The sequence below is a fragment of the Malus domestica genome, chromosome 10 (genome assembly GCF_042453785.1).
Source record: "Malus domestica chromosome 10, GDT2T_hap1".
Lineage (NCBI taxonomy): Eukaryota > Viridiplantae > Streptophyta > Magnoliopsida > Rosales > Rosaceae > Malus > Malus domestica.
In genome coordinates this window covers 41,005,340-41,108,770 of record NC_091670.1, presented here as the reverse complement: position 1 = coordinate 41,108,770, position 103,431 = coordinate 41,005,340, and the positions used below count along the sequence as shown (strand labels likewise).

The 103,431-nt window shown below is 39.2% G+C and overlaps 7 protein-coding genes, 3 long non-coding RNA genes and 2 pseudogenes across 15 annotated transcripts; 2 read left to right on the top strand and 10 right to left on the bottom strand.

Moving 5' to 3' along the window:
* The first annotated feature begins 5,014 nt into the window (after positions 1 to 5,014).
* Positions 5,015 to 7,887, top strand: LOC103446599 (transcription factor bHLH112). Of its 4 annotated transcripts, none has more exons than XM_008385739.4 (7): positions 5,048 to 5,434; positions 5,558 to 5,618; positions 5,910 to 6,543; positions 6,628 to 6,753; positions 6,881 to 6,946; positions 7,070 to 7,135; positions 7,338 to 7,887. In XM_008385739.4, the coding sequence occupies exons 1-7, from the start codon at positions 5,269 to 5,271 to the stop codon at positions 7,539 to 7,541; spliced, it is 1,323 nt and encodes a 440-aa protein (XP_008383961.2). In that variant the 5' UTR covers positions 5,048 to 5,268; the 3' UTR covers positions 7,542 to 7,887. The 4 variants fall into 4 exon arrangements, with proteins under 4 accessions (XP_008383958.2, XP_008383961.2, XP_070662890.1 ...); XM_070806789.1 differs by having other exon boundaries at positions 5,096 to 5,434; positions 7,070 to 7,129; XM_008385736.4 differs by having other exon boundaries at positions 5,015 to 5,618.
* Positions 7,888 to 12,992: 5,105 nt separating this feature from the next.
* Positions 12,993 to 16,572, bottom strand: LOC103446600 (NAD(P)H dehydrogenase (quinone) FQR1-like). Its single transcript, XM_008385740.4, has 4 exons — positions 16,437 to 16,572; positions 14,396 to 14,489; positions 13,563 to 13,825; positions 12,993 to 13,402 (listed from the first exon to the last, which is right to left on the bottom strand). The coding sequence occupies exons 1-4, from the start codon at positions 16,457 to 16,459 to the stop codon at positions 13,171 to 13,173; spliced, it is 612 nt and encodes a 203-aa protein (XP_008383962.1). The 5' UTR covers positions 16,460 to 16,572; the 3' UTR covers positions 12,993 to 13,170.
* A 6,289-nt stretch (positions 16,573 to 22,861) lies between these two features.
* Positions 22,862 to 24,514, bottom strand: LOC103446601 (U-box domain-containing protein 8-like). Its single transcript, XM_008385741.4, has one exon. The coding sequence runs from the start codon at positions 24,311 to 24,313 to the stop codon at positions 23,165 to 23,167; it is 1,149 nt and encodes a 382-aa protein (XP_008383963.2). The 5' UTR covers positions 24,314 to 24,514; the 3' UTR covers positions 22,862 to 23,164.
* Positions 24,515 to 32,895: 8,381 nt separating this feature from the next.
* On the bottom strand, positions 32,896 to 33,716 carry LOC114827482 (S-locus-specific glycoprotein S13-like). Its single transcript, XM_029109314.1, has 2 exons — positions 33,219 to 33,716; positions 32,896 to 33,129 (listed from the first exon to the last, which is right to left on the bottom strand). The coding sequence occupies exons 1-2, from the start codon at positions 33,714 to 33,716 to the stop codon at positions 32,896 to 32,898; spliced, it is 732 nt and encodes a 243-aa protein (XP_028965147.1).
* A 589-nt stretch (positions 33,717 to 34,305) lies between these two features.
* LOC103446602 (G-type lectin S-receptor-like serine/threonine-protein kinase At1g11410) lies at positions 34,306 to 38,960 on the bottom strand. The gene is made up of 7 exons (XM_008385742.4): positions 37,424 to 38,960; positions 36,941 to 37,069; positions 36,603 to 36,805; positions 35,870 to 36,080; positions 35,251 to 35,488; positions 34,957 to 35,107; positions 34,306 to 34,875 (listed from the first exon to the last, which is right to left on the bottom strand). The coding sequence occupies exons 1-7, from the start codon at positions 38,715 to 38,717 to the stop codon at positions 34,567 to 34,569; spliced, it is 2,535 nt and encodes an 844-aa protein (XP_008383964.2). The 5' UTR covers positions 38,718 to 38,960; the 3' UTR covers positions 34,306 to 34,566.
* Positions 38,961 to 46,840: 7,880 nt separating this feature from the next.
* On the bottom strand, positions 46,841 to 48,017 carry LOC103446603 (uncharacterized). 3 transcript variants are annotated; one of them, XR_003777069.2, is made up of 5 exons: positions 47,898 to 48,017; positions 47,666 to 47,730; positions 47,332 to 47,541; positions 47,001 to 47,237; positions 46,841 to 46,885 (listed from the first exon to the last, which is right to left on the bottom strand). It is a non-coding gene; the product is annotated as an uncharacterized lncRNA (long non-coding RNA). The 3 variants fall into 3 exon arrangements; XR_011572582.1 differs by having other exon boundaries at positions 47,666 to 47,792; positions 47,898 to 48,007; XR_003777068.2 differs by lacking the exon at positions 47,898 to 48,017 and having other exon boundaries at positions 47,666 to 47,804.
* An 8,020-nt stretch (positions 48,018 to 56,037) lies between these two features.
* LOC139189055 (uncharacterized) lies at positions 56,038 to 57,395 on the top strand. Its single transcript, XR_011572541.1, has 4 exons — positions 56,038 to 56,413; positions 56,497 to 56,594; positions 56,678 to 56,775; positions 56,951 to 57,395. It is a non-coding gene; the product is annotated as an uncharacterized lncRNA (long non-coding RNA).
* A 5,440-nt stretch (positions 57,396 to 62,835) lies between these two features.
* Positions 62,836 to 64,441, bottom strand: LOC103446647 (G-type lectin S-receptor-like serine/threonine-protein kinase At1g11410; annotated as a pseudogene).
* A 13-nt stretch (positions 64,442 to 64,454) lies between these two features.
* Positions 64,455 to 65,435, bottom strand: LOC139187628 (uncharacterized). The gene is made up of 3 exons (XR_011572584.1): positions 65,305 to 65,435; positions 64,904 to 65,026; positions 64,455 to 64,468 (listed from the first exon to the last, which is right to left on the bottom strand). It is a non-coding gene; the product is annotated as an uncharacterized lncRNA (long non-coding RNA).
* Positions 65,436 to 66,211: 776 nt separating this feature from the next.
* On the bottom strand, positions 66,212 to 68,288 carry LOC139188729 (G-type lectin S-receptor-like serine/threonine-protein kinase At1g11410; annotated as a pseudogene).
* Positions 68,289 to 78,683: 10,395 nt separating this feature from the next.
* On the bottom strand, positions 78,684 to 90,076 carry LOC139188728 (uncharacterized). The gene is made up of 19 exons (XM_070806416.1): positions 88,536 to 90,076; positions 88,008 to 88,130; positions 87,539 to 87,711; positions 87,194 to 87,404; positions 86,867 to 87,104; positions 86,588 to 86,741; positions 86,188 to 86,491; positions 85,502 to 85,685; positions 85,196 to 85,343; positions 84,952 to 85,101; positions 84,326 to 84,445; positions 81,060 to 82,371; positions 80,816 to 80,968; positions 80,657 to 80,779; positions 80,198 to 80,370; positions 79,854 to 80,064; positions 79,526 to 79,763; positions 79,250 to 79,403; positions 78,684 to 79,153 (listed from the first exon to the last, which is right to left on the bottom strand). Exons 1-19 carry the CDS (start codon positions 89,836 to 89,838, stop codon positions 78,851 to 78,853), a joined length of 5,775 nt encoding a protein of 1,924 aa, XP_070662517.1. The 5' UTR covers positions 89,839 to 90,076; the 3' UTR covers positions 78,684 to 78,850.
* A 1,508-nt stretch (positions 90,077 to 91,584) lies between these two features.
* LOC108174318 (G-type lectin S-receptor-like serine/threonine-protein kinase RKS1) lies at positions 91,585 to 95,356 on the bottom strand. Its single transcript, XM_017335046.3, has 7 exons — positions 93,832 to 95,356; positions 93,619 to 93,750; positions 93,401 to 93,543; positions 93,038 to 93,248; positions 92,463 to 92,700; positions 92,216 to 92,366; positions 91,585 to 92,117 (listed from the first exon to the last, which is right to left on the bottom strand). Exons 1-7 carry the CDS (start codon positions 95,147 to 95,149, stop codon positions 91,818 to 91,820), a joined length of 2,493 nt encoding a protein of 830 aa, XP_017190535.2. The 5' UTR covers positions 95,150 to 95,356; the 3' UTR covers positions 91,585 to 91,817.
* Positions 95,357 to 103,431: the final 8,075 nt, after the last annotated feature.

Below are 103,431 nucleotides of genomic sequence, written 5' to 3'. Positions count from 1 at the left end.
CAGCAGCGCGCTCAACGCAACATCAACACATTTTACTCCCCGGCCAAGCTCGGGCGACGAGTTGGCATGCCCCGCACACAACCGAATGACGTAGTTAGCTTATTAATTACTCGGCCTACGCGCCACGTAGGCTTGGTAATTTTTAAGGTCAACAATAATGTAACATATCAATGTACTAAAAAAAAATTATATGAACAAACCATTCGGGGTCTGGTAGGGAGTCAAAGGCGTGACATGAGCATGAGGGTCCAAAGTGGTCGGTTTTTATTATTGAGGAAGGAACATTTCTGTATGCACAAAAATACAAGTAGAAGATCCAAGAGTTGGATCGCTGTGACCTAATTTTCTTTTAAATCAAGACAAAAAAGAAAGCGAGTATAACGTGTCTTACTCTCAATTGCAAAGCCGACTCTTCTCCTATCCCATGCCATTAGGGTAATCGCCTCAAATTATAAGAGAAAGGATTTTTAATCCAACGTCTTGTGCCACAAAAATAAAACATAACAAAGTAAACGTTTTGTAATTAGTACTCAGTAGAAATTTGACATAACTAGTCGACTAGTGGTCAAAATTCTTTTTTGAGAGATTGTCATGGTACATTTTTGGTGGTTTCGTGAAGGTATTCGTCATTATAATATTTTTTTGCGGAATTATTGACTGTCATTATTAGTGTAAAATTAGCTTATCAACGGGTTGGCATTATCTTTGGTTGGAAAGTGATTTTACTAGTGCTCTTGTTTGTCTTTGTTCAAAGGATTTTTTTTCATCCTTGGCCTCTTCGCACTCAAAATTATACTTGCTTGGATTGAATTTGGGAGATGATTTTTTGGTGCTCACACCATTTATTGAAAAGGGAATGTAGTTACCAACAAATTTGATGCATGGGCTTGTCTTCTTCAACCATGGTTTGGCATGACTCCCATCTACTGGCGGTCTGTGCTTCTTTACATTCGGATTTTCTTGGTTTATTTGGTTTTCGATTTTTAGATTAATGTGCATCCCCGGTTTACAGGTTTGTCTTCCTTCATGATGTGTGTTTCTCTTCTTTTTTTCCTAACCTATTGCTTTTGGTGCTTTGCAACTTATTTTCCAGGTTTAGACCTTTTAGATTTTTCTTTAGAGGGGTTTAGGCTTTACTCCCCCCCCCTGTATTTTTTTTTCTCTTAAGAGAGGTCAAGTTTATTTCACACTCTTTTCTTATATTTTTTCACTTTACTTTTCTTCTTGTATTATTGAGGGGTAAAATTATGTCCCTCTGTGACTAGATATAACTTCTTTTTTTATGATTCAATAAAATTTCTCTTGAACCATCGATGTTTTCCTAGTAATAAAATGTTATATGTATATGTACATACTTTTTATGGCAAAACATGATTTTCTATTGATTTTGAATTTTCTCCACATAATGGGGACTTGGGGAGTATAGTTTTATTTAAAATCCCATTAATATAAGCAAATACAAATTGCAATTTTTAAGCTAAAAAATTTAATAACCAACTTGAAAACACATTATTACATTAATGTTAGAAACTTCAACCAAAAACTAAAAATCAATAAGGATTTAGTCGAAGAACATTGATAGCTAGAGACCATATCCAAAATTCATGATTAAACTAAAACTATTCATTCATTCAAAAAAAAAAAAAAACTAACACTATGTTTGGATGAAGGAAATAAACTTGGAATTTGGATAAAAGTCAGAATTTATAAATTGACATGCACCAATTCTTTTGTTTGGATTCATAAACATAGAAATTTAGAATTTCCGTGTGGAAAAAAACTTGGAATCTGGGACCTCCAATTCCCAAGTTTAAATTCCATGTAAATAGGTGTCATTTCCCAATTTCTATGATTGAAAGTTCAAAAATAACAAATTCCGTATTCAATTCCATATTCTTTTAGGTTAACCAAACAAGAAAATTCACAAATTCTAGAAAATAAAATCCCGTCATTTCAATTACTGTCATTTTAAAATTATTTAGTAATATTAAATTTCTTCATCCAAACATAGTGTAAAACTATTCATAGTAAAATGTTAGAACGTTAACATACATATGAACATTAACGTTCTAAAATGTTAGAACGTTTTATCTTTATATTCATAGTCGTTTGTTCAAATATTCTCTCTTCCAATATCACTTAGTGCTCTCAAAATTATATCTCACCTCCTAATTAAGTCACATTTCTAATTATCCAGTGGGAGACCATGGTTTTTCTTCTATTTTCCTCTCCATATATTTTGCAGGAATACCACGTTTTGGATATAAAAAAAAAAAAAAACTAATGAAAATAACTTTAAAATTTTGAATTTTAATGATAAGAACAAAATAAAGGGTAAAGTAAATAGTACCAGAATTGACTTTTTAATGTAAAAATGTGGTTTTTCGTTAAAGTAAACAGTACCGAAAGTTTTTCGTTAAAGTTCTGTATAAAGTATTGAATAAACAAAGTAATAATACCTAGTTGTATGCCGCCCTTGGTTTGGTTACGAGACTGGACGGCTGTGATTGGATGGGAGGTGGGCTACGTCGTCGTGTTTTTTATTTTTTTATAATTTTCATTTTTGTGAATAAATGATATTATCTACATTAAGGAAGAGGAAGTGAATTTTATCTCACAATAAATTAATAATAATGTGATTCAAAATCACCTTTAACAAGAATCGAACATAATATTCACAATAGACTACGTTGTGGTGTTAGCTACGAGAAATGATCATTCGAAGGAAAACCCGTCTCTCAATTCTCATCTCAGGGCCATTTGACGGTTGTCGAGCTCAGCCAAGCTTGAGAGGCCCCAGTGTCGACGCACGCGTGCCTGCCCCAATGGGTCCCCGGTTGACCCATTTTGCTTCTCAAAGGACATAGGTCATAAGCATGCTTAGCCATTTAATTAACTAATCCAAATCAAACAAGAAGTCATATCTTTAATTTACTTGTATCAATTTTTTCTGCTGGATAGTTCGATCAGATCTTGCTGTATCCTCTTTTTCTCTTTATTAGTTCTTTTAATCGATTTTTTTGTTTATTGGAGAAGATTGAATAATAGCTTAACCTAAATAAAACCAATTACATAAACTATTAACCATTTTAGTAGTCAACCGTTAATTTTTTATATTAATAGATATGAATATTAGGTAGTGTTCCATTGTATTAAGATGTACCATCAAATTTGAAAAAAAGAAAGCTGAAGAAAAATTAGGTTGCTGTCCATCATAACTAGCTAATATTATTTTGTAAAGAAAATTTGAAAACAAAAACAATGAAACTAGGTGTATATACACAAATTGGGATGACTAATACACATTTTTGTATCATTTCATTTAAGAAAACAAATTGTATTACACATGTGGACCATTGTAAGATCAGTATAATCAGTGTGTCAAAACAGATTTGCTAAAAATTCCTACCATAATTATTAAGGACAGCAGCTGCAGAAACTCATGGATCTGACCTAACACTCCTTTTGAGTTCTATGTATAATTGCAGTCAACCATTTTCTTATTATTTTTAACATACATAGTCACAAACATCTGAACGAAATGTCAAAAATTATGGGCTGTAAGATTGCGTTTGGCTTAGTTGAGAATGAAAACTCATACCTGCACGTTTGCCCTAATTGACCGCCATCAAGAATATTCATTCATTCTATATAAAATGTGGTCCTTGCTAGTCAGTTTTAGTTTAAAAGCCCAAGTGTTTCTTTCTACTTGTACTGTACATATGATGGTCAGCCACAAATTCTATGCTCTTCTTACTTGAATTTTCAAGGGGATCGAAATATCAGACTTCAATTGCGTGGAAAATTAGAGCAGCAGCTTGTCAAGTCAACCGCGCTTACTGAATTAATCACCACTCGCTGACTTTAAAGAGTAGCTAGTTAGTGTAGAGCTAGCCATCTTCTTCGGTGACTTCCCAAGTGTCTACTTGCTGGCTTAAAATTCTTACCATTTTGATCTTTGGTTAGATAAGCATGCATGATTGCTTTCTGTATATTTGGTGGTTACGTACACTTCTGATTGAACGTTGTTGGGGCTGTCTAAAACAAAGTTAAAATGACAAATTTACCAGCGAAGTTTAAGCGATAAGACTGATGATGATTTTATCTAATGATATTCAAAGCTTCAGAATAGGAAAATAGATTTGATAAAAAGGAGCCCTATTATACTGATTCCATACCATGAAAAATATGAAATGATTTTTTAAAATAAGCATATACAACGCCATTTTCTTCCACAAAGCGTTAGGCAAATATGGTGTATTGCACAAATTACAGTAGCTAGGTTTGCTTTGTCCTTCTTAGTTTTTTTCTAACTTGAATAGTTTGAGATATTCTGATGTTATTCTAAAGGCTCTTTATATATTTTGAATTTAGTTGATCAATAAGCTATTCATCATCATACATTGAGGTTGCTACTTTAAAATTGTTAAGGATCAAATAATATATGAAGACTCTGAACTGAAAAGTGAGCGTCACTCGCCCCTTGCAAACTGTCGTGGGGTTGGAAATTCAGAACATAGAAGCGTAACCTAATAACCGATAATCATTTATACGCAGCCCATCTAGTCCCCATGGGTCCTAATCTTGAAGATTTTATACTAGGACTTGCACTTTTCCATTATTATTCTAAGACCCTGATCAAATTTCAACCGTCTGATTTCAACAAAGACAATTTAAAAAGAAGTAAGTTATTCTTCCAAAACAGTGAGGTGGCGGTCAGATCAAACACCATCATCATCATCATCCCTTTATTCACAAGCATCACCATAAGAATTTTCCACACAAAAATAATATAAAGAACATAGAATATAAAATAACTATTAAAAACCGAAAAGAAAGAGATGAAGCATAAAAAATAGGTGGATAGACTATAATAAACTATAATAAATAATAATAATTTCAAAGCTAAAAGAAAACGCAAAGAAAATTCGATTCGGAATGCTCTCTCTCATTTGTCCAATCATCTCCCTTAAAAAAATGTCAACCGGATTCCCGTAAAATAAATTGCAACTACTATATCCGTACCCACCCTACGGGCTACGGCCCTAACTGTTTGATATATAGAGTTGTAAATTGCAACTTTGCAAAGCTCGCAAGACCATATTTCATATTTCCTAATTGTGCTATATATAGCTTATAGCCTCCCTCTCTCTTATATGGTGAATACTTCTACTTCGTGAGACCCAAATACAAAGAGGCAAATTAAGAGCAAGGGATATATTTATTAACGAAGGTTGAAGTATTATTACTTTTGAGCTGAATAATATTATGGCGGAGGAGTTTCAGGCCGGGATTTGTGGCGGCAACTCATGGTGGAATTCATCGAGACACGTGCTGGTGGCGTCGCCGTGTTCTATGGGTTTTAATGATCATATGGGGGGCTTCGGCTACCCCAACGACATGGTGGACATCAAGGCAACAAGGTCTTCCTGCGGTGAGATTAATAACTCGGTTTCTGATGATCATGACGATGGTGATCATAGTAAATCTATTGCTAATTTTGATCAATATCAAGATGTTCAAAAGCCTGATCATGATCCCACCTTGCAAATGCTAGGTTTTGGTCTTCCATCATCGTTATCTTCAACACACTCAGATTTTAACCAAGCTTTGCTCGTGTAAGTTCTTTTGATTCATTTGCCAGCTAATTAAATAGCTACTTCTCTAAATTAGTTGAAACCCAGGCATGAAAACCCTTGATTATATTAATCTGGAAGAAGAAGGAGCTTCAGAAGAGAGAAAGAGCAAGAAAACGAAAGCAAAAGAAGAAGATAAAAGATCTCTTTGTATTTCTTTAGTCTTAGTTGTATCATTGATTTAGAAAAAGAGACTAATTTGATATGAACTTCTTGATTGGAAAATTTGAATTCATAATACTAATTAGCTTTATCATCTTATTTATCTTGCAGTAGTCGCAGTAGTAGCGGAAGAGGTGAGAGCAATTTTCATAATCCTATGCTCCAAGAAGATATGGGTTTGAATGCCAAGTTGAACACCGCCGCCTTAGGCGATGAAGAATCGTCTTCTATCATAAATGGTTTCAAGCCCATGAATCAAGATTTCTCTTTAGACCAATTAGGTTCACCATCATCTTCTGGCTTTCCTATAAGCTCATCATCTTCAGCTGCTAATTCTTATGGCTTCTCCTCAGCCTTAATGTTGCAAACTCTATTTGATTCTGTACCAGTACCTCAAACCCAACCCCAGCAATCACTTTTCAACAACAATCACTTTTCAAATGATTTGTTCTTATCACCTTCTCCTACTAGTAATTGTTGGCCGCCGAGATACTCTCCAAACAGTTGCCTCAGACCCTCGTCGCTTCCAAAGCAGTTACAACCTGGTGGCAACGGAGGCAGCGGCTTGCAATTTTCCAATAACATTAACACTCCCTTCTGGAACGCCCCCGCTCCCGCGGCTTTAAATCCAGACAATACTGTTCGATCTAGTAATGATCTTTTTTCCTCCTCACAAGCACAGTATACAACACCTTCTCCGTCACCATTTCATGAAAAGAAACCCAATTCCAACAACTTTACCAAGGTAATTCATGAAATTTACAGTTTACCTATTCAGCATATATGACAAAAGGGTTTGAGGCTAATGATTCAGATGTTGAAATTTTAGGCCAATACTAATGAAGATGTTCAAGACTCAAGCTCATCCGTTGTAAAGAAAAGTAGCAGCAGCGCCGGTGAACCTGTATTCAAAAGAGCTCGAATTGAAACACCTTCACCCTTACCGACTTTTAAGGTACAACACACACATGTCTAATCAAGCTTTTGGCAGCAGCCATCGATTGATCAGCTAGCAAGCTTTTTCTTTCTCAAAGTGATTTTTAAAGTTTTAATTAAAGCTTGATTAATTTGTTATTGATTAGGTTCGGAAAGAGAAGCTTGGGGACCGGGTCACTGCTCTCCAGCAATTGGTTTCACCTTTCGGAAAGGTGAAGTTTTGTTGTTTTCTTCTTTATTTTTTCGAGAAAAAAAATACTTTACTAATTTGCTAAATAAAGGAATTCATCTAACTTACCTTGAATCCTTTTTGTTCTTTTCTTTTTCTTTTTCAGACTGATACAGCTTCTGTCCTCCACGAAGCTATTGAGTACATCAAATTCCTCCACGATCAAGTCAGTGTATGTTCCTTTTAGTATCTTCCTTTTTTTTAGTCTAGACTTGTTAAAATTAGGGAACCCTAGTTGCCTCTAGAAACAAAATAAATAATTGTTTAAATTGTTTTATGGTTTGTCCTTAAAAAAGAAGATAGACCTAACGAAATTCTTTATACAAGTCTGGTTTTAGTTCCGATGTAAGTTTTTTCTTCATGTAATATTTCAGGTTTTAAGTACTCCATATATGAAAAATGGAGCTCCCATGCAACAGCAACATGGTATTGATAAAATGAGGGAGGCCTCGGAAGGAGCAAAACAAGATCTACAAAGCCGAGGGCTGTGTTTGGTTCCAATTTCAAGCACATTCCCGGTTGCTAATGAGACCACCGCTGATTTTTGGACACCAACATTCGGAGCAACCTTCAGGTGATCGGCAGAGAAGAGCTGATGGAGCCAAGGCCTAAATATATATGGTGCATGCTGGGCCAACTGCTAGCTGAGGGAGCGATTAATTATTAGCTAGTGACCATTTCTTTATAATTATGTAAAACCCTAATATTATTAGGTGGGTTTGGAACAGGAACAGGTGCTAAATTTAGCGGAAGTTGACAATATTAGGGTTTAGCGATATTAAGTTGTTGACAAGAGCTGAATTTAGCAGATGGGGTGTGAAGAGCTGCCTTTTGTTCCTGTTCATGTACGTTGAGGGTTGGCACCAACACCTTTTCATTATCTCAGAGAAGAGAAAAATAAAAATTAAAGCGATCTTTATTGTAGTTAATTGATTTATATATTGTATATATTGTTGATAGTTGTAAGAACAGGAGAGAAAGATGAGTGAGTGGAGATTATATTTGGTTGGCGTTTTCACTTTTTGAATTCGTTTATTATATGTTTGGAATGTGGTAGTGGGAAGTCAGAGGTCGGCCCACTATTCCTGCTTTTAGGGTTTCTGGTGAATCTGGTCATGACTTATGAGAAAGAGAGGGCGAGAGAGACAGAAGGATGTGCATGCGCAAGTACATGTCTTTGCGCGTGTAGAACCAACAACCCTAGCATTGCTATATGTTTTATCCTTCAATATTTCTTCCTATGGAAATGGCCACGCAATTATAATTAAGATTCGCCCATTAAACATATAACAAGAACTGAAGAATCCTTATGGATAGATGGATAGGGTATTGAATTTCTAACTATGCGTCTCAGATTCGAAATTCTCTTTTTCCTATATTAATCTAATAGTCTTATACCCTAGCATTACTATATGTTTTATCCTTCATTTTCTTCCAATGGAAATGGCCACGCAAGTATAAGGTTCTTCCATTAAACATATAACAAGAACTGAAGAATCCTTATGGATAGATAGATAGGATGTTTCATACGTCCCAGGTTTGAAATTCTCTTCTCCCTATGGAAATGTAATAGTCTTAACCCTAGCATTACTAGATGTTTTATCCTTCAATTTCCTCCTATGGAAATGGCCACGCAATTATAAGGTTCGTCCATTAAACATGTAACAAGAACTAAAGAATTCTTATAGATAAGGTGTTGGATTTCTCCTTATGCGTGCCAAGTTCGAAATTTCATTCTCCCTGTATTAATGTAATAGTCTTGACTCTTAAACCTTCCCCTTCTGCTTAATAATAGTATTTTTTTTAAAAGAAGAAGAAGAAGATGTATTATAGAAAAATTACCTGAAATAATCAATTTATAAATTCTAATAATTGAAATATAAAAAAATTCATATTTGACCGATATGTTTTTAACGTTAGATAATGTTGAGAATGAATCTCATATTAAATGAATAATGAACCTTATGTGGGCTTATAATTAAGTTAGGCTATTCCTATATTGCTAATTGGTTTTATAATGGAACCTTAACTTTCTTTATAGTATCAGAGCAAGTTGTCACACGTGTGAAGTCAACGGCCACAAGTGCCCAATGTCACACAGTTCGTGTTGTCCACGTGTTAAGCTTGAAAACTCGCCACATGTGAGAGGGAGTGTTGAAAATGAATCTCACAATGATGAGAGAAGAGACATTGCATGAGCTTATGAATAAGTTGACTACTCCCCATATTGTAAATTGGTTTATGGTGGAAGCTTAATTTTTCTTCAGATATGATGTTTATGTTTAATTCATAGGTAGTGCTAGGGAGAATATCTATTTAAATCATTTTATGTAAAGCATATGACGTGGTTACTGATGATTGAGTTATTATTTAAGTGTTGATTAACGTACTTAATTCATATTGGTGACACATCACATGGTTAATTTGCAAATGTGGTTTAAAAATTATTCTACCTATCAGTACTCTTAATTCATATGTATTATATGATCTATAAGTCGTCAATATTTGATTTTGATGAGTTTAGAAATTAAAATTTATAGAATAATTATTTTAGTCAATTTCCCTATATTATATATATTTATGTTTGTGAAGAAATAAATTAAGTTATCGTAATCTGAGTCATCAATTATTTGCTTAGCAATATAAACATATGTCTGGTAAAATAACACCAAATTCGGATTCTCTTTGTGTGGATTCCAAGAATCTGTAAATCATGTATGTTCATCGTACATCGTGCAATCATAAATTATTTAAATTTTTTTATTTAATATTGAACACAAACAATACCTGACGAAAACTGATTGCACGATGTACGATAAACGAACACGATTCAAGAATTCTCAAAATCCTCACAAAGAGGATCTAGAGAGGAATCCTGTTGGGCTATCACCTGTAGTGTTGATTATCTTTTAACTTCTACGATTCCATGATCTACATAATATTATCCTTGGTGGCAACGAGCTAGAAGTCTACAACCAGCTCAGTTTAATTTAATGGATTTGGATCCTCTCTGAGGCAATTGGTCGGGATCCTCTTGATCGGTGTCTGTGGGCCGTTAGATTTTTATCAAATGGCTACAAACAGGAGGGCCCTCTAAAAGTTATAATAATTGTAGCCGTTGGATAAAAATTCAATGGCCCACAAACACCAGTTAGGAGGATCCCGACCAATTGCCTCGAAGAGGATCCAAATCCTAATTTAATGGCCGGATCCTTTTCCTAGGGATCTTAGGGATTCCGTGTTTGTGACCATTCATCGTACATCGTGCGGTCAAAAATCATTTCAAAATTAAAATTAAATATAAATAATACCTAACGAAAACTGACTACATGATGTACGATGAATGTTCATGATCGCGCGGATCATTTTCCTAATTTAATTACTCATTTTGCTTTTTTGTGTTTGTTTATAGGCTAATGCTAAAGAGATTAAATTTGAAAACAAAATTTGTAAACAAAATTATGAGTTTCCAATATGAATGAGCACGTTTATCAACATTTAAGTAATACACCAATCATCAATTTCTACGTCTTTTAGTTTCACAAATTTTGTCTATAAATTTAGTCTTCCTAACATTATCCTTATTTATATAGAATGAGGATCCTCTTTGTGAGGATCCTGGAGATCCTTCAATCACATTCGTTCATCGTACATCATGTGGTCAGTTTTCATCATATATTGTTTATATTCAATTTTAAATAAAAAATTTATAATAATTTCTGACCGCACGATATATGATAAACAGATATGATTGGAGGATTCCAGAAAGGATCCTCATTTATTTATATATTGGAACTTCAATCAAAGCATCACTGCATGGGCTGAAAGTTTTCCTCACTTTTCCCAACACGAACAGTGCAGAAGCAACACTGTATATGTATTGTTACTTTCAGAATTATGGCTCATCATTTGCAATCTAAACGAGAGAAGTGATCATATCCAAACAGAACCTAATATATACAAAACTCCTGACGAAATTATGGCCGGTAGAACTTGCATACTTGTGCTATCTAGTAAGCATAAATTATATTCATAACTCCATATATAGAGAGAGAAATGTTAAGAGACTCTCTCAAAGCATAACACTCCATAGATTTTTTGTCATCTCATGTTTTTGACATAATATTTTATAATGTTGGCATGAAAATTAACATTAAACTATAAGATGATAGAAAATCTATAGAGAGTCCCTTAACATTCCTCATCGTACATATACTTATTACTTTGAAAATCCCACAGTATATTTTGGGTGTGTATATGTTATATATTACTAGTCATTGTTTGTTGAAATTAAAGTCGCTTTGAACAAATTCCAAATTTTGAAAACCAAAGAGCCTAATCAAGAAGAAGCTTAAAATTGAAGAATCCCTATAAAAGATGACTAATCATGAGAGAAAGCAAACGAAAGGTACTTTAATGGTTCAAAATCTGTTGGGGATTGGTATCTCTTGGCGCCCACTTTATCATCTTTTTGTGACTTGTGAAATTGATCGGCGGAAGGGTGTGATACCAAGCACTTTGAAGCATTGGGATCAGTACCATTTGCTATAGCTAGCTTCTCTCTCTCTCTCTCGACTACTCGATGGAATATTGAAATCTGTAATTATTTTCTCAAAGCTTTGGCATGGTACTTAGTACTACTAGGTTTACTTATTTGAAAAGATGAAACATAAAACGAATACTTAAAAGGAAAGCATCTTGGCATCATTGTGTTGTGTTGTAGTTGTAAATAAAGCAAATCTATGACTTCCAGCAATTACAAATCTTTACTTTAATGGATCAATACCTCTTTTTCTTGTTTTGGCTAATCAATGAAGACTCTATCTCTGTCTTCTTCTTGACGTTTTCCAGCTTCAAAAGGCTTATTTCTTTTAAAAATTTTGAATCTTATCTTCCACCCCTGTTACCATTACATAAAGCTTCTAATTGAGTTTTAAATGAGTTTGAAATACGCAAACTTAAGTTAGACTAGTTCGCTATTGTAGTGTGTTCGATTTTTGGCACACAGTATGAATCTTTCATCTTGAAAATTAAAATTTAGAGAATCACGTTGTTAAAATAAGTGGAACTACATCTTTTCCCACTTACTAGCATGACATCCTTATTTTTGAGCCCAAGTGATACCTCATTAGTTCTTGGACATGGGCTCACTATTTCATTTGGGTGCCTAATTTACTATTTTAGTTTCTTCAAGTTACCCCCATAACTTTTAGATGACCATCCCAAGAGATAGAATGAAAATTCCTGGGAAAGGAGCCTTTGAGGTTAGCCGAGTGATGAGAAGGTGGATCGATGGGTTAGGATAAGGATAGCTTCAATATTTGATTCCTCCCATGTAACAAAAAAATATATCCTTTAAACATGGGACAAACTCCTTCTGCATATGGTGATATGCAGAAGGAGTTTCTCCAATGGACTTCATAGACTCCTGAAGTGAATGTGATAAGATCACTTGCACCATACTCATCATGTAGATATTCAGCAACGTTAAAGGTGATGAAGCTATGGGCAGCCACTTGTGCCTTTGATAACTGGGGCTCTTGGGCCATGTTTGGTGCATATGATTGAATAGAATAGGATAACTTACAATTTTTAAAGTTACAGTGTGGAATACCGAGGCTTAGGCCATGTTTGATGTATTGGATTGGATTGGATAGCTCACTAGATTCAAAACTATGTTGTACAGTGTGGAATACTGAGGCTTAGGCCATGTTTGATGTATTAGATTGGATTGGATAGCTCACCAGATTCAAGGCTATGTTGTACAGTGTGGAATACTGAGGCTTAGGCCATATTTGATGTATTGGATTGGATTGGATAGCTCACCAGATTCAAAGCTATGTTGCATGGCCTTAGCATTCGTGGGATAACTTCTTTTTTACATGGGAGGACTGGCCTCATTTGATATCTGAATGTGAAACTTCTCACAGCCAATGCTCTATCCAAGTTACAATGAATGGTGTAGCAACTGGTAAGAGACCGAGATCTCCAGTAAAGTTTACATTGTATACTGTATACAAGCTTTAATCTTCAGTAATAAAAACTGTTTATTCAATAATAAAACTTGTTACAACAATTAAATTTGACAAAGCAAATTATCCTTTACGAAAACACGAAATTGCAAATTGAACACTGGACTGAGAATCAAGAACAGAAGAAATGAAAGTATGGAACACTCAACAGCGATCGTATAATTGATCATCATAATTAGGCAGATCCCTTAAGCTTCTTTGCGATGCCAGCAAAGTACTTTCCCTGGTGGCTAGCTGTTTCTAGTTCTAGATCAGAAGGTTGTCTTGTGCCATCCCCAGCATAAGTTCCCGCACCATAGGGGCTTCCACCCTTGACCTGCTCCATCTCGAACATGCCAGCTCCACTCGTGTATCCGATAGGCACAAAGAGCATTCCGTGGTGAACAAGCTGTGTAATGGTCGTCAAGCTGCACGGTTTCAAGTAAATCAAAAACAGGATAAGAAAAATCACATTGCAAACATTTCAGTAAAGTGCAACGCAATAGGGAAAGAACGAGAAACAGTTCAAAAAATCCCTGTAATTGTACACCTAATGAAAAGAAATACTCTTGTTGGCTGAAAACTTACGGGGTAGTCTCTTGTCCACCACCTTGAGATCCAGTGCTGTAGAAAATTCCAGCGGGCTTGCCAGCAAGTGCTTGAGTTCTCCATAAGCCTCCAGTTGAATCGAAAAATGCTTTAAACTGTGCAGCCATCATTCCAAATCTGGTAGGGAAACCGAAGATTATCCCATCAGCCTCCACAAGTTCCTCAGGTGAAATTACAGGCACTTCACTCTTTGGTGGTGCACCCATTTTTCCAAGAACTTCTGCTGGCAGTGTTTCTGGTACCTGTTAAGGCGCCAAGTATACTGAACCAGGTTAATTACTTTGAAATTTTTCAGGAGAGAAATCAATATCCCTTTCAAAGACAAATTATGAACACAAGATCCCAGCAAAAGAATTAATGCTATTCGTACATTTTGATTAGAAACTCAAGTCAGCTTATCCTTTATCCAAAACTGCATGATTGTCCGACTTTTAAACTGCGGAAACCAATATGTGAGCTTAAGCTAGCGATTCAAGATATCTCTGTATTCTAGAAGCTTAGTCACTAAACATCAAAGATCAAACTAGAAATTTTAAAAGAACACGTCGCTTTGGGATAAACTACAAGTCTACAATCTGCAATAGCAGCCTCATGGTTGTTGCCAAAATGTGCAAGGAACATTTATGTTTAACAAAAGGGTAAAAAAAAAAATATTTCCTGAGAGAACTTGCCTAAGAACAAAATTAATGTAGCACATCCAACCCGAGGACATGTGACACACATGCATAATTATATGCATACAGATACTCTGACTAACAGATGTTTTCTGTAGCTGTGATAATTTTGTGTGTTGATTCAATGACAATAAGTACCTGCCACAGTTTGGCTTCTACTCCTTCGACAGATTGAACTCCTTTTAGTATCTCTTCAGCCAACCTGGCAACATGTCCGTACATAGAATAGTACCTGTAAAATGCATAGCATATTTAAAAATTAACTCAAATTGGTAATAGCATATAACATTTGGAGATCAGTATTTTATTGTAATAATCTTCTTTGAAAGCTAAAACAAAACTGCCTGAAATTGCTGGCGAATTCTTTCATTACACCATATACGGGAACGAATGTGGTGTAAAAATGAAATTTATGTAGCACTACAACAGAAAATGTTTATCATTCAACTAGCCAAAAGAATATGGTAGGACAATGACCAAAGGGAGACTAAGCATGTAACAAAACTTTCAATTAACTTGCCAGTGACAAAAGATGATCAAATAACCTTCATGGAGCCTTAAAATATACCCGTGTGATTAAGTGTTCGATTGTTTGACAAGAGTGTAGAAGAAATGTAAGACAGTTCAGAAGCAAATGTAAATATTGACAGGGACTCATACGCATATCAATATAAACAGAAAGAACCAAACTCAACAATGATGCATTCTGGGGCCACAGAAAGCAGGAAAGCAGAGGCCTTGCATCTCTCTCTCTCTCTCTCTCTCTCTCTCTCTCGGTTTATGATTTCAAAAGGTAGGTCAGATATCACAATCACTTTCGAATTGTTACTGGATAACAGCACAATGTCGTTTAAACCTTAAGACTTTCAATCTATTCCAATTACTAATCCCTCCTTTTCTAGATATTGACACATACACACGGTAGTGTAAAGTTCAATTTCATGAATCGGTCATGAAAATCAAAGAAAAACAGGCCTCTGTCTCACCCTCCCTCACCCCACTCAAGACCGGGAACAAGAACACAAATGATTGGAAATTCAAAACATTAAAAATACCTAGAAGAATACAAGCTAGACATTTTAGGCCACTAGCTGCAACCTCACTTTTCTATGAGAGCAGATAAAACTTCCCCTAATCTTTTGAGTACTGGATGTTAAACTGAAACCGATGGGACGATAGGAAAACTGCAATACTTTCTACCCAAAACAAAAGTGACATGTAGCTATAGAGATCTCGATCCCACAATACAACCAGCAAATAATATGAATTATATAAATTTATTTGTGATGCTTTAAGTTTGACTTTCAGTAAACAAGAGAAACTGCTCCCTATTTTTTTTTTTCCCAAGGCAGATTAAGAAAACAAATTAGCACTCCCAAGTAAATTAACACTAGATAGATTAACCTTAGCAGATGTTTAGAGGTAATCATTTACTACGAAATGTTCCAATATATTGTTCTTCCAAAGGCTTTTTAGCCAAAATGGTCATTGGATTGGGATAACTCTTCATTTTGGTCCTGACATTGAAAATTGGTGAAAGAGGTCTCTGAGTTTGTCCATCGTCAATTATTTTGATTTTGTGAAATATCTCCATTAAATAAAAAAGTAAGTGAAATGATTGATTTGACAAAAATACTCTCAATTTAATGAAGATTTTTCACGGCAGATCAAAATCATTGATTTCAATCTCAATGAGAGAAGAGTTATATTAATCTCAGAGACCATTTTGGCTAAAAAGATTCTTCCAAATAACAAGTCAACAAAAAATGCCGAATGCAAATTCCACACCATCTCCAACAGAATGCCAATCTTTTCCATTACTGAACACACAACAACACAATCCATCACCTCCCAGGAAGCAAACTTGACAAACCCAGAAAAAGATTTCATTTTTATTCATCAAAGATGATAAACATTTACTTAATTTAATTAAATAAACAAACCCCAGAAAAACTAATATGGGAGAAAATAAAAACACTGATCAACCCAGAAAAGATTCATCTTTATTCATCAAAGATCATCTACATTCACTTAAGTCAATGGAAAAAAAAAACCCAGAAAGCATAAAATGGAAGCAACTAGAAACACCATTATCTACTTTTACGAACACAAACAAGTTTAATAAATCACTAAGCAATAAAGAGAGAGAGAGAGAGAGGGAGGAGAGAGAAAGGCTTACACAATGTAGACTTTGGTAGCCATCTATGGAGGTGTCTCTCTTTCCCTCTGGTTCTTTTTTGTGTATGCGCTTGGGGTGCACCAACCATATGGGGGGGGACCCTATTTATAACGCACCATAAGCCTTAATTTTAATTCTTTGTATAAAAAACCTTAATTTTAATTTAATGTAATTTATTAGACTTTGTTAATGGAGGGCTTAAACTATTATTAGTGGATCGTGTTTTCTTGATACGTAATGTATACGGTATTGTTGATGTCATACATATCTACCCCATAATATTCTCTGTATTCTCCATATACCTATGGAAATTGATTTCCATATTTCTCCTTTTGCTCATCTACATTTATTTACATCATATGATTCTTTGATTTATTCACTTTAAAGGTAAGAAATATATATGAGATCGATTCCTGCTGTGGTGAATCACAAAATGGTGATCTGAGAGGTCTGAAATGTCTTTGTCAGTTTTTCTGTCATCCAAAATGATGGACTGTGGTGGCTAAATCACCAGCTGATCATTTTTTTTCTTAAGAAAAGAGGTAAGAAATATACGAGGATGTGCATGGAAGAGAAAAGAGGCCTACAAAAATTAATTTTCTACCTTGTTACATCAAATACATGATTTTTTTTTCTTTCAATTTTTAGGTTCCGGCTATTGTACAAATACATACTTAATCTGATTGCATGGATATTCCATCATCATGACATAAATCATATGTCATTCATAGGTCAACGTATTTAACTTGTATTCATACTATAAAAAGTCAAAATATTTCACGCAAAATTTTCATTTTCAACATAATTTTGTGCTAGATTGAAAGCGTATTGATCAAAACACAAGGTTTGACTTTGACCATATCAAGCATTCTAGCACAAACCATCCCATAATTGATTATTCTTTTTTCTTTTTGTTAAAAAGGAGACCAGCTGGTGACCGGAAAGACTTACAAAGATATTTTAAGCTTTCTTTAGTTTCCATTGTGTGATTCACCAACACTATGAAACGAAAATATAGGTTTGAAATTCGTTCCAAGTCACGGAGCCACCCCATGGTATTATTATTGAGTGTAATTAATTTAAAGATAATAGGGTGATGTATTATTATTATTGTTATTATTTTAAAGATAGAGTGCAATGTACTTAAACATAATTTGCAGGGAAAGTCAGGTGCTTATGGCCAAACCACGTGGTATGATTTGAATTAACCAATCACCATCCCCATTAGGGATATGTGACTTTGTAGATGTAGACGCCTCCCGTAACTAGTAAAATACAAAAAACAAGAAGAAAAATATATTTCAAGTAATTAAATATTCAATTTACAAATTAAAAAAAATGTATATCCCGTATTGTGCGACCAATACTTTTGCAAATTGGAAGAAGAATCAGCCCAGATTCAAAGGTTACAGAAAGTCTGAGCCGCCCAACCAGGTTTAAATTAAAACTCTGATTCCCTTGTTGTTATATATGGTTTGGAAGATTATTCATCAATTTTTGTGTACTTTAAAAATATATTGTTCTACTTTCGATATGGTGGAGGTTATTTATGATGCAAGTTTCGGTAATACAAAAGATACAAACGTTATTTGGAATGATTCAGTGTAAAGCGTCTGTAGGTGGTTTTTACGTTCGCAGTCAAATCTCAGAGCTGGACCTCCGGTGGAAACTACCAAGCAATATATGATGGAGGCATGCAGGAGGATAGGAGTTTGGAGGCTTATATCTGACATATTCTGCAATATAATGTTATAAATTAACATTTGATTTTTCTGTTACATATAGTTTTCATTTTTTTATTTGTTATGGAGAAGATATTAAAAATCAAAAAAGAAAAAAAATTACTAAATGGGCATTTAGTTTTCGCGAGATCCATCGCTCTAATAGAATAAAGGAGTATACACTTCGGTACAGGAGAAATTCTTGCGTCCGACAGTTAAATCAACTGGGTTGTTTGATCTATCCTCAAAGAAAAACACCACTCTGTGTTTAAATGTCTCTTGATCTGTTTAGGTTGAAACTCCAATGAGTTACGTTCTTTTATAAGTTTGTCGAACAATCCACCCAATCCGCTTGTTGACTTGACGAACATAAGACTTTTGCAAGTTTCTCCCTTTCACAAGGCTTTAGAGCAGTTCCAGCGTGGGAGCCCTCCCCAGGTAATTCACTATTCAATCCACCAAATGAACAGTAATTGTCATTAATGAACAGTAATTGTCATTAATGAACATTAATTGCCTTTTGCATCTCCAGGGTGGGAGCCCTCCCCCTGGCAATAGGCAATAAAATATTAGTATTTTTTTTATATTTATAAAATAATATAAAATAATTTTATTTGTAATTTCGGATAAGATTTTTAATCATTCTCGTTGTGCCACGTGTCATAATCCGAAAAGTTATAAAATAATACAAAATAATTTTATTTGTAATTTCGGAGAAATAGTTATAATGAAAGTAGGTAACAAATAAATAATACAAACAAATAATTATAATGAAAGTAGGTAACAAATAAATAATACAAACAAATAATTATAATGTAAATTTGGGTATAGTACAAACAAATAAATAATATATTGTTACCTGATCCGTTTAATTTTCCCCACTTTGAAGATTAGTACTAGCTTGTGCCAAGGTGTCTCTCCACGTACTAAATGATTGGCTAAGTAATTTCCAACGATTGGATATCGATTCTTTGGTTCTTTTCCCACCCATTTTCTCAAGATAATTGGTATGAATAACACTCTACATTTCTCGCAACTGCATCTCATTACCCGTAAGCGAACTATGAGTAACTTCAACCCAGCTAGTACACAACGCAACATCTTCAAGAAGTGACCAATTCGTACCTGCAGCAATAGTCAGTTTGTTAAAAAAAATTGGATTGAAACATTAAGAGAAAGATAGGAATTTGATTGAAAATAGTTGAGAAATATGAAATTGTGGTGTAAGTTAGATGATAATGAGAAGGTATTTATAGAAAAGTAAAACAATTTTTTTTTTTAAATTTCAGATTTTTTACAATTTTTTATTGAACTAATTAATCTCTGCCGTTGGATTTAAAAAAAAAATTGAATTCCAATACTTCAGATTGTGCCACGTGTCACAACGGTAACTTTTCTTAATTTTAAAACTATTTTTTCTTTTATTTATTTATTTATTTATAAAGCAGAATAATATCAATTGTTGATCTCAAATCCAATGGTTGATATTAAATAAGTTGTTTTATTTTTTTTATTACCGTTGCAAATTGGACGGTCCAATTTAAAGAGCCGTTGAGATCGAACGGACCGTGGGAAGCCACGTGGCTTCCCAACGGTAACATCAGCAGACTGCGACACGGGCCCTGGCTTCTGAAAAGGTGTCGGCTGACGCGCCCCCATGCGCGGGTGAGGTGCACGCGCCTGACAGAAAAAAAATATAAAATTGGGCTGACGCCAGGATGACATCAGCCTTGGCGTCACATCCACTCGGGCTCGCGGGCTGGCAATTCCTCATAGGCCTGTTGCTCGGGCCTGGCCTGTCCCTCGGGCTCCCACACGCTGGAGCACTTCAGTCAGGCTATCTGGCCCTGTTCACCAGCCTTTCCCCCGAGCACCAGCCAACGCTGGAACTGCTCTTACTATACAATAGTTAATGAGAAGGTAGGAGGTGTGGATGCTTGTTGCAGTTCAAATTAATGTGCAGGTCAAATCACATATGATGATGGTGGCGCGATAGCTTGAGTTTGAATGCCCTAAAGGCAAGTTTGGACAGGAAATGTTCCTCCATCTTATCTTATGTCTCAAGAAATTAGTTACCTCAAGCTTTAAGTCAAATCAAGATTAGGAGGGGTATTAAGTGGTCCCAAATTATCTACATGATAGAATTATTAGAATGCAGGATGCTTAATCTTAATTAGTTAACTATAATCCTTTTTTTTAAAACGAAATGATTTTGGCATGAAAATATGGCAAAGGTTAAATGATGAGGGAGAGAGTGTCTTTGCTGTAAAATTTGCTCTCTCTCTCTCTCTCTCTCTCTCTCTCTTTCTCTCTCTCTCTATGTGGAGAATGAATCGATGGCTCTTGTCTTTAAGCGTGCTTCTCCTCTTGGTTCCCCAATCATCGTTGATTCCTTCCATATATGTCCTCGATTTAATCCAGTTTACGCATTTTTCTAATAATTTCAACTCCACACCAAATGACATGGCCCCTTTCATCATATAATATCCAGGAGAGAGAGAGAGAGAGAGAGAGAGAGGAACAAGCCCTAATACACAAAGCTAATTGTACATATCCCACAGTACATACAATAATTTTGAATAAGTGGAAGGCCGGCTACAGCGACTCTCTTAATTTTTTTAAAGAAAAGCACCGGCTGCAGGCTGCTCCCATCAAATATAATTTATAATGTTTGGAGTAGTAAATAGAGGCGGCTGTCCATGAGTTCAATAATTTAACGATATCTTATTCTTATATGTGTTGCTTCAAATGCCATAAAGAAGAACATTTTTATCCGAAAAAAAAAAATACAAAAAGATAGTTCTTTAGCCAAAACGGTTCATGAAATCGGCATAACTCTACTTTAATATTTGACAATGATATTCGATACAAGTAGTCCTTAATGTTGCCCACCGTAAATCATTTTCGTCATATTACGAAAAATCTGTCGATAGTTAAAGAGGTTGGTTTGATAAAAATACTCTTAAAAGATGGTCACGTAAACTTTTCAATACTTGCTCTCCATTTCACTGATTTCAGCACGACTGAATTCATGCTCAAGACGGATACACAAGAAGCCTTCATTGTTGCGTACCCTAAAAGGCTGAACACAATTCAACTAACGACGTGTATTAAATATTTATCTTCACAGGAAAGATCTGCAGGCTCAAACATGCTGAATCACCGATCTTCAATATTGCAACGCAACGGGTATATCAAGACACATTAGTCGAGCAGAACCATCAAAATTAATCAAAACACATAGCAGCAAAGTGGTACAGGATGTGAATTACTTGAGCAAACCCACCACAGCAACAACTATAAGAAAAGATCATTGCCTATGCCTCAACTATAAACGATAACAAAGAACCCAACAAGTTTGACACAATAACTTTCATATGTTAACAAGACTACAGTTACATTACAGTAAAAGGACCGAATACAAACTTCCTAACGAGAAATACCCTTGACGTTAAAAGAAAATGCAGCGCATGGAGTTCCTAGATTCAAAATCAGGTAGCTCTTTTACAATACGCACCCACGTACTTCTACATTCCAAGTATGTATCCCCCATACAAAATACGAAAGAGCCTCCCTATGTCCATGAGTCGGGCAGACATATTATGGCTTAAGCCTACAGCAGAGCAAATCTCTCAAATTATGCATCAAATCTTTATATTTTTCAGAAACAAAGTTGAAAAGAAAGAGGTAAGTTACAAAGAGACAACACAATACATAGATAACTTTCACGTGTATGCCTTCTAAAACGGCTTCTCAAAAACAACAAGAACTAGAATCAGTGTTTAATTACGTCATATACACACCAGAATTAAAGTCAACTGGTGGTGGTCTTCAGAATGAATATGAAAGCAGCGGTTTATGATACATAACGGAGCTGCCTTGGGACACAGACTACCAATATAAGAATAAAGGTCGTACCCAGTGCACAAGGCTCCCGCTTTACGCAGGGTCTGGGAGAGGTGAATGTCGGCTAGCCTTACCCTCATTTATGGAGAGGCTGCTCCCAAGTCTCGAACCCGAGACCTACCGCTTGTGGGCGAAGGCACTTGCCATCGCACCAAGTACGACCTCTATAAGAATAGTACTCCAAAATGAAAAACTGACGATACTAAAAAATTTGTCTAACAAATAAACACCCATAAGAAATTAAGAATCATGTGAGGCGTAAAGTAAAGCATACAAAGACCCGAGTCCTGAGTTTCTTCATTTATGCATGAGTAAGAACTAAGAAGCTACTGAAACTGAGCTTAGGTAAGAAGCATCCTAAGAGAAATAACTTCTCGGCCATTTATTGCTCTCAAGAGTAAAGGCACGAGAACAATCAGAAGGGCCTGTGATCAGAAATATGAAAGTGTTCTTACATAAACACATACGAGAAACATAAAAGTTTCTGATCATCACAATTACAATCAATATACAACCAAGAAGGTTGCATAGGAAAACTTGTACAATACTTTCCTTTTGTATCCTTCTTGATCTCATCTTTACTAAAAAGATGTCATTGACCGAACTTTCCTTACCTTTACACAATCCTAACATAAATCGAATTAATACAAATCACCGTCGGATCTAATTCATGTGGATATGATTTCATACTATAAACAGACTCTCGAGTTATAAGTTAATAGCACAAAAGATACATAGGTAGACAGTATTCAGAAACTATGAGATGCCACGGAAGTATCTAAAGATAGGACAGAGGAATTCATTTCCGGGAAACCGAAAAAATTCTATAAGCTGAGGCAACTTACAATTCAGATTACCAATTTGAAACTTTCATAATACATACATCACAACAGAAATCCAGCTCATCTGTGTGCTATTTTTTATTTCGAATGTACAAGAAACAAAGAACCATATCCCAACAAAAATCTAATCCCTTTTCTTTTGTACATAAAACTATCCCAACAGAAGGAGAAACAATAAACCAAAAACGCAACTCACCTCCACTGATGCCAACCATTCTAACCCGCAAAATCGATAATTTCTTCGACTTCCATTCGCAGTTCAGCTCATGGAATGGTTCCCACTGAGAACCTGAACCAAATTAGAAGAATTTTTTCTAATCCCTTCATTGTCATCTTCAACCAAACCTACACAAAGTGATAAAGCCCTTTCATTTTTCGCTTCCACACGCATCCGTTCGCTGTAAGAACAAAGCGAATTCAATGTGAGCAGGGCATACTGAACTCCCCTGGAGCTCCCATTCTCTAAAACCCTCACTAAAATCCCCACACATCCATTAAACCTCTCCATCTCTTCTCTACCTTCCTTGCACTTCGCCAAAAGACCGAGAACTTCAACCGCCCGTTCGAGGCCCGATTCAGCAATTCGGATCAAAAACGACACCGCCCCACATTCCACCGCCCGCCGCCGGTTATCCGGGAACAAACAGATGGTGTAAAGCGCCGTCGCCGCCTCCTTCTGCTCTCGACTCTTGCCGTCCCTGAGAAGCGAAACCAGAGCCCGAATTGCACACGGGTATGCCCCGATTGTGGCCTTGTTGACCTCCACCACCGCCAAGCTAGTCAACATCGTCGCCGCCACGGCGCGGCTGTTGGGGGACCCACCTTGGAGCACCTCCACGATTCGAGCGATTGCTCCCTCGGCGACAAGACCCACTTTGTTATCGTCGTCCAAGCTAACATTGAGCAGCAAAGTCAGCGCCTTTTCCTGGAGGCGGGGCTCTTCCGAGTCAACGCACTTGAGGACGGCGGAAACGGCGCCGGACTCGGTCAGCTTGGCGCGGAAGGCAGCGTCGCGCTTGGAGAGGCGAGTAAGCTGGTCGAGCGACTCGAGCTTGGACTCGAGGGTGGAAGCTGGGGAGGTAAGCGTCGAGACAGGGGTTTGGGGCTGGGAGTGGCGCTGCTGGCGGTGGTGATGGTATTGGTGGTGGTGCTGGTGGTACTGGTGTTGTAATTTGGCAGGGGAGAGAAGGGTATAAGTGGAAATCAGGCTGCGGAGGGAGTGGTTGGGGATGAGGGAAGGGTGGTCGGGGAGGGGCAGTTTGGAAATTGGGCAGGTGCGGTGGCCGGCGTCGAGCCAGCGTTGGATGGAGGCCCGATCAAAGGTGTGACCCGAAGAGAGTATAACCGGGTCGGACATAATTTCGAGCGAAATCGGGCACTTGAAATCGACCGGGAACTGAGTCGCCATTTATCAACTCGCTCGCGTCAATCAGCAAAGAAATGAACGGGAAGAAAAGGGTTTACGAGGTTTTCGGGTGCGACTGGATGGAATTGTCTTTGAGGCTTCCAGAATTCGAGCCAGAGGGGAGAGAGAGAGAGAGAGAGGAGAGAGAGAGAGACAAACAGAGACTTTCACCACCAAATCCTACCTACACTCACAAATCTAATAAACACATTAATACCCATTTTTTCAGGCCCAAAAAGGAAAAACAATTGTAATTAACGAAATTGCCCTTCCGCCTTCCTCATTTCTGCCTTCAAAGGCGTTTTTTCTTTGCTTCGACAACTTCCATCCAATTGAAAATAATTGTTTTTCTTAAGAAATCATTAAACCATTTTATATATGGATATAAGAGTCTTTTTACCTTCAACTAAAATCAACGGGTGTCCCAAGACGAAAGTTGGGTACACCAATCCTACAAGGACCGTATCTGAAGTCAATCACTTAGCGTTGATAAAGACGTTATAACAGATAATAATGTGTAAGTAAATTTTGAAACTCATAACAATGGATAATTAGTTAAGATTATTGGACAACTATATCCTGTAAGTAAATTTATCTCCTTAAACGGTCACATAAAGAAGTTAAAAACGTTAAAATACATGATTGATTGAAAATATTTTGTTATGATGGGTTCTATTATAGAACGAGATTTACCTCATTGGCCAACTCTTGAACCGCATAAGGATTTCTACTATTAATCAACATGCCAAACTAATCGTGCACTATCATGTGAGTTTTACCGTCAGTAGTTGCATTCTCATTTTATGTAAGTTTTTTTTTTCTTTCTTCGAATTGAAAATTATTATGATTTTGAGATCACATGTCCACAATGCCTAGTTTGTTAAATTATTACTTGTTAAAAGAGAAAAACCGCGAAGGATCAAATCATGCATAAACATTTTTTTTTTAATACCATTACCGTAAAACGTCATCTATTTAATATCAATTTTTTTATTTTAAAGATGATGTGGTGTCGGTTACTTACCAAAAGGAGTCTATGCCCCTTTTTCCTTCATTATTTTAACGGTTCTCTGCTTTATAATCAGAGTCACGGGAAAACCTTACCTGTTACCCAACAGTTGAAGAATGGAATCAACTACCACCTTTACTTTGATTTGAATTACTTAAATGCCCCTCTCAGAGTCAACATTGCTGGCCAAAAACAATTGCCACTTGGAACACACGTGTTTCCTTCCTCCTATGTCACGTGACCGATTGTCCACGCCACTTCACACCATAATTGAAGGCACAAATCTCACATTAGCGTTGACAAGTCCTCTAATTACGTTTGGGAAGGATTTTGGGCCACCATAATTAAATATAGGGAACTTTAACGAAAAGCACCGGTACTGTTCACTTTAACGAAAAATCACATTTTTACACTAAAAAGTCAATCCTGATACTATTCACTTTACCCTTTATTTTGTCCTTATCATTAAAACTTAAAGTTTTCAAACCCTTTTCATTAGTTTTCCTTTAAATATATCCTTTTCATCTCTAAAATTAGTCACAGACAAAATGTGTAAGAATTTGTTTGGAAAGTATTTTTAAATGATTGAATTTTTTAAATAATTTTTTGAAACAAATTCTTAGTAAATGGCTGAAGTTTTTAAAAATTCATCTAAATCAATCATCACCTGCAAGAAGCACAAGTTACGTGTTTCTTGAATGAAGTACTTCAATTACTTTTGGAACCTAAAAAAAATTTCTCTAAAAGTTCTTTCAATCATTTAAAAACACTTCTTAAACGAGTTCTAAGACTATCCAATTACGTGTTTAACAAATCTCAAACTCTACAAGAAGAGAATTTTTAAGTTTATGACAAACACGATCGGTACACGATGTGTAATAATATAACTGGTTGAAAATTTAAAAAAGAAAATTTCCAACCAATTATGTTAATACACTTAATGTACCAGACCATGCTTTCGAGACACTGAAAATTTTCGTCCTGAGAAGACTTTGATCAAATCAATTCAGGTAAACATGATTAGGTAGACCTTAAATTCTCCGTCCATACTTGTTTGAAAAAAACACATGCATCATCAAATGTGAACGCTCTGGTCTAAATGCGATTAATGTTTTGGTTTTATCACCTAAAAAACACAAATTTATTCTTTTGTATAGAATGAGACGCAATCCGTGCTTAATTTTTTAGACCTTGGGGGTGATCGTTGAATGTTTTCTTCTATATTCTAATGCAGTTATGTAGAGTGATTCTATACACATAAGATAAGATAAAGGCCAATAATGTAGAGTGATTCTATGGAGTCTGGAAAATCTACAGTAATTTGGGTAAACTAGGGGGAGGGGGCCAAATTCGAACACGAGACTTTGGGTGAATGCTCTCGACTCGTGAGCAACCGAACTATAAGCCTATTTGGCATTACTTATTCAAATTAAGTCTTTGTTCTTTCGTTAATTAAATAATTTCAAATCAAATCTTGGTTCTTTAGTCAATTAATCAAGTTCAAATTAAGTTTTGGTTCTTTCGTCAATTAATCAAGTCCAAAATCAATACAAATCATGTTTCAATCAAGACATGGAAAGGCATATAAATACAAAGCTTTAAGACAAAGAAAGGGTCTTCACACACGCACACATCCTCCCTCAGGCGCAAGGGTTACAAAAGGTCACTAAACCGCAAGGGTTATAAAAGGCTTATTATTGTAGGTTTAGTATTCCTCCAGTTTCTTTTTTAACAACAACAACAACAAAGCCTTTTCCCACTAAGTGGGGTCGGCTATATGAATCCTAGAACGCCATTGCGCTCGGTTTTGTGTCATGTCCTTCGTTAGATCCAAGTACTCAAGTCTTTTCTTAGGGTCCCTTCCAAAGTTTTCCTAGGTCTTCCTCTACCCCTTCGGCCCTGAACCTCTGTCCTGTAGTCACATTTTCGAACCGGAGCATCAGTAGGCCTTCTTTGCACATGTCCAAACCACCGGAACCGATTTTCTCTCATATTTCCTTCAATTTTGGCTACTCCTACTTTACCTCGAATATCCTCATTCCCAATCTTATCCTTTCTCGTGTGCCCATACATCCCACGAAGCATCCTCATCTCCGCTACACCCATTTTGTGTACGTGTTGATGCTTCACTGCCCAACATTCTGTGCCATACAACATCGCTGGCCTTATTGCCGTCCTATAAAATAAAATTTTTCCTTGAGCTTCAGTGGCCTACAACGGTCACACAACACGCCGGATGCACTCTTACACTTCATCCATCCAGCTTGTATTCTATGGTTGAGATCTCCATCTAATTATCCGTTCTCTTGCAGGATAGATCCTAGGTAGCGAAAACGGTCACTTTTTGTGATCTTCGCTAGATTGCTCCGGTCATTAGTGAGGATAAGTATATAAATGGATAGAGATAGGAAAGCAAACACAAGATGTACGTGGTTCACCCAGATTGGCTACGTCCACGGAATAGAGGAGTTCTCATTAATTGTGAAGGGTTTACACAAGTACATAGGTTCAAGCTCTCCTTTAGTGAGTACAAGTGAATGATTTAGTACAAATGACATTAGGAAATATTGTGGGAGAATGATCTCGTAACCACGAAACTTCTAAGTACCGGAGTGTGGTATCGTCTTGACTTTCCTTATCTGTCTCATACGTAGATGTGGCATCTTCTCTGGAAGTACTCTTCCTCTATCCAGGGGTGGTATCTGTAACTGGTGGAGATGCACAAGGTAATGTATCAATGTCACTTGAAGCTTACTTGTAGTTTCAGGCTTAGTCAAGCGCGATACAAACCATGTAGTAGGAGTCCCCCAAGTCGCCGAGTTAGGGGATCTGCTGAAAGAGGTGACAGACAAGGTAAGCAATCAGAGCTCCGGCTGATTATTCACATTCTCCCTATCTTGCAGGCAGCATGAAGGATAAAGAGAAGAAAAATGAGAAGAGATGATATGTGATACTTTTGCTTTTGAAGAAGTAACTTTCCACAGGCTTATTCTTGAACTGGGCTGGAGGGTTTTCTGGTTTCTTCCAAAGTATAAGGTCGACTGAAGAATTTGAGGGTCAAAACAAGTCCATTAAATCTAGAGTACGTTCGACCCTGCTGATATGGGATACTTTTGTTTTTGACAGAGTAGTGGATGTATCGGCACGTGTGCTGTTACGCTTGTCTCCACATGCTTCCTTGTATCCTTCTCACTTGCCCTATCTGTTCCTCAGGCAGATGCAGTATCTTCCCTGGAAGCATAAGATGTTGAAGATGAGTACTCGAGAGCAATGCCAGGTAAGTAATCAGGTAAGGGGTTCCAAGCAGTCAGTTCCTGGCTGGAAGCTTGATTCCAAGTGCTGACTGATTGCTCTCTTTCTCCTTGTCTTGCAGGTAAGAACAAGGCCAAAGGAAAAGACGGGGAAAAGCATGATATGGGATACTCTTGCTTTTAACCCTGATGATATGAGATATTCTTGCCCTAGTATAGCTTGTTTACAGAGGTATTATCGGGGGGAAAGAAAGCTGAATATTTCGAAAGGCTTCGTTGGGAGTGCCCTCTCAGATAAGAGGAAGGGTTGAGCATTTTTGCAGGTCTGCCTGTCCGTTGGGGATGGAGGTCGACATATATAGGAGTCTCCCTAACATCAAGTAATAATGCTATTCCTTTACCCTGCTTGGTCATAGCACGGTAGTGGGAGCTGCCAGCTTCACAAGTTTTAACTCTGTCAGAGCACTTTGAAAAAGTGGTCTGTGGTATCTGGAAAGCTGATGTTGCGTGTGAAGATTACAGCTCTTGAAGTTGGGAAAGTGGTGCCTCTTCGGTTTTCGAACAAGCAATCCTGTCGGGGATCCGGCTCTCGAGATTCGGAGAACGATGCCTCTTCGATTTTTTAGAAAGCAATCCTGCTGGGGGTCTGGCTCTCGAGATTCGGAGAGCGATGTCTTCAATTTTTAAGAAAGTAATCATGTTGGGAGTCTGGCGCTCGAGATTCGGAGGGCGGTGCCTTTTCGATTTTGGAGCAAGCAATCTTGTTGGGAGTGTTTTCTCGAATGTGAGTAAAGGTTGGGCATGTGTTGCTAGTCTACCTTGCCACGAAGCACAGAGGTTGACACACAGGGACTTTCCAATTATCTAGCAGTGGTACTGTTCCTTTACCCTCTCTTCGATTTTTGAGAAAGTAATCATGTTAGGAGTCTGACTTTCGAGATTCGGAGGCGGTGCCTCTTCGATTTTGGAGCAAGCAATCTTGTTGGGAGTGTTTTCTTGAATGTGAGTAAAGGTTGGGCATGTTTGCTAGTCTACCTTGCCACGAAGCACAGAGGTTGATACACAGGGACTTTCCAATTATCCAGCAGTGGTACTGTTCCTTTACCCTCTCTTCGATTTTTGAGAAAATAATCGTGTTGGGAGTTTGGCTCTCGAGATTCGGAGGGCGGTGCCTCTTCGATTTTGCAGCAAGCAATCTTGTTGGGAGTGTTTTCTCGAATGTGAGTAAAGGTTGGGCATGTTTGCTAGTCTACCTTGCCACGAAGTACAGAGGTTGACACACCGGGACTTTCCAATTATCCAGTAGTGGTACTGTTCCTTTACCCTTGTGGGTAATAATATGGTAGCTAGACCTTCAAAATTTATGTGTCTAAACTTTGTTAGTGTTGTTTCTTTGCTATTCTTTTACCCTTCTTGGTCAGAGCGATGTAGTGGGAGCTGCAAGTTTCACGTGTCACAACTTTGTCAGAGAACTTTGGCAAAGTTATATGTGGTACCCATGAGCTACTGTTGCGTGTGGGAAGTGGGTGATTGAACAGTACGATTCATGTGCTTTCTACTTCGCCAGAAATCTTCGACAGAATGCCCATAATTTCCGTAAAGCTGAGTATGCGTGTGACAGGTGCTGACAAGGCTAGAAAAGTAGGTGCCTCTTCGATTTCTGAGATCGGCCCTCGTGGTCTCTGAGCAGCCCAGATTTTGAGAAAGCAAACCTCTTCGATTTCTGAGATCGGCCTTCGTGGTCTTTGAGCAGCCCAGCTTTTGAGAAAGCAAACGCCTCTTCGATTTTAGAGATCGACCCTGGTGGTCTCTGAGCAGCCCAGCTTTTGAGAAAGCAAACGCCTCTTCGATTTCTGAACAGGCGCCTCTTCGATTTCTGAAGCTTCGTCGAGTGCATATTTTTATAGGGGCTGACATTAAGTTCCAAAGCACACTTGAATATCCACCAGTAGAAGCTCCATTCTTGCACTTCCAAGATCTTGATTTGTCCGACCTTTTGTCTCTTTAACACCTTTGAAAATGTATGGCCACTCCGACCGTCGTTTTGACTTGAACCTTGTTGAAGAGGCAGCCCCGCCTTCTCCAGACAACATATGGCGCCCATCCTTCGTCTCCCCTACTGGTCCTCTTACCGTTGGGGATTCCGTGATGAAGAATGATATGACCGCTGCGGTAGTGGCCAGGAACCTTCTCACTCCCAAAGATAACAGACTACTTTCCAAACGGTCTGATGAGTTGGCTGTTAAGGATTCTCTGGCTCTTAGTGTTCAGTGTGCAGGTTCTGTGTCTAATATGGCCCAACGCCTATTTGCTCGAACCCGCCAAGTTGAATCATTGGCGGCTGAAGTGATGAGTCTCAAATAGGAGATTAGAGGGCTCAAGCATGAGAATAAACAGTTGCACCGGCTTGCACATGACTATGCTACAAACATGAAGAGGAAGCTTGACCAGATGAAGGAATCTGATGGTCAGGTTTTACTTGATCATCAGAGATTTGTGGGTTTGTTCCAAAGGCATTTATTGCCTTCGTCTTCTGGGGCTGTACCGCGTAATGAAGCTCCAAATGATCAACCTCTGATGCCTCCTCCTTCTAGGGTTATGTCCAGTACTGAGGCTCCGAATGATCCCCCTCCGGTGCATTCTCTTTCTGGGGCTCTACAGACTGCTGAGACTTCTCCTAAGCAACCTTTGTGAAGGTTCCCTCTTGTTTGTTTATTTTGACTCAAGTATATGTACATATTTGTAACTTATCGGGGATATCAATAAATAAGCTTTCATTCATTTCAACGTATTGTGTTAAATACACTAAAGCCTTCTTCGCTAAGTTCTTTGAATTTTCTTTTGTTGAAGCTTGTATGTTGAAGCTTTGTGAGTGGAGCATGTAGGTTGAGGTAGTGTTCCCTTAATTTCCCGAGTGAGGAAAACTTCTCGGTTGGAGACTTGGAAAATCCAAGTCACTGAGTGGGATCGGCTATATGAATCTTAGAACGCCATTGTGTTCTGTCCTGTGTCATGTCCTCCGTTAGATCCAAGTACTCTAAGTCTTTTCTTAGGGTCTCTTCCAAAGTTTTCTTAAGTCTTCCTCTACCCCTTCAGCCCTGAACCTCTGTCCCATAGTCGCATCTTCTAATCGGAGCGTCAGTAGGCCTTCTTTGCACATGTCCAAACCACCGTAACCGATTTTCTCTCATCTTTCCTTCAATTTCGGCTACTCCTACTTTACCCCGGATATCCTCATTCCTAATCTTATCATTTCTCGTGTGCCCACACATCCAACGAAGCATCCTCATCTCCGCTACACCCATTTCTATCGGGTTTCATCTACGTGTAATTTAAATAATTGAACTAATCTTAATCAATTTTCAATTCCTCGCATATTTGGCAGAAACAAAAGAAAGAAGGTAAACTAATAAGGAAAAACATGACCTATAACAACTGTATCAACTCGCACATATAGTTCTTGGTTTGCATCCAAATAAGTCCTTGTGTCCTTCAAATCCCCATGCCATGTCGCGCACTCCCTCCCTCCCCACCTATCAATCTGCATTCGAATATGCCATGCAAGAACAATTCCTCAAACACTCTTCTTAACACTCTTTCAAGCTCATACTCATGTTCACACGTGCCGTAGAAGCATTCGGCACCTTTACACGCAGTGCCGGCCTTGAGGGCGTGCAAGTGGTGCCATCGCATAGAGCCCTCAAATTCGGAAGGGCCCTGATTTACGATTTTACTTTACCTATATTTTTCATATATAAATTTAAACATGCAATGATATGCTAAATTGTTCTCTTAGTGCAATTGTCTTGAGCATATTATCTTTGATCTACGAACTGGGTTCGAGTCTTCCCATTGGTGTATTTTTTGTGTGTTTTATTTTTAATTGTTTTGGTATCTAAAAGCATGGTTTAATATTTTATTTTAATTTTTTGTTTTTGGTATTTAAAAGCATGGTGGTTTTTTTTAGCAACTATAATGTTAGACCTTTTAAGGTTTTTTTTTTTTTAAATAAAGAGTTTCGAACTCAAAAACATAGGGACGCAAATAAGTACCTAACCACCGGTCCACCACATCTAAATTTGTTTGTTTTATTTTATTATATATATATATATCTATCTCAATTCATACATAATCATAAAAATTAAAATGTAAAAGAAAACATAGCAACGAAAATTCTATACAATTTAAGGGTCTCTGTTAAAGTCTCACATATGACTCTCAAAATCTCAGGACCGGCCTGTTTACACGTGCCACCTTGACAAACCGTTGCCCATTTTGGCAAACGGACAGTCCTTTTCTCCTTACACACCCTCCCGACCCATCTCTCAAGTTCCATTCATTTTGCAACTTGGGTTCGAACCCGGGTAGGCACGTGCACTCAACTCATGGGCATTGGTCGGGTCGCAGTTGCTGTTTGGACCGCACTTCCCATAGAAATCACACAGCTCAACCGGGGCGGACCAAAACTTGTCCCTTCGACGCGCTTGATCGTGCCACATGGACCCTTCGATGGTTCCTGATTCATCAATCACCATTCTTGCAAAGTAGATTGATTCATCCTTTAGTTAGCCAAACACATCGGATAACTCATCTTCGCTGTTCACAAAACTAGCATTGAAGGTGAAATCACTTGTCATTTGGTGCAAACCGGCCCATCTCTCACTGGTCCAAGTTCCAGCGCCACCACGGAGTTTGACCCTTGTAAAAACATTTGAGGAAAACCGCCTGGGTCAATCCGATATGAACAACTCCCAATTCCCGGGTCATCTTCAGATTTCCAAGATGTCAGGAACCGAAACTTTCCGGACCGCCGGTTCAACCCAAGTTTCATAAACGGAAGCATAGTATTTGTGGGATAACCAAAGCCCTGCCACAGCAACGTTTCGCTACTACTGCCATTGTTTTCAAGCACAAGAAGATTTCCCGTATCCAAAAGCTTGGCTGTGATGGAACTATTGGGAGAAGAGATGGTAACGTTAGCAGACCAGATACGGGTATTTTGGTCCTTATCATAAATAACAAGGCCTCCATGCTCTCCACTAACCGCCATGACTTGTCCAGTCCCAGTGATAGGGATGTCTCTGTTGGCACTTGGCAACCCACCCGACGGTTTTCCCTGGGACTTTGTTGTACCCGACTCTAACATACCGGTTCGGAGAACTGCCCGGGCTGAAGAACCCTAGGGCGAAGATCTTCTTGCTGGAGAGTAAAACGTCGCCGTCTTTGATTCAGCAAGGATTTGGAAGATAAGCAATACATGGATAATCACACATTTCGTAGAGTCCATATGTGCTTTCTGAGGAGTTTTTGTGAGTTCAATATTTGAGAAATAACTAAATGACTGAGATTTGACGTGGTGGAGGTAGCTGAGGTTTTAAATGCTACGTTCAAAGCTTAACTTCCCAGTCCACTAAGAGACCATGAGAGAGAGAGAGAGAGAGAGAGAGAGAGAGAGAGAGAGACGAGTGAAGATTTGCTCACCACATGTTTAGGTACCGCTTCGTTATTGTAATTAGATGAGCTTGATTTAATTACATTATTTATGAATCTTAAAAATTAAATTCATTTAATGATATATCATGCGGTGATGATGCTCAAAGATGTTCAATTAAAATATTAGCTAGCTAGGTTTTGAACAAGGATAACTTGCACGTTACATTGCATATCTTAGCTTCTCAAAGAAAGTATAACATGTGATTTTTTTTTTGGAATTCTTTTGTCAAAAATTTAGAACGTTTTGAGAACTAGTTATTTTATTTCGATGAATACTCTTCATGAGTTGTGACTTTTCAAATTGAAGAGCCTAGAGCATCAACTTACTACAAATCACATCATTTATAGTTTTTATTTATAACAAGATAGATGATGAGTGTTGTAAATATAGAACTTAGATTTATAGTTATAATTTGTATATCCTCTTTTTTAATGTCACTCATCACGTGATCATACTTTCAATTGAATGGTATAGTCTTCCGATTATACGTCTGATTCTCCCCTTAGCGAGCTTCTACTTCTGTACAGGTCACATCGTTTATAGAGTAAGCTCCTTCAGTACTGGCTGATGGATCTCCACTAGCATGATAGGTTCTCTTCAACAAAAATCCAGGTTGCCTTGGTGAAGGAAGTGCTGCATCATTACCCAACATGAAAACCACTGCTGACATGAGTGGACGATCTGTCGCATGTTCTTGCACGCACAAGAGTGCAATTTGAATGCATCTTAGAACTTCACTGACAGGGTATGATTCTCCCAGAGACGAATCAATAATTTCCAACGCACTACTTTCCTTCCACAAGTCCCAAACCTGAAAACCATTTACAAATTAGTCATCAAGTTATAGAAACAGAAGGAGGGAAGTTTGGTAACATCTTAATGTTATGCTTACATGTCCAACTAAGTTTGAGTCAGGATTATCATGGTAGTAACCGGTGTTCTTTCTGCCGCTAACAATTTCTAGCAGTAAAACGCCGAAGCTATACACATCAGACTTTACTGAAAAAAGTCCTTCCATTGCATACTCTGGTGACATATAACCACTAAAGCAACAAAGAATAGTGATTAATTATCACATCTTCTTGATGTACTAATCAACAAAAGTTGTACTCAAGTTTGTGGCCTTGTGACAGAGGAATGAAATTGTAAAAAATAGTTATACTTTCAGTTTTTGAAGGAAACTTACTATGTCCCAACCACACGGTTTGTATTTGCTTCAATTTGTTCAGCACCAAATATCCTAGCCATACCAAAATCAGAAATCTTGGGATTCATAGCAGAATCCAACAGAACATTGCTGGCTTTTAAATCTCTATGAATGATTTTTAATCTTGAATCCTGATGAAGATATAAGATCCCTCTAGCAATCCCACAAATTATCTCAAAGCGTATTGTCCAATCCAAAAACGCCCGTTTTGCTTCATCTAGAAAGGTAAGCAAAGTAAATTAGATTGTATTCTTGCTTGGTTAAAGGTTTTCACCGACAGTTTTAGAAACACAGGTAAACAGCAAAGGGCTTGTAATTTATTTGGTTAAGAAAATTCAGTCATGCAGAGGTCGCACTTGGTGCGATGGCAAGTGCCTTCGCCCATGAGCGGTAGGTCTCGGGTTTGAGACTTGGGAGCAGCCTCTCCATAAATGGGGTTAAGGCTAGCCGACATTCACCTCTCCCAAACCCTGCGTAAAGCGGGAGGCTTGTGCACTGGGTACGACCTTTAAGAAAATTCAGTCATGCACAGTTCGATTCTCTCTCCCCTAATATCTCTTGTATAAAATGAAGATACAAAAGTAAAAAGAAGACATACCAAAAATGAAAAAGTCAAGACTTCCATTTGGCAAGTATTCGTAGATCAGCATCTTCTCTTCATCTTGAACGCAACAACCTATAATCCTCACAAGGTTCCTGTGTTGGAGCTTTGAAATTAGCAGCACTTCATTCTTGAACTCTCCAATTCCTTGGCCAGAATTCTTGGCTAGTCTTTTCACTGCTATCTCATTTCCATTATATAGCACACCCTGAAATTATAATCCAAATTATTCAACTTATAATGCACTTTTCTTCAAAGAAAGTTATCAACATATTCCTAGCTCTATATATATCATCCCCTTGAAATTGCATTTATACTTTGACAAAAGAGTAAAACTCAATGCATGTACATAAACATGTTTTGGCTAGTGTATTCCAAGTGAAGAAGATACACGATTATAATAAAGAAAGATCCCAATATTTAAAAATTGTATCTAAAATGATTGTGAAAAGTAGAAATTAACAATACAATTCCCATCACTTCTCGATTAATGATTAGGTATGGATTTTACAACAGAGGCCCTAATGGAATTTATTATGGAGTCAACCTTCTTAGTCTTTATTGGCATGGAGTTCTTGATATGTTGTTTTCATGCACTCCAACGTCGAGTGCACAATTTAAAAAATAATCATAATTGGTTTGAAGTGCAAATGGCTAAAAAATGAATCTCAAAATGTCCATCCAAAGTCTGATATACTATTTGAGACATTATCTGAGGGCAACTACTTACCTTATAAACGGAGCCAAAACCGCCTGTTCCAAGCTTGTTGTTGAAAGAGAAATTGTTTGTGGCTTTAGCTATGGTACTTAGTTCAAAGAATGGTAAGTCTGAATTTATTCTGCTTTCATCAATATCTGTTCTAGCAGGAGAATCTTCCCAGTAGGATGGTGTTGCGGTCACATTGAATGGAAACTTATCCTGACTTCTCCTACCTGTGAAAAAAGTACATAAACAGATAATGGTGAGTTCTTAAATTATTAGAACTAATACAATATCTAATTTACCTACTGACTTATCAAATAATTATGATGACAAGAGGGCAACCTAGTAAAAGGAAATTTGTTTACCTTTTCTCTTCCTCATCACCAACCAACATGCAAGGGAAAGCAAGAGAAGGAACACTAGACCACTTATTAGTGAAACTTCCAGCTTCCTCTTCTTGCCAAAAGAACCATTTGACTTCTTTGCATATTGAGCTGCAGAGATACAAGCATTTTTTTTCATATTTAAAAAACATTCTAAAAAGCTCCAAAGAACATAAGAACTCAATTTTAGTGTTTATTGAAAATTCCAATTTTTTTTATAGAAAAATTAGTATTTAAAAAAAATTCATTGTGCACTCTTGATGGAACAATTCACTTTTATTATTCGGCAAGAGATGAGTGCCAAATGATATTTTAGAATGTTAACAAAAGTACGGCTCCCAATCTAAATAATTTTTTTACTGAAATAAAAGAATGAATATTTTTTTTATGAAACTTCTACGATATGAGAGGATTTATTGATAACGAAAAGAAAAGAAAGACAACAAATTGATAAGGGAAATATACCTAAAACAATTGCATCAACTCGCACATATAAATCTTGGCCCGTATCCGAATAAGTCCTTGTGTCCATCATGTCCCCATGCCAATGTACACACCCATTCCCTCCCTGCCTTTCATCAGCATTTGCGTATGCCATGCAAGAACAATTTCTCAGGCATTCTTCTTGACATGCTTTCAGACTCATACTCATGTTCACACGTGTCGCAGACGAGTACGGCACCTTCACACGTTCCAACTTCACGAACCCTTCCCCGTTTTGGCAAACAGAAGATCCGTTTCGCCTCACGCACCCGCCCGAACCGTCTCTCAAATACCACTCATGTTGCAACTTGGGTTCGAATCCAGGTAGGCAATTGCACTCAAACTCATCCGCAATATATGGGTCACAATTGCTGTTCGGACCACACTTTCCGTAAAAATCACACTGCTCTACCGGGGCGGACCAAAACTTGACCCATTGACGCACTTGATCGTGCCACGTGGACCGTTCAACAATTCCTGATTCATCGATCACCATTTTTGAGAAGATTGATTCATCAACAATACTATACATGACGGATACCTCATCTTCATTGTTCACAAAAGTAACATTGAAGATGAAATTTTTTGTCATCACCGGCACCCCGGACCATCTCTCACCGGTCCAAGATCCGCCCCGCCAAAATGGAGTCTGACCCTTGTATAAGAACAGCTGCGGACTTTCACTTGGCTCTATCCGGTACGAACAGTTTCCGATTCCCGGATCATCTTGGGACTTCCAAGATGTGAGGAACCGGTTCAACCCAGACCGTCGGTCCAATCCAATTTTCATAGAAGGAAGCAGTGTATTCGAGGGATAATCAAAACCTTGCCAAAGCACCTTACCATTATTTTCAACCACAACAAGATTTCCCGTATCCAAAAGCTTGGCTATCACGGAATTGTTTGGAGAAGAGGCGGTGACATTAGCAGACCAGAGAGGGGTACTTTTCTCATTCCCATAGATCACAAGGCCTCCATGACTAATCACTGCTAGGAGTCCAGAGGTATTAGTGACAGGGTTGTTTCTATTTGCAACCCAAACGATGGTTTGCTCCGGAACTTTGTTGTACCAAATTCCAACATAGCGGTTCCGAGAGTTGCCGGGGCTGAAGAACCCTAGTGCGAAGAATTTCTTGCTGGAGGTTAAAACGTCCCCGTCTTTGATGGGTTTGTTTAGGGTGATGGTGTCAAAGGAAAAAATGCAAGAGGGAAGAACAAATAGCTGGAAGATAAGCAATATATTTTTCATCTGCGCAACCCATTTAGTAGAGTTCATGGTTTGATTTAAAAAAAAAAATAAAAATTCAATGAGGACTTGAAGTGCAATAATTTGGTATAATAAGATGAAATTGATATGCTTTTGGGGTTGCTGAGATTTTAAATGCTACAAGCTGGACTCGATCAGATTTAGGTCCACCCTGGGAGTAGTTGTAAAAAGATACCCTGAAAGAAACATCTCAACCATAATCTTAACTGGCGTGTACTAACTGGATGGAGTTTTCTTGTTCCTCTGGAGAGTTGTAAAAAGAGTTGCAAAATGCAATTTTTAAAGGTAACGGAGGACGCGTGAACGTGTAGGATCATCTGAAATACAAAACGAGATCCAACTTTAAAATTGACAAAGTTCTACACCGCTACTTATTTCAATTGGGGTTATGTCATGCTATTTATATACTTTTTTTTTTTTACCTCTTAAACATCATTTGTTAATTTCTGTTCTTTGATCTTCTGCAGTTCATTCGATCCGATGGTCAGAAAATGAAAGAGGCGCATGAGAAGTTAAAAAGATGTGTAAATAACACAACCTTACGCATATAGACCTATGATGAACTTTTGATCGAAGTAAGAATTACAAGGACACGAAATAAACAACAAAAGTGCAGCAGACTGTGTAACATAAATACCGCTTATTATCTATTTAGTATTTTTATTTTTATTTTTATTAATCAGTTTTATTTGTGCAGATTTATGAAAACGTCAATCGTGGCATATGAACATAAAAAGGGTGAGATTAGATGATGTATCTTAAAAAATGGGCCACCATTTTGGCAGTATCTCATTGGAAACCTTGGCAGTTGAAACCTTCCCACATAACGCATTTGAGACTGTTCCAACTCTTTTTCTGCAGCAGTTTGATCAAATGGTGATGACGGTTTGTATATTTTGAAACCAATAATTCTAACTTCCTCCACACTTCAATTGATAAAGAAACTGTCGGCGGCTGCAACTATGCTTCATAGTTATCGGGAAAAAAATGGGTTAAGTTTATTTATTTTTATTTTTATTTTTATATATTTTATGAGTTCTACCATTGATAAGCTTCATTTTACTTTCATTTTAAAACGCATGTTTAAGTAAAATTTGATCATCCTTTCTTCACACAATAACAATGCGATTAATATATGATGTTTTGCAAGCTGCCACGCTAGCTAGTATGTGTTGTTGTAGCGTAAAGTGCATTCCTAAACTCTAAATCCTAGGCCACATGCTTCTCAAAGATAACAGATGTTTTAGTGTATCGGGTTCAGGGTTCAATACACAAAATGTTGTAATACAAGTAGTTGAAAGTTTTTCTTTTCATTTAGTCAACCACCCATATTATGACACTTGGGTACGGAACCGTGTTCTCGGCAAGCTGAAAAATTTCTCCTCCAAAAGATGCTGCTAAATTTAAAAAGTAATATCTCCAATAGACTATAAAATGTCTCTATAACAAATGTTCATCAACTAAATATTAAAAATAAAATAAAACACAAAGGTGGATCCATGATCAAGGAGAAAAGGAAGAGAAAGAAGACGGGTTTAAAAAATAAGTGGGTTGTGTTTGAATTGTTAATATTAAAACATTCAAAGTTTGTTAAAATAGATAGTGTTAAAATAGTTTTATACATTAATTACTTGCTAGTTTAACACAACTTTAGAGCTTCTATTTATGATGCTTAACGACCTTCGACGTCTGTACATGTGACATCATTTATAGAATTAGCTCCAGTAGTACGACTCATCCTCAATAAAATTGCAGCTGTTTTGGGGAAGGAACTGCTACCTAGCTCGTTGCCTAGCATGAAAACGTCCGCGGACAATGTTGGCCGGTCAGTGGCATATTCGTGCATACACAAGAGGGCGGTTTGGATGCATCTCACAATTTATTGACAGGGTACGATTCACCCAGAGATGAATCAATGATTTCCAGGGCATCGCCTTCTCTCCACCAGTTCCGTACCTAAAAGAATTTACATAAATATATATATAGTCAAGTTAGCATGAATTAATTAGAGACTAAGTTTGTGATCATTCTTTGCAAATACGCTAGCCAACTTACATGTCCAACCAAATTTATGTCAGGATATGTATGAAGGAGCAAAGACTGCCGTAAGAACTCATGAAGGACAAACCGAAAGCTTTCCCATAACTGTAGGATTACATCAAGGCTCATCCTTAAGTCCTTACCTTTTTGCGTTGGTAATGGATGAGTTAACAGGACATATTCAAGATGATATTCCTTGGTGTATGCTTTTCGCAGACGATATAGTGTTGATAGATGAAACTCAGGAAGGGGTAAATGCAAAGCTTAACCTTTGGAGAGAAGTGTTGGAATCTAAAGGTCTTCGCCTAAGCCGATCAAAGACAGAATATATGGAGTGCAAGTTCAGTGCAAATGGAGGCCAAAACGAGTTAGGGGTGAGGATCGGAGATCAAGAAATACCAAAGAGCGACCGTTTTCGTTACCTAGGATCTATCTTGCAAAAGAACGGAGAATTAGATGGAGATCTCAACCATAGAATACAAGCTGGATGGATGAAGTGGAAGAGTGCATCCGGCGTGTTGTGTGACCGCCGTATGCCATTGAAGCTCAAGGGAAAATTTTATAGGACGGCAATAAGGCCGGCGATGCTGTATGGCACAGAATGTTGGGCGGTGAAACATCAACACGTACACAAAATGGGTGTAGCGGAGATGAGGATGCTTCGTTGGATGTGTGGGCACACGAGAAAGGATAAGATTAGGAATGAGGATATCCGGGGTAAAGTAGGAGTAGCCGAAATTGAAGGAAAGATGAGAGAAAATCGGTTACGGTGGTTTGGACATGTGCAAAGAAGGCCTACTGACGCTCCGATTAGAAGATGCGACTATGGGACAGAGGTTCAGGGCCGAAGGGGTAGAGGAAGACCTAGGAAAACTTTGGAAGAGACTCTAAGAAAAGACTTAGAGTACTTGGATCTAACGAAGGACATGACACAGGATCGAGCACAATGGCGTTCTAAGATTCATATAGCCGATCCCACTCAGTGACTTGGATTTTCCAAGTCTCCAACCGAGAAGTTTTCCTCACTCGGGAAATTAAGGGAACACTACCCCAACCTACATGCTCCACTCAGAAAGCTTCAACATACAAGCTTCAACAAAAGAAAATTCAAAGAACTTAGCGAAGAAGGCTTTGGTGTATTTAACACAATACGTTGAAATGAAGGAAAGCTTATTTATTGATATCCCCGATCAGCTACAAATATGTACATATACATGAGTCAAAATAAACACACAAGACGGAGCCTTCACAAAGGTTGCTTAGGAGAAGTCTCAGCAGTCGGTAGAGCCCCAGACAGAGAAGGCACCAGAGGGGGATCATTTGGAGCCTCAATACTGGACAGAACCCTAGAAGGAGGAGGCATCAGAGGTTGATCATTCGGAGCTTCATTACCCGGTACAGCCCCAGAAGACGAAGGCAATAAATGCCTTTGGAACAAACCCACAAATCTCTGATGATCAAGTAAAACCTGACCATCAGTTTCCTTCATCTGGTCAAGCTTCCTCTTCATGTTTGTAGCATAGTCATGTGCGAGCCGGTGCAACTGTTTATTCTCATGCTTGAGCCCTCTAATCTCCTGTTTGAGACTCATCACTTCAGCCGCCAATGATTCAACTTGGCGGGTTCGAGCAAATAGGCGTTGGGCCATATTAGACACATAACCTGCACACTGAACACTGAGAGCCAGCGAATCCTTAACAGCTAACTCATCAGACCGTTTGGAAAGTAGTCTGTTATCTTTGGGAGTGAGAAGGTTCCTGGCCACCACCGCAGCGGTCATATCATTCTTCATCACGGAATCCCCAACGGTAAGAGGACCAGTAGGGGAGACGAAGGATGGGCGCCATATGTTGTCTGGAGAAGGCGGGGCTGCCTCTTCAACAAGGTTCAAGTCAAAACGACGGTCGGAGGGGCCAGACATTTTCAAAGGTGTTGAAGAGAGAAGAGGTCGGACAAATCAAGATCTTAGAAGTGCAAGAATGAAGCTTCTACTGGTGGAGATTCAAGTGTGCTTTGGAACTTAATGCCAGCCTCTATAAAAATCTGCACTCGACGGAGACGGAGCTTCAGAAATCGAAGAGGCGCCTGCTCAGAAATCGAAGAGGCGTTTGCTTTCTCAAAAGTTGGGCTGCTCAAAGACCACGAAGGCCGATCTCAGAAATCGAAGAGGCGCTCGCTTTCTCAAAGGCTGGGCTCCCCAGAGACCACGAGGGCCGATCTCAGAAATCAAAGAGGCACCTACTTTTCCAGCCTTGTCAGCACCCGTCACACGCACACTCAGCTTTGCGGAAATTATGGGCATTCTGTCGAAGACTTCTGGGGAAGTAGAAAACACATGAATCTTACTGTTCAATCACCCACTTTCCACACGCAACAATAGCTCATGGGTACCACAGATAACTTTGCCAAAGTTCTCTGCCAAAGTTGAGCACGTGAAGCTTGCAGCTCCCACTACATCGCTCTGACCAAGAAGGGTAAAAGAATAGCAAAGAAACAGCACTAACAAAGTTTAGACCCATAAATTTTGAAGGTCTAGCTACCATATTATTACCCACAAGGGTAAAGGAACAGTACCACTGCTGGATAATTGGAAAGTCCCTGTGTGTCAACCTTTGTGCTTCGTGGCAAGGTAGACTAACAAACATGCCCAACCTTTACTCACATTCGAGAAAACACTCCCAATAAGATTGCTTGCTCCAAAATCGAAGAGGCACCGTCCTCCGAATCTCGAGAGCCAGACTCCCAACATGACTACTTTCTTAAAAATCGAAGAGAGGGTAAAGGAACAGTACCATTGCTGGATAATTGGAAAGTTCCTGTGTGTCAACCTCTGTGCTTCGTGGCAAGGTAGACTAGCAAACATGCCCAACCTTTACTCACATTCGAGAAAACACTCCCAACAAGATTGCTTGCTCCAAAATCGAAGAGGCACCGCCCTCCGAATCTCGAGAGCCAGACTCCCAACGTGATTACTTTCTCAAAAATCGAAGAGACACTGCTCCCCGAATCTTCGAGAGCCAGACCCCCAGCATGATTGCTTTCTCAAAAATCGATGAGGCATCGTTCTCCGAATCAATCGAAGAGGCGCTCGCTTTCTCAAAAGCTGGGCTGCTCAGAGACCACGAGGGCCGATCTCAGAAATCGAAGAGACACCTACTTTTCTAGCCTTGTCAGCACCTGTCACACGCACACTCAGCTTTGCAGAAATTATGGGCATTCTGTCGAAGACTTCTGGTGAAGTAGAAAGCACATGAATCTTACTGTTCAATCACCCACTTCCCACACGCAACAATAGCTCATGGGTACCACAGATAACTTTGCCAAAGTTCTCTGCCAAAGTTGAGCACGTGAAGCTTGCAGCTCCCACTACATCGCTCTGACCAAGAAAGGTAAAAGAATAGCAAAGAAACAGCACTAACAAAGTTTAGACACATAAATTTTGAAGGTCTAGCTACCATATTATTACCCACAAGGGTAAAGGAACAGTACCACTGCTGGATAATTGGAAAGTCCCTGTGTGTCAACCTCTGTGCTTCGTGGCAAGGTAGACTAGCAAACATGCCCAACCTTTACTCACTTTTGAGAAAACACTCCCAACAAGATTGCTTGCTCCAAAATCGAAGAGGCACCGTCCTCCGAATCTCGAGAGCCAAACTCCCAACATGACTACTTTCTCAAAAGCGAAGAGAGGGTAAAGGAACAATACCATTGCTGGATAATTGGAAAGTCCCTGTGTGTCAACCTTTGTGCTTCGTGGCAAGGTAGACTAGCAAACATGCCCAACCTTTACTCACATTCGAGACAACACTCCCAACAGGATTGCTTGCTCCAAAATCGAAGAGGCACCGCCCTCCGAATCTCGAGAGCCAGACTCCCAACATGATTACTTCCTCAAAAATCGAAGAGACACTGCTCTCCGAATCTCGAGAGCCAGACCTACAGCATGATTGTTTTCTCAAAAATCGAAGAGGCATCGTTCTCCGAATCTCGAGAGCCAGATACCACAGACCACTTTTTCAAAGTGCTCTGACAGAGTTAAAACATGTGAAACTGGCAGCTCCCACTACCGTGCTATGACCAAGCAGGGTAAAGGAATAGCATTACTACTTGTTGTTAGGGAGACTCCTATATATGTCGACCTCCATCCCCAACGGACAGGCAGACCTACAAAAATGCTCAACCCTTCATCATATCTGAGAGGGCACTCCCAACGAAGCCTTTCGAAATATTCAGCTTTCTTTCCCCCCGATAATACCTCTGCAAACAAGCTATACTAGAGCAAGAATATCTCATATCATCAGAGTTAAAAGCAAGAGTATCCCATATCATGCTTTTTCCCTGTCTTTTCCTTTGGCCTTGTTTTTACCTGCAAGACAAGGAGAAAGAGAGCAATCAGTCAGCACTTGGAATCAAGCTTCCAGCCAGGAACTGACTGCCTGGAACCCCTTACCTGATTACTTACCTGGCATTGCTCTCGAGTACTCATCTTCAACATCTTATGTTTCCAGGGAAGATTCCGCATCTGCTTGAGGAACAGATAGGGCAAGTGCGAAGGATACAAGGAAGCATGTGGAGACAAGCGTAACAGCACACGTGCCGATACATCCATTACTCTGTCAAAAGCAAAAGTATCCCATATCAGCAGGGTGGAACGTACTCTAGATTTGATGGACTTGTTTTGACCCTCAAATTCTTCAGTCGGCCTTATACTCTGGAGGAAACCAGAAAACCCTCCAGCTCAGTTCAAGAATAAGCCTGTGGAAAGTTACTTCTTCAAAAGCAAAAGTATCTCATATCATCTCTTCTCATTTTTCTTCTCTTTATCCTTCATGCTGCTGCAAGATGGGGAGAAGGTGAACAATCAGTCGGAGCTCTGATTGCTTACCTTGTCTGTCACCTCTTTCAGCAGACCCCCTAGCTCGGCGACTTGGGGGACTCCTACTACATGGTTTGTATCGCGCTTGACCAAGCCTGAGACTACAAGTAAGCTTCAAGTGAAATTGATACATTACCTTGTGCATCTCCACCAGTTAAAGATACCACCCCTGGATGGAGGAAGAGTACTTCCAGAGAAGATGCCACATCTACCTATGAGACAGATAAGGCAAGTCAAGACGACACCACACTTCGATACTTAGAAGTTTCGTGATTACGAGATCATTCTCCCACAATATTTCCTAATGTCATTTGTACTAAATCATTCACTTGTACTCACTAAAGGAGAGCTTGAACCTATGTACTTGTGTAAACCCTTCACAATTAATGAGAACTCTTATATTCCGTGGACGTAGCCAATCTGGGTGAACCACGTACATCTTGTGTTTGTTTTCCTATCTCTATCCATTTATATACTTATCCACACTAATGACCGGAGCAATCTAGCGAAGATCACAAAAAGTGACCGTTTTCGCTACCTAGGATCTATCTTGCAAGAGAACGGAGAATTAGATGGAGATCTCAACCATAGAATACGAGCTGGATGGATGAAGTGTAAGAGTGCATCCGGCGTGTTGTGTGACCGTCGTAGGCCATTGAAGCTCAAGGGAAAATTTTATAGGACGGCAATAAGGCCAGCGATGTTGTATGGCACAGAATGTTGGGCGGTGAAGCATCAACACGTACACAAAATGGGTGTTGCGGAGATGAGGATGCTTCGTGGGATGTGTGGGCACACGAGAAAGGATAAGATTGGGAATGAGGATATCCGAGGTAAAGTAGGAGTAGCCGAAATTGTAGGAAAGATGAGAGAAAATCGGCTCCGATGATTTGGACATGTGCAAAGAAGGCCGACTGACACTCCGGTTCGAAGATGTGACTACGGGACAGAGGTTCAGGGCCAAAGGGGTAGAGGAAGACCTAGGAAAACTTTGGAAGAGACTCTAAGAAAAGACTTAGAGTACTTGGATCTAACGGAGGACATGAACACAAAACCGAGCGCAATGGCGTTCTAGGATTCATATAGCCGACCCCACTTAGTGGGAAAAGGCTTTGTTGTTGTTGTTGTTGTTGTTATATCTCTCATTGTAATAACCAGAATTTTTACTGTCAGCAATGATTTCAAGTAGTAGCACGTCAAAGCTATACACATCGGATTTTACTGAAAAGTCTTTCCATTGAATACTCAGGCGACATATAATCTATGCAAAAGAAGCGGAAAAGAAAGTGATTATCAAGCTTAGAGTTACCGCACAGAATAAACATGTAGACATTACAACTTCGAATAGAAAGCTCTTTGTTTTGTAGAAAACGTACTTTGTTCCAATGACACGATATGTATTTGCTTCATTTCGTCTCCTCTGAATATCCTAGCCATACCAAAATCCGCAATTTTGGGATTCATAGCGGCATCCAATAGAACATTGCTTGCCCTTAGTCTCTATGGATGATTCTCAATCTTGAATCCTTGATGAAGATATAGGATCCCTCTTGCAACCCCGTACATAATATCAAAGCGGTTTGCCCAATCTAAAAGCATTATTTTTGCTTCATCTGGATCATAAAGTAAAAAGTTAATGATGAATTCGTGCTTCCTTAGTTTCAAGTGACAAGTAAAGAAATTAAAATAAAAAAAATAAGACAGTACCAAAAATGAAAGAGTCCAAACTTTTGTTTGGAACGTATTCATAGATTAGCATCTTTTCTTCGTCTTGAATGCAGCAACCCAAAATCTTGACAAGGTACCTGTGTTGGAGTTTCGCAATCAGCAGGACTTCATTGCTAAACTCTTTGATTCCTTGACCAGAATGCTTCGAAGTCTTTTCACTGCTACTTTGTTTCCATTATAAAACACACCCTGAAATTATGATCCAAGAACTATCGTAACTAGACGCTTAACCTATCAAATTTCTCATTTTTGTTTTAGGCTTTTGTTCATAACAATCTGATTATGATTCGAGAAATTATCGAAGGGCAATTACCTTATAGACTGAGCCAAAACCTCCTCTTCCAAGCTTGTTTGCAACAGAAAAACTTTCCGTGGCCGCTGCAATGGTTGTTGGATCAATCGAAGGAAAATCTTCGTTTGTTTTACATTCATCATGATCACTACCAGTAGATTCTTCAAATTACCCCGTGGTAACTCTCAACGAATATTTGTTAAAAGATGATGCTAAATGAATAGATCGATACTGTTATAGCAAATCTGTTTACCTTTTCACTTCCTCTTTGCCAACCAACATAAAATGGTTACTAGGAGGAACACAATAGCAGATACTAGTGAAATTGCAATCCTTGCCTTCTAACAGAAGAACCACCATTTGCAAATTGAGCTGCAAAGTCAAAAAAAATCCAATGAACTTCATACTAGAAAACATAACTAGCATTACATTCAAGGATCGAGCTCCGCGGTGGCGAGCCGGGCTAAGGCCTATTTGGGAACTTGGGTTCGAACCCGGGCGGGCAAACACAAGAGAGGTTAATATTAATGTACGGATCACAGTTACTATTCGGACCGCACAGTCCATAACTATCACACCACTCACTAGGGGTTGTAGCTTAATCTGATCCATTGATTTTCTTGATCAAGCCACATCAACCGTTGATAATTTCCTGATTCATCAACCACTTTCCTTGTGAAAATTGAGCCCTTGGAAGCATTATGTGTTACTGATATCTCGTCTTGACCGTTCACAAAACTAATATCATAGTAGACAATAGTTAATAATATTTCAGGGTCCCCGCCCCATATCTCCCCTGTTCAAGGCCCGGCTCGCCATCACTGACCTCGATCCTTATACACAAATATATGCGGAAACCCACATGGATAAAAAAATTAAATATAAATTTCAGTTTACTATCTTCAAGTTTCATGGTTTTCAACATTTAGTACATGAAGTTTTTTTCGTCTCAGAATCTACCAAAGTGTTAATTTTAGAACAATCTCATACATCTGTTAGTCTGACTATTAAGTCTCACGTTAACTGATAACGTGGTGCCTATGTGAATAATGACTGAACACCATATGTCATTAAGAGGTCTACGTGAAAAATAAAAATTCAAAAAAAAAAAAAAAACCAAAATTTCAAAATTCAAAATTTAAAAACTTAAAAAATTAATAAATTCAAAAAATAGAAAAAAATAGGGATAATTGCTTCCTCTCTCCCCGTCCCTATTTCTCTCTTATGCAATTATTTATTTTCCCTTGTTCTTTGAATTCCCTCACCTGCATTTTCACAAACATAAAGATCACACCCAACAACTTGATTTCCCCCACCACCAAAAAACCCACCACCGTCAAGTTCGCTAGAAGTCAAAACCCCAAATCCCTAACCCCTAATTCCAGGTGAGATCTTGAGAGGATAGAAAAGTTTGAACCACTGCTCCATTTCCTGCAATCTTCTTCCTAAACTTCAAGATCTCGTTTTTGAGCTTCAGATCTCGGAGTTGGTGAAGGACTTGTGGAGGTGGACGGTCTTGGACATGACACTGGCGATCTCGAAGTAGAGAATGTTGACGGTCTTCTTCTGGGTTTTGGCGATGGGTTGGGATTTGGAAACTGATGATTTCTTCAAACGTTGCAGAAGAAAGAAGAGCGTGCTTGAGATTAGAGCTTACCTGGTTACCCATCTTCAAAATCCAAGGCTCTGCAACCATTGCTGCGAAAACAGAAGAAAAGGTGGATGTGAACGGACATATTTATTGAGTTAGAGGAAGTGCTTGTGAAAATGTAGGTGAGGAATCCAAAGAACAAGAAGAAATGGTGGATGTGATGGGGAGTGGAAGAGGGTCAGGAAGAGAAGAAAGTTTTTTTTTGAATGAGTTACTTAACGGCCAAATTAACAGATGTACGAGACTGTTTCAAAATTAACACTTTAGGTATGATTCTAGGAAAAAAAATGTTTTTGTTTTTGTTAATTAATTTTTTTTAATTTTCACATGAATCCCTTAATGACACGTGATGCCCAGTCATTGTCAATATGGGCGTCACATCATCAGTTAACGGGAGATTTAACAGCTAGACTAACAGATGTATGAGACCGTCCTAAAATTAACACTTTAGGTATGACTTCAGGACGAAAAAAACTTTATGTACTAAATGTTGAAAACCATAAAATTTGAGGGTAATAAACTGAGATTTACCCAAAAATTAAATTAGAAAGACTCAAATCTTGTGTACAAGCAATATTATCTGTAGAGAGGGGATTTGGGCTAAGTCTCATAATATGCTAGTAATAATGTGATTTAAGTTCCCCTTTGACGAGAATCAAACTTAAAACTTTTCGTTATATTTTGGTTATGTAAGTTCATTTTCTTTCATCTTTTTCAACACAAATAATTGTGAACCTGTTAATATGGTATTTCATATGACCTTTTTGTAATTCTAATACTTCACATCTAATACTGGACATTTTGTTTACATGTTTTGCAGGTAATCATGACTACAACACAATAATTCAAAATTCGAAAAAGAAAGAAAAGGAATGTATGAATTAGGGATTCTAATTAATATTTATAATTAATCATGACAAGTGGTCCGTTCAAAATGCGGTAGAATTTAAACTCATGTATGCTTTATGGTCTTGGGTTCCAAGCACGAAGCTAGCAAAAAGAAGGACGAATCCCTAATTGAAAATTTTGGAAGGACTTGTGTTGTTATTTGAATATAGTAAGAGATGTGGGATCCCTTAGACTTCGACAAAAAAAAAAAAACTCATAATTTAATTCAAGGGTAGGATGGACCTATATAAAATATTAAGACAATAATTAACAAAGCAAGTGACTTATTTTCTCAAATTATTAAGCATTGACTCGGTCTATATTTTTTTGGGTAAATTACATAGTAGCCCCTCAAGTTTGAGTTCTATTACAACCTCATACAACATCTTTAAAACATTTCACTTTCATACATCATGTATCATTTTATTTCAAAATAATACATCCGTTAGATTTTCCGTCCATTAATCTGTTAAATGCTGATGTGGCTGCCATGTGGTAAAAAAAATTATTTTTGTATACATTAAAAATAGGGTAAATTACATACTAGCCCCTCATGTTTGATGTCTATTACAACCTCATACAACATCTTTAAAACATTTCATTTTCATACCTCAAGTACTATTTTATTTCAAAATAATACATCTGTTACATTTTCCATCCATTGATCCGTTAAGTGATGACGTGGCTGCCACATTTGTGTCATGTGGCAAAAAAAATATTTTTTTAATTTAAAAAAAAAAACCTGAATCTTCTACATTAAAAAAAAAAAAAAAACCAAAAGCCAAAATCAAAAGTTGAACCCGCAACCCACCCACACAACCTGCACCCCAGAAGAAGAAAAGGAGAGGAAAAAAAAAAAACCCCATATTCATCTTCCCTGACCCCCTTCCTTGCAACCCACTCATTTCTTCCCCCTCCCATCTTCCCCAAACCTACCGTGCACCAATCCTCCACCTCCTTCTCCGCACCCACTACCTGCAACCCATAAAAGAAAAGAAAAAAAAAAACTCATCTCCCTTTCCATGCAACCCAGATCCCGTCTTCTCCAATGAGTGTGAATTTAAGGAGTGAGGTATGTAGATGAGGGAAGTGGATGCGTGCGAGGGTGGGTGCGCTGGGTTTTTTTTTTCTTCTTTTTTTTGGGTTGTAGGTTGGGGTAGCGGAAGATGGGTGCGCGGAGGAGGTGGAGCTGGGTGTAGAGGAGGAGGTGGAGGATAGGTGCGGACCGTCGGACTTTGCCAGGTATGTGATATGGGTTTTTTTGTTTAGGGGGGGAGGAATAATGGGATCTAGGGTTTTTTTAATGGGAACTGGGTTTTTGCAGAAACGACGAAGAAAAAGAAAAACAAATCAATAATTCCACTTCTTCCTTTTGTTCAGTGCTCTTGGGGACTAGGTATTTCGATCATCGGATAAATGGTTCCGGTGGCCAGACCTTTTGCAGAAAAACCCGCAAATTCCCTTTAATTTACGCAATATACCAAGCTTAATGGATTTTGAGGATGCCTATGCGAAGGGCAGCGTGGCCAATTTAATACTCCGGTGGTCTCTATGTCTCCTTCTCCCTATCCTTGCTTTCTTTTCACTATTGCTTTTCGTTGCTTTCGTCGCCGATTCCTCAATTCCGAGCCCAATTTCCGTGCCCTCTCAGTGTAGGATCGTCTTAAGCAGTGAGTTTATTTTTTTAATGGGAACTGGGTTTTTGCGGCGGGGGGGGGGGGTAATGGATCGGGGTTTCAGAGCTTTTTTTTTTTGGTTCAGGTTCAAGTACGGGGGCTTTGGGGGGGGGGATCTGGATTTTTTTTTTTTTTTTTTTTTTTTGTAAATTTAGAAGATTAAGGTTTTTTTTAAATAATTATTTTTGCCACATGACATAAATTTGGCAGCCACATCAGCACTTAATGGATCAATGGATGGAAAATATAACAGATGTATTATTTTGAAATAAAATAGTACTTGAGGTATGAAAGTGAAATGTGTTGATGCACAAAATCAGCGAAGACTTTGGTACAACAGAAAGTGTCAGGTTTTGTGACCTTCGCTTGGTTGCTTGGTTGCTTCAGTCACTAGTGAGGATAAGTACGTAAATGAATAGAGACAGAGAAGCAAACACAGGATGTACGTGGTTCACCCAGATTGGCTACGTCCACGGAGTAGAGGAGTTCTTATTAGTAGTGAAGGGCTTACACAAGTACAAAGGATCAAGCTCTCAATTTAGTGAGTTCTTGTGAATGATTTAACACAAAATGGCATTAGGCAATATTGTGGGGGAATGACCCCTATTTATAGAAAAACTTGTAGCTTTGTCACATTGACATGTGTCATGTTATGATTGGTTCTTGATGTTGACACGTGCTGCGCTCTGATTGGCTTCTAATCTTGACACGTGTCGAGTAGTGATTGGCCTCCTGGTCGGAGGGGAACTCTTCTGGGTCCTTGACAGTATAGCGTTGGCCGGTGCTCGGTAGTTTCGGGATTGGTCAAGTATGGTACAAATAGTGCTCCCCTAAGTTCCCGAGTGAGGGAAACTCCTCGGTTGGGGACTTGCAAGATCCAATCCCTTGAGTAATCACGAAACTTCTAAGTACCGAAGTGTGGTCTGATCTTCATCTGCCCTTCTCTGGAAGTACTTTTCCTCCATCCGGGAATGGTGTATTTAGCTGATGTTGACGAACAAGGTAATGTATCAATTTCACTTGAAGCTTAGTTGTAGTTTCGGGCTTAGTCAAGTGTGATACAAACCCTATAGTAGGAGTCCCCCAAGTCGCCGAGCTAGGAGATCTGCCGAAAGAGGTGACAGACAAGGTAAGCAGTCAAACTTCCAAGTAAGCAACCCAGGATCAGATGTTTGACTTCGGCTTCCGGTTGATTGTTCTCATTCTCCTTGTCTCTCATTCAACTGCCAGGATAAGGAGAAGCAAATGGATAAGAGATGATATGAGATACTTTTGCTTTTGAAGAAGTAACTTTCCACAGGCTTATTCTTGAACTGTGCTGGAGGGTTTTCTGGTGCCCTTCAGAGTATAAGGCCGACTCAAAAATTTGAGGGTCAAAACAAGTCCATCAAATCTAGAGTACGTTCGACCTTGATGATATGGGATACTTTTGCTGTTGACGGAATAATGAATGTGGTATGGAAAGGTGTCGTGCTGTAGTGATCTGTTTCAGCTCACCGTTGAACCTTCTGCTTTAATCTTTTGCATGGCAGAAGTGGTGTGCAACCTTTGCATTTAAATGGTCCTTCAGAACATTCCTTCATAGTGACTCATCCACGCTTGGCAGCTTCAGTGTAAAGAGCCAATATCTGATCAACTGTCATGAGGTATTTGCCGGTGGAATTCGTGACCTTGACAGCAGTTGAGGATGAGTACTCGAGAGCAATGCTAAGTAAGCAACCAGGCAAAGGCTCCAGGCAGTCAGTTCCAAATTGGAGGTTTGATTTCAGGTTCCGACTGACTGCTCTCTTTCTCCTTGTCCTGCAGGTGTGGACAAGGACAAAGACAAAGATAGGGAGAAAACATGATATGGGATACTCTTGCTTTTGACCCTGATGATATGAGATACTCTTGTTCTTGGTGTGGCTTATTTGCTGAGGTATTATCGGGGGGAAATAAAGCTGAGTATTTCGAGAGGTTATGTTGAGGGTGCCTTTTCGAATGCGAGAAAGGGTTGAGCATTTTTGCAGGTTTGCCTGTCCGTTGAGGAGGGAGGTCAATGTATATAGGGATTTCCCAATAACAAGTAGTAATGCTATTCCTTTACCCTTCTTGGTCACAGCAATGTAGTGGGAGCTGCCAGCTTCACGTGTTTTAATTTTGTCAGAGCACTTTGAAAAAGTGGTATGTGGTATCTGGAAAGCTGATGTTACGTGTGAAGATTACAGACAAGCTTTATCTAAGGAAATCTGGCTCTTGAAGTTCTGAGAGTTGTGCCTCTTCGGTTTTCGAACAAGCAATCCCGTCGAGGATCTGACTCTCGAGATTCGGAAAGCGGTGCTACTCCGGTTTTTTAGAAAGTAATTATGTTGGGAGTCTTTTCTCGAATGTGAGTAAAGGTTGGACGTTCTTGCCAACCTGTCTTGCCGCAAAACCCGGAGGTCGACACACATAGGGACTTTCCAGTTGTCAAGCAGTGGTGCTGTTCCTTTACCCTTATGGGTAATAGTAGAGTAGCTGGAACTTCGAAATTCTCGTGCCTAAACTTTGTCAGAGATCTTTGACAAAGTTATATGTGGTACCCGAGGAGTTGATGGTGCATATGGAGAGCGGTGATTGAACAGTAAGATTCACGTGCTTTCTACTTCACCAGAAATCTTCGACAGATTGCCCGTAATTTCCGCAAAGCTGAGTGTGCATGTGACAGGTGCTGACGAGGCTGAAAAAGCAGGTGCTTCTTCGATTTCTGAGATCGGCCCTCGTGGTCTCTGAGCAGCCCAGCTTTTGAGAAAGCAAACGCCTCTTCGATTTCTGAGATCGGCCCTCGTGGTCTCTGAGCAGCCCAGCTTTTGAGAAAGCAAACGCCTCTTCGATTTCTGAAGCTCCGTCGAGTGCAGATTTTTATAGAGGCTGGCATTAAGTTCCACAACACACTTGAATCTCTACCAGTAGAAGCTCATTTCTTTCACTTCTAAGATCTTGATTTGTCTGACCTCTTCCTTCTTCAACACATTTGAAAATGTCTGGACCCTCCGACCGTCGTTTTGACTTGAACCTTGGAGAAGAGACAGCCACGCCTTCTCCAGACAACATATGGCGCCCATCCTTCATATCCCCTACTGGTCCTCTTACCGTTGGGGATTCTGTGATGAAGAATGATATGACCGCTGCAGTGGTGGCCAGGAACCTTCTCACTCCCAAAGATAATAGACTACTTTCCAAACGGTCTGATGAGTTGGCTGTTAAGGACTCTCTGGCTCTTAGTGTTCAGTGTGCAGGTTCTGTGTCTAATATGGCCCAACGCCTATTTGCTAGAACCCGCCAAGTTGAATCATTGGCTGCTGAAGTGATGAGTCTCAAACAGGAGATTAGAGGGCTCAAGCATGAGAATAAGCAGTTGCACCGGCTCGCCCATGACTATGCTACAAACATGAAGAGGAAGCTTGACCAGATGAAGGAATCTGATGGTAAGGTTTTACTTGATCATCAGCGGTTTGTGGGTTTGTTCCAAAGGCATTTATTGCCTTCGTCCTCTAGGGTTGTACCTGGTAATGAAGCTTCAAATGATGAACCTCCAATGCCTCATTCTTCTGGGGTTTTGTCAAGTACTGAGGCTCCGGATAACCACCCTCCGGTGCTTTCTCTTTCTGGGGCTCTACCGACTGCTGAGACTTCCCCTAAGCAACCTTTGTGAAGGCTTCCTTTTGTTTGTTTCTTTTGACTCATGTATATGTACATATTTGTGGCTTATCGAAAATATTAATAAATAAGCTTTGCTTCATTTCAACATATTGTGTTAAATACACCAAAGCCTTCTTCATAAAGTTCTTTGAATTTTTGCTTTTGTTGAAACCTGTATTGTTGAAGCTTTGTGAGTGGAGCATGTAGTTTGAGGTAGTGTTCCCTTAATTTCCCGAGTGAGGAAAACTTCTCGGTTTGAGACTTGAAAAATCCAAGTCACTGAGTGGTTGTGAGACTGCCGAGTATCAAGGTGCAGTAGCATATGGTGGGAGTCCCCCAAGTCTTCAGGCGAAGAGAGTTGCCGAATGAGGTGTCTCGCGTGTTACTAATTTGTCAAAGTAACGAATTCTTGTTTCGATGTCACACATTCGTATATGCTTTATCTAAAAATATTTCCAACTTTTGTGTGTTTGATGCTGCATGCTATTGACTAGACAAGATCAAGTGCAATTAGTAGCTTTTCTCTCTTTTTCATCTTTTCTTTGGTGGAATTGCTTTTCGTTTCCACTAATCAGCCTGAGTGGATGCAAGATAACACCTTTCTCTATAGCTCAGATTGCAAAGTCGTCTTCATGAAAGTTTTTCCTTATCTTGTGAACTACAACATATCCAAATTTGAGATCCATCGGAGTAGTACAACTTCAGAAATTCAAGTATGATGAGTAACTGTTCATCAATGTTCTGTTAATCCGTCAGACTTGTTGTGAGCTTCGAAACTCCATTTTCTCTTGTTCAGATCAACATACTTTCTTCATCGAAGTTGTTCCCTAACTTGTGAACTACAACATATCCAAATTTGAGGTCCCTCGGAGCAGTATAACTCCAGAAATCCAGGTATGATGAGTGACTGTTTATCATTTGTCTGTCAACCCGTCAGATTTGTTGTGAGCTTTGAAACTCTATTTTCTCTTGCTCAGATCAGCATGCTTTCTTCATTGAAGTTGTTCCTCAGCTTGTGAACTACAACATATCCAAATTTGAGATCCCTCGGAGCAGTATGACTCCAGAAATCCAGGTATGATGAATGACTGGTTATTATTTTTCTGTCAACCCGTCAGATTTGTTGTGAGCTTCGAAACTCCATTTTCTATTGTTCAGATCGGTATGCTTTCTTCATTGAAGTTGTTCCTCAGCTCGTGAACTACAACATATCCAAATTTGAGATCCCTCGGAGCAGTATAACTCCAGAAATCCAGGTATGATGAATGACTGGTTATTATTTTTCTGTCAACCCGTCAGATTTGTTGTGAGCTTCGAAACTCCATTTTCTCTTGTTCAGATCGGTATGCTTTCTTCATTGAAGTTGTTCCTCATCGACTCTTTCATAACATATCAAAAATTCAGGATGAACTAACGGTTAAATATTTCCAGATCTTCGAAACATCACAACAGCTTCGAAATCTGCAAGAAGCCGACTATCATGTTTGGAGCTTCAACACTTTAATTTCCGTCGCTCAAACAGAAATGGTTCCTTCTTGAAAGTTGTTCATATGCTCAAGAACTATAGGGTGTCCAAAATTCAGCTCCATTGGAGAAGAGCAGAGGTTGCAGAAATTTGATAGATGAAAGGAGGCGAAAGAGGGAGAGAGAGAAAAAGTCTCTTGGGTTGGATTTCTATTTTGGGGCAGATTCCAATTTTTGTAGCACCTTCATTATTGATGAATTGCTTGTACTTTTGTCCATTATGAAACTTGGGACTTTGGCTTGTTGTTGGATCTATTATAATATGTTTGGGAACATATATAAGTGAATAAATAAGAAGGAAAATTTTGGGCCCTTGTGGGTGTAAAACAAAAAATGTTTATGTTTACCCAAGTGTTTTTGTACAAGTTCAAGGGCATCTTGGGTTTTGTGAACAAAATTTGTTTATTTGGAGCAAGGTTTTGTGTTGAAGCTTTGTAGGTGAAGCTTTGGTGTTGAAGCTTTCTAGGTGAAGCTTTGATGGTGAAGCTTTGTAGATGAAGCTTTGTAGATGAAGCTTTCTAGGTGAAGCTTTGATGGTGAAGCTTTGTAGATGAAGCTTTCTAGGTGAAGCTTTGATGGTGAAGCTTTGATGGTGAAAGTATGTAGAGGGAGCTTTCTAGGTGAAGATTTTTTAGGTGAAGCTTTTTTAAGTGAAGCTTTTCGGGTGAAGTTTTTTTTTTTGGGTGAAGCTTTGTGGGTGAAGCTTTTTAGGTGAAGCTTTGTGGGTGAAGCTTTGGAGGTGAAGCTTTTCGGGTGAAGCTTGTTGGGTGAAGCTTTTTAGGTGAAGCTTTGTGGGTGAAGCTTTTTAGGTGAAGCTTTGGAGGTGAAGCTTTTCGGGTGAAGCTTTTTGGGTGAAGCTTTGGAGGTGAAGCTTTTCGGGTGAAGCTTTTTGGATGAAGCTGTTTTTTTTTTTTTTTTTTTTTTTTTTTTGGCGCTTGACACGGTCTTCATTTGCTTGTTTTGTAGTGACTGTGGAAGACGGATTGCTTTCTGATTGAGAAGGGTTCTGGCATCGCTTGCTATGAATGTAAAAGAGTGAGGGCTGAGTTGGCTAAATTACCTCTTTATTGAATTCATTGCCAAATGGCCTTCATTACATAGGATGCCGAACGGCTATAGCTCAACACTTGTACATCGTGAGTCTATTTGTAGTAGTACTTCAAGTGATCAGCGTTCCATGGATGGCCAAGGGTCTTGCCATCAGAGCTTCTAAGTGTGTAAGAGCCAGGGCGACTGATGCCAATGACTTCATACGGTCCATCCCAGTTTGGACTAAGTGTGCCTTCACTCGGGACTCTGTCGCAGAGTAATCTTTTCTTTAAGACCCAGTCTCCTATTTTGAAAGAACGAGGCTTGACCCTAGAGTCATAATAGTTGGAGATGCGCTGCTTGTAGGCGACATTCCTCAAGTGAGCTTGGTTTCTGTGTTCCTCGACTAAATCCAAGTTGAGGGTGAGTTGTTTGTCATTTTCACTTTGAATGTAGTTCTGGACTCGGAATGTTGCTTGCTCGAGCTCAACAGGGACAACCGCCTCTGTGCCAAAGGCAAGTGAGAATGGAGTTTCTCCTGTTGAAGTCCGATATGAAGTGCGATATGACCAAAGAACTTGGGGTACAAATTCTGGCCAACAGCCTTTAGCTTTGTCCAAGCTGGTTTTCAAAGTGCGCTTGATTATTTTGTTGATGGCCTCAACTTGTCCATTAGACTGGGGATGAGCTGGAGAGGCAAAGCATAAGTTGATGTTGAACTTAGAGCAGAACAACCTGAACTTCTTGTTGTCAAACTGTCGCCCATTGTCAGTGACTATCGCATTGGGAATGCCGAATCTACAAAGGATGTTCTTCCACACGAAGTCTTCTATCTTTGCCTCAGTAATGGTTGCCAAGGGTTCTACTTCGGCCCACTTTGTGAAGTAGTCCACTGCAACGACTGCGTAACAGACTTTGCCCTTCCCTGCCGGCATTGGGCCGATCAAATCAAGTCCCCACTGGGCGAAGGGCCAAGGGCTGATCATAGGAGTAAGAGGCTCTGGAGGGGAATGAGGAATAGTTGCATATCGTTGACATTTGTCACATGAGCGGGATACTTTGATGGCATCCTGGTGGAGTGTTGGCCAGTAATATCCTTGGCGAAAAGTCTTGTGTGCTAGGGACCGAGATCCAGCATGATCTCCACAGACTCCCTCATGTATTTCCCGAAGGACGATTTCCGCCTCGGCAGGCGTAAGACACCTTAAGTATGGCAGGCTAAAACCTCGCTATTGTGGCGATACCCTTGACGCGGGTTGACCCACTGCATTGACTGCCTGGGGGCGAGCGCTATTGTGGCGATACCCTTGGTTATCGGGATAGTGTCCCTTACTCTTTTTACTGAAAGGAGAGTGGTGAGGATGGAAATCCTTCCTCTTGCCTTGAAATTGATATGTCTGTTGATTCGGTGAAGCATTATGCAAGGCATGGGGAGGTGCCACTGCTGTTTGGAAAGTCGAGGTCTTCTCATTTAGGTGAGTCTGGCTTCCACCTCCCACTTGTTGATAAAGGATGGTTGTAGGGGGTTTCTCCTGATATGTCTTTGCCTCGGCGGAGGCATGGTTATAAGCCTGCGCCATCACCTCAGAGTAAGTCTTCCAAGTATTGGCATTGATCATGTATTTAAAGAAACAATCACGTAGGCCTGCCGTGAAGGCTTTGAGGGCAGTCTTGTCGTCTGCCTCGGCACACCGGGAGTATTCATGGCTGAAGCGGCCAGCATACATACGTAATGACTCGTCTGGCTTCTGGCGGATAGTGTACAAGTCATCTGCAGAGTGCAAGCGATCGGTTTGGAAAATGTGTTGGGAAACAAATAGTTTCCTCAATTCCTCAAATGAGTCTACCGTCTCGGGTGTAAGACGACAATACCAATTTAGAGCTCCGCCAGAGAGGGTGGAGGGGAAGAGAAGACATCGCTCTTCGTCGGTGTGCATCCGGTATGCCATGGTGGACTCAAAGAGGTTAAGGTGCTCAATCGGGTCCTCTTTTCCAGTATAAAGTTGCAAGCCAAGCTTTTGCTTTGTCTTTGCTTGAAGGGGGGTGTTGAGGATCCTCCTTGTAAGAGGGCCAGGCCTGGGTTGGTTCCAGTCAGGTATTTCAGCCTGACGTTCAGCCTTCAACTTGTTTACTTCCTCAAAAAGTTGTAGGACAAGGGGGTCCTGAGCGGAGTTATGTGTCACTGGAGCTTTCTTTCGTAAATCTCCATCTCCTATTAGAATTAGGAAGGTTTAATCAAGGGCATGTGATTTTTCCCTGGATTCGCTGTACTGGCTTCCAGGGTATGTCTGTCGGAACACCTCTGAGTCCCCTGTACCCTCATGTCTCTCTAGGACTTGTTGCCCCTTCCCCAAATTGGTGGCCGGCTTGGGCCGTGGCAGGGGACCGAGTCTCTCAGAAATCCTTGGGTCATTAATCTTTGAGCTTATATGGATGGAATTCTCTCGACGTTGCTTCAGGAAATCCCGACAATCGCGAAAGACGGCTTTCGATCCTTCTGCCCCTTCAGCAAAGAGGTGTCTCCCTCCACTTCTCATGGTTCGGGTCGAAGCAACTGGGTTAAGAGAAGCCTCATGTTGATTATCAAGTCGAGGGGTAATCTGTTCCCTATCAGGGATATCTATGTCGAATGCATGTGACCCTCCATGTTGGAGGGCACCCAGTTGATGGTTGACTTCCACGGGGGCAACAAGCTCGCGTGTCTGAGCTTGCCTAGCTTCGTGGAGTGTCTCGAAGAGCTTCTCATATTGCTCCTGGAGGACCTCATTCCTCATTGCTATCTTGTTGTTCTGAGCTTCCAACTCATCGACTTTAGCTTGAAGAAGAACTCGTTTTCCTTCCTTCTTTCGTTGTTTCGCACTATGTGCAAGGGGGGTGTCATTCTGTGTGCTGTGGCTTCCTTCGCTTCCCATGTTGGAGAGGGATGCCTGATCAAAAGAAAGTGTACGAATGATAGAAACCAGCTTGACACAGCTGAAGAGAGTAGGAATAAGTGTCGTTTCCCACAGACGGCGCCAAATGTTGATGCACAAAATCAGCGAAGACTTTGGTACAACAGAAAGTGTCAGGTTTTGTGACCTTCGCTTGGTTGCTTGGTTGCTTCAGTCACTAGTGAGGATAAGTACGTAAATGAATAGAGACAGAGAAGCAAACACAGGATGTACGTGGTTCACCCAGATTGGCTACGTCCACGGAGTAGAGGAGTTCTTATTAGTAGTGAAGGGCTTACACAAGTACAAAGGATCAAGCTCTCAATTTAGTGAGTTCTTGTGAATGATTTAACACAAAATGGCATTATGCAATATTGTGAGGGAATGACCCCTATTTATAGAAAAACTTGTAGCTTTGTCACATTGACATGTGTCATGTTATGATTGGTTCTTGATGTTGACACGTGCTGCGCTCTGATTGGCTTCTAATCTTGACACGTGTCGAGTAGTGATTGGCCTCCTGGTCGGAGGGGAACTCTTCTGGGTCCTTGACAGTATAGCGTTGGCCGGTGCTCGGTAGTTTCGAGATTGGTCAAGTATGGTACAAACAAAATGTTTTAAAGATATTGTATGAGGTTGTAATAGATCTCAAACCTGATGGGCTACTATGTAATTTACCCTTAAAAATATTATAATATTAACCCAATGAAAAAGAAAAACATAAAAACCCGAACCTAGATCCCCTTTCTTCCCCTCTCCTCTCTGCAATCCCTTCCCATTATCCCTCACCCACCCCCCTTAAGCGACCCACATACCTGCAACAACAAAAAGAAGAAGAAGAAGAGGGAGTAAGAAGAAGAAGAAGAAACCCCCCCCGCCCTGCCTCCACCTGCGACCCACCTCTCTTCCCCCCGCTCCGCCGCTCCGCCGCGACCCACGACCCACGACCCACTTCCCTTCCCCCCTCCCCCTTGCGCGACCTTCCGGTGACCTTCCCGCGAACCGGGCTTTTTTTTTCTCCCTCTTCTTCTTCTTCTTCTTCTTCTTCTTGCAGGTTTTGGGGGAGGGGACGAACCTGGGGTTTTTTTTTTTCCTCCCTCTTCTTCTTCTTGTTCTTCTTGTTGTTGTTGTTGTAGGTTTTTGAGTTCTAGGTTAGGGATAGGGATGTGGGTCGCTTGGAGGGAGGTCGCTGGGGGGTGGGTGAGGGATAGTGGGAAGGGATTGCAGAGAGGAGAGGGGGAAGAAAGGGGATCTGGGTTAAGGTTTTTATGTTTTTTATTTTTTATTTTTTTAATTGGGTTAATATTATAATATTTTTAATGTATAAATTTTTTTTTTTTACCACGTGGCATCCACTTTAGCACAAATGTGGCAGCCACGTCAGCATTTAACAGATTAATGGACGGAAAATGTAACGGAGGTATTATTTTGAAATAAAATGGTACATGATGTATGAAAGTGAAATATTTTAAAGACGTTGTATGAGGTTGTAATAGACCTCAAACCTGAGGGGCTACTATGTAATTTACCCTCTTTTTTTTTTATAAGAAATGATTTCTTTAGACATGCCCATTTTTCCATTCTTCACCTTTTATTTTATATACGCCTGAAATTGACCGTAGCATCATTTAAATTAGGAATGCTACGACTTAAATGGTCCGCCAAATTTGAAAAAGTCCAAGCTTTTGTGTGAATGCATGCAGGCAGCAACCAGCAACCAAAACGCCTTAGGACATGGCGTTTTTTATATTTTTGTGAGTTCTAACATCATGAAGCTTCACTTTGCTTGGGGAATCTTCATATTCAAAGCATGGTAAATTTGGTTCATCCTTTCTTCACACAGTAGCAAATTGTATGCGGTTAATATATTATCCTTTTGCAAGCTGCTCCTAGTAAGTACATACATACATACATATATATATATTGTGGAACATGTTGGATATCCTAGGCCTTTCTTTAGCGAGCTTCTATTTCTGTACATGTCACATCATTTATAGAACCAGTACTCGTTGATGGATCTCCACTAGTACAACTCCTCAACAAAAATGCAGGCTGTTTTGGGGAAGGAACTGCTACCTCGTTACCTAGCATGAAAACAACCGCCGACATGGTTGGCCGGTCAGCAGCAAACTCTTGCACACACAAGAGGGCAATTTGGATGCATCTCACAACTTCGTTGACATGGTACGATTCGCCCATTGATGAATCAACGATTTCCAAGGCTTTGCCTTCTCTCCACAAGTTCCAAACCTAAAACAGTTCTGAAAAAATCAACCAAGCGTGAATAAAGTAGGGGATAAACTTGGGGGAAAATCTCTCTTCGCAAATAGGCTATAGTTAACTTACATATCCAACCAAATTTGAGTGGGGATATTTTTTGTCGTAGAAACTCGAATTCCTTCTGCCAGTTAAGATTTCTAGCAGTAAAACGCCAAAACTGTACACATCAGATTTTACTGAAAAAATTCCTTTCATTGCATACTCTGGTAACATATAACCACTGCAACAGTATAAAAAGATAAAGGTGAGGTTTGTACTCTGAAGTTGGAACTATTAACCTACTATTTTGGTAAGCTCTAGCCAACTCTTATCTTCAATTTTGGTGAAATTTAATTAACTTACTATGTTCCGACCACATGATGTGTATTTGCTTCACATTGGTCCCCCATAAATATTCTTGCCATACCAAAATCTGCTATTTTGGGGCTCATAGATGCATCCAATAGAACATTACTGACCTTTAGATCTCTATGGATAATCCTTAATCTCGAATCTTGATGAAGATATAAAATTCCTCTAGCAATCCCACAAATAATCTCAAAGCGTTTTGTCCAATCTAAAAGATTTCTTTTCGTTTCATCTGGATAAGGAAGAAGTTGAGACCAAATAAATTCTTGTTAACTTTAGTTTCAAAATGAAATTAAAAAGAAAAAAAGTAAGAAGAAGTACCAAAAATAAAAGAGTCCAAACTTTTGTTTGGTACGTATTCATAGATTAGCATCTTCTCTTCATCTTCAACGCAACAACCTATAATCTTGACAAGGTTTCCTGTGTTGGAGTTTCGCAATTATCTTAACTTCATTCTTCAACTCAACAATTCCTTGACCAGAATGCTTTGATAGTCGTTTCACCGCTACTTCCTTCCCATTATGAAGTACACGCTGAAATTATAATCCAAGTACTTATGTTACAGTTCATTTTTAAAGGCTTCAAACATGAATTGTCATGTTTGTTGTAAACTTCTAGGTTAACTTGAAGTTATGCTTGATTCGGAAAAGTATAGAAGGCTAACTACCTTATAGACTGAGCCAAAACCTCCTTTCCCAAGTTTGTTTGCTACAGAGAAATTGTCCGTGGCCGCTGCGATGGTTGTTAGATCAAAGAATGGTAATTCTGAGTTTATTTCACTTTGATCATCAAGATCTGTTCTATCTTCCATGAAAAACATATTTTTTATTCTGCCTCCCTACTGTCATGAAATACATAACAAGCAATGCAACGTTATAGCCTTTTGGTCATTAACAATCAGTATTGCGCGACACTACAAGAAAACTTACAATAACAGTTGGCATCAGTTTTACATAATAGAGTGAGTAAAAGGCCTCATAGTATACCCATCCAGTAGCCCCTAATAAGTCTTTTACCCATCTCATTTTGTTCAACTAACATTAGTGACCATAATAGTTTTTTTTTTTTTGTCAAACGATAAATTTGTATATTAGATGTTAAATTAAAGAGCCGACGGAGTTCGAACCCACGTTGTGGTGCAAGGGCAACACTATCATCTCCACCACTGTGGTAGAGGGTCACTTGCAACATGATAGTTTATTAATGTAGTGTTGATGTAACAGAAGACGGACACAAGAGGGATGCTAATTACGACAGAGAGAGAATTATTTACCTTTCCTCTTTCTCCTTATCAACCAACACAAAAGGAAAACTAGGACAAGGAACACAAGAGCGGATACTAGTGAAATTGCCAGCCTTGCCTTCTTGCTAATTACAGAACCATTTGCAAATTGAGCTACAAGAACATAAAATAAAAATAAAAATCCAAAGAATTCAACAGTTGTGAACTGTAAATAGTAGCAAATCACTATAAAAAATGAAGGAAAAATATGGGGTTTTCTCATGTGCGAGATAATTGTGGGATGTAAGTAGATAGACGGATCAGGGCAAAGTACAATCGGTCAATCAACATGCAACTACGTATTATCCAACAAGATTTATCTCGTAGTAGATAAATTCTGATAAAAAGTGTAGAATACAAAATATTGTGAGTAGGAAAAATAAAGTGATTACCTAGAGTAGTTGCATCCACTCGTACATACAAGTCCTGCCCAACATTTGAAAAAGTTCTTATGTCTATCAAGTCCCCGTACCACGTCACACAACCCTTCCCTCCATCCCTTTCGTCTGCATTTGTGTATGCCGTGCAAGAACAATTCTTCCTGCACTCTTGCTCACACCCTTTCAGACTCAAACTCATATTCACACGTGCCTAAGATGAATCGGGTACCTTCACGCGTGCCACCCTGACAAACCCATCCCCTTTTTGGCATGTAGACGCTCCCGATTTTCTCAGGCATCCAGCCCCTCCAACTCTCAGAGACCAATCCCGGGGGAACTTGGGTTTAAATCCGGGCAGACAGAGGCAAGAGAAGTTATAATTACTGTATGGGTCACAGTTACTATTTGGACCACACTTAAATACTCTCCATGGGAATTTATCAAATATAACAAAAAAAATTATATGAATAACTAATTGTTAGACTTAACACTTCTTATGCTATAATCTCTAACTAAAACTTTCTCCTTTTTTTTTTCTTTTCTTTTCCAAACAAAGAGCAAAAATTGATTGGCAAAAGCTATTAGCTTTGCCTCTAATTGATTGGCAAAAGCTATTAGATTTGTCAATCTTCCATTGACACAAGAAACCTAATTTTTCTAATATGCGCTAAAGAATTTCTATTCCGTAAACTTTACAAAAATTGACAGTTCGTTCTTCAATAAAATTCAACCGAAGGAAGAAACTACAAAAGCAAAGAGAAAACATAGACTAGGAAGAATGAAAAAAAATTAACCATGTACAATCACCTTCGTAGTTTAGGGTTGCACAAAGTCTCCACAGTAGCCGATGCCTTCACTATATCTCCACCATTTTTTAGGTTTTGCCGTCCAAAATATCAATCTAATAGGGTTTTGGTTTTTTTAATTTATTTGGTTTTAAAGTTTAAGGGTATTTGTGTCTATTTAAGTGATATTTTGGATATATTTGAAAGTTTTTATAAAAACTAACATTTTTGAAATTAAGGGCTAATATTTGGCTATATTTGATAAATACTCACTGTCCATAGTAGTCACACCACTCACTAGGGTTAGAGCTTACTTCAATCCTTTTGTTTTCTTGATCTCGCCATACGAACCGTTGAAAAGTTCCTGATTCATCTACCACTCCCCTTGTGAAAACTGAGCCATTTGGAACAGTATATACCAGATATGTCTCATCTTTATTGTTCACAAAGCTGCGGTGACTATTAGATGTTATCTCGGGGAGCCCGCTCAATCTCTGTCCGGTCCAAGGTCAGGCTCGAAACCATTTGGTTCGACCCTTGTACATAACCAACTGCGGAAACCCGTTTGGGTCAATCTCATATGAAAAATTCCCCGATCTGGGATCATCGTGGGACTTCCAAGATTTTAGGATCCAGTTCAGCCCTGACCGCCGGTTCAGCCCAATCTTCATCAACGGAAGCACTGTATCTGAGGGGTAATCAAAGCCTTGCCACAGCACCGTTTGGCTACTACCGTTATTCTCAAGCAATACAAGATTTCCTGTATCCAAAAGTTTGGCTATTACGGAATTGTTTGGCGAAGAGACTCTGACATTAGCAGACCAAAGAGAGGTATTTTGGTCCTTCCCATAAATGATAAGGTCTCCATGATCTCCATGAATCGCTAGGAGCCCAGCTCCATCAAGAGGAATTATGGGGTTGTCTCTGTTTGCAGTCCAGACGATGGTTTGGACTGGAATTTTGTTGTACCAAACTCCGACGTAACGGTTATGAGAATTGCGTGGGCTATAAAACCCGAGTGCAAAGATTTTAGTGGTGGAGAGAAGAACGTCGCCATCTCATAGGGGTTCGTTTGGTGTAATGGCGTCTATTGTAAACTTTAAGTGGTTATATAATTAAAACACAAAACAAGGAGTTGGCTGACTTGATTGTGAAGTAATAGCCATTGGATACCAAGTGGAATGATGTAAGATGTGGCAACACCAAAGTCTTCTACAAAGCACCTAGCCGGATACAACTACTTTATAGGAAGCGTTTGTTGTATCTCTAGGGTTTGCAGGGACCTTAGTATTTATACTGGCTAAGGCATTAAGGTTCCATCCATAAAGGAATCTCAAATCCTACTTTTTTAGCCTATCAGTTAGGTATCATAATCACATAAAATCAAGGACTCCATCACTCTTGTAGTACAAGACACCTAATATAAGATTGATATATTTAGGAAATCAAATCACAACATCTACATTAATCTCCAATATTACATTCCTATTATATGTTGTAGACCATTTAAGGTTGATTTACATCGGAATAAATCCAACATTCTCCCACTGGTCTACACATATAATATTTATGTTTATACTTGAAATTGGAAATTAATGTCACTTTAATGGCCATGTAGTTGTGGTAACATCATATCCTTGATACAAGTTTCTGTCAAATAAGTCTTTCAACATGGAACTAACAAGGTTGTAAGGTTGACACAACCCAAAACCTTCATAATCACACATGCTAAAATCCTCATCCACATAAAACACCGTCAAATTATGATTGTAGAGATGAACTTTATCATCTCAGGTCCTCTTTAGTGCAAACTTCTACTGCAATTGCAAACAAAACTTCATAAAACATAATTAATTCAACACCTACGAGCAAGATGAATTAACATGTTTTTGACACTAGTTCATATACCATATTAGTTACTTTCGTGAGAAAATTTTCAACTCTTATGAGCAAGATGAAAAAACCCTCACAACTAATACAACATATAAATCATGTCATGCCATTTTAAGTCGAACCAAAAGAATTAATCCACACCTACGAGCAAGAAGATTAACCATTCCTTTATGACTTAAAATTCAATTTGCTTAACTGGATATCATATATATCGTCATCTGATAATTGACCAACACATAAACATGTGACTACATGAATCCAATCGGAGATTAAACTGAATAAATGGATTCAATCAACCATACATACCTTATAGGTCATCTGCAAATGTAAGGCATTAATTACATGGAACTCAAGCTCCCACTGATTTGCAACATCATCACTTAATTTGCAAATCACTACTTAAATCATACTTTTGAAATATGCTTGTGGGAACACCCTTACTTAGTGAATGAATGCATATCACACTACTACAATATTAGCTTTAGGTGGCGGATATTAGAAAAATCTTGTCGGTTATATCGGACATAAAGTCCTGGTGGATATTTAGTGGCGGATATAAAAAAAATCCTTTCGGTTATAACTGATAGTATTTTTGAATCTTTTTTTAAAAATATTTTTGACAAATTCTGGTAGTTTTTAAGTTAATGGTGGTGGTTATAACTGACATAAATTGACTTTTTTATTGTTTTACTTTCTGGCAGTTATTATTTTAGTATTCTGGCAGTTATAACCGACATAAATGAAAATTTTATTATTTTAAAATGTTATATTGATTAAAAATAAATAAATAAACACATATTAAATTTTTTTTTCACTCATGACCCTAAAGTCTAATGAACCCAATTCCCACGAGCCATAAATTTCCGAGAGAATAATAACAACAGACTACAATATGAAGCTCTATCATTTTTTGTAATAAGGTTTATGCTCCCTCATAGGCAAGCAACAAGATACAAAGAAATTCAAACAATTTTTTTCAATGCGTCACAAAGCACATTATCTGGCACATAAACACACATGAACATCTGTTGTACTCCATCATGTCTGATTTTATTATTTTAAAATGTTATATTGATTAAAAAGAAATAAATAAACACATGTTTTAAATATTTTTTTTTTCACTTATGACCCAATCGGATATAACCGACATGAACAAAGCAAAATTTTGGATGGCTGACAAAATAATCTTTTAATGTTTTTTTTTTTTGCGATTTTTTACACATGCTATTTCGGAGTATATACAAACATATTTGACGGTTGGATCGTTGAAACTATTTTACATGGGTATTATCTATTAAACCAAACAATTATTTATTTAATTTTTAAAAAAGTATTCTATTTAAATACATATTATTTATTTATTTATTAAACCAAACAATTATTATTTTATTTTTTAAAATCGTAACAAAATTTTGGGAGGGAATTTTGCCGCCATTTTGTTTCTGTCGGTTATAACTGACAGTAATGAAAATTTTCTGTCGGTTTATATTTTAAAAAACATTTCTGTCGGTTTTAACCGGTAGTAATGAAAATTTTCCAAGATAAAACCCCTCAATCTCTTCCTTACGTAGGTGCCTTCTCCCTTCCCTCTTTTCTCCTATCCTTATTTCATTCTCCTTCTCTTCTCTCCTGATTTACTTCCGGTTCAACACTCACAACTGAGAGCCTCCAGGTCGCTCATCTGCAAGTTTTTCCGAATCGCTGTACGTCGGCCTTCGCCATTGACTTATCCCTCGAGACCTCACCATCATGTATTCAAGGTATGGATGTGTATTGATCCCAAGCAAATCATTCCCACATCACCCTTTTCTCAACCCACTGCAAGATATTTTCATAGCATCCTCCATCTCTTCAAAATTAACAAATTCTATCTCTTGGGTCAGAATCAAGATATAAAGATGGATGGAGGAAACCTAATGCAAAATTGGGAAATTTGGGTCTGCTATTTGAATGCCTCAGAGAAATTTAGTTGAATTTATCTGTGAAATTGTTGTTTTTTTTATTCCTAATGTGCTATTGAAAGCTCTGGAGGCAGAGCACCCAATAATCGACTCCAATTTCCAGACCAACACAAAGTCATATTCTCTGCAGGTTCTTCTCTACCAGGTCAGCATCTATGCATTACAATAATATACTAACTATATATGTATGTATGTATGTATACATCTGAAAGTTTGTTTTTACATTTCGCTTCATCAGGTGCTTATAGTTTTGAATTTCATGTTTTATTATTTGTACCACTTGGGTTCTTTGGTATCTGATTGGTTGATTATGTCTGTGAACTTTTTGGGTTTATTGGGTTTTTAGTTCTTGGTTGTTTCTTTTGAGCAAGATTTGAAGTTTTGTTTCTCTTCTAGCAATTAACGATGCTTGGTTATTTGATATTTGTAGAGAAGTGGGCTTAATTTGAAAAGAGTTTTATAGAAAGGAGAACGTGGAGTGTTGGGTGGCTGGAAGAGGCGGGAGAGCTCATTCCTAAACAACCTAGCTGACCCCTTTTTGTTTAACTGGAAAATCACCGTTATGGTATAAAGAATAGTGCTAAAAGATTCTTTGAGATATTTGGTCATGGCTAAGAAGAACAAGAACCCAGGAAGGGGAAGGTATTATGGCAGTGCTTTTGGATTCTTTGAGAAATGATTCAGAAAGTGGTTTATATATTTTTTTAATTATTAATATATTTTTTGTCGGTTTTATCCGACAAGAAAGCTTTTATTTATTCTTATTAATAAATTCTCTGTCGATTATATCCGACAGAAGTTCTATCGGTTTTAGTATTTCCTGTCGGTTTTAGCCGACAGAAATGCTCTAATTTATTCATTATTAATATATTCTATGTTGGTTATATCCGACATAATTTCTGTCGGTTTTAGAGTATTTTCTGTCGGAAAATTCATTTCCTGATGCTAGCAATTCTGTCGCTTATTATATCTGCCACTGCATCCATTTTCTGTCGGATTTTGCTTAAAATCCAATAGTAATATACGTTTTTTGTCTGTTTTTGGACTGCCGGTTATAGATAATTTTGTATTAGTGTCACTACAAAATTGTATTTCTTTAACCTTTCCTTAACCCAAAAAAAAAAAAATAAATAGCATAATCTCAATGAAAGGTGAAACTAAGACATTCACCGCTGTTTATACAAAACCATGTATTTCACAACCATCTATTTGCATTAATAATTCCATATTTGTGCTAAGTCCCCATGAGCCTCAAAATTTTTTCTAAAGATTAACAAATAATCAATCAAGGCATCCAAATGATTGCAAGTAAAAATATACACATACACCAAGTACTCATTCTGCAACTCAAACATATTATTGTCATTCGAGTCATGGCATAATTCTAATTTCATCAACCAAAACACATATTCATGGAAGATAGAACACTTTATGCTCAAAACTTTAGAACTCCCACTAAACTTTTAGAGTTTATACACTTATTGCAAATAAGTTAATGAGTGTGAAGCCCAATTTTCTTTCACTAATTCTCCCACTTAGGCAAACACTCATTCATATATTCTTTCAAGGATGTACCTAAACAAATTTGCTTCATATTTTAGACATAATTAAATAGACATCACAACCAACATAAAGTTATCAAATAGAATTTCAGCAATGAGTTACACTTGCTTCAAAATTCATCATAATTAATTTAAAAGCTTAATCGCTACCAAAATTTTACAGATCAAAATAGACATACCAATCTTCATAAAATAAAAATATAGAGCCGTTTTAGGTCAAAATAATTGTCTAAAGTGACGTCTCAAAAGAAAAAAACAATCTGCCAGCAAAACTGTCTGTACGAGCATGGGTTACTAGTAAATTCACCATAATTACACTACATGGAAAAATTTACGAAAATTTGCAGACACATAGTAGACATATATATGTTGAACATATAAAAAAATTCAGGTCATTTGGCGACCATTAGATGTGTCATTCACTTAATTTAAATCAAGACACGCAATCTGCCAGAAACAATTATGGGCATCTATCATGAATTTATACATCCATAACAATTCAATTTCATATCATTTCAATTTCGATGTCCAAATAAAAATCTAGTAGTCAAATTTCATCATCTAAAACGACATCATAGTTCAAATTGAAAAGATTTACAAGCATAAGACTTAAATAATGTGTACCTTAGCAATCCTTGATTAACCTTCATGGGTCCAATACTTTGCATCAACAAGTCTTATGAAGAGACACAAAATACGTCATGATGCAACCGATTTCCATGCCTTAAAACCACAACCTATTATGGGGCTCATAGTAGGATTTTGTAACTGATGGCATGGAACTTTATCCCCAATAAACTTCATGAAACTAGATTAATTTATACCTACGAGCAAGCAAATTAATTAGTTTCTAGTACTAGATTATATGTCACAAGAGTTACCTTCATAAAAAACTTCAACACCTACCTCAACTCCTATGATTTACTACGTAAGCACCAACACTATTAACTTATCACGACCATTAACTATCTTGTCATACCAACATATAAGTTCTATATAATACTTCTAATGAGATTCTAGGCTCACATTTCTATACTAGCAATCATACATTTCATTCATATCATCTAGAAGTATAGTAAACATGTATAATACAATAAGGTGCTACTTGCACGTAAATCGAGGTACACGTCACCTAGGATAACTTGCTAACTAAGATATGCCCGCTAGGCTCCACTAAGTCTGTCACATCCCGATCCCAACATACTTCGAAAATCGACACGTGACAAGGAAAATAATGTTCGTTGAATACGGTATAAGTTCCGGAATGAAATACTTTAACTGATAACCCAAAATAATGTGAAGGTGGCTAAGTTCTCCACAAAATATTTACAAATATGTACATCCCAAAAAGAAGCATAATCTTTGCTTTAACAAGAACAAGTATGAGGTGCTCAAAAGAAAGTCCCAAAAGATAAAGTACAAGAGTGAAACAAGGGTAACCTAACGCTCTAAGTTTCTGATAATTGCATTGCTACCCCCATCTACAAACTTCTCGAAGTCTACTCAAACCTGTCACCTGTACGATCAGTGCCTACATCATCAGAATGGTGCACCAGGCAAACAACAACCTGGATAAGTTGTGAAGCTTATGAGAGTGACAATAATATCAAGTATGTGATAATAATGCTAATGCCAACCATCAAACACAGTTTACATATCTTGAATATAAATCATTCATAAGAAATCAATACCAACTTTTGCAAACCCCGAAGGAGTCACTCAAACATCCAACGGTTCATTTGAAACCAATCACAACATCTCACAACCATCTTCTTATTATACAACACAATGAAAAGTAGAGTTAGAGCGACACCGTTTGGCTGAAGCCTACCCCTTTGAAGCCATCTCAATTCAAATTCAATAAATCCCAAGGTGAGTAAGATCTCAGACCTTTACTCAACGGAATCGCGAAATAGGAGGGATTCCAAACCATCTCTCAACGGAATCCAAGTGGATATGATTCCGGACCCTCACTCAATGGAATCGCTAAATACAATACGTAACAATAACTAAATGAAACCCAATTTAGATACGATTCCGAAACATCACTCAACGGAATCGCGGAATGGAAGGGATTCCGGACCATCTCTCAACGGAATCCGAGTGGATACGATTCCGGACCATCACTCAACGGAATCGCAGAAGGCCAACAATCAGAATGTACGACGGCTCAAAGAAATGAGACATGCACATGCTACTTAATTTATAAAAACTCAACAAAGGAAGATTAGGCACAATTACTAAATTTAGAACCAATCACCGAAGCGGAAGGTGAAACCATAACGAATCAACAAATCCCCATCATAATGGTTAACGGTCATTACTAGTCCTCACATTAATCTCAACATGCCAATCATACAAATCAAACCACATTTCCAATATACATGCCACACCCCAGTTCATAAACATAAATTGATGTCGAAGTATTGGAATAACAATTCAATAGAACATATTCATAAAACCAATTCATAACCACACATGATCATAATTATGACAATCTGGTAATTACCAATATCACATATATTAAAGTCACTCACCTGAAATCTGTGCTAATGTACCCTAGCACGATAGTTAAGGCATCACATTCTATCACCGCCTAACAAAGCACAAGTCCATATTTAGATTTCCGTCGATAATTCACATACTCAAAAATTCTCATATGTCTCCCACAACAACATTTAATGAGGAATCGAACCGTCGTTCTAATGTAGGGTCCATGATCTTACGTCATTTGTTTCGTAAAATCCAATCACTAGATTTTCACTTATAAGTCCCTAAGGTCCTTAAACAATATCTACAATAGCATATTAAAATCTTGTCTCAATTCAATGATAAGATTGTCAATTGTTAGAATAATCAAGTGGTAGACCTTATCGATAATATATACAATCAACAACATTTTCATAAATTGAATATCACATATTGGAAAATTTGACTTTTTCCAAAAATTCTCAAATTTTACAAGAATGAAGATTTCAACAAGTAGAGTAAACTTTTTACCTGTGGCCGAGTCTAATTTGGCTAGGAAGGCCCTCAAATTGGCCCGCACCCAACGAAACCCTAAGGTGGGTGTTCTTCAATTCGGCTTCCTTGGTGTTCCAACGCCCTAACCACAAGTTGGGTCTTGTTCTTGGGTCTAAGGGAAGTTGATTACGGGTGATGGTGAATGGTGATACTCTCCGGAATGACAATTCGTCGTCGAAAACCCTCGGGTTTTCCTATGGAGTTCTACATGAAATAGACCTTAAAACCCTTGATTTTTGGTAGAGAGGGAATGAGGAAGGTAGTAGAGCAAGTTGCAGGTGAAGGAGGTAGGAAAATTCAGAAAAGAAATGGTAGGAATTGGCCTAACATTGGCCGGTTTGAAAAAAAAAAAGGTTGGTGGTGGTACACGGGTTCACCCAATGGAAAAAGAAAATGTCAACCTCCTTCCTATTGATCCTTTCACATCCTCTTAAAAAAAATCTGCTAGGTCCCCTTAATAGTGGCTGCTGCCTAACCTTTTTCCACCACCTAAATTGCCCAATTCCACTTATAATAGCTGGTCCATTAGTCCAAAAAGGGTTTGGGTCTTTTACCCATAAGTGGAAATTAAAATGATTCCCACAATCTAAAGTTTCACCACTTCAAACGTCCATAACTATACCGTTATAATTCAGACTCGCAAACGGCTTTCGCCTATGCATTCGTGGGTTCAAGATTTATTTAAAAACACTAGTTGTAACTTCGAAATGTCAACGAAAGATAAAGATTGTTTATGAAACTTCCAACTCGATAACTAATCAATTACTAAACTTATAATTAGTAGAGTTAAAATTAATTAATAAAGATAACGTAATCGCGAAATACGAATTTAAATTATGAAATACGTAATAAATGGTGAAATTTCAGGGATGAGATTTCACAAAGTCTCTAATAATGCTACTTTTAGTACTGAAGAACGCTTCAGAACATCTTAACCAAAGTCAACCGTAGTAATCCAATCAGGAAGATCCATCCACCGGATTTTCGATTCGTAAGTTCCTAAAGTTCTTAAATATTACGTATAATAACATACTAAAGTTTGATGATAATCCAACGGTCAGATCGTCATTCGCTACAATGGTCAGGTGGTATTCCTTAATGAAACTAGGTTCAAATGATAGAATTTCACTAATCGGTTGTCAAATATGGAATCGGGGTATCAAATTCAACCTAAAAGGATCAAGTAGTTTCTCGGGCCATGCATCGTCGCCACGCACGGCGAACGGAAACTAAGTTTTCCGACCAAATCTAAAAATTACCAAATTTAATAGGATTGTAGAACACAACAAGGGAAAGAACTTTTATTCCTAGGTCGAAGTCCAAATCGGCCGGGAAATACCTAATCCGACGTGGATCACCAGAAACCCTAGAATTATGTGATTGTTGATTCGTCTTCTTCGCTGCTCTGTCATCCCCAAACTTGTTTGGGGTTTGTTCCTGGGCTCAAGAGGATGCTAAAGATGGTGATGGTCGAAAGAAAACGCTTCAGAATTGGTAGATCCCTGGAGGTGGGTTCTCGGACCCATGTGCATTATGCACCATGAAATGGGTCCAATACTTGTTGGGTTTGGGGGTGAAAATCGCAGGAGGGATAACGAGAAGACGTTTGCAAGTGGTGGCGGACTTCATCTTGCCAAAAAATCGCCTAAATTCGAGCTTGTTGCCGTCTGGTCAGCAGTCGAGTCACACGGGTTAGTCTCTGACCCGACCCGCTGGTTCTCTCATTTCCTTTCTCTCATTTCTCTCGTTTCTCTTCTCTCCCATTGGTTCACTCCCTCCCCTCTTTCTGATTGGTCCACCTTTCCATTAAAAGGGGCTTTCCCCACAATCTGATTGGTCATTCTTCCAAACAAAAATAATATTTTTTTTATTTAGAGAAATTCCTAAATGAATATTTATCTCCAATTTCCGTTGCTCATAACTTCTTCATTATAACTTCGATTCACAAACAAGCCTACACGTTCGTAGGATCGAACTCTATTTGAAAACATTAATTGTGACCTTGAAATGTCTACGAATTTTAAATGATTATTTTCAAAACTTCAAACTTTATAACTAAGTAATTAAAATTCTAAATTAACTAAATTAAATTAATTTCGTGCAAAAATAATATAAAATCCCGCGAATATGAATACATAAATTATAATGGTGAAATCTAGGAACGGAATTTCACAGGAATTGAAGGCGAGATCGCGGTAGGGATTAGGGAAAATGCAGGGCTATGCATTCGAGGGGAAGTGAGAAGAGAAAATAGAAAGAAATATCTAGAACAACCAAAGCCAAAGCACCCAGCAATGAAAGACATGTAGAACCAAAAGAGCAAAACGGTCTTATCAATGTAGAAACGCAGAACCAAAACGGTTCTCCAATTTACTGTTAATGAACAGTAACCGAGAGTTTGGGTTTTAGTATATGTATAATATATAATGAATGCTTTTACTTTTTATTATTATGATAGAGTCCATGGTATAAAATATCGATGATATCGGAAATATCGGTAGTCCAAAAATACGGAAATTTCGATAGAAATATCGGGATATTATCGATATCGATAAAAATTGAATAAAAACCACGGAAATTGTAAGAAAAACTTGGAAATTTTTATTGAAACTTTGCAGGATGTTTATTTAGTCAATTATCTATTAGTTTATCACAAAAAATTGGAAGGAAATGCATTGCATGATAGATATAACTGATTTAAGTTGATTATATAGCGAGCTGGCAAACATTGTGAGTGTAGCAAATATGTAGTAATTAATGAAAGAAGTTTAAACACACCATAATCATTTATATATAATGAATTAATACAATATTTTACACTTTATACATTGCATGGTAATATACATGAGTGACTTCGCAAGGTCTAAAATATCGATGATATTGGAAATATCGGAAGTCCAAAAAAATATCGGTAGTCCAAAAACACGGAAATTTCGATGGAAATATCGGGATATTATGGATATTTTAGACCATAGAGTCCAACAGATAATGTACTCGTAGGTGGTAAGATACAAAGTCTGATTAGTAGTGGACACTATGATAAAAGCGATCCATGATAAAATGAAATAGTAAACCAATTTGAAAAGTCCTAGGATTGTTTATTTGGCAAGCAAAGAATCACAGGTCAACATCTTTTCTCCTGTATGAATCCCAGAAGCCAAAACCGAGATAAAAAGTCTTACCTGCTCCCTATGCTATGCTGAAGTTTGATTACCACAAACCTCTCATTCTTCAACACTAATTGACGTGAATGTGTCTGTTAGCGATCAAGTTTCCACCATAGTACGTCACACAATTGACAGAATTAGCTAACTAGACTAGTTTCTCTTCAATTACCTAACAAATTCGCAATCTTAACAAATAATTCTGACATCCTACAAGTCAATGCACTCGAAATATCTTAACGAGTTCAACTTTAGCGAGGTTCTATGGTACAACATGTAACATCATTTAAATAATTTTTAGTACTGGGTGATGCATATGTGATTCAATATCCAAGTGGTTAGGGTATTCGGTTTTCACCCATACGTTCTAGGTTCGAAACTGTCTCCTCCTCTAAATTTTTGTAATAGTTTCGAACCCTCCCCTCCCCTTAATAATAATTAAAAAAAAAAAAAAAAACTGGGTGATGGATCTCCACTGTTATAACTCCTCTTCAATAAAAATGCTGGTTGTTTTGGTGAAGGAGCTGCTTCTTCATTACCTAGCATGAAAACGACTGCCGACATTGTTTGCCGGTCGTGGCATACTCTTGCACACAGAAGCTGGGCAATTTAGCAGTAACACCTCTCTCTTAGGGTGTGTATGCTTTGTTTAATATTTTTTGTGAGAAAGGGGAGACAAAGAGGAGAACGACGAGAATGTTTTTCATTTTATATGTAAATGGTTTGAAAACCGAACCAAAATCATTTGAAACCGTACATAACTGAATCAAAAGGTTTGGTTTCATTTTGGTTTTAGCTTCAAAACCGCACTAAATCGAACTGCAAAAAATTGTGATTTTGGTTTCTCTTTCACTCAAAACGCCACAGGAAATGGCTTTATTTTTTTAATTATAGTTTTTATGAGTTCTAACATCAAGAAGCTTCCTTTTGCTTGGAGAATCTTCATTTTCAAGGCATATGGTAAATTTCGTTCACCCTTTCTTCACACAGTAGCCAATCGTATGCGGTAGTATATTATTCTTTGCAAGCTGCTACTAGTACATATGCATATACATATACATATATATATATATGTATATAGATATGTATATATATATATGTATATGTGTATATATATATATTTATATATATCTATATTGTGGAACATGTTGGATGTCCTAGGCCTTTCTTTAGCGAGCTTCTACCTCCGTACATGTCACATCATTTGTAGAACCAGCTCCTTCAGTACTCGTTGATGGATCTCCACTAGTACAATTCCTCAACAAAAATGCAGGCTGTTTTGGGGAAGGAACTGCTACATCGTTACCTAGCATGAAAACAACCGCCGACATGGTTGGCCGGTCAGCAGAAAACTCTTGCACACACAAGAGGGCAATTTGGATGCATCTCACAACTTCGTTGACATGGTACGATTCACCCATGGATGGATCAACGGTTTCCAAGGCATTGCCTTCTCTCCACAAGTTCCAAACCTAAAACAGTTTGAAAAAAATCAACCAAGCATGAATAAAGTAGGGGATAAACTTGTGGGAAAATCATTGTTTGCAAATAGGCTATAGTTAACTTACATATCCAACCAAATTTGAGAGGGGATATTTTTTGTGATAGTATCCGGAATTTCTTCTGCCAGTTATGATTTCTAGCAGTAAAACACCAAAACTATACACATCAGATTTTACTGAAAAAATTCCTTCCATTGCATACTCTGGCGACATATAACCACTGCAACAGTATAAAGAGATCATGGTGAGACTTGTACTCAAAAGTTGGAACTATTAACCTACTATTTTGGTAAGCTCTAGCCAACTTGTATCTTCAATTTTGATGAAATTTAATTAACTTACTATGTTCCGACCACACGATGTGTATTTGCTTCACATTGGTCCCCCAGAAATATTCTTGCCATACCAAAATCTGATATTTTGGCATTCATAGATGCATCTAGTAGAACATTACTGGCCTTTAGATCTCTATGGACAATCCTTAATCTCGAATCCTGATGAAGATATAAAATCCCTCTAGCAATCCCACAGATAATCTCAAAGCGTTTTGTCCAATCTAAAAGATTTCTTTTTGTTTCATCTGGATACAGTAAGAAATTGAGACCAAATAAATTCTTGTTAACTTTAGTTTCAAAACGAAATTAAAAGAAAAAAAAGTAAGAAGATGTACCAAAAATAAAAGAGTCCAAACTTTTGTTTGGTACGTATTCATATATTAGCATCTTCTCTTCAGCTTCAACGCAACAACCTATAATCTTGACAAGGTTCCTATGTTGGAGTTTGGCAATTATAACAACTTCATTCTTAAACTCTTCAATTCCTTGACCAGAATGCTTCGATAGTCGTTTCACTGCTACTTCCTTTCCATTATGAAGTACACCCTGAAATTACAATCCAAGCACTTATGCTACAGTTCATTTTAAAGGCTTCAAACATGAATTGTCATGTTTGTTGTAAGCTTCTAGGTTAACCTGAAGTTATGCATGATTCGGAAAAGTATAGTAGGCTAACTACCTTATAGACCGAGCCAAAACCTCCTTTCCCAAGCTTGTTTGCTACAGAGAAATTTCCCGTGGCCGCTGCGATGGTTGTTAGATCAAAGAATGGTAATTCTGAGTTTATATTACTTTGATCATCAAGATCTGTTCTATCTTCCATGAAGAACGTATTTTTTCTCTGCCTCCCTGCTGTCATGAAATACATAACAAGCAATGCAACGTTATAGCCTTTTGGTCATTAACAATCAGTATTGCGCGACACTACAAGAAAACTTACAACAACCGTTGGCATTAGTTTTACATAATAGAGTGAGTAAACGGCCTCATAGTATACCCACCCAGTAACCCCTAATAATTACCCATCTCATTTTGTTCAACTAACATTAGTGACAGTAATTTATTAATGTAGTGTTGATGTAACAGAAGACCGACACAAGAGGGATCTAATTAAGATAGAGAAAGAAAATTTATTTACCTTTTCTCTTCCTCCTTACCAACCAACACGAAAGGAATACTAGGACAAGGAACACAAGAGCGGATACTAGTGAAATTGCCAGCCTTGCCTTCTTGCCAATTACAGAACCATTTGCAAATTGAGCTACAAGCATTTAAAATAAAAATAAAAATCCAAAGAATTCAACAGTTGTGAACTGTAAACGGTAGCAAATCACTATAAAAAATAAAGGAAAATTATGTGGTTTCCTCATCTGCGAGATAATTGTGGGATGTAAGTAGCTAGGTGGATCAGGGCAAAAATGCAGCCGGTCAATCAACATGCAACTACGTACTATCCAATAAGATTTGTCTCGTATTAGAAGAATTTCCGGTAGAAAGTGTAGAATACAAAATATTGTGAGTATGAAAAATAAAGTGACTACCTAGAGTAGCTGCATCGACCCGTACATACAAGTCCTGCCCAACATTTGAAAAAGTTCTTGCGTCTATCAAGTCCCCGTACCACGTAACGCAACCCTTCCCTCCATCCCTTTCATCTGCACTCGTGTATGCCGTGCAAGAGCAATTCTTTCTGCACTCTTGCTCACACCCTTTCAGACTTAAACTCATATTCACACGTGCCCAAGATGTGTCGGGTACCTTCACGTGTGCCACCTTAACAAACCCCTCCCCTTTTTGGCATGTAGACGCTCCCGATTTTCTCAGGCATCCACCCCATCCAACTCTCAGAGACCAATCCCGGGGGAACTTGGGTTCAAATCCGGGTAGACAAAGGCAAGAGAAGTTATAATTACTGTATGGGTCACAGTTACTATTTGGACCACACTGTCCATAGTAGTCACACCACTCACTAGGGTTAGAGCTTACTTCGATCCATTTGTTTTCTTGACCTCGCCATACGAACCGTTGAAAAGTTCCTGATTCATCTACCACTCCCCTTGTGAAAACTGAGCCATTTGGAACAGTATACACCAGATATGTCTCATCTTTATTGTTCACAAAGCTGCGGTGACTATTAGATGTTATCTCGGGGAGCCCGCTCAATTCCTTTCCGGTCCAAGGTCCGGCCCGAAACCATTTGGTTCGACCGTTGTACATAATCACCTGCAAAAACCCGGTTGGGTCAATCTCATATGAAAAAGTCCCCGAACTGGGATCATCGTGGGACTTCCAAGATTTTAGGATCCAGTTCAGCCCTGACCGCCGGTTCAGCCCAATCTTCATCAACGGAAGCACTGTATCTGAGGGGTAATCAAAGCCTTGCCACAGCACCGTTTGGCTACTACCGTTATTCTCAAGCAATACAAGATTTCCTGTATCCAAAAGTTTGGCTATTGCGTAATTGTTTGGCGAAGAGACTGTGACATTAGCAGACCAAAGAGGGGTATTTTGGTCCTTCCCATAAATGACAAGGCCTCCATGGTCTCCATGAATAGCTAGGAGCCCAGCTCCAGAAATAGGAATTATGGGGTTGTCTCTGTTTGCAGTCCAGACGATGGTTTGGATTGGAATTTTGTTGTACCAAACTCCGACGTAACGATTATGAGAATCACCTGGGCTGAAAAACCCTAGTGCAAAGATTTTAGTGGTGGAGAGAAGAACGTCGCCATCTCTTAGGGGTTGGTTTGGTATAATGGCGTCTATGGCAACCGAAAGGGAAGAGGGAAGAATCACAAGGAAGATAAGCAATATAATTGTGACAAAAAAGAATTTAGTGGAATTCATGGTTGATGGCTAGCTTTCTCATTGAGGAGTTTTAAGTGCTAAAACGGTTGCTTCTTCTAATGGCAAGCAGAAACAAAAAGCCGGAAAGGTTGAATTTTTTATTTCGTTGGAGATTAACACTAACGGCGCATGGGCGACTTCCAGTCGTTGATGCAACGTGAACTTACCCACGACTTCCAGTCGCACATGTCAACAAGACACGAATTCCCTCAAACTGATCCTAGCTAGAAAACTCCACTTCAGTAATGCTGACCACACCCCAGTTGTATCCCGTCGATTGATAAAGACAACTAAATTGGCACACCGAAAAGGGCCAAGTACAAATTTAGAGAACAAAAAAAAATCTGATGTCGAAAAATTGATAAAATAGAATACAATATAAATAAACGGTTTTATTTTTTATTATTGTGATAGAGTCCAACAGATAATATACTCGTAGGTGGTAAGCTATCAGCACTGGCGGATCCATTAAGGAGCAAGGGGGTCAGCCGACCCTCCGAACTTCGATGAACGTTCATAGATACTTTAGAGGTGCTGACTTTCCGAACTTTGGTGAATGTCCATGGATACCTTGAGTGTTGTCCTTTTGAAGATTAGAGTTGGTTTCATACTTGCCCTCCAACCGACTTCAGGCCTACCAAAACCCAATGAATGTCCATAAATACCTTGGATGCAGCTCCTTGCATACATTAACATGTCTGTGGTATGCATTTTCAAATGAAATAGTAAACCAATTTGATAAGTCCTAGGATTTTTTATTTGGCAAGCAAAGAATCACAGGTCAACATCTTTTCTCGTGTATGAATCCCAGGAGTCAAAACCTAGATAAAAAGTCTTCCCTGCTTCCTATGCTATGCTGAAGTTTGATTACCACAAACCTCTCATTCTTCAACACTAACTGATGCCAATGTGTCTGTTAGCGATCAAGTTTCCACCATAGTACGTTCACACAATCGATAGAATTAGCTAACCAGACTAGTTTCTCTTCAATTACATAGTAAATTTGCAATCTTAACCAATAATTCTCACACCCTATACATCAATGCACTCAAAATATCGTATGAAGTTCAACTTTAGCGAGGTTCTATGCTAATACATGTCACATCATTTAAACAATTTTCAGTACTAAGTGATGGGGTCTTTGCATGTGATCCAATATCCTAGTGGTTAGGGTGTCCGGTTTTCACCCATGCGTCCTAAGTTCGAAACTGCCTCCTCCCCTAAATTGTTGTTGTTGACGCACAAAATCGGTGGAGACTTTGGTCCAGCAGAAAGTGTTAAGTTTGTGACCTTCGCTAGATTGCTTAGGTCACTAGTGTGGATAAGTATGCAAATGGATAGAGACAGGGAAGCAAACACAAGATGTACATGGTTCACCCAGATTGGCTACGTCCATGGAGTAAAGGAGTTCTCATTAATTGTGAAGGGTTTACAAAAGTACATAGGTTCAAGCTCTCCTTTTGTGAGTACTAGTGAATGTTTAGTACAAATGACATTAGGAAATATTGTGAGAGAATGATATCTATTTATAGAAGAGAGTTTTTAGCTTCATTCTAACATTAACACGTGTCGTGTTGTGATTGGCTTCTGATGTTGACACGTGTCGTGCTATGATTGGCTTCTGATGTTGACACGTGTCGTGCTATGATTGGCTTCTGATGTCGACACGTGTCGCGCTGTGATTGGCCTCCTGGTTCGAGGGAAACTCTTCTGGCTCCTTGACAATATAACGTTGATCGATGCTCAGTAGTTTCGGGATTGATCAAGTATGGTACAAACAGTTGTGATATTTTCGAACCCTCCCCTCCCCTTAATAATAATCTAAAAAAAAAAAACTGGGTGATGGATCTCCACTGTTATAACTCATCTTCGATAAAAATGCTGGTTGTTTTGGTGAAGGAGCTGCTTCTTCATTGCCTAGCATGAAAACGACCGCCGACATTGATGGCCGGTCGTGGCATACTCTTGCATACAGAAGCTGGGCAATTTGGATGCATCTCAGAACTTGGTTGACATGGTCCGATTCAGCCAGAGATGAATCAACGATTTCCAAGGCAGGGCCTTCTCTCCACAAGTTCCAAACCTAAAACAGGTTTAATAGGTAGTTAATAAATACGTTTATATTTGTTACTTCAAAGTGCTAAATCCCCTAATTATCTTCATTCCCACCCATCATGCTCATCACTTAGTTGACTATTATCTTAGTACGGTTAATTCCGGTAACTACTCGTGAAGACAATTCGTGAATCCTCTGTACCAAGACAGGGGAAAACAGGGTAACTGGGGCAGACTTTTTACGGTTATCAACCAATGTACTGGGAAGCAATATTCTACCAAAATTATAACCTAGAGCTTTTTTCGCTTAAGTTTTGTAACACATGACATTACAAAAGACAGTTGTAAGAAATTTTCTTGGAATATGACGTACAACCGTAAGTCATTAGTGCGCTTCAGTCATGGTTATTGTTAACTCATTTACTGAACAACTTTCTCCCTGCGATACTGCTGAGTTTGGTTTCTTGATTGTCATATAAATGCCGGTTTCTCGGGAGAGGGAAGAGGTGTTTCATTACTCAACAAAAAAATAACTTCCGACATGGTTGGCCTATCCGATGCACTTTCTTGGACGAAAAGTAGCCCGATCTGGATGCATCTTGAAACCTCGTGTGCAGGATGTGACTGATCCAAAGATGAATCAACTATACCTAATTCTTGTTCCTCCATCCACATATCCCAAATCTGATGCAATTAGGATCATTTTTGCACACACATTCAGAAATAAAAATTGGTAAATCATTCCATACATATTTTAGAAGTTTCATGAATTGCCTACTTGTCCAATCAAATTTAGGGACGGACACTCAATATCACAATTGTTGTTCCTTTTGTCGCTAACAATCTCTAGCAATATGACACCAAAGCTAAAAACATCTGATTTTGTTGAATATCGCCCTTCCGTTGCATATTTTGGTGACATGTATCTACTGCAGTTACACAACATGATATAAAATATTGAGCATGTTAATTGTTTGCTAATCGCTGTATGTTTCTAGCTGTATATACTCTGTGAAATACTGAAACACTTAACTATATTTCGACCGCTATGTTTGTGTTTGCTTGGATTTAGTCTTCCCCAAACATTTTCATCAGTCCAAAATCTGAGATGTTGGGGTTCATAGTTGAATCCAATAGAACATTGCTAGCTTTTAGATCCTTGTGAACGACTTTCAGTCTTGAGTCTTGATGAAGGTATAAGACCCCTAGAGCGATTCCAACAATAATCTCATTGCGCTTTTCACGGTCCAATGACCTTCTACTTTCATCTAGTCCAGAAACACTTCCCATGAAAAAAATGTTGCTCTTTGTAAATTAAAAGGCATGTTAATTTTTTTTATTTTAGTTTTTTAGTCTAACATCATACCAAACGTTATACTAAATTAATCCAGTTAAGTCTAGTCTGAGCAAGTCTAGATTAGTCCATGAACCTAGTCTAGTCCGAGAGAATCCAATACAACAAACGCACCCAAAAGGTCATGCCAAATTTGAAAAAAAATGTCCAAGCTTTTGTGTGAATGCATGCATGCAGCAACCAAAAGCCACAAGAAATGGCGTATTTTTTATTTTTATTATATTTAATTTTTATGAGTTCTAACATCAACAAGCTTCGCTTTACTTGGAGAATCTTCATTTTCAAGGCATGGTAAATATCGTTCACCCTTTCTTCACACAGTAACAAATTGTATGTGGTTAATACATTATCTTTTGCAAGCCGCCACAAGTACATATATATTGTGGAACATGTTGGGTAATCCTAGGCCTTTCTTTAGCGAGCTTCCATTTCTGTACATGTCACATCATTTATAGAACTAGCTCCTTCAGTACTCGTTGATGGATCTACTCCAGTACGACTCCTCGTCAACAAAAATGCAGGCTGTGTTGGGGAAGGAACTGCTACCTCGTTACCTAGCATGAAAACAACCGCCGACATGGTTGGCCGGTCAACAGCAAACTCTTGCGCACACAAGAGGGCAATTTGGATGCATCTCACAACTTCGTTGACATGGCACGATTCGCCCATGGATGGATCAACGATTTCCAAGGCATTGCCTTCTCTCCACAAGTCCCAAACCTAAAAGAGTTTTGAAAAAATCAACCAAGCATGAATAAAGTAGGGGATAAACTCGTGGGAAAATCATTGTTTACAAATAGGCTATAGTTAGCTTACATATCCAACCAAATTTGAGTGGGGATATTTTTTGTGGTGATGACCGGAATTCCTTCTGCCAGTTATGATTTCCAGCAGTAATACGCCAAAACTGTACACATCAGATTTTACTGAAAAAATTCCTTCCATTGCATACTCTGGTGACATATAACCACTGCAACAGTATAAGGAGATCATCATGAGACTTGTTTTGGAAAGTTGGAACTATTAATTAACCTACTATTTTGGTAAGCTCTAGCCAACATGTATCTTGAATTTTGATGAATTTAATTAACTTACTATGTTCCGACCACACGATGTGTATTTGCTTCACATTGGTCCCCTAGAAATATTCTTGCCATGCCAAAATCTGCTATTTTGGGGCTCATAGATGCATCCAGTAGAATATTACTGGCCTTTAGATCTCTATGGATAATCCTTAATCTCGAATCTTGATGAAGATATAAAATTCCTCTAGCAATCCCACAGATAATCTCAAAGCGTTTTGTCCAATCTAAAAGATTTCTTTTTGTTTCATCTGGATACAGTAAGAAGTTAAGACCAAATAGATTCTTGTTGACTTTAGTTTCAAAATGAAATTAAAGGAAAAAAAGGAAGAAGACGTACCAAAAATAAAGGCGTCCAAACTTTTGTTTGGTACGTATTCATAGATTAGCATCTTCTCTTTATTTTCGACGCAGCAACCTATAATCTTGACAAGGTTCCTGTGTTGGAGTTTTGCAATTATCACAACTTCATTCTTAAACTCTTCAATTCCTTGACCAGAATTCTTCGATAGTCGTTTCACCGCTACTTCCTTTCCATTATGAAGTACACCCTGAAATTATAATCCAAACACTTATGTTACAATTCAGTTTTAAAGGCATCAAACATGAATTGTCATGTTTGTTGTAAGCTTCAAGGTTAACCTGAAGTTATGCATGATTCGGAAAATTATAGGAGGCTAAGTACCTTATAGACTGAGCCAAAACCTCCTTTCCCAAGCTTGTTCGCTACAGAGAAATTGTCCGTGGCGGCTGCGATGGTTGTTCGATTAAAGAATTGTAATTCTGAGTTTATTTTACTTTGATCATCGAGATCTGTTCTAACTTCCATGAAAAACATATATTTTCTCTGCCTCCCTGCTGTCATGAAATACGTAATTAACAAGCAATGCAATGTTATAGCCTTTTGGTCATAGACAATCCGTATTGCACGACACTACAAGAAAACTTACAAATAACTGTTGGCATTAGTTGAACATAATAGAGTGAGTAAAAGGCATCATAGTATACCCGGCCCGTAGCCATTAATAAGTCTTTTACCCATCTCAATTCTTACAACTAATATTAGCGACTATATTCGTTTATTGTAGTATTAACGTAATAGAGACCGACACAAGAGGGATACTAATTTAGATAGAGAAGCAAACTTTATTTACCTTTGCTCTTCCTCCTTACCAACAACCACACAAGGAAAACTAGGCCAAGGAACACAAGACCGGATAATAGTGAAATTGCCAGCCTTGCCTTCTTGCTAATTACAGAATCATTTGCAAATTGAGCTGCAAGGAAATAAAATAAAAATAAAAAAACCAACGAATTCAACAGTTGTGAACTATAAACAGTAGCAAATCACTATCAATCATATGCGAGACAATTGTGGAATGTAATTAGCCAGGCGGATCAGGGCAAAGTACAGCCGCCCAATCAACTCGCAACTACTATCCAACAAGATTTGCCTCGTATTAGAGAAAGGGATGTGATATCCACACACCCCTTTTTACTTCTCACACATCCTTCTAATTTTCGGCCGTTAGATCGGATGAAATGAAGAAGATCAACGAACATAAATTAACAAGGGGTGTGTGAGAAGTAAAGAGGGGTGTGTGGATAGCACACCCCTAGAGAAATTCCGGTAAAAAGTGTAGAATACAAAATATTGTGAGAATGAAAAATAAAGTGACTACCTAGAGTAACTGCATCAACTCGTACATACAAGTCCTGCCCAACATTTGGAAAAGTTCTTGTGTCTATCAGGTCCCCGTACCACGTCACGCAACCCTTCCCTCCTCCCCTTTCATCTGCACTCGCGTATGCCGTACAAGAACAATCCTTCATGCACTCTTGCTTACACCCTTTCAGACTCAAATTCATATTCACACGTGCCCCAGATGAGTCGGGTACCTTCATGCGTGCCACCTTAACAAACCCTTCCCCTTTTTGGCATGTAGACGCTCCCGATTTTCTCTGGCATCCACCCAATCCAACTCTCAGATCCCAATCCCGGGGGAACTTGGGTTCAAATCCGGGCAGACAACGGCAAGAGAAGTTATAATTACTGTATGGGTCACAGTTACCATTTGGGCCACACTGTTTATAGTAGTCACACCACTCACTAGGGTTAGAGCTTCCTTCGATCCATTTCTTGTCGTGATCTCCCCATACGAACCGTTTAATAATTCCTGATTCATCTAGCACCCCCCTTGTGAATACTGAGTCATTTGGAACAATTATCTCCATATATATCTCATCAGTATTGTTCTCAAAGTTGCGGACACTATTAGTTGCATATTCGGGGACCCCGCTAAATCTTTGGCCCGTCCAAGTTCCGCCTCGAAACCATTTGGTTCCATCCTTGTAAACCATCAACTGCGGAAACCCTGTTGGGTCAATCTCATACCAAAAATTCCCTGATCCGGGATCATCCTGGGACTTCCGAGATGTTAGGCGCCTGATCAGCCCTGACCGCCGGTTCTGCCCAATCTTCATCCGTGGAAGCAGTGTATCTGTGGGGTAATCAAAGCCTTTCCACAGCACCGTTTGGCTACTACCATTGTACTCAAGCAATTCAAGATTTCCTGTATCCCGAAGTTTGGCTATTACGGAATTGTTTGGCGAAGAGACTCTGACATTAGCAGACCAAAGAGAGGTATTTTGGTCCTTCCCATAAATGACAAGGCCTCCATGATCTCCATGAATAGCTAGGAGCCCAGGTCCAGCTAAAGGAATTATGGGGTTGTCTCTGTTTGCAATCCAGACGATTGTTCTGATTGGAATATTGTTGTACCAAACTCCGATGTAACGGTTAGGAGAATTGTCTGGGTTAAAAAAACCTAGTTTAAAGACTTTTTTGTCGGAGAGAAGAAAGTCACCATCTCTTAGGGGTTGGTTTGGTGTAATGGCGTCTAGGGTAACCGAAATCGAAGAGGGAAGAATCACAAGGAAGATAAGCAATCTAATTATGACAAAAAAGAATATAGTAGAATTCATGGTTACTTTCTCAGGGGTTGGTTAGGTGCTAAAAAGGTTGCTTCTTTTAATGGCAGCAGAAACAAAAAGCCGGAAAGGTTGGATTTTATTTTTCTTTGGAGAATACTCAACGGTGAAGGCTTCCAGATGTTGAATTCACCGGCGAATTCCAGTCGACGTAAGAATACTGAGCCTAGCTAGAAAGGTCCACTTCTTTAATGTTGTATCCACTAGATCGATAAAGACAATTTTCTAATTCACTGGCAGACCTAACTTGGCTCCGAAAGGGGCCAATTTGAAAAGTCTTAGGATTTTTTTATTTGGCATGCAAAGAATCACAGGTCAACATCTTTTAAAGAATTTTCTCCTATGCCACGCCGAAGTTTGATGACCACAAACCTCTCATTCTTAAACACTAATTGATGTGAACGCGTCTGTTAGACTGTTAGCGTTCAAGTTTCCGTTCATAGTACGTCTCACAATTGACAGAATTAATTAGCTAACTAAACTAGTATAATTTCTCTTCAATTACCTTGCAAGTTCGCAATCGTAACCAGTATTTTTGACGCCCTTCAAGTCAATGTACTCAAAATATTTTTAAAAGTTCAACTTTAGCGAGGTTCTATGCCACTACATGTCACATCATTTAATGAATTTTCTTCTTCAATACTGAGTGATGGAGTATTTGTATGTAGTCTAATATCTTAGTAGATAGAATGTTGGATTTTCACCCATGCGTTCTAGATCAAAACTACACCCTCCGCTAAATTGTTGTAATATTTTCAAACCCTCGCCTCCCTTTAATAATAATTTAAAAAAACAAAAACAAAAAAAACTGGGTGATTGATCTCCACTGTTATAACTCCAATGCTGGTTGTTTTGGTGAAGGAGCTGCTTCTTCATTACCGAGCATGAAAGCAACCGCCGATATTTTTGGCCGGTCCGTGGCATACTCTTGTCCACATAAGCTGGGGAATTTGGACGCAAGTTCGCTGGTTGTTTTTTGGTGAAGGAGTACTTTTACATTACTTGGTATGAAAGCAACTGCCGACATTTGGCCGGTCCGTGGTATACTCTTGTCCACATAAGCTGGGAAATTTGGACCCATATCAGAACTTGACATGGTCCGATTCACCCAGAGACGAATCAACGATTTCCAAGGCATTGCCTTCTCTCCACAAGTTCCAAACCTAAAACAAATTTAATAGCTAGTTGATAAAATCGTTTATTCATGTTACTGCAAAAGCTAAAATGCATGGACATCGTGGTTTCTTCTTGTATTCCCGTGTTGTGTCGTATCCCTATGTCTGTGTCTGTATCCGTGCAATCATAGCTGCAAACTGTTAAATCCCCTAATTATCTCCATCTCCGCCACCACTCATCACGCTCATTACTTGGTTGACTGTTATCCTTAGTGTGGTTAACTTCCGGTGACTATTCCTGAAGACAATTCGTGAATACTCTGTACCAAGACAGGGGAAAAACAGGGGAACAGGGGTAGACTTTTTTTCAGTTATTAACCGATATACATTCTCTGTACTAAACTAGGATAAGCAGAGAGGAATCAACATTCTACCAAAAATTACGACCAAGAGCTTTTTTTTTCACTTAAGTTTGGTAACACATGACATTACAAAGGACAATGGCAAGAAATATTTCTTTGTCTACGACGTATCAAATCATCCAGGAAAGTTGAATAACAAATTCATTCAGGAACGATACATGTAATGTGAAAGGAAAAAGAGTCTCTATTTGAACAGACAGGTGTCAAACGAATCTTCAGTGCCGGGTGACAGTTGAAATCGTTAAAAAAATATCAGTAAGTATGAATTAGGATAAAAATACAGAACAGCGTCTGAAGTATATATTAACAAATGAAAACATAAATGTAAGAAGAAAATGAAATGGTATACTCTTGCACACATAAGAGGGCAATTTGGATGCATCTCAGAACTTGGTTGACATGGTACGATTCACCCAGAGACGTACAACCTAGGTCATTACCGCGCTTCAACCACGGTTATTGTTAAGTCATTTAGCGAACGAATTTCTCCTCTTGATGCTTCCTTGTTTGGATCTGTGGATTGTAATATAAATGCAGGTTTCTTGGGACAGGGAAGAGTTGTTTCATTACACAACATGAAAACAACTTCCGACATGGTTGGCCTATCCAATGCACTTTCTTGCACGCAAAGTAGCCCGATCTGGATGCATCGCGAAACCTCATGTGCAGGATATGACTGATCCAATGATGGATCGACTATACCTAATGCTTGCTTCTCCGTCCACATATCCCAAATCTGATGCAATTTCAAACATCATGTTAGCACAAATATTCAGAAGTAAAAATTGGTAACTCACAGCGTATATATACTTTAGAACTTAATAAATTGCCTACTTGTCCAATCAAATTTGGGGAGTGACTTTCATCATCATAACTCGTGTTCCTTTTGCCACTAATGATCTCTAGCAGTATGACACCAAAGCTAAAAACATCCGATTTTGTCGAATATCGCCCTCCCATTGCATATTCCGGTGACATGTAGCCACTGCAATCACACAACATGATACAAACTATTGAGCATGCCAATTGTTTCTTCATAATCTTCATATGCTTCTAATCAGATGTACTCCGAAATACTTACTATGTTCCAACCACTCTGTTTGTTTTCGCTATGATTTGGTCTTCCCCAAACATTTTCGCCAGTCCAAAATCTGAGATCTTGGGGTTCATTGCTGAATCCAATAGAACATTGCTAGCTTTTAGATCCCTGTGGATGACTTTCAGTCTTGAGTCATGATGAAGGTATAAGACTCCTCGAGCGATTCCAACGATAATCTCAATACGCTTTTCCCAGTCCAACAATGAGCTTCTACTTTTATCTGGCCAAGAAACATAAACCTTCATTCAATGTATGGAGAATGGAGAGTAAGGAAACCATAAGATAACATTTACAAGCTCTGCTGCAATTAGTTCTTTGGTATATTCTTTAGTTCATTTGACTTATAATTCAAATTTCAGATGAAGTAAGGAAAATGATTTCTACACACCCATTTTCGCTTTCAGCATACCATTTTTTTGGCCTTTGGATTGAATAAAACAGAGGCTTAAAGGAGAATCAAGGGAACATAAACAAGGAGAGGCGTGTAGGAGAAAAATGGCGTGGCGAAATAACTTCATGCAAAAAAAATGTTGCTATTTATAAATTGAAAGGTATACCAAATATGAAAAGGTCCAGGCTTTTGTTTGGTAAGTATTCATAGATCAACATCTTCTCTTCTGCCTGGATGCAGCAACCTACAAGCCTCACCAGGTTCCTGTGCTGAAGTTTTGCTATCAACATAACCTCATTCTTAAATTGTTCTAAACCTTGCCCCGAATCCTTTGATAATTGTTTCACAGCAACCTCTTGTCCATTAGCTAGTAAACCCTGAAAATTATCACCCCGTCCTTAGTTTAAGATTTGATACGGTAACGAAAATGCTATGTCAATGTGTGCTTAATTATATACTTAGGAATGAAGTACTACTTGAGAGATGTGCTTAATTATGTTATCGAGCTTTATGTACCGTACTGAGATACCTTATAGACTGAGCCGAATCCACCTTCGCCGAGCTTGTTAGCAGCAGAGAAATTTTCCGTGGCAGCAACTAAGCTTTTTAGGTCATAAAATGGTAGGTCATGATGAGCTTTACTATCATCTTCCTTTTTTTCCTTTGAAGATCCTACAAATAACATAAAGTGCCTATTAGACTCACTAAGAGGCTTGCAATACTATGGGGGAATAAATTTTTGCTTACCTCTTCTCTTTCTCTTTAAACACAAACAACATCCGACGAAAATGAAGGAGGATACCATAGCAATAGATACTACCAAAACCGGCAGCATTCCCTTTTTGGCAAGAAAACTCTTCGGCTTTTTTGCGTATTGGGCTACAAAGTAAAAAATACTTAATTGAGAGAAATATGCGAATGAATATTATTTCAGTACTACTTAGAAAGTTAGCCACATACCATACTCAAGTGCATCCACGCGAATGTAAAGCTCGTCACCAACCCCTTGGGCATTATCTCGAGTATCTATTAAATTCCCATACCATGTCAGGCAGCCAATGCCAACTCGTAATTTTGTGTATGCCAAGCAAGAGCAATTTCTCAAGCACTCATCCTTACATTGTTTCCAACTTGAATTCGTATCCACCAGTGCCCATGATGTGTCAGGAGTTCTCATGTTGGCAACTTTGATGAAACGTTCGCCATTTCTGCATGCCTTGTGCTTCCTCACACAGCCACTCGATGCATTTTTCATGTTCCACTCAACTTCCAACAAGGGTTGAAACCCTGGGAGGCATTTGCACTCGAACTCGCTCAAGCCATAAGTTCCAAAGGGGTCACATCTGCCGAATGCTCCACACCAGCCATAAGAGTCGCATTTGTTCAAGGGTTCAGACCAGACTAGGTTCCACCCCTGCTTTTGTTGATACCATATAAGTTCTTTGATTGATCCAGAACTGTCCATCACTATTATTCTTGAGATGATCGAAGGGTTGACAACGTCCCACATTATTGTGATCTCATTCTCATCATTTGTAGTGTAGATTTCAAGGCCACCTTGCACTGTGGTTTTACCATTCCACCACCCCCTATTCATATTCCAATTACCGGACCGCCACAATCGGATGTTACCCTTGTTCACCACAATCTGGGGAGCTCCATCTGGGTCAATCCTGTAGGTGTAATTCCCTGTTCTGGGATCATCTTCCGACTTCCAGGAAGTCAGGAACCGGTTCAATCCTGTCCGCTTATCAATACCAAGTTTCATAAATGGTAGCTGCACATGCGTGGGGTAATCGAAGCTTTGCCATGCTACCTTTTCGCTGTCTTGTTGTTGCTCAACCAAAACGAAGTTTCCAGTGTCTAGGAGCTGAGCTTTGTAAATAGGACCATGTTCGGATGATAACGATGAAATTGAAACCCCGGATTTGGTAGACCAGAGAGGGATATTACTTCTGTTTTTCGCATAGACGAAAAGGTTTCCATGCGTACCGATTGAGAGGACTCCTGAAGTGTCATTGACCGGATTGTCTCTGTTTGCGACCCACACAACTCTGTTTTCTACATCTTTCTTGTACCAAATTCCAACGTATCGCTTCGTGGATTTCCCAGGGCTAAAGAACCCAAGCTCAAACACTTCCCCACTCGAGACGAGAACTTCGCCATCCTTGATGGCTTGGTCAGCTGCTATGCTATCCGTTGAAGCGCAGCACCGGATGAGAAGAACGATTTGAACAAGTGTTGTAACAATCACTCCTTCTGTAAAATTCATGAACATATATCTCTCTTCAACAAGAATACCATCAAAGAAATTTTTTCAATGAGAAGATTATATGTGACTGATCCAGAGGAAAGTACTATTCATTCCAAACCAACGACAAGAGCATTCATTCAAAGAATTCTTTTCTTCATATCATTTTCTAGATTTGACTCACAATTCCAGACCGACGATTCTTCAATTCTTTTTCAAGATTTGGCTGACAATGCTAAAAAAAAGTCCACTATGGCAACTTTATAATCACTGTCTGATGTTTGATTACTCATGCGTGACAATTTTAAACTCTTTTCGAATTGACTGGCTATGGTAACAACGGTCCACTATGGCAACTTTATAGTCAATGTTTAACTACTCATGCGTGACAATTTTAATTTATTGTACACCCAAGCGACAATGACAGTATATTTGTGGAGCCAAAAATAATCACAAGGCGACACGTGGATTTTTAGGTAAAAGAGAACAAAAATACCCTTGAGGCATACCGAGATTCCTATGCGCGAGCGGCGGACAATCATCCTCAACCAAGTCAAAAATGCTCCAAAAAAGGTAACCAATTCCAATTTATCTCATCCATCCTCATTAGGTAATTACTTCATAACCTATAAGTTATCCCATAAAATAGAGATTAATTGGCTAATTAATAAATTAATTCCTAATTAATTCATTAATCACCAAATTTATCACCCAATTAACCACTAAATACATCCAATTCAACCCTAAAGCTAGTCAAAACCGGTCACCATCCTTTCTCTTTACCTTTTTCCATTTTTCCCTCTATATTATCCCATTTATGCAAATTAATCAATTTGGTATCCACCAATTTATTCCTTTAGGGTTAATTAGCCAATAAATTGGCTAATTAAACCACAATTTCAACCTAAAAATCCCCATTAAGGCCGGCCATTTCTTCTCAAAAAATGGACAAGCCTAACCCTATAAATAGGTTCCTATTTTCACCAAAAACTCATTCCAACACTTCGGCAAAAATCCCAAAATTTTCTAAACACTATTTCTCTCTAAATTCTAACTTTGGCATCGGAGGTTCTTCGGCCAAAGCCCCCCCATTCATCGTGGGCGCGTGAGGCTCTTGGCCTTAACCTAAGGTGTTAATTGTTTTGTAGGTGTAAAATTGTCCAAGATCAAGGAGGAAGAAATTTGCATCCACAAATTGGTGCTTTCATTGAGAGTTGAAATCCATACTCGTAGAAGACTCTCGCACAAAAAGGTTTTTTCTTTATTTTCTAGTCCATTTGAATATTTTTCATACGTTCTTATTATTAGAATTTTTTACTTGCAAAGTTTCTTTGATAAAACGTATAAGAAAAATATAATGGCTAGAAATTTAGAAAATTCCACAAGTGAAAATTCTAATATTCAAGAAATGGGATTGCGGAGATCCGTGAGGCTAAATGCGACAATAAGTGGAGCAGCATCACCACCACGAGTTTCCACCACGGGAACCACCGCGGTGGCTACCTTGGTAGTCACCCGTGGCGAGGTCCATGGTGCCTTCACCACGGCCCAAGTCGTGCCATCCAAGGCTCACGGCACCAAGGCCACGACCCAAGCCATGTCACTCCAAGCCTAACGTGAATTCAACGCGTTGCCAAGCCAAGCCCAAACCTCGCACCCATGTGCATCACACTCCGAGCAGCCTACTCTTGTGGTCCAGCCTGTTCCAGCCGAGCAGCCCACTCCCGTGGCCCAGCCTGCTCCCGCTGAGCAGCCTACTCTCGCAACCCAGCTTGCTCTCGAGGCCCAGCCTGCTCATACGGCCCAGTCTGCTCCCGTGGCTTTCCAAGCAGCCTAAGTCGGCCCAAAACTATCTCAACCATCCGGACCTACCATCGAGCCGGGGGCATTCTCACCATATTTTTCCGTGAATTTGACATTTCCCAACTCAAATCTCATGTCCAGAGTCTACCACTCTTCCATTGCCCAAGGAGGCACATTCCTTCCAAGCTCTTCCAACCCAAATGGAGAACAACACTTATCTCAACAAGTCATAGAGTTGACAAGCGTCCTCACACAGCAGACGACCTTGGTGAACTGGCTCTTGCAGCGCACCGAGATGCAACTTGCCCCAGACGAGGTGTCCCGAAGTAGGACAAGGGCAGACAAAGAACCTTTCCAGCAGCGTCCCGGTAAGCAGCCACTCGACCAGCCACGAACCGAGCGTTCAGGTAGTATACATTCCCGATTGGACCCCCGAGATAGCGTATACTCCCGTCTTAGAGCGCGGAGGAGCGTGCACTCTCGACTAGGCCCACAGACGAGCATACATTCACGGTTAGGGTCACACTCCGATAGTCAACATGAGCAGCCTTCCAGGCGAAGTGTTCATTTACGGCTAAGCCCGCAAGGAGCATCATCCACCTCACATCGGAGTAGGCAGCCCGAAGGATGGAGAGAAGCAGTCACTCAATACGGCTTAAGTGCAACCGGCAGCCTGCGAAGAACTCGCTCGCCTGCTAGGAACGCGCTACATGCACTGCATCCGGGGCATAGACAAGCCAAACACATGGAAAAGCAGCCTAGACCAGCAAGTCACGGTTGGGGGCAACTGAGAGCTCCGTTACCCCAACAAAAACAAATTCAGGAAGAAGTAGAGAGACTTTTGACCAAGCGATTGCGCAATTTCCAACGCAATGAGGTCATCGACGAGGCACTACGACGGAACATGACCAACATAAGCAGGTCACCCTTCACGAACAAGATCGAGTAGGTAGAGCCTCCACGCGAGTTCAGCATGCCACATTTCACATCTTTCAAAGGGGATGAAGACCCAGAGAGACACTTAAAGCACTACCGAAGCGCAATGATCCTCTATCGAAACAACAACGGTCTTATGTGCAAGATATTCACCACCATTCTACAAGGCAAGGCGCAAGATTGGTTATACACCCTGCCGCCACAATCTATCTGGAATTTTAACGAACTTTCTTTGGTTTTCACCAAAGAATATTCATCATATCGCTCGATAAAAAAGAAGTCCGACCATTTGTTCAACGTCAAGAAAAACCCAAATGAGTCGTTTCGAGACTATGTGAGGAGGTTCAAAACAGAGAAGGCAAAAATAGTCGGATGTAACGACTCGATAGCTAAAGCAGCCTTCCAAAAAGAACTTCCAGCAGACCACCCACTATTCGAAAAACTGATAATGAAAGAAGATCTAACTCTGGCAGACTCTTTCGCTCTGGCAGAAAAGCATGCACTTTGGGACGAAGTTCGGTGATCTTGAATATGAAGTTCCCCACTACTCTGAAGGAGATTCAAAGTCTGACTGGACGAGTAGTCACATCTGAAGCAGAAATAAGCTCTACCATCATACGAGAAGAGCTGGGGGCCCGACTACCTATATTCCATAATTTAAAAGCTCTCATCGATGCTATTAGTTGTATTCCACAGTTTAAAAGCTCTTATTGATGTTATCAGAAATTCAAAAGCTAACTTTGGCAATAGTTGTTGTAACCTAAAAGCTCAAGTTTTACCTTCAAACGCACGCAGTCATCATCATGATGCACCATTCTGCCGAATCCAGACGTGTGACGATAAAGGAGTAGACCTTAGTGGATGCAAAGCTTTCTGACGAAAACAACAACTCAGCCTAAAAGACACATCAAGGGCAGAAGAACATTGGAATGAACACTCAGAAACAAGTTTTGTCCTCGTCGTCCTAGAAGATTCTACACAGGAGCAACATGTACCGGCAGTTGAGCACTACCTTCTGCCGTGCATCACACGGCCCTAGCCGACCCTTACTCCATTATTCAGCTCTAGAGTGGCCCAATATCGAAAGTTAAGCATCTCTTGCTACATGTAACATGGCCCTAGCTTCACGGCTCCCTGCCGAGCCTTCACGCCTAGCCTTGACAACACAACAGAGCAGCCTAACGACGCCCCGAAGGTAGTCGAGCACACTTTAGCCGCACCTACTCCCTCAATGGAGATTTCTAGCATTTACATGTCAACGGCTCATCCAACTACAAAGGTTCGCGAGCAGCCGTGGTTCTTGTCACCCCAAATGGTTCAATGCTCGAGCAGGCGATCACTCTAAGTTTCATATGCATTCTGATTCCCAGCTAATCACCAGCCAGACTACTAGGGGCAAATGCATGATGATCGTGGCAACCGACTACTTCACTAAATAGGTAGAAGCAGAGCCCATGACAACCATGATTCAGACGGACATAGAGCGCTTCATATGGAGGAACATCATTTACCGATTTGGCATCCCTTAATCCATCGTCACCAACGACGACCCGCAATTCGTGCGTAAAGATTTGGCGAAGTTCTTCCAAAAATATGGCATAAAACAACATATGTCAACGCCGAGATATCCTCAAGGCAATAGGCGGGCCGAAACATCCAAAAAGATGATCCTCAACTGCCTCAAGAAATCCATCACCAACAAGAAGGGAAGATGGCCAGATGAACTCCCCGGATGTCTATAGGCATATCGCACCATCAAAAGAAGAGTAACTGAAAGAAGATGGCCACAAGCTTAAATCTGGCAGAGGAAAAGTGCGAACAAACTATCACTCGCATCGCAGCTTACCAGCAGTAGTTCTTTTTTAGCTACAACAAAAGGGCCAAGATCCGGCAGTTCCAGCCCAAATATCTAGTCCTAAGAAAAGCCTTCATCATTGCCCTCAAAGAAAGCTCCAAAAAGATGGATCTCATCTGGGAAGGTCCGTACAAGCTCAGCAGAATAGGCGGCAAGAGTAATTACACCCTCACCACCATGAAACGATAAAAAGATCGAAAAGTAGTGGAGCGCCTACAATCTGAAGAAGTACCATGTGTGACCTCCCACTACATCAAAGCCCGAAGACTCAAGAAGTTCAACGGGCATCACCTTACAAGTCGAGGATTATCCAGTTGTTATGCAGTTCCTACCTTACAGCTAAGTTCTCGTTCGTTTCACTCGTTTTTCGATGAGGAATTTAGAAGTAATCACAACTTAGCTCGACTGCATGCTTACAACAATTGATCACTCATGCACTTCAAAAGAAGACTGCGCCATTCTTAGGGACTCATCGCAGGAATTGAGCCCCCCGAGGGACCAACTATGCTCTCCAGTGCGAGAGGGTAAACTAATTGCTCTCCAGTGCGAGAGGGCAAACCAATTCCCCGACACCCACATGGGTCAGCTTTCCAAGACTGGAGGATAAACTCTACACTTCGAATATCCAGACGTGGATGAGCCTGGCTGCCCTAGTATAACTAGATGCACGATGGCTTGCGCCGAGATTCCTAGAAGTAGCCACAATAGTCTTTTTCAAGGCTTAACTAACTGAAGGATTTTGGGTCTCTTGGCCTAATCCGCGGGGAACCGGGCCCTAGAGACGGAGGGGGCACATTACGCAGTACGCCCTATAGACAGCTGCCCTAGAACCCTAAAGCTGCTACCGAGTGCACTAAGGTAGCCTACAGATTCCGGAAAACTGCCTACGGCTTGCCCTTCGAGCAGTAAAGCCGCACTAAATTTATACAACCGCACATTCTTATGAAAAGTTAAACAAGCTAGCGCGTATATACGAAGTTTTATCCACTGCCGACATGCTACGTAGTCGATAAGCTTCACCTCTGCCAAGCGTGGAACAACCTACACCAAGTCCTAAAGTGTTGTGATACTTGCTACGCAACCTACGGAATTGAAGAAAGTTAAGGTTAACAGCCTAGTGGTTACGCGGACTTGTCTGCTTCTGTAAGTAAGGCATCCGGCTGCCAACCCTATGGCTAACAACTTTGCAAAGTTCTACACCAACACCTACGGCTGCATAGGCTACACGAGCTTGTTTGCTTATAAAAAAGTAGCATGCCTGCCACTGGTCTATCAAGTCTAAAGGTTAGGGCATGAACAAAAGAAGCGAAGATGAAGAAAAATGAAGGAAAACATGTTTATAAACAACTAGCAAAGGCCAAAAGAGTTCAAGCAAAACAAGAGCTACAAGGAAAAACAAAGAAAATCCTAAAGGCTACCTAGAATACTACACTATAGCAGCTTGGACATCCCACGACTACTCGGTCGCCACACCTTCAGCAGCCGTAACGCTCTTAGCAGCGGCATCATCCGGCGCTTCACCCCCGGCTGCCCCAGCCTGGCCACTAACTTCTCCAACTACTTCATCAATGGAAGCCTTAAAAGTAAAAACAAACTAACACGGATGCGCTGCAGCTCATCCACTCCCTTCTTAGCATAAGCAGCGAAACGAAGCTCAGAAACTGCAAACTTAAGATCTTGAATCTAAGGTATGTGACATCCGATCTCATTCTCTGCACTTTCATGCTTAACTTAGATCGCGTCAAGCTTAGTCTTCAAGTCAACGATCTCTTGGCGAGCTGTCTCAAGCTACAAAGAAGTGGGGGCAGAAATATTAAACCCCTTCAAAGCAACGAGCTCAGAATCTGCCATAGTATTTGCCATCTCCTTAGCAGCCTTGCTATACCTGTATCATAGCAAGCAAAGCAGTTCTTCTATATTGGGCCGTATGTTTCGCAAACGAGCTTGGGCAAACACCTTTCTAACGCCATCAACAAATTTGGCACAAGCGTCCATGTTTTCAAGAAATCTGGTTTCAAAAGCACATAGATTTCAGCAGCCTCCCCATAAGCAGGCTTAGTGGATTTCTCACAGCTGACTACGCGAGCAGTCTCCTCATTCCCAACAGGCGAATCAGTTTCAGCAGCATAAGGAATGGGCCTTGGCGCCACTTTAGCAGTAGAGTCCACCTTATCGCTTTTTATAATAGCAAGCCTCTCCAAAGGTGAACCAGACTTAGCTCCCAACAGACGTCTTGGTACAAAATTCAGCACTAAGGGCATGGCAAGACCTTTATGCCGAACAATCCTATCAGCAATCGTACTAGCCATTCTTGACATGGCAGGCGCCACATGCTCAGATCTAGCAGCCTCATTTTTCGTCCCTTTGGAAAAAGTCAAGTCAATCACAAGCCTGGAGGCAGTCGGCGAACCAGCGCGAGCAGCGAAAGAAGTCTTTGGTTTTTTTCTCAGCCAGCATCTCTTGAGCAAGCAGAGAAGATCCCTTTTCCCACTTTCACTTGCAGCAGGATCCACAACAATGATTGGACGAGCCAATGCATCCGCTTTGATCCTATTCACCTCATATTTTAGGAGCAGCCCACGTTTCTCCTGACGAAGAGAATTAAAGTAGCCAACGTCATTCGTGGTACTTAGTAGGGGAGTTCAACCCAACATTTCAGCATCTCATGAGGTCCGCAACCTCTTCATTTCTCTTAATCATCGGCCTAGCTCGCGTCATGTCCAAAAGCCTAAAAGGACATGAGCCATGTGACTTGCCTAACATTGCGCCCCAGCGCCACAATCAGAGGCCCCAGTCACACAAGCTGCCTTTGGTTCTAGCCAAGTCAAGCAGCTTAAAGCAGTGGTCCCTGCCATGATGCCTCATCGGCCCATGCCGAGCCGACTCCTGGCCCTTACTAGCCGATGTGCCGCACCACCCCGACGACTGCCCCACAATAGCACTATCCAAGAAGAAGACAAGAAAAAATTAATTTTTCTTACATCGGTGCGGCACGGAGAATACGAAGAAATCAACGAAAGACGGTCCTTTGCACGGGCAGGATGTGGAAGATTGCTAGAGGAGGGGGAACAAATATCCTCTAAGCTCTCTCTCTCTTGTAGGGTAGAATAAATCACTCTCCAAAGTTGATTTAACAACCCACTTAAGGTGGACTTAAATAGGCTTTGAGAGAAATTTATTTCCATTTCCTAGAAGGATCTAATTTCTTATTAAAGAGAGAACCTACATCAAAACAGGAAGCAGTCCTAAGTTTCCTAAAAGCAAGGAAATCTCTACACCTGCTGCCCTTTCCTGCGAGCAGCCCAACAGGTGTGGGGGCATTTGTGGAGCCAAAAATAATCACAAGGCGACACGTGGATTTTTGGGTAAAAGAGGACAAAAATACCCTTGAGGCATACCGAGATTCCTACGCGCGAGCGGCGAACAATCGTCCTCAACCAAGTCAAAAATGCTCCAAAAAAGGTAACCAATTCCAATTTATCTCATCCATCCTCATTATAGGTAATTACTTCATAACCTATAAGTTATCCCATAAAATAGAGATTAATTGGCTAATTAATGAATTAATTCCTAATTAATTCATTAATCACCAAATTTATCACCCAATTAACCACAAAATACATCCAATTCAACCCTAAAGTTAGTCAAAACCGGTCACCATCCTTTCTCTTTACCTTTTTCCATTTTTCCCTCTTTATTATCCCATTTATGCAAA

Coding starts and splice junctions, on each gene's coding strand:
- LOC103446602 (XM_008385742.4), bottom strand. CDS start 38,717: ATGAACTCTACTAAATGGGTTGCGCAGATGAAAAATATATTGCTTATC. Junction 36,081..36,602: donor GTTTTGGCTCCGTTTATAAG/GTAAGTAGTTGC, acceptor TTATAATTTCAG/GGTGTGCTATATAATGGAAA. Junction 34,876..34,956: donor ACTCAAACTTAGTTGGACAT/GTAAGCATAACA, acceptor AATGGTTTTCAG/GTTTGGGACTTGTGGAAGGA.
- LOC103446600 (XM_008385740.4), bottom strand. CDS start 16,459: ATGGCTACCAAAGTCTACATTGT. Junction 13,826..14,395: donor TAGAAGCCAAACTGTGGCAG/GTACTTATTGTC, acceptor GCGCCTTAACAG/GTACCAGAAACACTGCCAGC. Junction 13,403..13,562: donor GGTGGACAAGAGACTACCCC/GTAAGTTTTCAG, acceptor GAAACCGTGCAG/CTTGACGACCATTACACAGC.
- LOC103446599 (XM_008385736.4), top strand. CDS start 5,269: ATGGCGGAGGAGTTTCAGGCCGGGATTTGTGGCGGCAACTCATGGTGG. Junction 6,544..6,627: donor ATTCCAACAACTTTACCAAG/GTAATTCATGAA, acceptor TTGAAATTTTAG/GCCAATACTAATGAAGATGT. Junction 6,754..6,880: donor CACCCTTACCGACTTTTAAG/GTACAACACACA, acceptor GTTATTGATTAG/GTTCGGAAAGAGAAGCTTGG.
- LOC108174318 (XM_017335046.3), bottom strand. CDS start 95,149: ATGTTCATGAATTTTACAGAAGGAGTGATTGTTACAACACTTGTTCAA. Junction 93,544..93,618: donor TTTAAAGAGAAAGAGAAGAG/GTAAGCAAAAAT, acceptor TGTTATTTGTAG/GATCTTCAAAGGAAAAAAAG. Junction 93,249..93,400: donor GATTCGGCTCAGTCTATAAG/GTATCTCAGTAC, acceptor GATAATTTTCAG/GGTTTACTAGCTAATGGACA.
- LOC103446601 (XM_008385741.4), bottom strand. CDS start 24,313: ATGGCGACTCAGTTCCCGGTCGATTTCAAGTGCCCGATTTCGCTCGAA.
- LOC139188728 (XM_070806416.1), bottom strand. CDS start 89,838: ATGAATTCTACTATATTCTTTTTTGTCATAATTAGATTGCTTATCTTC. Junction 85,102..85,195: donor CCCTAAATTTGATTGGACAA/GTAGGCAATTCA, acceptor TAATTGCATCAG/ATTTGGGATATGTGGATGGA. Junction 79,404..79,525: donor CATCGTGTGGTCGGAACATA/GTAAGTTAATTA, acceptor ATACTGTTGCAG/TGGTTATATGTCGCCAGAGT.
- LOC114827482 (XM_029109314.1), bottom strand. CDS start 33,716: ATGTTAGAGTCGGGTACAACAAAGTCCCAGGGAAAACCGTCGGGTGGG. Junction 33,130..33,218: donor GACCAGTGAGAGATGGGCCG/GTTTGCACCAAA, acceptor GGCTAACTAAAG/GATGAATCAATCTACTTTGC.